The sequence below is a fragment of the Macaca mulatta genome, chromosome 14, assembly GCF_049350105.2.
Source record: "Macaca mulatta isolate MMU2019108-1 chromosome 14, T2T-MMU8v2.0, whole genome shotgun sequence".
In the NCBI taxonomy this organism is placed as follows: Eukaryota; Metazoa; Chordata; class Mammalia; order Primates; family Cercopithecidae; genus Macaca; species Macaca mulatta.
In genome coordinates, this window is record NC_133419.1 from 74,967,248 (window position 1) to 75,087,715 (window position 120,468).

Sequence of the window (120,468 nt, forward strand, 5' to 3'; positions counted from 1 at the left end):
TTTTGCTATTACATGTTTTACAATTTGCTCTTTTAAAGTGTAAAATTCCTTGACTTTTAGTATATTTACAAATACGTGAGACTATCACCATAGCCAATTTTTATTACCTCAAAAAACATCCATACCCTTTAACTATCATTTCCTATCCCACCCACACCTCCACCCCTTCCCAGCCCTGAGCAACTACTGATCTGCTTTCTGTGTATACATTTCCCTATTCTGGACTTTCACATGAATGGAATCATACAGCATGTGGCCATTTGCAGCTGTCTTATTTTATTTAGCATGATGTTTTCAAGGTCCATCTATGTTGTGGCATATATCATTCATTTTTATGGCTGAATCATATTCCATTGTATATCATATTTTGTTTATCCATTCATCTGTTGACAGACATTTGGGTTGTTTCCATGTCTTGGCTATTACGAACAATGCTGCTATAAACGTTCATACACAAGTTCTGTGTGGGCATATGTTTTCATTTTCTGCCCATTTGCTGACCCTAATTCTTCAGGCTTTCTGGTGACTCCATGAGTTATAGAAAATTATCTTAACAAACTTTTTTCTTATTCAAATAAGACAATATTGATTTCTATTCTTTATAACCATGAGGCCTTTACTATTTTCTTTGGGGCCAAGTTCTTAGTCCCAGGACAAAATGGCTGTAATTGGCTAATGTGACACACTTCCCAGTTAACCTTCAGTGCCGAATTTAATCTTCCTTGTACATTGATGTAGAGAATGAGATCCAGAGAAGGAAAGTGACTTGCTTAAGGTCACACAGCCAGTCAGTGGTACAGCTAAGACTAGAATCTAGAACTCCTTATGCCAACTTAATGTTCTTCCCCCTACACTAGGCCTCCTGTCATCAATTCAACAACTGTTTGTTAAGCTGTGCGGCCATAGGACATATGGAAGAAGCAGGGGAGACAGAGTCCAAAGACATGATTTCTGCTCCTGGCTTTGCCACTTCCTACCTTTGTGACCTTGGACAATTTATTCTGTATCTCCGGGTCTCAGCTATCTCATCCAAAAAAGCAGGAGTTGGAGATTGGAGGCTAGGCAGGGAGAGGGGTTGGATTAGAGGTGACAATCTCAAATGCCTACAACCTCCAGAGGGTGTTACTCTTTCATTTATTCAATTATATTTTATTCACTTATAATTTATCACCTCCTTTTTTTGAGATGGGGTCTCACTCTATTGCCCAGGCCAGAGTGCAGTGGTGCTATCTTGGCTCACTGCAGCCTCAACTTCCTGGGTTCAAGCAATCTTTCTACCTCCTTCTCCTGAGTAGCTGGACCTATAGGCATGTGCCACCACTTCCAGCTAATTTTTGTAATTTTTTGTACAGACAGGGTCTTGCTATGTAGCACAGGCTGGTCTCAAACTCCTGGCCTCAAGTGATCCACCCCCGTCAGCCTCTCAAAGTGCTGGGATTATAGGCATGAGCCACCACGCCCAGAATTTTCTTACTTTTGTTAAAGACATGATCAATAAATATTTCACACATTAAAAATAATGTTTAGGCCAGGTGCAGTGGTTCACGCTGGTAATCCCAGCACTTTGGGAGACCGAGGCGGGTGGATCACTTGAGCCCAGGAGTTCAAGACCAGCCTGGGCAACATAGGGAGACCCCTGTCTCCACAAAAAATATGAACCTTAGCTGGTATGGTGGCACGTGCCTGTAGTCCCAGCTACTCAGGAGGCTGAGGTGGGAAGATAGCTTGAACGTGGGAGGTGGAGGTTGCAGTGAGCTGTGATGGTGTCACTTCATGCTAGCCTGGGTGGCAGAGTGAGACCTTGTCTCAAAAAAAAAAAAAAAAAAAGTTTTAAGAAAAATAATAGTACAACCACCTTGATCAATGGCAAAAATAACTTGGCCTCCGTGTTGGGAGAACAGAGGGAATGATAAGGACCAAGGCTCCACCATGGTATGGCACAAGATATTTGGATTTTTTAAAAGCCTGAAATACAATTTTACTAGGAAATCCCTTATTCTTTAAATTTGGGCAATTAATTCAATTAAACGTTTTCACACAGAGCGTTTTCTAATTGTTTATTGAGGTCCTATCTTCATTGTTATTCTTCATGGAGGAAGGAGTGGCAATAATGGGAGATGGCAAAAGGAGAGGTGACTCTGCCATCTGCTGCTCACTGATGGTATGTACCTGCAGGCCCTCAGTAGGATTCAGGTGCCACCCTTATAAAGGGTCAGCTCTGAGAGGCTTTGTTGGGGACATCTCCAATACCCTAATTTGATGGTTGGGGTGTCAGGCACATGGAAGCCTTATATCCCAACACCTGGAATCCATGAAGCCGGCTCCAAGGTAAAGCCCACAGGCAGAATCTGTCCTCTGGTAGGCATCAGGCATGTGCTGCCGCAGAGCTGAAAGTGTGGCTGGAGAAGGATGAGAGGAGAGGAAAGAGGACTGCAGTGGAAGTCGCCAAGGAAGCTGGAAGCCATTGCACAGCTCCAGGAACAGGGGCAAGGGAAAAGAGAGAGAGAGAGAGAGAGAGAGAGAGAGAGAGAGAGAGAGAGAGAGAGAAATGAGTGGATTTGAGAAACAGTAAAAGAAAATCCAACTTGATAACACACTGGATTCAGAGAATGAAGGGCTGAAACTGCCAGTGCCTTCCAGTGAGTTGTACTTTATGCTACCGACTAATCTTCGTAGAACTTCAGTTTGATTATTCATTACCTCCAGCCTATTTTGGCTTCCTACTGAAATCAGGACACAAGGAAATTTGTCACCAGGTAGACAATAAATGTCCCTCCCCACCCCCTGCCAGTCACCCCACTAGTCTTATTAGGAATCCTACACTTGGTAGGAATTAAGACATCTTGAGTGTGAGTCCCAAGTTCAATCATTTTCTGGCTGACTGACCTTGGGGAAAGTGACCAAACACCTGGGAGTTTAGTTTTCTCATCTTGAGTTTACTCATCCGAACAACAGAGCAATGGTAACAACGGCTCCCATTAGGCTGAGCCAAGCTTCATACAAGCTAATGTCAGACATCTATCATCTTACTGAATTATTGCAACCCCAGGAAATGGGCACTACCATTACCCCCATTATTCAAGTGAGGACACTGAAGCTCTGAGAAATGGAGTGGCTTGCCCAAGGCCATATAGCTAGAAAATGGCAGAGCTGTCTTTCCAACTCGGATTGCTTAGCTCCACAGCTTTATTGCTCTGCATCTCTGTCTCAGTGAGCTTTTGTTATTAAATGACCCACCCTGAAATGCAATGGCTTAAAACAACAATCATTTTGTTGAGTTCACAGTTCCACAGTATAATATATTTATACAGGTCACAGTTTTGGTCTTGGCCAGTTCAGCTGATCTATGCTGGATTCCCACATGCATGGGTCTGTGGATAGCTGGTGAGTTGGCTCAATCACATATATGATGATCAGCAGTTGGCTGGAGCACACTGATGCTCTTCCATATAGCCTCTCATCCTCCAGCAGGCTAGCTTAGGCTCATTGAGTTGGCGGGATCAAGATTCCAAGTTTAACAAGAGAAGACAGCCCGGACATGGTGGCTCATACCTGTAATCCCAGTACTTTGAGAGGCTGAGGCGGGCAGATCATGAGGTCAGGAGTTCAAGACCAACCTGGCCAATATGATGAAACCCTGTCTCTGCTAAAAACACAAAAATTAGCCAGGTGTGGTGGTGTATGCCTGTAATCCCAGCTACTCAGGCGGCTGAGGTAGAAGAATCACTTGAACCCAGGAGGCGGAGGTTGCAGTGAGCCGAGATTGCACCACTCCACTCCAGCCCAGGTGATAGAGCGAGACTCCGTCTCAAAAAAAAAAAAAAAAAAAAAAAAAACGGCCGGGCATGGTGGCTCACGCCTGTAATCCCAGCACTTTGGGAGGCCGAGGCAAGCGGATCACGAGATCAAGAGATGGAGATAATCCTGGCCAACCAACATGGTAAAACCCCGTCTCTACTAAAAATACAAAAATTAGCTGGGCGTAGTGGTGCACACCTGTAGTCCAGCTACTCGGGAGGCCGAGTCAGGAGAGTCGCTTGAACCCGGGAGGCTGAGGTTGCAGTGAGCTGAGATCATGCCACTGCACTCCAGCCCAGGTGACAGAGTGAGACTCCATCTCAAAAAATAAAATAAAATTTAAAAAAGCACTGAGATGCACCACTAGGTAATAAAAACACATTCACACCAAGACTCGTATGCAAATTTTTTAGTACCAAAACTGGAGCTTATCCAACATCCATCATCTGGTCAGTAAATAAATAAAATATGGTACATTCATACAATAAAATACTACTCAGCAATAAAAAGTAATCAACTACTGATGTTTGCACTAACATGAAAGATGATATATTCATTTGCTTGGGCTGCCATAACAAAGTTCCACAGACTAGATGACTTAATACAAATTTTGGCCAGGTGCGGTGGCTCACGTCTGTAATCCCAGCACTTTCGGAGGCTGAGGTGGGCAGATCACTTGAGGTCAGGAGTTTGAGAGCAGCCTGGCCAACATTAGCAAAACCCTGTCTCTATGAAAATACAAAAATTAGCCAGGTGTAATGGTGGGCGCCTATAGTCCCAGCTACTGGGGAGGCTGAGGCAGGAGAATCGCTTGAACTTGGGAGGCAGAGGTTGCAGTGAGCTGAGATTGCGCCACTGCACTCCAGCCTGGGCAACAGAGTGAGACTCCATCTCAAAAAACAAACAAACAAACAAACAAAATAAATAAATTTATTTTCTCACAGTTCTGAAGGCTAGAAATCAAGGTGTTGTCAGAGTTTATTTCTTCTGAAGCCTCTCTTTTTGGCTTGCAGAAGGCCATCTTCTCCCCATGTCTTCACATAGTCTTCCTCTGTACATGTACAAGTCCTCATCTCTTATAAGGACATCTGTCATTAGATTAAGACCCACTCTAATGCCCTAATTTTAACTTAAGTACCATTTTAAAGACTGTCTCCAAATACAGTCACATTCTGAGGTCCTGGAGGTTAGGACTTTGACATATGAATTCGGAAGGGACAAAATTCAGCCCAAAACAGAAGTCATACACAAAAACTACATGTTGTATGGTTCCATCTGCATGAAGTTTCTGTTTTTATTTTTTAATTTTGTTGTTGTTGCTGTTGTTACAGGATCTTGCTATGTTGCCCAGGATTGAATGCAGTGGCACAGTCATGGCTCACTGCAGCCTCGACCTCCCAGGCTCAAATGATCCTCCCACCTCAGCCTTCTGAGTATATCAGACTACAGGTATGCACCACCACGCCCAGCTAATTTTTTTTTTTTTTTTTTAGAGATGGGGTCTTGCCATGCTGTCCAGGCTGGTCTCGAACTTCTGAGCTCAGGTTATCTATCCTCCTGCCTCAGCCTCCCAGAAGTGCTAGGATTACAGGAATGAGCCATCATGCCCGGCTTAATTTTTAAAATTTTTTGTATAGAGAGGGTCTCACTATGTTACCCAAACTGGTCTTAAATTCCAGGAGTTCATAGCTATCCTCCCACTTTGGCCTCCCAAAGCACAAGGATTACAGGTATGAGCCACCATGCCCAGCATGTTGCATGAAATTTTTAGAACAGACAAAATTATAGAGACAGCAGGTCAGTGGTTACTTAGGGCTAAGGGGTGAGAGTAGGATTGACTGCGTAATTGGAGAATATAAGGCACAAGGAAACTTTGGGAATGATGGAAGTGTTCTAAGACTGGATTTGGGTGATGGTTACACAACTATAAATTTACTAAAATTCACCTGACCGTATACTTAAAATGGGTAAATTTTATGGTATCTAAATTGTTTATCAATAAAGTTATTAAAATAAAGCTGTAGGGGGGCCATGGAAGGAGTTTTACCTGGGGTTTGGGGGGGGTGGTCAAGGTCAAGGTCAGTTTAGCATTTAGAACCATCTGTTTTTTTTGAGATGGAGTCTTGCTGTGTTGCCCAGGCTGGAGTGTAGCGGCACGATCTCGGCTCACTGCAATGTTCGCCTCCCAGGCTCAAGCCGTTCTCCTGCCTCAGCCTCCCAAGTAGCTGGGATTACAGGCACGTGCGACCATGCCTGGCTAATTTTTGTATTTTTAGTAGAGGTGGAGTTTCGCCATGTTGGCCAGGCTGGTCTTGAACTCTTGACCTCAAGTGATCCACCCACCTTGGCCTCCCAAAGTGCAAGAATTACAGGCGTGAGCCGCTGCACCCGGCCTAGAACCATATTTCTAGTGGTGAGTGTGGAGGACAGACTGGAAGAGGTGGAAATGGAGACAGGAAGACCAGTGGGGAGGCTGAAAGATGGCCGGACCTGTGCTCAGCAAGGGGGAGTAAGGGTGGGAGTATACTTGGCACCTGCTGTTTGATAGGTGATGTGTGGGAAATGTGGTTCCCAGGGATGGCCACAGAGGGACACCAGCTTCCTGGAGGAGGGAATGCCTCGTGAAAGTGCCCAGCAGGCCAGGCGCGGTGGCTCACACCTGTAATCCTAGCATTTTGGGAGGTGGAGGCAGGTGGATCACCTGAGGTCAGGAGTTTGAGCCCAGCCTGGCCAACATGGCGAAACCCTGTCTCTACTAAAAATACAAAAAATTAGCTGGGTGTGGTGGTGCACGCCTATAATCCCAGCTACTCAGGAGGCTGAGGCAGGAGAATCGCTTGAACCCAGGGGGTGGAGATTGCAGTGAGCTGAGATCGCACCACTTCGCTCCAGCCTGGGCTAAAGAGTGAGACTCCGTCAAAGAAAAGAAAGGGAAAGAAAGAAAAGAAAGAAAGAAAGAAAGGAAGGAAGGAAGGAAGGAAGGAAGGAAGGAAGGAAGGAAGGAAGGAAGGAAGGAAGGGAAGGGAGGAAGGAAGGAAAGAAGGAAGGAAGGGAAGGGAGGAAGGAAAGAAAGAAGGAAGGAAGGGAAGGGAGGGAAGGGAGGGAAGGGAGGGAAGGGAGGGAGGGAAGGGAGGGAAGGAAGGGAAGAAAAGAAAGAAACAACCCAGCAGATGGATCCTTTGTCTGGCCTAATGGGGTTCTGAAAGGCCGAGATGTATCGACAGAGGCAGAGGATATATTTCTGGGTATGAATCAGCTCTGGCTGGGGGCAGCTCATCAGAAACCCAACCCTCCAGGATGAAAAATGAAGGCATTCCTTACTGACCTGATATCCCCACACTTCCCAGCCTCTTCTAGCCACACCACAGCCCAGTGGCTCATTTGTGGCCTGGCCATGTCTGTGCCAGGCTCCAGCTGGAACAGGATAAGTGATGGATTAGACATGGGCCTGGCCTTCAGGAGCTCACAGCAAACTGAGTGAGAGAGCTGTGTAAGGTATGGATGCCTCTTTAATTTTTTTAGCAACTGGTGCCAAAGTGTCCTGAGAAGAAATTAGGATAATCTATGAAAAACTACCCTATGGCCGCCTGGTACTTGGGTAGAGAATGGGCGGGATTGTGTTGCATTAGACAAGGGAGGTTTACACACACACATACACACACACGCAAGCACACACACACGCAAGCACACACACATACGCACGCACACACACGCACGCACACCCGCAACACACGCATACACACATGCATGCATGCACACACACGCACACACACACATATGCATGCACGCATGTGTTCCGACAAAGAGAAGGGGGAAGACGAAAATACCCTGGGCTGGGAAGCTGACTGAAACAAGGGAATTTTGAAGAGGAAAGACCTCATATGGGAAATCTTAGGTGTAAATTGTGTGAACTGTGCAGTATACCCCTTCCCCCCACACTCCTCACTTCCTTAGTACACTACCCAAATCCCCAAATGCCTGGTAGGATTGGATATTTCGTGGAAATCAGAAGCTGAAACAGAATCTCACCCAGCCAGATGAGAAGCAGCAGCACCATCTGGACTGTGTTTAATCAGCAGGAGGCCGTGAGACAAATGTCAGGAAGGAGGCTCTGAAGCTTCCAGACACAAAGGAATGGAGCAGAGTCGAGGGCAGTATTTCAGGCTGCAGCAGAAGCAGGAAGCGAAGGCATGTGGCTGTGACAGCAGGTGCGTGCTGTTGGATGATGCTGGCGCTACTGCAGTTTGACATTGCTGAAGAGGAAGGTGGAAGAAGGACCAGACCCTGAAGAGCCTTGAATGCTCCTGTCTTCTCTACTAAGAAACTGAGACTTGCCGGACATGGTGGCTCACACCTGTAATCCCAGCACTTTGGGAGGCTGAAGTGGGCAGATCATTTGAGGTCAGGAGTTCGAGACTAGCCTGACCTACACAGTGAAACCCTATCTCTACCAAAAATACAAAAAAAAAAAATTAGCCGGGCGTGGTAGCATGCACCTATAGTCCCAGCTACTCAGGAGGCTGAGGCAGGAGACCCCCTTGAACCCAGGAGGTGGAGGTTGCAGTGAGGTGAGATCGTGCCATTGCAGTCCAGCCTGGGTGACAGAGTGGGACTCCATGAAGGAAGGAGGGAAGGAAGGAGTGGGAGGCGGGGAGGGAAAGAAGGAAGGAAGGAAGAAAGAAAGAGAGAGAAAGGAGAGAGACTTTATTCTAAAATCAACAGAGAACCACCAAAGGGTTTTAAGCAGGGAGTAACATCATCAGATCTGTGTTTCAGAAACATCATCCTGGCCGGGTGCAGTGGCTCACACCTGTAATCCCAGCACTTTGGGAGGCCGAGGCAGGCAGATCGTGAGATCAAGAGATTGAAACCATCTTGGCCCACATGGTGAAACTCTGTCTCTACTGAAAATATAAAAATTAGCTGGGCGTGGTGATGGCCACCTGTAGTCCCAGCTACTCAGGAGGCTGAGGCAGGAGAATCATTTGAACCCAGGAGGCAGAGGTTGCAGTGAGCTGAGATCACTCCACTGCACTCCAGCCTGGCAACAGAGACTCTGTCAAGAAGGAAGGAAGGGAGGGAGGGAGGGAGGGAGGGAGGAAGGAAGGAAGCTCATCCTAGAACTTGTGTTAAAGATGAACCAGGGCCAGGGAGGGCGGATTGGAGTAGAGATGAGGCTAGAAAAGATGAGGACAAGCAGGCATTTCCTTTATTAGCAGAAAACTTAAAAGAAAAGACTGATGATAGGAGGGCCTGAAATAGGGCAGGTATGAGGAGAGCAGTGGAGTGGTGGAGGTATCACAGAGCAAGGGGAAATGAGAGAAGTTAGTTGGGTAAGTCCACTATCTGATTTTGCCTTAGGAAGAAAATACTGAAAGGTAAGATACTTCAAATTAGTCAACCCCAAACATATGCAGTGTTTACTAAAGTACTATGTGTCAAGATTGTATGTAGGAACGTGTGAAGCCTCTTTCTGGGGTCTCTAGCAGCAGGGCTGTTTGCAGCCGTCAAGCCTGCTTAGGACCTGGGCTCGTTGCCTCTCTGTCCTCATTTCTGATCACTGGGTCTTTCAAGGAAGCTGGATTTCCCCATTAGCTTATCTATAATGTTCACCTGATAACAGACAATAGTCATTGCAGTGGTGCAAGGAAAAGTAGACAACACCTTCCACAAACAATATTCTGTAACTCAACAAAAGGGACTATAGAGCAGAACAATATTTAATTCACTTTCATCCACCCATCCATCTATTCAACAGGCATTCAGTTTCCGCCAATAAATATTTGCTAAGGGCCTGTTCATTCCAGTTTTAGCCAAGTAGGGTGCTGGGAACCAGTGATGAAAAGGCCTTTGAAGAATTTCCTTTCCATGTCCCCTCCTGCAGATTCCAGCCTTCAGTTCCTCCAGTCCTGCCTCCCTGACTGACAACACTCTAGATGAAACAGACCCCACAATGCCTGGCGTGCCTTTTCCTAAGACAAATGTCCACCACCACCTCCTAGCCCTGTGGCTTAGACAGACATGCTATGAAGCTCATGACCATCCTCAACCCCTTCCACCTCTCCATTTCCACGTAGTTAATTGGCCAGAGTTGTCTTCACCTTCTATCCAGTTCTTCTCACTCTTCATTCCTTAAATTACTGAACTCTGGCTCTTGCGACTGTCACTCCTCTAGCCGATGGAGGCCAAATTCAATGCATTCCTTTTTTTTTTTTTTTTTTTTTTTTTCTGTGATGGAGTCTCACTCTGTAGCCCAGGCTGGAGTGAAGTGGCATGATCTCAGCTCACTGCAACCTCCGCCTCCTGGGTTCAAGCAATTCTCCTGCCTCAGCCTCCCAAGTAGTTGGGATTATAGGCGCCCACCACCACACTCAGCTAATATTTGTTTTTTCATTTTGTTTTGTTTTGTTGAGATGGAGTCTCGCCCTGTCACCCAGGCTAGAGTGCAATGGCACAATCTCGGCTCACTGCAACCTCCACCTCCCGGTTCAAGCAATTCTCTTGCCTCAGCCTCCCAAGTAGCTGGGATTACAGATGCCTACCACCATGCCCAGCTAATTTTTGTATTTTTAGCAGAGACGGGGTTTCACCATGTTGGCCAGGCTGATCTTGAACTCCTGACTTCGTGATCCACCTGCCTCGGCCTCCCAAACTGCTGAGATTACAGGCGTGAGCCACCGCTCCCAGCGTAAGTTTTGTATTTTTAGTAGAGACGGGGTTTAAACATGTTGCCCAGGCTGATCTTGAACTCCTGACCTCAGGTGATCCAACTGCCTCAACTTCCCAAAGTGCTGGGATTATAGGCGTGAGCCACTGCATCGGGCCAACATGGTCTTTTAACTGTCTGTTAACTTATCTGTCTCCAACCTGGGTCATATGTCTCTTGTATACTATTGTATCTCATATATATAGTGAATTCTAAGAAGAAACTCAGTGAACAAGTAAGGAATGAATGAATGAGCACTTGTCTAAGAGGAACCTGTCCATGGGCTGCTTAGTATCCTGAAAAAAATTTTGATAATCTGAGATTTAAAAAAAAACAAAAACAAAAACTGAAATAAGTTGAGCAAATTGGACTGGGCCAGTTAGGAATTACAAAATGGGGAACTGTTGAGAAAATCTGTAGTTAGTCATGGGCCAAAAGCTGGAAGTGGTGGTTGACATGAACCATAGCAACGATGGCTCTGTTTATACTAAAATTATGAGGAAACAAAAACTGTGGTTAAGCAGAGAAGAAAACAGAGCAGTCATACAGAAAGAAGCAATGAGGTCAAAAGACAATGAGGCAAAGAGAGCAGCTCACTCCCTCAAGACTGTGTCTGCAACAGCCCTTGCCCTTCTTCACCTGACATGAAAGCTAAGCCCACGTGACAGCTCCTCAGGAAGTCTCCCTGACCAGCAGTGTTTGGGGGCAGAAAGCAATGTTCTCTGAAAAAAGGATCATATGCTTCTTTCTAGCCCTGAATGCCAACCCCACCTGACACACATTGTAAGAATTCAGAGGCCGGGTGCAGTGGCTCACGCTTATAATCCCAGCACTTTGGGAGGCCGAGGTTGGCAATCACCAGGTCAGGAGTTCGAGACCAGCCTGGCCAATATGGTGAAACCCCATCTCTCCTAAAAATACAAAAATTAGCCCAGCTACTCGGGAGGCTGAGGCAGGAGAATTGCTTGAACCTCGGAGGCCTATAATCCCAGCTACTCGGGAGGCTGAGGCAGGAGAATTGCTTGAACCTGGGAGGCGGAGGTTGCAGTGAGCCAAGATCATACCACTGCACTCCAACCTGGGTGGCAGAGGGAGACTCTGTCTCAAAACAAAAAAAAAAATTTCAGAAATGATGTGCTTAAGACAAAACTGCCCATAGCCAGTTTTCAGTTATCTTCACTTTTAGCATCACTACTCCAAGCACTCTCCCCACCCCCAAGGGAAGGGAGAAAGGAAAAAAATTATACAAAGCATATGCAAGGTGGGGATGGGAGGTCCTCATGCTCTTTTTCTGAATGTCTGAGGCAGCAAAGGTAGAGACATGAACATCTGGTGAGCGAGCTGAGGAATAAACAGGCTAGGGTGTGAGTGTGGCTGGGAGCATGATGGGGTGGTATACGTATGGAGCAGGAAAACCAGTATCACAGTGTCCTCTTGGCTCACCCACTTAGTTTTGGTAACTGAGGGATTTTGCATTGATTTTTATAGTACTGATAAGGTGTTTTAGAACAAGCACCTGGAGACTTATCTCACTGTCCTTGAGCTCCTACGTCACCAGCTGTCAAGAGGGTAATGTGTCCTGGCCTGGCCTGGGTAGCTATACATTCCCCAAGACAGTCTATGCAAGATACACATGTTCTCATAAAACTTTATGAGAACTTTAAAAAATGCGTTTATTTTTGAGATAGGGTCTTGCTTTGTCACCCAAGCTGGAGTGCAGTGGCATGAACATAGCTCACTGCAGCCTTGACCTCCTGGGCTCAAGTGATCCTCCTGCCTCAGCCTCCTGAGTAGCTAGGACTACAGGCACAAGCCACCACACCTGGCTATTTTTTTCTTTTTCTTTTTTTGTAGAGATGGGATTGCCCTGTGTTGCCTAGGCTGATCTCAAACTCCTAGACTCAAGCGATCCTCCCACCTCAGCCTCCCAAAATGTTGGGATTATAGGCATGAGCCACCGTGCCTGGCCTAAACAACTTTTTGAAAAAGAAGAAATACAGGCTTGTGATGTATTATTAAAAGTTGTAACAAAGACAGCACTCTGGCCGGGTATGGTGGTTTACGCCTGTAATCCCAGAACTCTAGGAGGACAAGGTGGGCGGATCACTTAAGGCCAGGAGTTTGAGACAAACCTGGCCAACATGGTGAAACCCTGTCTCTACCAAAAATACAAAACTTATCCAGGCGTGGTGGTGCTCACTTGTAGTTCCAGCTACTCAGGAGGTTGAGTTATGAGAATCGCTTGAACCCAGGAGGTAGAGGTTGCAGTGACCCGAGATTGCACCACTGTACTCCAGCCTGGGCAATAGAGCAAGACTCTGTCTCAAAAAAAAAAAAAAAAGACAGCACTCTGATTTCATTTTTATATATTTCTCCAAATGAAAGGAAGGATTACATGGTATATATTCCTGGTATCCAGGCCCAAAGTTTTTCCCTGATTTCCTCTGATCTGGTGAGCTACCTCCTCTGAGTTCTTCTGGTACGCTGTGATTCCCTCACACTGTATTGCTGTTTGCCCTATACAGACTGTAAACTCCCAGAGATGAAGACCATGCTGTGTCCCCATTAATCACATAGAGCCTGGTATACAAGAGGCCTTTAGCAATGTTCATCGAATGAATGAATGAATGAATGAGTGATCTAATTACTAAATACATCTGTGTCAACAAGAAATATATTGGTGTTAAGATTACTTCTTTTTTTGTTTTGTTTTGTTTTGTTTTGTTTGTGTTTGATACAGGGTCTCACTCTGTTGCCCAGGCTGGAGTGCAATGGCAGGATCTCAGCTCACAGCAACCTCCACCTGCCAGGTTCAAGTGATCCTCCCGCCTCAGCCTCCCAAGTAGCTGGGATTACAAGTGTGAGCCACCACACCTGGCTAATGTTTGTATTTTTCAGTAGAGATATTGTTTCCCCATGTTGGCGAGGCTGGTCTCAAACTCCTGGCCTCAAGCGATCCTCCTGCCTTGGCTTCCCAAAGTGCTGGGATTATAGGCGTAAACCACAGAGCCTGGTCTTAAGATTACTTTAATCTTATACATCTTAGTTGACCTGTTACCCGCTTGGAATGTTACCCCCAATAAACCTGTAGTATCCCGGAAGGCCAGCCAACTGGTAGGGTTCCTAAGTTGCCCCCAAGGGCTTCCTTTCCTGTGCAGAGGCCTGGCTTCCTTCCCTCCTCTGAGTCTGGGAACCCTGCCTGCACAAAGGTTGATTGCTCATCACCCTGCCCCAATATTGAGCCCTGTCTAGATTTCCCACTCCATGCCCCATCAGAATCATTAGATTCTCTGATGCGATTATTTCTGGGATGAGGCGGGGACGAAGAAGACAGAGGAGGGTCAACCTTCTACTTCTGACACTTAGGTTCTTTTTTGAGGCATGGAGGCTGAGGTCCTATGGTTCCCACTGCTGGTGGCACCTGACGCCAACATCCCCAACAGTTTTGTCTGGCCTCTCCTTTGGTTAGAAAATGCTTTGGCTGATTGATTATTCTGGCTTCTGGAGAACTGCTTTTGTTCTCAACATGAGGCACCATCCTTAAGGAATAAGGAGTGAGTGTTTTTTTTGTTTTTGTTGTTGTTGTTGTTGTTGTTTTTTAAAGTGACATTTAAGATGTTGTAGGTAGGAATGGTGGTTCTAGTCCTTTTTGGAGATTACCTTTTACATTTTATTTTATTTTTTTAATGGAGTCTCACTCTGTTGCCCAGGGTGGAGTGCAATGGCATGATCTAGGCTCACTGCAACCTCCATCTCCTGGGTTCAAGCGATTCTCCTGCCTCAGCTTCCCAAGCAGCTAGGATTACAGGTGCCTGCCACCACACCCAGCTAATTTTTGTATTTTTAGTAAAGATGGGGTTTCCGCATGCTGGCCAGGCTGGTCTCAAACTCCCAACCTCAGGCAATCTGCCCGCCTCGACCTCCCGAAGTGCTGGGATTATAGGCATGAGCCACCTCGCCCGGCCACCTTTTACATTTTAAATAGCGAAACATTACAGATGATTGGAATAAAAAGAGTTAATTTAACATTACTAAATGCTCCATTTTTTTCAAAATGAAAATATGTTCATTCTTTTCTGATTATAAAAATGATACAGACTCTTGGCCGGGTGCAGTGGCTCATACCTATAATCCCAGCACTTTGGGAGGCTGAGGCGGGCAGATCACCTGAGGTGGGGAGTTCGAGACCAGCCTGACCAACATGGAGAAATCCCATCTCTACTAAAAATACAAAATTAGCTGGGTGTGGTGGCGCATGCCTGTAATCCCAGCTACTCGGGAGGCTGAGGCAGGAGAATCACCTGAACCCGGGAGGCGGAGGTGGCAGTGAGCCGAGATCGCACCATTGCACTCCAGCCTACGCAACAAGAGTGAAACTCCATCTCAAAAAAATAAATAAATAAAAATGATACGGACTCTTGTTAACACTTCCAAACACATATAAGAAAAAATAGATATAAAGAAGAAAACAAAAATCAGCCAAATGCTATTGTGTAAAGACAACCACAGTGTCGAGAACATGGTGTTTGGGCACACCTGGGCTGGAAACACATCTTTACCACTTACTTAATTTCTCTGAGCTCCAGTTTCTTCATCTGTACAATAGGGATAATAATTTAAGCTAAATGACATCTAGAAAATAGAGATAATAGTGGGTAGGTAATAATACTTTATCGGTTGTTTCAAATATTAAATGAAAATATTCAAGTAAAAGGCCTAGCATAGTGCCTACACATGCAGTGAATGGTAATTCATAGTGGACACTCTTTGAGGTCTCCTTGTTTCTCAATCCTATATTTTTCCCCTTAAATCTCACTGCTTTTGGTGTAATTACACCTAAGTTAGGACAGGCGCGGTGGCTCATGCCTGTAATCCCAGCACTTTGGAGACCAAGGTGGATGGATCACCTGAGGTTGGGCGTTCAAGACCAGCCTGGCCAATATGGTGAAACCCCATCTCTACTAAAAATATAAAAATTAGCCAGGTGTGGTGGCAGGTGCCTGTAATCCCAGCTACTCAGGAAGCTGAGGCAGGAGGATTGCTTGAGCCTAGGAGGCAGAGGTTGCAGCCAGCCAAGATCGTGCCACTGCACTCCAGCCTGGGCGAGAGAGCAAGACTCTGTCTCAAAACACCAAACAACCAAACAAACAAAAAAACTAAATCAGTAAACATTTATTAAGAAGCTATTAGATGCTGGTGGTGGTGGTGTCATTATTATTGTTACATTAGGATGAGGCTAGTTGTAAAGTCCTACTTACTACCTACTACTTAGTTATTTGTTTAAGCAAACCTTGTCTTAGAACTTACATGGAATTGTTTTCTACTCACTCTTCCCATTGACAACACAAAATCAGTCTCAAATTTGGGCCCTTTTTTGGTGAAGGGATAATTGAATCTAACAGGATTGGCTGAGGATTAAATGAGCCACTCTAGGCAAAGTACTCAAAACATGGTATGTGCTCAATAAATGATAGTTATTATCATCCAAGCAATGTATACAACCTACAACACTCTTCATTCAGGATTTATGGGAGTAAAAGTACAGAGGAGTTCTCTTTTCTGGAGTCTTTTCTGGTTTACTTTTGACCCTAAAATGAAGCCTTCAGGCATTATCTAGATAAAATACTAATCTCCTGGACACAGTCCTAGGCTTCTTCACTGGCATTTGCTAGCTGTAGTTCCCTTCCAAATCTAATCAAAGGTCTATACTCCCCGCAACCTTCCCTTACCTCCAACACCTGACCCAAAACTTTCAATGTTAACTTTTGCCTGGGCTCTATGTTGTCATATCATGTGATACTCAACATATCCAATTTGTTACTTGTTTTCTACTGAAAGCAATTCTCACTTGACTGATGTGCACAGGAATCCCAAAATTCTGCAATAAAACGTGTTAGAGTTTACTGTACTTATTATTGGTTTTACATGTACAGTTGTAAACTAATAATGAGATAGCAAAACACAGTGTTTAAGATCATGGATGCTGTGGCCAGATTGCCTGGGTTATAATTCTAGCTCTGTTGCTTTGTGACCTTGGGCAAGTTATTTAACCTCTCTGTGACAGAGTTTACTTTTCTGAATAAAGGGAATAACAACATGCTTTACTTTCCAGGGTTGTTATGGAGATTAGATGGGTTAATGTGTGTAAAGCACTTGGAATGGAGCCTATCAAATAGTCAGTGGTATGTAACTGTTTGTTATACAATAACAGTTGCCATTTATGGAGGCTTAGTTATCTCCCAGGCACAGAGCATGTTACTTTCAACCCTCTCAATCATGCAAGGTAGATAAATTATTTACAGTGATGCACGAGGGCTGGCCGGTACTTGCTTATGAGAGCTGAATGTTAAATTTTCAGAAAGTTTGCAAGTCAGTTAAACAGAGCCATTACTAAAAATTAAATTATATAAATGTGCAATCAAATTATATTAAACACAAGGCAATAAATATTCAAATTTCATCACTTCCTAAGTATTTTACTACTGTCTATGCTCTTTTCGTTTGTTTGTTTTTTTTTTTTAGACAGACAGGTCTCACTATGTTTCCCAAGCTGGACTCGAACTCCTGGGATCAAGGGATGCTCCTGTCTTTGTCTCCCAAAGTACTGAGATTACAGATGTGAGTCACTGTGCCTGGCCTATCTATGCTCTTGAGGTTATTTATGTTTATTGTGTCTGTATGGTGGAAATAATGGTGTGATACTGTGCAACTGTTCCTAACTCTGCATTCTATGGCATCAATATCTGTAGCTTGAATTTTGCTATGTGGAGCATTTATACCACAGAAGTGCAACCACTTCAGATCAGGGCTTTTTTTATTTAGCAAGTTGGTTATTACACATTTATCTGTACATCGCTGGATATTATTATCTCTTCTTTTAAGATGATAAAAGAGGTTAAATGATTTGCCTAAAGCCACACAGCTAGTAAGTGGTAAAGCTGGGATTCAGGCCCAGATTTTTGTTTGTTTGCTTTCTTGCTTTTTACAAGAAAAATTGTTTCCAAAGCCTATATGCTTTTCATTCAGTTACCCTCCAAATTGGAAAAGGAATAGTCAAACTGGGTAGACCTTAGACACAGAAACAGAAAAGCTATCTCTTTTCTTCCCCCTCCAGCTCTCCTGCCCTTAATGTACACACTCAACCCCTAGTCTACCCAATCCTGTGCAGAGCTGTAGTCACTCCTTTCTAGTCCCATTATCCCAACCCAGACTTACAGATACCTTTCATTATTTATCTTGATTTGATAATTACTGCCTTGCTTTGCACCACTTTTGCCCATTATCCCTTCTTCCCAGAATTTCCTTTCTATTGTCCAAGGTTAAGATTAAACCCAGTCTTTCTAATACCTCTACCTATTTTCTATTTTCCTAGTTTGAGAAGGCTTGACACTGTAGTTAAGATTCCTCAAATACTTTTTCCTGTGGCGGCAGCCGGGGTGAGAGGAGCGTGGCTGTCTCCTCTCTCTGCCATGGCATGTGCTCTCCCACTGATATCGGTGTACTCCAAAAAGGGGGAGTCATCTGGCAAAAATGTCACTTTGCCTGCTGTATTCAAGGCTCCTATTCGACCAGATATTGTGAACTTTGTTCATACCAACTTGCGCAAAAACAACAGACAGCCCTACGCTGTCAGTGAATTCGCAGGTCATCAGACCAGTGCTGAGTCTTGGGGTACTGGCAGAGCTGTGGCTCGAATTCCCAGAGTTCCAGGTGGTGGGACTCACCGCTCTGGCCAGGGAGCTTTTGGAAACATGTGTTGTGGAGGCCGAATGTTTGCACCAACTAAAACCTGGCACCGTTGGCATTGTAGAGTGAACACAACCCAAAAATGATATGCCATCTGTTCTGTCCTGGCTGCCTCAGCCCTACCAGCACTGGTCATGTCTAAAGGTCATCGTGTTGAGGAAGTTCCTGAACTTCCTTTGGTAGTCGAAGATAAAGCTGAAGGCTACAAGAAGACCAAATAAGCTGTTTTGCTCCCTAAGAAACTTAAAGCCTGGAATGATATCAAAAAGGTCTATGCCTCTCAGTGAATGAGGGCTGGCAAAGGCAAAATGAGAAACCATTGCCGTATCCAGCACAGGGGGCCATGCATCATCTATAATGAGGATAATGGCATCATCAAGGCCTTCAGAAACATCCCTGAAATTACTCTGCTTAATGTAAGCAAACTGAACATTTTGAAGCTTGCTCCTGGTGGGCATGTGGGACGTTTCTGCATCTGGACTGAGAGTGCTTTCTGGAAGTTAGACGAATTGTATGGCACTTGGTGTAAAGTCGCTTCCCTCAAGAGTAACTACAATCTTCCCATGCACAAGATGATTAATACAGATCTTAGCAGAATCTTGAAAAGCCCAGAGATCCAAAGAGCCCTTCGAGCACCACGCAAGAAGATTCATCGCAGAGTCCTAAAGAAGAACCCACTGAAAAACCTGAGAATCATGTTGAAGCTAAACCCATATGCAAAGACCGTGCACCGGAATACCATTCTTCGCCAGGCCAGGAATCACAAGCTCCAGGTGGATAAGGCAGCTGCTGCAGCAGCAGCACTAGAAGCCAAATCAGATGAGAAGGTGGCGGTTGCAGGCAAGAAGCCTGTGGTAGGGAAGAAAGGAAAGAAGGCTGCTGTTGGTGTTAAGAAGCAGAAGAAGCCTCTAGTGTGAAAAAAGGCAGCCGCTACCAAGAAACCAGCCCCTGAAAAGAAGCCTGCAGAAAAGAAACCTGCTACAGAGGAAAAGAAGCCTGCTGCATAAACTCTTAAATTTGATTATTCCATAAGGGTCACATCATTTTGGACAACTTCTTTTGAAAAAATACCTGATCATACAGGCAGTGAGAAAAAAAAAAAAAAAGATTCCTCAAATAATCAATTTCCTTAAACTTTTGATTAATGCAAACATCCACGTAGAAAACTATATATACATATCAAAAGTATGTACCTCAAATCATTTTCCAAACTCAACACACCATGCAACCAGCACCAAGATCAAGAACATTACCTTCATCTCAGAAGCCTCCTCATAGTCCCTTCCAGTTTCTACCCTACCAAGGGTAACCACTAATCCAGCTAAGTCATTCAGCCCTAATATTGGCATGTCCTTTGGGTTGGGCTGGGTACTCTAAACAGTGTGGTTGATATAGGAGTTAAGAAGAAATCACTTAGGCAGATAGTAAAAGGATAGGAGTCCACTGTAAGGCTTTTCTTTTTAATGAAAAGCAGCCCCAAATCATTTTATAACAAAGACCAGCCTGTAAAGTTGAGCTGCAGATGTAGACAAGCAAGTTGGGAGCTTGCATGGGTGAATGTGGGCAGGAACTAGGCACTAGACATGTTCAAGATGGCGGCTCCATCATCCCTTCTCTGCTAGCCACGTGTACAGTAAGGAGCAGACAAGATGATGCCAGCCAAGGAGAGTTCATTTGCATCATAAGATTAGGGTGGGGATACCAGCCTTCTCCCTGGGCTATGTAAATGTCACACCTGATCGAAACAATCTGTGAGCCCTACATAAATCAGACACCGCCTCCTCAAGCTGGACTATAAAGTCCAGTGCATCTGCCACCATGATCACTAGGAGACCCCTCTCTCTCTCTATAAAGAGAACTGTTTCTCTTTCTCTTCTGCCTATTAAACCTCCGCTCCTAAACTCTTTGTGTTAGTGTCCTAAATTTTCCTGGCGCCAGACTACCAACCCCAGGGTATATAGCCCAGACAACATAGCCACTTCACTGTCATCTGCTCCATTTGGCATACGGATAGTATCAAGACTCTTCCCTGGCCAATTATCTTGACTTACTTCCCACTCCTGTGGAGCACTGACAAGAGGCCTGAGTTCTGATCCCACAGCAACCATCTAATAATCCTGGAAAAATCTACTTCTCTCTAAGCCTCAACAATCTAGTCTCTAAAACATGGACAATGGCCAGGCGCAGTGGCTCACACTTGTAATCCCAGCACTTTGGGAGGCAGAGGCGGGCGGATCACTTGAGGTCAGAAATTCAAGACCAGCCTGGCCAACAAGGCAAAACCCCCTCTCTACTAAAAATACAGTTTGGTGTGGTGGTGCATGCCTGCAATCCCAGCTACTCAGGAGGTGGAGGCATGAGAATCGCATGAACCTGTGAGGCAGAGAGATTGCAGTGAGTGAAGATCGTGCCACTGCACTCCAGCCTGGGCGACAGATCGAGACTCCGTCTCAAAAAATAAAACAAAATAAATTAATAGGCTGGGCGTGGTGGCTCATGCCTGTAATCCCAGCACTTTGGGAGGTGGAGGCGGGTGGATTGCCTGAGGTTGGGAGTTCAAGACCAGCCTGACCAACATGGAGAAACCTGTCTCTACTAAAAATACAAAATGAGGCACATGTATACATACGTAACAAACCTGCAGGTTGCGCAAACGTACCCTAGAACTTAAAGTATAAAAAAAAAGTTACAATTTTTAGGTACAAGAATATTTGTATTTTAGATGTTGAAACATACACAAAATAAAATAAAATAAAAATAAAAATACAAAATTAGCTGGGCATGGTGGTGCAGGCCTGTAATCCCAGCTACTCGGGAAGCTGAGGCAGAAGAATCGCTTGAACCCGGGAGGCGGAGGTTGCGGTGAGCTGAGATTGCGCCATTGCACTCCAGCCTGGGCAACGGGAGCAAAATTCCATCTCAAAATAAATAAATAAATAAATAAATAAAATATGGACAATATAATGCATTTGCAGCATTGCTATGAGGACTAAATGAAATAGTGCTCTCCAAGTACCTGGTACAGTGTGTCTGGTATATAATAATGTAATAGTCAATGATTATAGATTTTATTGTGTGCAGGTACTGCATGAGGGTTTTATGTATATTACCTCATTTATAACTGGCCAAATAGAATTATTTGATTTTCTCATCTGCTTCCAGTTTTTCATGTCTCAGTCAAGGGCATCACCATTTACCTAAAGGTTTATGTTCTATATCTAGGTATTTTCCTTGATTCCTGTTTTTTTCACACTCCACTCATCTAATTCATCAGCAGGTTTTGCCGACTAACAGAAAACTCAAGTCACTCAGGTCTCTCAATTTCCACTACCACTACTCTATTTTAAAAAACGTATTGGCTGGGCACAGTGGCTTATGCCTGTAATCCCAGCACTTTGGGAGGCTGACGCGGGTGGATCACCTGAGGTTAGGAGTTCAATACCAGCCTGGCCAACATGGCGAAACCCTGTCTCTACTAAAAATCCAAAAAATTAGCTGGGCGTGGTGGTGGGCGCCAGTAATCCCAGCAACTTGGGAGGCAGAGGCAGGAGAATCACTTGAACCCGGGAGGCAGAGGTTGCAGTGAGCTGAGATTGCGCCATTGCACTCCAACCTGGGGAACAGGAGCAAAACTCCATCTCAAAAAAAAAAAAAATTACTATTTTTTGAGACAGGGTCTCACCCTGTCACCCAGGCTATATGCAGTGGCGTTATCAAGCGCTTGTACCTCCTGGGCTCAATCCATCCTCCCACTTCAGAGCTGGGACCACAGACCACAGGCTTGCGCCACCACCATGGCTTTTTTTTTTTTTTTTTTTTTTTTTTTTTTTTTTTTTTTAGTAGAGATGGAGTTTCACTATGTTGCTGAGGCTGGTTTTGAAATCCTGGGGCTCAAGTGATCCCCTTGCCTTGGCCTCCCAAAGCGCTGGGATTGTAGGTGTGACCTACTGTGTCTGGCACTGCTACCCTACTTTATTTTATTTATTTATTTTGAGAGGGGGTCTCACTCTATTTCCCAGGCTGGAGTGCAGTGGCACGATCTCAGCTCACCACAACCTCTGTCTCCCAGGTTCAAGTGATTCTCCTGCCTCAGCCTCCCAAGTAGCTGGGATTATAGGCGTGTGCCACCACACCTGGCTAATTTTTGTATTTTTAGTAGAGACAGGGTTTTGCCATGTTGGCCAGGCTGGTCTCAAAGTCCTGACCTCAGGTGATCTGCCTGCCTCGGCCTCCCAAAGTGCTGGGATTACGGGTGTGAGCCACTGCGCCGAGCCATTTTATTTTACTTTTAGACTGAGTCTCCCTCTGTTTCCCAAGCTGAAGTGCAGTGGCATGATCTTGGCTCACTGCAACCTCCACCTCCTGGATTCAAGACATTCTCCTGCCTCAGCCCCGCGAGTAGCTGGGAATATAGGCACGTGCCACCATGCCCAGATAATTTTTATATTTTTAGTAGAGACGGGAGTTCACTATGTTGGCCAGGCAGGTCTCGAACTCCTGACTTCAGGTGATTCATTCCCCTGGGCCTCCCAAAGTGCTGGGATTACAGGCGTTAGTCACCGTGCCCAGTCTGCTGCCCTATTTTAAACCACCACTATCCTTCACTTAAATATCTCAGAATGTAAGCTACATGTGAACAGGCTCGGTTTATTATTGTTCACAGCTGCAGCCCCAGCACCTCAGCACTCAGAACAGTATCTGGCCTTTCTCAGGATTTTGCTGTGCTTTGAATGAATGCATGTTGCAACAAGCCTTTGAAGTAGGTACTATTATTATTCCCATTTTATAGATAAGGAAATAGGCTCCTAGTGGCTAAAGAATTACCTAACTTTACACAACGAACTGCAAAACGAGGATTCAAACCCAGTAAGTCTGATTCACTTATGCACTACAGCTGCGGTACTGAACTGCACCAGCTTATGCTGAAGTCAATTATTAAAGATTTTTGGGGGGTGATATTAGGAGAAATTTGAGTTGAAATTCCCCAACCTGATAACTTTTCTCCAAGTTTTCCTGAGAACACAGCTCATGCACCTCTTCACATTCTCCTAGGCACAACTATTTGGTTTCTCCCAAGTATCTCTCACCCGCCTCTTCTCCTAATAATCCAGAGATAATGAACTCTTTTCCAGCAAATTCTCCTGCCTCTATCCGAAACACTCAGCCTCTCCTCATCCCCTCTGGAAAAACCTTCCCTAATTTCTCAACTCTGAGGGATTATAACAGGCAGTACTTTTCCCCAGTTGGCAGCACTACTAAAATTACTTGTTTTCAATAGTCTCCCTTTTATCCGGGCTTTCCCGGGTTTCATCACCCGCAGCCAATCTCGGTAGGGAAATATTATATCCAACGACATCTGTTGAGAGACCATATTCACTAATGTTTATTACAGTATAATAATAATTGTTCTATTTTATCGTTAGTTATTTTTGTTAATCTCTTACTGTGCCTAATTTATAAATTAAACTTTAACATAAGCACGTAGGTATAGGAAAAAACTAGCCAGGAGGCCCCGTACTTCGCTATTTCCCACTAGCTCTGCCTACTTCCGTCTGCGCCGTCTCCATAACTAGTTTGACTCGCTGAGGGCCGCCGTAGTGCGTCGCTTCCGTTGCCGGGGAAACGACCCGGGACCTGGGAGGGAGCAAAGACGTTTCCCGCCGGCGGGAGCTGTGTCTGTGGTTGAGAGAGGGGCTAAAGGCGGGTCCCAGCGCTGCCGCACCATGGCGGACCAGCTTTATCTGGAAAATATAGACGAGTTCGTCACGGACCAAAACAAGATCGTGAGCAGCTACTACTGGGGAACACGGGCGTGCGACCGGGGTCCTGGGCCCGGCTGGGGTGGCGGGAGCCTTGACTCTCTCTGCGGTGGCTTCGTGGGGAGCAGGGGGAGACAGGTCCCTACGAGGGGACCTGGGCGAGCTCTGTGCCCCAGGGCGAGCGAGGACTCGTCGGGAAGGTCCTCCGGCACACACGGAAGTCCGTGTCCCTTGGGTGGGCGTGCTCTGAACAGAGCCTGGGGCTGGAGCCGCGGAGACCGGGCGCGGAGGGAGGGCCGTTGGCTGAGTATTTCTAAGGCGTCCCTACACCTATCTTTTAAGGTGGTTGGCGTTTAAAGTTTTACGTTTATAGTTGAGGAAATCGTGTCTTAACTGTGTTAAGTTACAAGTTGTGTAACCTCCAGATACTGTTTCCTCTTCCTGGAAATTTAAGCATTGATAGAGGTTTGACCCGCCTTCACAGGGGTGCGGTAAAGATCAAGCGAGATGATGCATGTGAGTGCACTTTTCAAACCTTGATGATCGAGTGCATGCTGTGTGCCAAGGCACTTTAATCTTTACAGTGACCTCCCCGCACCCTACCCCAGGTCGGTGGTGGTATCCTTAGATGAGGAAATTGAATCTGAGGGGCCAAATAACTTGTTTATTTCCGGTTGGTAAGGGATAGGCAATTTTTCAACCTACGTCTGTCCTCTTACTAATACTTTCTTCTACATCACACTACCTTTGCCTAACCTGTGCAAGTCTTCTAACTATTGGAAGCTTGACATTTGGAATTGGAGAGACTTTGAGAGAAGAGAGTGCAGGCATCCTGGGTCTGGGAGGGATGAAGGCTTGATGCTGGTAGTTCCCAATCTGATCTCTTATAAAAATATTTACCCTCTTTGTTCGTTTCCTGACCCCTGCACCACCTGCGCCCTTTAATGTTTGCATGGGTGCAACTTTCTTTAGAAGTTTCTGAGACATAACATTTCAAAGTCATCCATCTTCTGCGTGAGTTTTAGGATGGCTTTGGCTGGTGGTCCCAAAAAAAAGACATCATGAGGAAAGGGCCTAAGTAAAACAAGGAATGTGAGGAAAATGAGAGCTTTTTCTGCTAGGTATGTTCAACCTGTCTTGTTAGATTATTTTTCATTACTTCATGAAACAAACTTACTAGCATTTTTAAGATAAGTAACTTGGTCCTGCCTACCCAGATAGATAGTTCTTGGCAAAGCTGCAGTGGCATTTGTTGTAATTTATAAGGCATAACCATCTAAGAATAGGAATCTTTAGGAACAGACACTCGGGGCTGATCTGCACTCTGGAGTCATCTAATAAAACATTTGAAAATGTTTTTCTTCTTACAGGTGACATACAAATGGCTGAGCTATACACTAGGGGTTCATGTTAACCAGGCCAAACAGTAAGTCCAAGTTACTACCAATTTTAATCAAATTGGAGTTTTTTGTTTTGTTTTTTGTTGTGCTTTGCTTTTAACTCTACAGATAGCCTATAGATTAGAGCTAATTTTCTGGGTAAATGAAAATAATACTCTTTTTACTACCTTTTGTCTTGTTTAAAATATTGGTGGACTTGTATTAGGTTGGTGCAAAAATAATCGTGGTTTTTGCCATTACTTTTGCAGCAACCTAAATATATAAAGGTATGATGGTAAATTTATTGGATTTATTTGCAGCCTTGGGCTCTGGTTAACATCACTTTGTTAATTCAAATTTATTAAATGGCCTGCCCAGTTCTGTTTACATCTCGGATTTGTATGTTTGTTTCTTACATCTTCACTATGTTTTCACATGTTTTTCTTAGGCCCATTTCTGGATGTTATTGAAATGCTTCCATAATGAGGTCAACAGGTGTTTGACACAAGCTGTATGACAGTATAAGAGATGGGAGAACTATTTAAGTGAAACTGAAAAGAATATGTTTAGGCTGGTGCAGAACATTATTCTTCTTGAATTTTGCCATATCACCTTTTCTTACTGAAACCTGTGATCCAGTTTGAAACCAGAGGGGAAAAGGCAAGCTTTTGAAATAACTTTAGAATGTTTTGACCTGCATAGGTGCCAGTATCATCTATGTCCCAAAAGGGGGAATTAGTAAACAGGTTGAGGATACAAATATTGGGTTAATTGCTCATTTAGTTTGTTTTATTCCTAAGGATGGTCTGAGTTTTCTCTATTCTTTGAGTCGTACAAACTTTTTTTTTTCTTTTTCTTTTTTTTGAGAGAGAGCCTTGCTCTGTCACCCAGGCTGGAGTGCAGAGGCGTGCTCTCAGCTCACTGTAACCTCCGCCTCCCAGGTTCAAGCAATTCTCCTGCCTCAGTCTCCCAAGTAGCTGGGATTACAGGCGCCCACCACCACACCCAGATAATTTTTATATTTTTAGTAGAAATGGGATTTCACTATGTTGGCCAGGCTGATCTCAAACTACTAACTTCAAATGATCCGCCTGCCAAAGCCTCCCAAATTGCTGGGATTACAGGTGTGAGCCACCATGCCTGAAGGAGCCATAGGAATCTTTGAGCCTTAAGAACATTCCACAAGTCTTAGAAAGTTCCTAGTCTCTAGAATGGGTTGCTTTGACTCTATCTGGGTTAGTGTTAGACAGGTTTAGGAGTCTGATTTTGGCGGTGATGGTTAGGCTTTCAAACCTGAAAGTCTTAGCCTAGGGATAGATTGGGACTAGTTTTGACTGAGATTGCACAAGAGCAGCTGGCCCAAACCCAAGAGGTTCAGTTAACTTTGGGAATGGATACCTATGGGTTATTGTTCATTGTGGTTATGGATGTTTAAAGTGAAATTAGGCAACTATTACTAAGCCTATTGGGATACAAAGGTGTATACTGTGAACTAGAGTTCCCTAAAGGTGAAATGAAGATGCCTGCAATTTAACTGTAGCTACCTGATTACCTCTAATTTTTGTAGCATTAATGCACTGTCTAGCTCCTGCCTATCTACCCAACTTCATCTCATACCACTTTCTACCTCACTTACTATAGTCTAGCCATATTTGCCTTTCTGTTCTCCAAATATGCAAGCTTATTCTCACTTTAGGATCCCTCTGTCTGGAATGCTCTTTCAGCTGTCCTCATCCTTCAGATTTCAGCTCAGATTTTACGTGTTACCACTTGTAAGGAATCTTACTAATCCTCTATTTCAAGTATCCCCACCCCTCCCCAACTCTGTCATATCATTCTGTTAATTTCTTTAGTAATTCTCCCTTTAAAAAGTTTATTGAGATATAATTCACCAATTTAAGGTGTATAATTCAGTAGTTTTTAGTATATTCACAGAGTTGTGTAACCATCACCACAGTTTTATAACATATTCATCACTCTAAAAAGAAACTACCCACTATCACTCACTTACCATTTCTCCCTTACTTCTATGCCCTCAGCCCTAGACAACCACTAATCTTTCTGCCTATAGATTTGCCTGTTCTGAATATGTTGTATAAATGGAATCATATATAGTCTTATAATGTCTGTTTTTTTTTCACTTAGCATGCATCACTACTTAATTTGTTCTTATGGCTAAATAATATTCCATTATATAATTTATTAGTTTCCAAGGGCTGCCGTAACAATATACTACAAATTGGGTGGCTTAAGACAACAGATATTTAATATCTTATAGTACTGGAGGCTAGAAGTAAAAATCAAGGTGTTGGCGGGGCTGTGTGCTGTCTCTGAAATCTATAGGAAAGAATCTTATTCTTTACTTTTTCCCACCTTTGGTGGTTTGCTGGCAATCATTCGCATTGGCTTGTAGCTGCGTAATTCCAATCTCTGCCTTCATTGTCATGGCATTCTCCCTGTGTATCTGTATCTTTGCATGTGTATCTTATATGAACACCAGTCATATTGAATTACGAATCCACCCTACTCCAATATGACCTCGTCTTAACTAATTACATGTGCAATAACTCTATTTCTAAATAAGGTCACATTTTAAGGTATTGGGGGTTAGGGCTTCACCATATCTTTTTGGAGACATGATTCAGTCTCCAAATATATATGGATACAACAAATTTTGTTTATTCATCATTAATAGACATTTGGGTTATTTCCATATTTTGACTGCTATGAATGATGCTGTTATGAACATTCATGTATAAAACATTCATGTATAAGTGTTTATATGAACATATATTTTCAGTTATCTTGAGTATATGTCTTAGTCCCTTCTCATGCTGCTATGAAGACATACCTGAGACTGAATTTATAAAGACGAGGTTTAATTGACTCACAGTTCCGCATGGCTGGGGAGGCCTCAGGAGACTTGGCGGAAGGCATCTCTTCACAGGTTGGCAGGAGAGAGAATGAGTGTCGAGCGAAGTGGGAAGCCCCTTGTAAAACCATCAGATCTCGTGAGAACTCACTATCATGAGAAGAGCTTGGGGTAACTGCCCCTATAATTCAGTTATCTCCACCTGGTCCTGTCTTTGATACGTGGGGATTATTACAATTCAAGTTGAGATTTGGGTGGGGACACAGCCAAACCATATCAGTATCTGTACCTAGGATTGGAATTGCTGGGTTATAATTCTGTATTTAACATTTGGAGGAACTGACAAACTATTTTTCAAAATGGCTACACTGTCTTACCGTCCTAACAGTATATGAGTATTTCAGTTTCTCCACATTCTGGTCAACACACTTTTTTTTTCCCTTAGACTTCTCGTGGATGAATTCTCTTTTTTTTTTTTGAGATGGGGTTTCACTATGTTGCCTAGGCTGGATTTGAACTCAAGGATCCTCCCGCTTCAGCCTCCCAAGTAGCTCTACGGGTGTACATCACCACACCTGGCTAAAACTTTTTGTTATGTCTTATTTTAACCATCCTAGCAGATGTGAAGTGGTATCTCATAAATGATGTTGATTTGCATTTTCCTAATGACTAATGATGCTGAATATCTTTTCATACACATCTTGGCCATTTGTATATCTTTGGAGAAATGATATTCAAAATTTTGCCCATTTCTGTCATTGGGTATTTTTGGTTGTTTTTGAGTTTTAAGAGTTCTTTATAGGTTCTGAATATAAGACCCCGATTGAAAAATGATTTGCAAAAATTTTCTACCATTCTGTGGATTGTCTTTGTACTTTCTTGATGGTGTGCTTTGAAGTGCAGACATTTGTTGTTGTTGTTGTTTGAGACAGAATGCCACTCTGTTGCCCAAGCTGGAGTGCAGTGGTGTGATGTCAGCCCACTTCTGCCTTGACTTCCCTGGGCTCAGGTGATTTTCCCACCTCAGCCTCCCAAGTAGCCAGGACTACAGGTGCATGCCACCACACTCAGCTAATTTTTTAATTTTTTTTTAGAGATGGAGTCTCGCCATGTTTCACAGGCTGGTCCCAGGCTGGTCTTGAACTCCTAGGCTCAAGCCCCTGCCTTGGCCTCCCAAAGTGCTAGGATTACAGACATGAGCCACATGCCTGGCCAATGGAAGTTTTTATTGCTGATGAAGTCCAATTTATTTATTTTTCCTTTTGTTGCTTATGCTTTTTTAAGTTTAAATTTTAAAAGGATTAATTTTTTTTATCTTATTATTTTTTTTTTAGTAGAAACGAGATCTCGCTATGTTGCCCAGGCTGGTCTCAAACTCCTGATCTCAAGTGATCCTCCCACCTTGGCCTCCCAAAATGCTGGAATTACAGATACGAGCCACTGTGCCTGGCCTAAGAAGATTTTTTTTTTTTTTTTTTTTTTAAGACAGAAGCCTTGCTCTGTCGCCTAGGCTGGAGTCCAATGGCGTGATCTCGGCTCACTGCAACCTCCGCCTCTCTGGTTCAAGCCATTCTCCTGCCTCAGCCTCCCAGGTAGCTGGGACTACAGGCATGTGCCACTACGCCCGGCCAATTTTATTGTATTTTTAGTAGAAATGGGGTTTCACCATGCTGGCCAGGCTGGTCTCGAACTCCTGACCTCAAGTGATCTGCTTGCCTTGGCCTCCTAAAGTGCTGGGATTACAGATGTGAGCCATCATGCCCAGCCAAGATTTTTTAAATTGACAAGTTAAGTTGTATGTATTTATTGTGTACAACATTATATTTTGAAGTATATGTACGTTGTGGAATAGTTAAATCTAGCTAATAAATGTATTACATCACACAGTTATTTTGGTGGTAAAAACATTTAATGTCTACCATCTTTGCATTTTTCAAGAATATAATATATCATCGTTAACTGTAGTCACCATGCTATACAGTAGAGCTCTTGAACTTATTCCTGTCTAATGGTAATTATGTATCCTTTGAACAACATCTCCCCATTCCCCCTCCGCTAACCACCTCAGCCTATGGAAAGAAAATTCTGCTTTCTACTTCTGTGAGATCAACTTTTACAGATTGCGCAAATGAGTGAGATCATGTGGTATTTGTCTGTGTCTGGCTTATTTCAGTTAACATAGTCTCTTCCAGGTTCATCCATTTTGTTGCAAATGATAGGATTTTATTCATTTTTATGGCTGAATAGTATTCCATTGTGTATATACACTCTATTTCCTTTATGCATTTATCCATTAATGGACATAGGTTGATTCCATATCTTGGCTATTGTAAATAGTGCTGCAGTAAGCATGTGAGTGCAAATATCTCTGACATACTGATTTCATTTCCTTTGGATGTATATCCATAGTGGGACTGCTGGATCATACAGTAGCTCTATTTTTGATATTTTGAGGAACCTCCATACCGTTTTACACAATGGCTGTATTAATTTACATTCCCACCAACAGTGTATAAGCATTCTCTTTTCTCCATACCCTTGCTGTGTTTTCTTTCTGATGTGTTGCATATGCTTCTGACATAGTATCTAAGAAGGCTTTGCCTAACCCAGGGTTGTGAAGATTTACTCCTGTGCTTTTTTTCTAAGATTTCTTAGTTTTTGCACTTACATTTAATTCTGTAATCCACTTAAGAGTTTTAAAAAAATCATTTTTATCACTATATTTAAGTTTTCTACAGATCATGTGCTTGTCAACATCATTATTATTATTGTTTTGAGGCAGCGTTTCACTCTGTTGCCCAGGTGGAAATGCAGTGGCGCAATTTTGGCTCACTGCAACTTTGGCCTCCCAGGCTCAAGTGATTCTCCCTCCTCAGCCTCCCGACTAGCTGGACCTACAGGTGCATGCCACCACACCTGGCTACTTTTTGTATTTTTTGTGGAGATGGGGTTTCACTGTGTTGCGCAGGCTGGTCTTGAACTCCCGGGCTGAAGCCATCCTCCTGCCTTGTCCTCCAAAGTGCTGGGATTGCAGATATGAGCCACTGCACCTGGCCATGTACTTGTTAACATTAGAAATGCTTCAGTCAGGTGGGTGTGGTGGCTCAGTTGTATTAGTCCCAACACTTGAGGAGGCTGAGGTGGGAGAATTGCTTGAGCCCAGGAGTTCAAGGCGAGCCTGGGCAACATAGTGAGACCCCCATCTTTATAAAAAGGTTTTTTAAAACAGAAGTTGGGTGTGGTGGCATGCACCTGTAGTCTTAGCTACTCGGAAGGCTGAGGCAGGAGAATTGTCTGAGCCCAAGAGTTCAAGGCTGCAGTGAGCTATGATCCCATCTGGGTGACAGAGCAAGACCCTGTCTCTAAAACAGAAAGGGAGAGAGAAAAAAGGAAGGAAGGAAGGGAGGGAGGGAGGGAGGAAAGGAAGGAAGGAGAAATGCTTTAGTTGTTATAGTAAGACTATACTAAAGCTTTCAGATTAGGTGTTAGTTCAAGCTAATTTTTAAATGAATCACTGAAATGTATAAATATTGACTATATCTTCTAGGAATCACTTGGAGTTAATTTTTTGTGTATGGTGTAAGGAAAGGGTCCAGCATCATTTTTTTGCACATGGGTATATGGTTATCCCAGCATTTTATAATTCATATTATTGTCTTGGCATTTTTTGCTTATTGTATGTCTTTTGCCACTAGAATATAAACTCGATGAAGGCAGGAAACTTGTCAGGTTCATCGCTGTTCTGATTACTATTGCTGTATCAGAAATCACCCCAAAATGTAGTGCCTGGAAACATCATTTTATTATGCTCATAGAATCTTTTGCTTTGGAATTTGGATAGGGCACAGTGGGAATGGCTTATGTCTGTTCCGTGATGTCTGGCATCCCCACTGGAAAGTCTCAATAACTGGAACCTGGTCATCTCTAGGCATCTTTAAGCACATGTCTGGCTGTTGCTTCTGGCCATCTGTTGGGACTTTCGCAGGGGCAGTGGACTAGAGTGCTTGCATGTGGTCTATGTATATGGCCTGGGCTTCCTCACAGCCTGGTGTCTCCAGGTAGTCGGACTTCTTACATAGCAGCTCAAGGCTCCAAAAACTTGTGTTCCAGCACAGTGTAGAGCCAATTGCCTTTTCTGACTAGCCTCAGAAGTCAAGCAGTGAATCACTGGCCATACCAGATTCAAGGGGTGGACTCTACTTCTCAATGAGAGAATGTAGAAGAGCATATGGAATGGGAGATGCTGTCTCAGCCATCTTTGGAAAATATAATATGCCACAATTATTCTCTCTTCAGTGTCAGGCACACAATGAATGCCAATACATATTTATTGAATGAATACCAAGCACTATGGTTTATGTTTGTTTGTTTTGAAATAGAGTCTCACTCTTATCACCCAGGCTGGAGTGCAGTGGTTCAAACATGGCTTCCTGTAGCCTTGACCTCCTGGGCTTAAGGGATCCTCCCACCTCAGCCTTGTGAGTAGCTGGGACCACAGGTACATGCCACCATGCTAGCTGATTTTTTTATTTTGGAGAGATGGGATCTTGCCATGTTGACCAGGCTGGTCTTGAATGTCTGGACTCAAGCAGTCCTCCTGCCTCAGCCTTCCAAAGTACTGGAATTATAGGCATGAGCCACCAAGCTCGGCCTCACTATTTTCACGAACATTTCTCTCACATAATTTTTTTTTTTTTTTTTTTTGATGGAGTCTTGCTCCGTCACCCAGGCCAGAGTGCAGTGGTGGAACTTGGCCCACTGCAACCTCTGCCTTCCAGGTTCAAGCGATTCTCCTGCTTCAGCCTCCCAAATAGTGGGGATTACAGGCACCCGCCACCATGCCCGGCTAATTTTTGCATTTTTAGTAGAGACAGGGTTTCACAGTCTTGGCCAGGCTGGTCTTGAACTCCTGACCTGGTGATCCGCCCGCCTCAGCCTCCCAAAGTGCTGAGATTACAGGCTTGAGCCAGTGTGCCTGGCCTCATACTGTTTTCTTTAGCATTATTTCAGGCTATGTCATACAATAGTAAACCTGACAGACAAGCCCCTCCCCCCCCAACCAATTGATTTAAACAAGATAATTTCAGATTGTGAAAATGCTGTGAAAGAATTAAGTTAGGTTAGAGAAAGCAGTATGGGCAATACATGTACTCATCCTGGGGAACATTATGGGTGGAACTGATCAGGAGGGAAGATTAATGAATTAAAATGGGAAGCTATAATTAATCATACGTGTAGGAAGTGTATCTTGTAAGAAGTCATATATGTTGTTGTTCTTTTTTTTTTTTTTTTTTGAGATGGAGTCTTGCTCTATTGCCCAGGCTGGAGTGCAATGACACAATCTCGACTCACTGCAACCTCCGCCTGCCGGATTCAAGCAATTCTCCTGCCTCAGCCTCCCAAGTAGCTGGGGCTACAGGCACGTGCCACCATGCCTGGCTAACTTTTTGTATTTTTAGTAGAGATGGGGTTTCACCTTGCTGGCCAGGCTGGTCTCGAACTCCTGACCTCGTGATCTGCCTGCCTCGGCCTCCTAACATTTTGGGATTACAGGCATGAGCCACTGTGCTGAGCCTGTTGTCATTCTTATTTAAGAATATTTTACATTTTGTTTATTAAAAAATGTTTGGCTTAGGCTGGGCGCGGTGGCTAATGCCTGTAATCCTAGCACTTTGGGAGGCCGAGGCGGGCGGATTGCCTGAGCTCAGCAGTTTGAGACCAGCCCGGGCAACATGATGAAACCCCGTCTCTACTAAAATACGAAAAAGTAGCCAGCGCGTGCCTGTAGTCCCAGCTACTTGGGAGGCTGAGGCAGGAAAATTGCTTCAACCTGGAGGCAGAGATTGCAGTGAGCTGAGATCGCACCACTGCACTCCAGCCTGGCGACAGAGCGAGACTCTTATCTCCCAAAAAAAAAAAAAAAAAAAAAGTTTGGCTTAGATTAGATAAAACATGTTTTAGACTCAAAAAAATAGGCAGGAATTCTTTCCTTTTTTTTTTTTTGAGATAGAGTTTTGCTCTTGTTGCCCAGGCTGGAGTGCAATGGCACAAGCCTGGCTCACTGCAACCTCTGCCTCCCAGGTTCAAGCAATTCTCCTGCTTCAGACTCCTGAGTAGCTGCGATTATAGGCATGCACCACCACGCCCAGCTAATTTTGTATTTTTAATAGAGATGAGGTTTCTTTATGTTGGTTAGGCTGGTCTCGAACTCTCGACCTCAGGTGATCCGCCTGCCTTGGCCTCCCAAAGTGCTGGGATTACAGATGTGAGCCACCGTGTCCGGCCGCAGGAATTCTTTTTTAAAATAAGAGTTTGCTTTGAATTTTCTGTTAATAATATAAGAGAGAAGAACTGGGGTCAATTTGGGGAGACAGGTACGTAGAGGACAATGACTGATGATATGGGCAGGACTATTAGTTGTGGATAAAAAATACTGCATTTGGCCAGCAAGCTTGAGAGCATCTTGGGCATGGTACCTGCCTATCACGTCTTCCCTTAGCATGGTCCAAACTAGCATCAACAAACCAAAATGTTCATGGATCTGTTAGCTCATTTATTCTTCTAACACAATTGTTGTAATGGAAAGAAACATCAAAGGGCAAAGAGGAGGAATCAGCAAAAATCCTGACTAGGGCACCTTTTTGTACTCAAGGAGTTAACAGTCCAGAGCGGATGCCTCATATGTAAAATAAGTAGTTAGAATGCAGGGTGATACATGCTGTAATAATGGATATGAGATAAGATTTGTTAGAGCTTAGAAGGCAGAGGCTCATTGTCTAGGCATGATGGCTCACTCCTGTAATCCCAGCATTTTGGGAGGCCAAGGCAGGAGGATCGCTTGAGCCCAGGGGTTCGAGGCCAGGCTGGCAGAAGGAGGGGCATATACAAAGGAATAAAGGGAACTGTAGAATGTTTCATAAGGATGAAGATAGTGTAGGTATGATGGGGAATGGTCAGAGATACAGGGCCCAGAACAAGAAGGGTTTTACCTGTCATACCTAGAGATTTGAAGTTGATCCTTAGGGGATGAGAAGCTACTGAAAGCTTTGTTACACTTATTATTATTATTATTATTATTTTGTCTTTTTTTACCCCCGCTTTTTGTGGAGAACGGGATCTCACTATATTGCCCAGGCAGGTCTCAAACTCCTGGGCTCAAGCTATCCTCCCGCCTCTGCCTCCCTGAGAGCTGGGATTACAAACATGAGCCACCGTGCCTGGCGCTACTGAAAGATTTATAACAAGGAATTATATTTCAGGCAAGACTCTCTAGCAACTTTTTCAACATCAACAGTGACTAATAGGCATTGCAAATTTAATATGCCCCAAAACCTAACTCCTGACTTCTCCCCTCAACACCTGCTTTTCCTGCTTTTCCCCTATCTCGGTGAATTGCAGCTTGCTTCTTTGGGTTGCCTAGTGCAGTCATTTTTGACTCTTCTTTCTCTTACACCTCACCACAGTATATCAGCAAATCTTCTTGTTTCTCACTTTAAAATATACCCAGAATTCATCCACTAATTACTACCTGCACTGCTACCGCCCCAAACTGAGCCACCAATCATCTCTAGGCTGGGTTATTGCAATAGCCTCCTAACTGGTCTCCTTGCTTCCTCCCTTGCTCCCCTACAGTATATCGTCCACATAACCTCAGATCCTTCCAAAAGGTGAGATCATGTTACCTCTGCTCTCAAGTTTCTAATGGCTTCTTAAAGTCCTATGGTAGCCACAAAGCCCTATGTGCCTGGCACTCTGCCCTCTCTCGCCTACTGCTGTCCTTATTTCACTGCAGCACACTGGCCTCCTTTCTTTTCCTTGGATCTTGCTGACCATCCTGCGTCAGAACCTTGGCATTTGTTGGACTGTCTGCCTAGAACATTGTTTCCCAAGATATCCACCTTGCTGGCTCCCTCCCTCTGTGCAGGGCTCTGCTAATGAGGCCTTCCCTAATCACCTTATATAAAATAGCAAAACTTCTCAGGCACCCTCTGTCCTCCTTACCTTACTTAATTTTGTTTCCATAAACTTACTGTCATCTGAGATTATATATATTTATTGTGTGTCTCATTTCTAGAATGTAAGCTCTAAGAGCAGACTTGCTTTATTCACTATTCTGTCACTAAGGCATAGAACATAAAGTAATCACTCAGTAAAGTTTTGTTGACTGAATGACTTGATTTGCATTTTTTAAACTTCACTTTGGCAGCATCATGGATAATGAAGTTGAAGTGGGGAGGAGAAGAGGAATTGATACTTGGAATTGAAATAGTCTAGTCAAGAGATTTGGAGGGCATGGAGTCAAGAATTACTTGGGAAGGAGAGCTGATGAGACTTGGCAACTCACTGGATAGGAAGAAGTGAAGGATAATGACTCCCAGATTTCTGGCTTGGGTGGTTTGAGCAGATGATGTTATAGTCAGGGATGGATGAAATAAACCGAGGAAAATATGTAGTAGGGTGACCAGCCACCCTGGGTTTGCCCAGGATGGTCGATTTTGTCACTGCAAGTTCCACATCTCAAGAAACCCCTCAGACCCAGGCAGACAGGAATGGTCAGTCACTCTAATACATAGAGTGAAAAGATAGCTGAAGGCAGAACACCAACAGTTAAGGAAAGGGAGGAGGTAGAGAAGTCTCTTCAGAAAGTGAAGCAGAAGCAGTGAGAGGGGTAGCAGGAGACTCAGTGGGTCATGGTTTCATGGAAGCTGAGAGAGCAGGCTCTTCAAGAAGAGAGTGAACAGCAATGTAGGTTGAGTTTCTCTGGGGATTTTTAAATTTCTAGCTGTGCTTGGCAGAAGTATATTATAGAGAGACTGTAAATGTTTCTCGAAATAAAAGACATGTTATGTCTCTTTTTGTTGTTTTTAAACTGGATTGTTGAAGGGAGCCAACTTCTGATACTTGCTGGATCATAGGGTAAAAATGAATTTAGAGATTTTACTAAAAGCAGCATTATTTCTGCATTTAGTATTTGGCTATCTCAGGTTAATGAATTATTCTGAATACTGGGCGATGTGAGTAAGCTGTTACATTCTGCAATTCTGAATCGGCATTAAATCTGAGTAATCTTAAAATTGGAATTTCAGAGCTGGACATTTGTGATCATATACTTAGTAGTTCTTAATGTTTTGGAGTAATTCACTCTTCAGAATCCATCGAAAACTCTCACACATCTCCTCCCAAAAAAGCACATAAACATTTGCTGAAACTTTAGGGTTGGAGGGTTATAGATGGCCACCTGAATCCCAGGTTGAAAGAATCACTAATCTAATATAACCCTCCTGTTCACACCTTGGGATATTAAGAGGCCTAGACAAATTAATTATCTTATCCAGAGCTTAGACAGTTACCAAACTACTTCTTGATTCAGTGTTCTATTTATTATGTATCATTGCCACTGTTTTAATGCAGGTTCAGTCCCTCTTGGTCTATTATTAATCTTATTTCAGTTAATATACTGATCACTGTGCCAGCTCCATACAAGTGGACTCTACTCCCCATGTCCTGTCTACAGTCCATCCTTTTTTTAACTGACCATAAGCCAAGCAAAAATGCTACTGTTCAGAAAATTTGATGGACTACCAGATTTCATATATCTTTTAAGTCATTAATTAAGAGTTGATCATGTAAGAACTCTTACTGATGACTTACTTGTGGCTTGTTTTCTTTGGAACAGGATGCTGTATGATTATGTTGAAAGGAAACGAAAAGAAAATTCAGGAGCCCAACTGCATGTTACCTATTTGGTGTCTGGCAGTCTCATTCAGAATGGACATTCCGTAAGTTCTCAGAGCCTTGTAATGAGCTTAAATGTGTTTGTGTTATGAAGAGTGTTATAACATAGTTTAGGGGAGAGAAAAAAAACCAAGATTCTGTGTTATAGTAGTTTTAAAGAGCTGTTTGATGGCGATGATTATTTTGGGTGTTTAGACTAAATCTAAAACTGAGAAGTTTGGGTAATATCTTGGCTGTGATGCAGAGACTGTATCATTATTATGCAATAAGATGTTAGGAGACTGCTTCTGTTATTCCCTGTATCTCTTTTTCCCTCTTGAAGGTATATGGGGAACAATGGTGCTTAATTTTACACCTGTTCAAATTTCAAATCACGAATACAAGTGTTCAAAAATTATAATTTCTTTAACTGAACTTCATTTTAATTTTGAACATTCATTTGGGTAGGCTTACGTCTAAGTGCCTAAAGGGTAAGGGTTTTTGGCAGGAGCATGGCTAATGCAGTGCATAGGGTGGGAACATTTTATTCTCCTTCCTCTTCTTTTTGTAGTCCCACCTGGTATCTGGTCATCTGGCACCGCAGGTGACTGCTGGATTTCATCATCCTGACTGTAAAGCTTTCTCAGGTCTGCTTGATTTTTTTCTTAGCTATTTTCATGTCCCTCTCAGGGGCACAGGGATCATTCTGTTACTCCCATGCCTTGGTGGGTACCAGAAGCTCTGCTAAGATGTCTTGTTCCCTCTCCTGCACCACACTGTGCCTTGGGAACTTTAATAATTCCCCTCTCTGGCGTCCTCCCAAAAGTAAGGCATACCTCCTCTGTTCTCACTTCCTCAGACTTCCTGTCTGAAGGTTCTTTTGGGCATAAAAAGCCCCATGGGACTTTGCCCAAAGGTCAGGTGGCCCCTTCTCAAAGATCTACTACGTTTTCCTCTTTCCTTTGATTTTCCCTCAGAATCATAAGTTCAGAGCCCTGATTTGTCGAAATATTGACTGGATTTGTTTTTTAGCAATTGAGTCTCAAGCATGTGAGATTTAAAACTGAAATGTCAGGCTGGGTACAGTGCCTCGCTCCTGTAATCTCAGCCCTTTGGGAAGCTGGGTTAGGAGAATCACTTGAGCCCAGGAGTTCGAGACCAGCCTGGGCAACCTAGCAAAACCCCATCTCTACAAAAAATACAAAAATGAGCCGGGCATGGTGGCATGCGCCTGTAGTCCCGCCTGCTCAGGAGGCTGAAGTGGGAAGGATCACTTGAGCCCATAAGGTCAAGGCTGCAGTGAGCTGTGATTGCACCACTGTACTCCAGCTTGGGTGATATAAAATAAAACTGGAATGTCAGTTTAGTAATTTACAAGGAGCAACAAAACTGCTAGAAGGATCAGATACTTAATACTCTCTAGCCAACATATTCTTTTCTTGTTTGTAAGCTATTTGGCAAGCCAAATGATAACCAAGATATTTGCAAGTGTAAAATAAGATGTCATTTATATCTCTGAAGCAAAGTTAAACAGATGTGACTCATTTACTTTCAGAGATAAACCTGCCTCCAGAGTTCTGCCACTCTAGAGCTCTTGAATGGTTATTGTCAAAGATTATAGCTGATTGTCATATTTTCTTCTGTTTACAGGGTCAGCTAACCTTCTGTCTCTTTCTTTAGTTATGTCAATACCCTCAATCTAGTCATATTTAAGCCTTTACTTGGGAATCTTTATATTTCTTTAAAGCAGTAATTTTTTTTCTTTTTTTGGTCACTGAGAATCTGAAAGAAAAATGCATATGTTGACATTCATAAAATTTTGAGTTCATGGATCTTCTGGAATAGGATCCCAAGTTAATAATTTGTGTTTTAAGATAATATAGATTTTTACTCAAACTGACCCATTATAACAGGGGCTCTTAATTTAGGATTCTTGGACAGTCTTCATGGTTGGTCTTCAGAGTCCAGAGTTTTCTTGGATGACACTGAAAGTGTTCAAATTGTGTTCCTCAGTGCATATTTCTGAGACCATTTTTCAAAATGATGTATAACCTATAATCAGTTAAAAACTTCTAAGCCATGGCTTGCTTATAAAAAGGTTTTCTGTTTCTAAGTATAAGATGGCATTTAAATTCTGCCTATCTTTTTTTAGCAGGAGAATGCTTTTTCAAACAAAATCTTAATCAGAGTTCTATATGTAAAATTTATTAAGAGCGTGGTTGCTGTGGTTGAAGTGGTTGTGAGGATTTTGGAGCCCTGGACTTGCCCTCCCAATAGCCTCACTGGGAAGCTCTGTGGAGCCCTGTGGAATTAACTGACCAAACGTGGATGCTTACCTATGCTTTTTTTCCCTTAAAGGGAATCCTAAGGAAAGGCAAATTCTTAAGCATTATGTCAGGTTTTGTTCTTTTAATTCTTGTATTAATAATTTCCTTTTCAAGTTTTTAGTGCTTCTAGAAAGAAAAAAAGACATTACACGGCTTTGTATGGAATTTTTAATCATTTTTATTTTTATTTATTTTTTGAGACAGGGTCTCACTTTGTCACCCAGGCTATAGTGCAGTGGCAGAATCTCGGTTCACTGTAGCCTCAACCTCCTGGGTTTAAGCCATCCTCCTGCCTCAACCCCGCAAGTAGCTGGGATTACAGGTGCTCGCCACCATGCCCAGCTAATTTTTGTATTTTTTGTAGGGGTAGGGTTTTGTCACGTTGCCCAGGCTGGTCTCGAACTTCTAAGCTCAAGTGATCTGCCCTTCTCGGCCTTTCAAAGTGCTAGGATTACAGAAGTGAGCCACTGTGCCTGACCTGGATTTTTTTAAATGTAAATAATTTTTATTTTTCCAATGATTATTATAAAAAATGTTTAAAAATATATAGAACGTGAAAGCTTCCTTCAAATCTCATTCCAGAGATTCTTCCAGAGGATTATTTGAAAATTTCAAGGAAATATTTGGCTGGTTCTTTTTGTAATGTGAAGAACTGTCAACCTGATCTATGCTTTATGGGTTCCCTATTAGCTTTTCATCTAATGATTTTAGCTGAGATTAGTTTTAATCATTGCCTAAATCATTAATTCACTAAAGGTTACAAAATGGTGATGTTTTGCCTTGAACTCCTGGGCCCAAGTGATCCCCTTGCCTCAGCCTCCTGAGTAGCTAGGGCTGCAGACATGCACCACCATGCCTGGCTAATTTTTTACTTTTATTTTTGTTAGAGACGAGGTCTCACTATGTTGCCCAGGCTGGGTTTTTTTGTTGTTGTTTTTGAGACGGAGTCTTGCTCCGTCGCCCAGGGTGGAGTGCAGTGGCGCGATCTCGGCTCACTGCAAGCTCTGCCTCCTGGGTTCACGCCATTCTCCTGCCTCAGCCTCCTGAGTAGCTGGGACTACAGGTGCCCGCCACCACGCCCAGCTAATTTTTTGTATTTTAATAGAAATGGGGTTTCACTGTGTTAGCCAGGATGGTCTCGATCTCCTGACCTCATGATCCACCCGCCTCAGCCTCCCAAAGTGTTGGGATTACAGTTGTGAGCCACCGCACCTGGCCGACTGGTCTTAAACTTCTGGGCTCAAATGATCCTCATGCTTCTGCCTCCCTAAGTGCTGGGATTACAGCCATGAACCACGACACCTGGCCTTTCTGTTTTTTTAGCCGTAATTTTTCTATGAAGAATTTTCTCTCATCAGCTAGCCATGTTTTCCCTGTTCTGCTAAGAACAGGGGGCTTACCCCCTCCTAGGCTCTGGGTTTGTGGATGCTCCCTAACTCCCATGTCCACAAGGAACCCATTGAATCAGAGCTCTACTCTGGTCTGCATTGTTTTAGCACCAGCTGGCATTTCCATTCTGTTGTTTTTTATGTACTTTCAGTATCCCCCGAGGCAGTATATAGCCACTCTGACCTGTCTGGTCTATTCAGATCTTCTCATGAGGTGCGAATTACTGTTTTTAGGGCTCTTTACTGCAAAGCTTCATAGGTTTTGAGTGATTCATTCCTAATGGTCTGTACTTTTTATAATCTCTGTAATTTTTAGTGTGCAGTTTTACAGAACCTGACTTTTTTCTTCCCTTAAATAAACCAGTAAAAATGACATTTTTAGGACTGCCTGTTTTAAGAGAAAACACATTATGAGAACATTAATAATCCCAGCTCAAACTTATGGTTACACTTTTTAAAATACTTATTTGATGTTTAGATTGCTCTTTTTTTTATGTTGTGAATTTTGGTGATTCCGAACATTAACAAAAATATCTATTTGCTTTACACAAATATACAAGGTTTCGACAAGCAAAACCAGTATTATTACCAACAATTTGATTACTGAAAGTAAGATTTCTTTGCAGTTCTTTGTCTGTAGGATATGTCCTGCTAAGGATGCACAGTCATCCTGTATTTTAGAATCACTTGAAATAATTCCTCACTCTACTGAAGCCACCAATTCAATATCTAGTTAAATTCAATTTTTTTTTTTTCCATTTTGCTTTCAATTCATAGGTTCCCTCCTTTCCCTTACAGGTAACTATTACGTTGGGTTTGCCTTCTCCTTCCTTTTTTTTTTTTCAGATGGAATTTCGCTCTGTCGCCCAGGCGTTGGAGTGCAGTGGTGCGATCTCAGCTCACTGCACCCTCTGCCTCCTGGGTTTAAGCAATTCTCCTCCTCAGTCTTCCAAGTAGCTGGGATTACAGGCACCCACCACCATGCTCGGCTAATATTTTTTTGTATTTTAGTAGAGACGGGGCTTCGCCATCTTGGCCAGGAACTCCTGACCTCGTGGACCTTGATCTGGAACTCCTGACCTCGTGATCCACCCACCTCAAACTCCCAAAGTGCTGGGATTACAGGCGTGAGCCATTGCGCCTGGCCTGTTGTATATATTTTTAATATAAGAAAATATATATTAATTTTGCCTCTCTTTCTTAGATAGATGTTTTCATACGTGCAACCTATTTTGCACTCTGGTTTTTTTTTTTTACATAACAGTAGATTCAGAGCATCACTCCACAGCAGTTATAGAAATATTCCTCATTATTATAGCCACATAGTGCCACATTGATAGATATACCTTAGCTTATTCAGCAATCCTTTATTGGTAGTTGTTATTTACGATCTTTGGCTATTACAGATATTAATAGTGCTGTAGTGAATAGCTTAGTGTCTATGTGTTTTGTATATTTTTGCTAGTGTGTTTTAGGGTTACATTCCTAGAGTAGAATTGCTTGGTCAAAGGGTGAGTGCATGTGTACTTTTGTTGGATATTGCCAAATATCACTCTGTTTCTTGTTCCCACCAACAATGTATGAAAGTTCCTGTTTCCGTACAGCATATGTTATCATATGTTTTAGGGATATTTATATTTCTTTTTCTGTGAACTATCTGTTCCTACCACTTGCCCTTTTTTTTTTTTTTTTTTTCCTTTTTTGAGATGGAGTCTTACTCTGTCACCAGGCTGGAGTGCAGTGGCACAATCTCAGCTCACTGAAACCTCCACCTCCCGGAATTAAGCGACTTTCCTGCCTCAGCCTCCCGAGTAGCTGGGACTACAGGCACGCACCACCACGCCTAGCTAATTTTTGTATTTTTAGTAGAAACGGGGTTTCACCATGTTGGCCAGGAAGATCTCCATCTCTTGACCTCATGATCTGCCTGCCTCAGCCTCCCAAAGTACTGGGATTACAGGCATGAGCCACTGCGTCTGGCCTCTCTTGCCCATTTTCTAAAGGGTTGTTAGTCTTTGTTTTCTTTATTTTTAGAAGTTGCATATTAACCCTTTGTGATGTAAGTTGCAGATTTTTTTTCCACTTTATTGTTTGTTTTTGTACTAAATTTTTTTTTTCATTTAAATTTTTTTTTTATAGATTATTTCAGTTATTTCTGGATTTCAAATTATACTTAGGAAATGTTCCCTCTTTCTTAGGTTATAGCCGGTTATAGAATTCACACACGTTTTCATGTGCATGTGTGTGTTCTTTTCTTTTTTTTTGAGACCAAGTGTCACTCTTGTCGCCTAGGCTGGAGTGCAGTGGCACAATCTTAGCTCACTGCAACCTCCGCCTCCCAGGTTCAAGTGATTCTCCTGCCTCACCCTCCTGAGTAGCTGGGATTACAGGCGCCTGCCACCACACCCAGCTAATTTTTGTATTTTTAGTAGAGACAGGGCCTCACCATGTTGGCCAAGGTGGTCTCAAACTCCTGACCTCAGGTGATCCACCCACTTCAGCCTCCCAAAGTGCTGGGATTACAGGCATGAGTCACCGCACTCAGCCTCATTTTTTACATTTAAATCTCTGATCTATTTAGAATTTATTTTGGTATATGGTATGAGGAACAGATCCAATTTTTATGTGGCTCCATATGATTATACAGTAATTCTTATTAAATCACTCACTAAAAAGCCTTTGCTCACACTGATTTGAGATGCTTTATTTTTTAAATTGTAGTACTGAAATCTGTACTAGATCACTTTTCTTAACCTTATTGAGAAGTTTTAAGATAAGCAAATTATTTTTTTCCTGAAAGTAAGCAAATTAAAAGTGAGTCTGACTTTATTAAATTATAACATATATTTTAAGGAGTGCCTGGTGTTTTCCTAATTCACATCCAAGCACAATTGAATTATTGGAGCAAGGAAATTAAAATTGCAGATTCTTACATTAAGCACTAATCAAGTGTTGTTTTCTTACAGTGCCACAAGGTTGCAGTAGTGAGAGAAGATAAATTGGAAGGTAAGTGTTTTAGTGACTTAGCAAGTTTTCCTCTTATGGCATCAATGTAGGTGCAATAAAAAATCTGCCTCTAACATCTGCATATATTTAGCTATTTAACTGAATAGCCCAATAGTCATTTTATTAGTAGTTTTTGAAGCATGTTAAAATATGATACTACATCTGCCTAACTTCCCATTTTTAGGGCCAATAGCTGCTGACATTTATAAAGCACTTTTATCATAGAATTTCAAAACTCGTGACACATGCAGAAACTGTTATGAATACCATATGAGCTACCTCATCAACTGTAAAAAGACAGTGGCAGTTTTTTTAGGAAGCAAGTTAAAGAATGCTTTTCTGGAAGTTAGAAAGACTTCTAAATTAAATTTGTCTCACTCTTTCAAGACTATTAGTGCTACCATTCGATTGTTTAAAAACCCAATTCAAAGGAATTTAATAACAGGGTTCTCCTGATCTTGGACCTATATCTCAAGACAAAACCTGTACTGTTGTACTTTGTATATAAAGGCTCCTTGGCCTGCAGGCCCCATTTCACAGATTGGGACTGAGGAGGGTGGAGGGCAGCCATGTCAGGGACACAAAAAATATGTGTATTTTAAAAAGAAAGAGCTCCTGCCTGTGAGGGTAGGATGGGGGTATTTTACCAAATTTAACTCTAAAGTATTCAGAGTGGTGGGTTTGTCTACTTTTTACTTTCTGAATTCCCACAGTGTTAAGCAAAGCAAAATTTCTTTATTGTATAGATAGGTAATGATTATCTACTATGTGCCAAGCTCTATACTAGGAACTGGGGACATGGAACAAGTTAGCTGCAATCCTTTCCTTCACAGAACCTAACATTTATTCTTGTGGTGTTCTTTTGTGTTTCTCCTCCGTAGGCTTATCTAGTTTGCATTGTTTTTATTATAGAGTTGCTTTCTCTAAACTAAAATTGAAATATATAAATGATATTCTCAGATATAAATTACTTAGTCCTCTTTAATTATATGCTATAGTGTAAGGCTCTTTTCTGACCGAAAGAAAAAGATCATCGTAGTCATCGTCAATCATTAATATTTACTGAGTGTCCACTGCATGACTGATACCCTCACAGGTGCTGTACTTAGAAATGACTCACCACCACCAACTTGTCATAATGTCCCCATTGCAGACAGAAGGGTTGATGTTTTACTGTATATGTGGCTATGTGGCCTTTTAGAGTTTTTTGGACCACCGCAGATTACAAATGCTTTAATGCAGAAGGGTTTCTTGTTAAAGTCCTCTATGCTATGAAGTTTGTGTATTAACAGACTGCTTTTCCTGTTGACTTGTAGCAGTGAAGTCCAAGCTAGCTGTGACTGCCAGCATCCATGTGTACAGCATCCAGAAAGCCATGCTAAAGGACAGTGGGCCTCTGTTCAATACTGACTATGACATCCTTAAAAGCAACTTGCAGAACTGCAGCAAGTAAGCTTCTTAATGTTCCTTGTGGGCTTCTTTACGAATTGATTTTGTAAGATGTTTACACAGTGGCTGCCTCTTAAGAGTGAATGCCAAGTCTAGTAAAACCCCATTTATCTTGCAATAAGACACATGCCTGGTTTTATTAGTACATCATAAGGTGAAAAATAGCAGCCACAACCCATATTGAAAACCCCAGTGGACTCCCCATAAATCTACTTCTCATGTATTTATCCTGTCACTGCCACCAGAAATGTTTGTCGTGCCCTTTCTAACTCCCTTACCCAGTCTCTGCTTGTCTAAATCCTACCTATCCTTCAACTAGTTCAAATGTTGTCCTTAAAAAAATAATTCCTAATTTGATACCCCTCTACTTTTCATCCAAAAACAACTTTTTCTTAAGCTTCCATACCAGGATCAGGTTTTTAAAATCTTTTGTATCCTTAACAGCACAAGGAGGTAATGGGCTATAATGCATGTACGTTTTGGAAATTGGTGGTCACAGGCTTGAGTTGTGGCTTTGCTGCTTAGTAGCCCGGTGGCATTGGACGAATTACTTAAACTCTTTGAGCTTTGGTTTCTTTGCCTTTAAATTCGATGTAATAATGTCTACTTCGTGGGGTTGTATTGAGAATTCAGATCAGTTCCCCAGATATATATTGAGCACCTACTGCTGTGACAGGTACTGAGTAAAATCATTTGAATTCATTCAGCAAATATCTCATGATACCTGTGACATACCATACAGTAGAGAGTGAATGTGCCCGTGTACCTTTTCATGTAACTGATGGGAGACAGGAGTTATGATACAGTGTAAGAGTGCTGTAATAGGAGGAATATTGGGGGAAGATGTTGGCTGGGGCACTTATCTCCCACTTTTGGATGGATAGAGTCAGGGGACAAGACAGTTATGACTTATGACACTGAAGGTTATAACATCTCACTTGAGGCTTGAAGGCCCAATAGAAATAGCCAAGCAAAGGAGAAATGAGAGGCTAAGGACAGAGCTAAGAGAGAAAACATGCTTGTGCAGAACCACAATCGTTTTCTGTGGCTGCAACTTAGAGTGAAAGGTAGGAAATAATTAGATAGAAGACTAAAAAGGCCAAGCAGGAATTACATTATGCTTTGATTACTAGGATAAAAATTTAGACTCTATTCTGAGAGCACTGGGGAGCCACTGAAAATATTTAAGCAGATGGAGTGAAATTATCAAAATTGCATTTTAGAAAGATTGTTCTGGCTGCAGTATTGAAGATAGATCAGAAGAGAATAATCTGGAGGCAAGGCCATCTGGGAGGAGAAATGTGGCTGTGATCCAGGTGGATACGACAGTTTTCTGATGTAAAGTTGTGCTGTTGGGGATGGAGAGGTGTGAAGTTTAATGAGTCATGACCATCAAAAAACCTTGACGTGGCCGGGCGTGGTGGCTAATGCCTGTAATCCCAGCACCCAGCACTTTGGGAGGCCGAGGCTGGTGGATCACAAGGTCAGATCAAGACCATCCTGGCTAACACGGTGAAACCCTGTCTCTTCTAAAAATACAAAAAATTAGCCGGGCGTGGTGGCAGGCGTCTGTAGTCCCAGCTACCCGGGAGGCTGAGGCAGGAGAATGGCATGAACCTGGGAGGCGGAGCTTGCAGTGAGCCGAGATCACTCCACTGCACTCCAGCCTGGGCGACAGAGCGAGACTCTGTCTCAAAAAAAAATAAAAAACAACCTCAATGTATGGTAGTGGTCAGGGACAAGGTGTGTGGGGGTAGGGGATGGGGGAAGATAGCCTTTCTTGGTATTAAAAGTTTGATACCCATGCTTCTGGCTTGGGCAGCTGAGTACTAAGAAGGGGAATATAACAGGAGGAGCAGGCTTTAGGAGAGAGAGAAAAATGACAAATTGGGTTTTAGAGATGTTGAGTTTGAGAAGCCTGTGAGAAATCCAAGTGAGGATGTCCATCGCAAAAGATAGGTGAATCTAGAGCTAAGGAGAGAAATCTGGGTTAAAGAGAGATTTTGGAATCAGAAAGAATAGTAACTGGGCCATAGTAGTAGATAGTTATGCAGAGAGAATGTATAGAATGAAAGAAGGGCAGAAAGTAAAACTCTAGGCCAAATTACTAGCTGCGTGACCTTGGGCAAATTATTTAACTTCTCGGTGCCTCAATTTTCTTGTCAGTAAAGCTGATAATAGTACCAGCCAAATAGGGTTGTAGAGGATTAAATGGACTATTATATGTTAAGCACTTAGAATAGCACTTGGCACATAGTAAGCACTATTTAATGATAGTTGCTTTTCAAGGGAAGAACAGAAAAAGGGGGGCTCAAGAGGGAGCCATCAGAGATAAGAGTATATGGGGTTTTAGCCCCTAAGGAAAGAGATTCAAGTAGGAGGGACCAGTCAACAATGTTAAACGTTGCTGAGAAGCCAAGTAAGTTAGAAAGTGAAAATTATCCATGGAATTTAGTGATAGCCTTGGTAAGAGCATTTTCAGTGGAGTGACCAGATTCTGGTGAGCTAAGTAAATGGGAACACAGGAAGTGAGACAGCAAATATGGACAGATCTTTCCAGGAGATTTGACTGCAAAGCAGAAAAGAGGGTGGTAGCTAAGGAGGGATTGAGACGGGAAGGATATATACGTTTCTAAAGTTGAGAATGACTTGAACTTGGATTGTTAGGAGGGTGCTATAGAGAAGAAAAGGCTGAAAATCCTGGGGAGGTGGGATGACTGATAAAGATGGGTCCTCAGGGAGAGAGAGAGACAGAATTGCCATAGTTTCTGTAAGTTCCATGAGAATAGGGATCGTGTCTCAGTTGTTAACTATATACCCAAAATAGTGCCTGGCACACTAATAAGTAGTTATTGAGTGAATTAGTGATAGACATTAGTTCTTTTTTTTCTTTAGCTCAAAACCTTGAGCATAAGTATACAAATATTTATTAAATAAACAAATGTATAGCCAAAGAGTAATAATTTACAAGTCTCTTGTCTTTTAGGGAAGGATTTCAAGAAAATATTAACACCCTGATAAGTTTATTTGAAATATATTACTAGATTTCAAAAAATTTTAAAATCTAGTTGGGTATTCCAGGCTCTAAAAATCAGTTCCTTTGTTGTATCTAGCAAGTAAGCAAACAAGAATAAAAGTGACGCAAAAGTTCAAAATGAAATCTGCCAGGGCCCACTAAAATAAACATGGCAAGTAGAAATGTGGTAATAGGAAGCACTTCAGTGAAACTTTACCTAATTACTTAAAGTATCCTCAGTAGAAAAGTGAATTTATCTCCAACAAATGAGTTTGTATTTGGTCCTGAGAATTATGGGCCAACTGAGATCTGACTCATGATTTCGTGTGTTTTAAGTGCCATGACATGAAGAAAGTTGAAATTTTAGGATTGACCAGAGATCTCTTGTCATCAGACATACTCCCAGCCTAACTCGGTCTCTTCCTCATTGCCAATTCCTGGTCCTGACCCTAAGGTGTGGAATTCAAACCAGAAGGAGAAAGAGTTGTTTCAACGCCAACTTCAGACATTGACAGTGAAATAAAACATTACCCTTTTCCTTGTATGTGGAAGTACTGCAAGGCCAGAGAGGAAGAGCAGTGGGTGAAAGCAAATGATTTCCATCTGTTCTTAACTCTGATGCACAAAAGATGTGTGTAAATACAGAGTTTTCTGATGAAGACCATAATAAATCAGTGGAAGATTTTTGGAGCTTTTGACTCTAGCTTTGGGGCTGTCCAGTCTAAAGTTACTTCTGAGATGAAATGATGTATCAGGGATTTTCTTTTTTTTTTCATTAGACCAGGTGTTCTAGCAGTTAATCTCGAAGTTGTGCCTGGTTGATCTTTAAGATAATTGCTATCACCACATAGTTTAGAAATCTCCCACCCCAAGTTGAAGGTGATACACTAAAGAAGGGAGAGAAGCCAGAAGCCTCACTTTCATTCACTTAGTCATTCTTTCAACATGTTGTTTCTAGCACTTTTCTGTGCCAGGTCTTGAGCTGGGTGCCTGAAATAAAAAAGATAAATAAGACTTCAAGGAGTTCTTACGTATGCTCAATAAGCAAGACTGGGAAAAATAAAATATTTTTCTTTGTTAGAAAAAGCTGGGGAACTTTGCTTTTTCTAACAAAGAAAATAATCCTGTGAGAAGGCTAAATTAATTACCTATTCACAATGTGGAATGTTACATTATGGATTTGTGTGAAACGGCACTTCTATAATGATTAGAGAAGAGATGTATGTTCCCTTTAATATGCCACGCAAGCTGTTCCACCAATTTTCTTCTCTTGGCCTTGGGCATACTTACTTGTCTGGTGTCGTTAGTATTATTAGAAATTATTAACAAATGGCTGTCAAGGACTATAGGTTATTGGAGCCAGTGGCTCTGCTCCCAGCTTCTCCTATTTTTCTTTTTTTTGTTTTTTGTTTTGAGACAGAGTCTCACTCTGTCACCCAGGCTGGAGTGCAGTGGTGTGATCTTGGCTCACTGTAACCTCTGCCTCCCAGGTTCAAGCAATTCTCCTGCCTCAGCCTCCTGAGTAGCTGGGATTACAGGCACGTGCCACCATGCCCAGCTAACTTTTGTATTTTCAGTAAAGACAGGGTTTTGCCGTGTGCCAGGCTGGTCTTGAACTCCTGACCTCATGATCCACCTGCCTCGGCCTCCCAAAATGTTGGGATTACAGGCGTGAGCCACCACACCCAGCCTTTTCCTTGTTTTAAAGCATGATTTGTTTATTTATTTTGAGACAGCGTCTCACTCTGTTCCCTAGACTGGAGTTGAGTGATGAGCTTATGGCTCAGTGCAACCTGGACCTCCTGAATTCAGGTGATCCTCCTACCTTGGCCTCCCGAGTAATCAGGGCTATAGGCGTGTGCCACCACACCCAACTAATTTTTGTGTTTTTTGTAGAAACAAAGTTTCACCATGTTGCCCAGGCCGTCTTAAATTCCTAGACTTACACGATCTGCCTACCTCAGGTTCCCAAACCTCTGGGATTACAAGCATGAGCCAGCACACCCAACCCTGCAGCATGATTTACTCTGGCCAAGAGCGTTGCCAGGAAATTTGTTAATATTTAAAGCTTAGTTTTGATTCAGTCAATATTTATTGCAAATCTAGCCCTATCAGAGGAAGGTCTTTAAAAACAAGGGCTATTTCATTTCCCAAGGATAACGAAATTACTGCATCTTTTATTATTGTTGGTTGCATTCTTTTTTGAATTAGGATACTTTTTTCAAAAAAAGCAAGAATATTTAATTAATGGTGGTAGAAGGCACCTAATTCCAACCCTGTCTGTTACTAACTAGATGTATGACCTAGTACAAGTGACTCACTTCTCTCTAGTATTTGTTTCTTTATGTAATAGAGAGTTTCATACAACATTTTTCTAAAGTTGATTTTAAACAATATTAGAGTTAAGTATTGTGTGGAAGAAGCAAGAATTTGAAAATAAGGTTGTGTACTGACATTAGTTTTTTTTTCTTTCTCTTTTTTTTGTTGAACCACCCAAGAATGCATATGCTGACATTAACTTAATGTAACATTTCTGTCCCTAGATTTAGTGCTATACAATGTGCAGCTGCAGTCCCTAGATCTCCTGCTGAATCTTCTTCATCTTCCAAAAAGTTTGAGCAGTCACATCTTCACATGTCAAGTGAGACACAAGCCAACAATGAGCTGACCACCAATGGTCATGGCCCACCTGCATCCAAGCAGGTTTCCCAGCAGCCCAAAGGAATTATGGGAATGTTTGCCTCCAAAGCTGCTGCTAAAACCCAAGAAACCAACAAGGAAGCTAAAACAGAGGCTAAGGAAGTAACAAATGTAAGTCTTCTTTGAAGATACCCTTCATTACAGCTCAGAGTGGGTAACTAGAAAAGCATTAATGGTCCCAGTGGTAGTAGTTTATTTATGTAAGGTTCTGATACTCAGTTCTGATTTTTCTACTTTAGTTTGAACGCTTTAATACTTGATACTGTTACCTGAAAGAGTTCTTTTGCTTTTGATAATGATTCTCACCAAGCCTTGGATTTCCTTTGCAAACGAGATTGTTGTGAGACCCAGATGAAAACATGTGAAAACACCTCTAAAATTGTTAACATTCAAAAAAATGTTTATTTGCAATATGTCATTCTGAGGAATATCTTATGTTCTGGGCTTTGCAATATATACCTTCCTTCCTAGTGTATTTCCCATTCTTATTATACTTTATGTGGGTTTTTTTGTTTTGTTTTTGCTTTATTTGCGTCCCTTAGATTTTTATTGTTCAGTCATCTGAACTAACTTAAGGGCATTGACTTAAGAAAAGTATCATTCCAATACTATTTTAAAAATCCAGAAAAGTATAATTATTGTTGTTACTATTATTATCACTGTCATTTTCAAGTGTCAAGTGTATTCAATTCAGATCACTGTCATTTTCAAGTGTCTGTCTTGGGGAAGAAGGATGGAGGAAAACAATAATGTTTATTGAATTTCAGCTGTGTGCCAATAGTTTGGTCTTTGTTCAAATCCTCTTATCAGTTCTGTGAGGGAGGTATTAACTATTTCCCTTTCACATATGGTAAAACTGAAACCTAGACTTAAGTAATTTGCCTGGAGCTCATATTGCTACTAAACGGTGGGAACCAGGAATTCAGATCTACTTCTGATGATTAAAAATGTAATGTTTTAGGTTTTCCCGCTTTGTGTACATACTGCCTCTGATCTTTTTTAATTCTGTCAAATTAAATAGTTTTTAAATGTGCTCAAGAAAAGTTTAGACATATCCATGGGTACTTAATTTTATAAGATCTATAAGAAACTAAGCTTTAGAGATTAACACCAGTTACTATCTGGTGTGGTTTATTGTTCTAGATTTGTTCTTATATCTAACGCCTCCGCATTTTGGCACTATTATATAGAGACTATACTATCGCAGCAGTGTGCTATAGAAAAGATTGTTTGAGACTGCTACTTCATGAGCAGCCTAAATGCTAGCAAAAAATCATACGTGTTTTCTGTGCTTGTAGGCATCTTCAGCAGGCAACAAGGCCCCAGGGAAAGGGAATATGATGAGCAACTTTTTTGGAAAAGCTGCTATGAGTAAGCATGTTCTTACCTTACTTTGACTAATGAATGAATGTTAATGTAATGACATTATACCGGAAGTAAAAGTTACTTTGTTTAGTTTTTGCCTGTCCAGGAGACTACCTGCATCCTAACATAAATTTACAGTGTACTGCCCAATATATTGATGAAAGTAACTTAGCTGGAACTTTATGGGTGAGTTAGGCTCAGTTGAGATCTCTTCGAGAGCAGTTTATTATTCCTGGTTTAACTTCCCGCCTTGAAAAGATAATGAACTATTTCCTTCATAGGGCCCTTGAAAATGGGTGATTAAAATAAAAGGGAGGCTGCCTGGCTACGCAGTATAGTATTGAGGTTAATAACATGGATGCTAGAGTCAGTTTGCCTGGTGTGACCTTTATTTCTTCTATCTCTCAAGGGTCCACAAAAGCAAATATTTTGCCTTTCTTTGGTTATTTTTTGCAGATTACTTACAGTAATGAATTAGACTTCCAGTGTGAATTAGAAGGGCCCGAGTCATAATGGACATTTAAAAATCTTTTTTTGAGAAAGCAAAAATCTTCTTTATTTTTAAAAAGATACTTAAGTAAGAATTCTTCTGTATGGAAAGAACCAGTAGTCACATATTTTCATACTCTTCATATCAAGTGTACATCCCCTGAGAGTATGTGGTAGAATACCAGGAAGAATGCAGGAGCCACAGGATAATTATGGCACACTTTCTTGGAGCATCAGTTTTACAAAGATTTTTCAAGGAGGCATTTTGTTACATGCCTATGCAAGCAAAATTAGTCAAAATTCTGCCTTTCCATGATGGCTAAATTTTTTTTCATATTCTGCTTATGTAAGCGTGACAGTTTTTGTGTTTGCTATAAAAGCTGTCAGAGAACATTTTTGTGTTCTTGCAGCTCAGAATGGGTAACTAGAAAAGTGAATGGAAAATGTGATACTTAAAGGTTTCTGGGAAGCATTGTTGTATTACTGCAGGCACAGTTGGTGTACAGGGAATGATTCCTACTTCCGTTAAAACAGGTCCCCAACCCACAGGCCACTGATGGGTAGCAGTCCGGGGCCTGTTGGGGACTGGTTTGCACAGGAGGTGAGCAGCAAATGAGCAAGCATTATTATGCCTGAACTCCACCTCCTGTCAGATCAGTGGTGGCATTAGATTCTTATAGGATTGCGAACCCTTTTGTGAACTGTGCATGTGAGGGATCTAGGTTGCGGGCTCCTTATGAGAATCTAATGCCTGATGATCTGAGGTGGAACAGTTTCATCCTGAAACCACCCCTACCCTGCTGCCCACCACCACCCCTGCCTATGGAAAAATTGTCTACCATGAAACTGGTCCCTGGTGCCAAAAAGGTTGGGGACTGCTGTGTTAAAGCATCATGCTGTCACTGACCTGCCTAGCTGGTATGGGCCACTGTACCCAATCAGATCATGGTTTCTTGGCAACTTTGATGAGACCCATCTTTTTGTTGGTTGCTTTTTTTTTTAATGCATTTGTAACCTTAAAAACCCAGTGAATTTTAAAATTCTTATTTTTAAAATACATAAAATATGTGATTGTGAATTGTTTAAAAAAATCAAACTATACAGAAGTGTACTTATTTAAGTCATGTGTTTAGTTAGCAAATAGATCAAGCACCTGCTATATGCTTGGCATTGTTATGCACTGGTGATACAATAGAGAAAAAGACAAGGTCCCTGCCTCAAGTCCTTATACTCTACTGAGAGAGATGGACAAATAAATATGGAAAAAAAGCCAGGCATGGTGGTACATGCCTATAATCCCAGCTACTCGGGAGACCGAGGCAGGAGATTTGCTTGAGCCCAGGAATTCAAATCCAGCCAAAAATATAGCAAGACCCCATTCCTAAAAAAAAAAAAAAATGGATGATTGTAATTGCTAGGTAGGAGTAATAAGGTGTTATAATGGCACGTAATTCAGTGAGGGGGAAAACCTGGATAAAATAAAATACTATTAAATATTAATGTAAAAAAAAGAATTGCTTACAAAGTTAATTTATTTAACAGACATTTCTTCAAGGCTGAATGTTCAGAGTAAAATTAGGACTTTTTTATTGTATTTGACACATGACAAGATCATTACAATGAAAATGAAGCTTGAGAATTGGATGAAGAGAGTTCATTGTGGGGACTTGAACCATGTAAACTTAATATTGGACAGTAACAAGTGTTGCCAAGGATATGGAGAAATTGAACCCTCACGTTCTGCTGTGGGGAATGTAAAATGATGTGTACTCACTTTGGAAAATGATATGGCAGTACTTCTAAAAGTTAAACATAGAGCAGCAGTTCCTCTCCTAGATATCTACTCAAGGGAATTAAAACTGTATGTCCACACAAAAACTTGTACATAGATGTTCATAGCAGCATTCTTCATAATAGCCAAAAATTGAAACAGTCCAAAAGTCTGTCATCTGATGAATGGATAAACAAAGGTGGTATATCCAGACAATGAAATGTTATTCAGCTATAAAAAGTAATGAAGTACAGATTGATATGTGATATACATGGATGAACCTTGAAATATTAAGTGAAATAAGCCAGATAGAAAAGATCATATATGATTTCATTTGTATGAAACATCCAGAATAGGCAAGTCTATAGAGACAGTAGGGGCCGGGCGTGGTGGCTCAAGCCTGTAATCCCAGCACTTTGGGAGGCTGAGGCGGGCGGATCATGAGGTCAGGAGATCGAGACCATCCTGGTTAACACGGTAAAAATCCGTCTCTACTAAAAAAATACAAAAAATTAGCCGGGCATGGTGGCGGGCACCTGTAGTCCCAGCTACTCGGGAGGCTGAGGCAGGAGGATGGCGTGAACCCGGCAGACAGAGCTTGCAGTGAGCCAAGATCGCTGCACTGCACTCCAGCCTGGGCAACAGAGTGAGACTCTGTCTCAAAAAAAAAAAAAAAAAAAAAAAAGAGAGAAAGAGGAAGGAGAGGAGAGGAGAGGAAGATTGGTTGTCAGGGACTGGACTGGGGTCAAGGAGGAATGCTAATGGGTTCAGGGTTTCTTTTTGGGGTGATGAAAATGCTCTAAAACTGGACAGTTATGGTGGATATACAACCAAAACCCACTGAATGTAAAGTGATGAATTTTATGGTATGTGAATTATATCTCAATTTTTAAAAGTAATGCTTTATATGTGATAAAATTCAGCATTGATTACAAAATTTAAAGGTCATAATTGGTTATCTTTATTTGCTTGAAAAGGTTTCATGTTTTCTTGAGTATAAGAAGGAAATGCTTTTAATCAGCTAGAAAATAGGTGACTTGATCATTCAGGTAACAAAATGTCATTAAATTTTCCTTAATAATCGCCTTAAATTGTTGCATTGAACTACCTCTTTACCAGTTAATTGGCTATTGGTAGCTGCATATATATTTAAGTTAGAGTTCTCAAAATTCTGTGAAACCAAGACAGAGAGAAGAAACTCTGGATGCTGAATCTAATGTTTGATCAGTGGTATTTTAATTGAGATCGGTTTTCTGTAATTGGTAAACTCAATGCAGTAGCCTCGCTTTCCTTAATACATAAGGTAGGTAGGAAGTGTTTGGAGGTTTTTTCTCCTAATGATGCCATTTTTAAAACAATTGCTATTAAAACAGTATAATTTATGTGATAGATTGAAAATTTTGCATAAATTTTAAAGCTACACATGTGACTCCAGTGTACTGTATTTTTTGGATTGGCTGTTGACCCCTAGAGCCCTGGAGATGCATGTTTACTCTCTTATACAATTTGGGATATTTGAGAGGCACTGATACTTGAGAACAACAGTTGAAAATGCAAGAGTATGCCATCATTGGAAAGGTGGATTCCACCGTTCGCATTTTCTATTCAAGTCTTCAGGAAAAATAAAAGTGTAAATAGATTACATTTTACACTTTGGTCCATCAGCTACAGCTTCAAATAATACACATTATATATAAATTATTATACTAAGCTATGCATAATAGCCAAGACTATGATACTAGTTTTTTCTACACTGTAGAAGGTTTAAGCTATTATAACAACATATAACCAAAACTACTTATTGAAGCGCCTCCAGCTATTGACAGCTTTCCAATAGTATTTTGTGACTTTACTTGTGAAAAGCTATCACTAAGTACAGCGTGAAGGCTAGATGACATGCTTCTATAGTTCCTCAGATGGCGAGGCCTTTTTGCATTTCTTAGTTCTCCCTGTTGCACAGTAGTCATTCTTCAGCTCGGTGTAGGAAAAGGGTTAAGGACTTTGAGGAGTTAAACTGACTTCTGTTCAAATCCCAACTCTTACCTTTTCTGTCAGTGTTACCTTGGATAAATCATTTAACCAATACTGATCTCTTTTAGTCCTTATAATAATCTTGTAACTATTATCCCAGGTGTAGAAAAGACTGACTTTTAGATAAAATAACTTGCCCAGAGTGAAGCGGGGTTTGAACCAAACTTCTTTGAATCCAAAATGTCTTTAACTTTTATCATTAAGGTAGTAGTGAGATATTAAGGGTATCCAGGCATTAAAAGATAGAATATATAGAAAGTAAAGGTCTTGGCTACAAATCGTTGTCACCATTTGTAAACTGTGTATTGTTGGGAAACATCTTGTAATCCTTCTGATTATTGATTTTCCTCATCTGAAAATGAAAAAGATGATACCTCATAAAGTTGTATATGTTTTTTCTAAGCCTTGCTTTTACTATCATTTACCCTGGGGGCTGTGATACAATGAGGGATTAGCAGGAGGCAGAAATGAGAAGTTACAGTTAGAGTGGTAGTTGGAAAGGAGGAATGTTTTCTAAATAGTCCATGAGCTCCTTTTTGCCCCTGCTCCTAACATATTACCTGGCACATGGTAGACTGTCAAAAGAATGATGTATTAATATTGCATGATGGGGTCATATGTCGTCTGCTATACTCTATTTATAGATAAACTTAAAGTCAATTTGGACTCAGAACAAGCAGTGAAAGAAGAAAAAATAGTAGAGCAGCCTACAGTATCTGTCACTGAACCAAAGCTGGCAGCTCCTGCAGGCCTGAAAAAATCCAGCAAAAAAGCAGAGCCTGTTAAGGTGCTGCAGAAGGAAAAAAAAAGGTAGGAAAATGTTGTTGCTTGTTGGGGAAGAGTCTCTACTGGGGGTGAGAAGGTCTCTTTGGGCTTATTGACAGCAGGCAGTTTTCAGTTAAGTACTAAATCCCACTTAATGCCTTACCGATACAACTATACAACCAAAATGGAAAGAGAAGCCCACTAGCTTATCTAGTAGAGTAGAACTGTGGAATCAGCCAGTTTGGATGATTTAAGGACCAAAGTCATTTTTTTGGCCTTATTGATCTAAATTGATTGTTAGTTTTTGTTTTAAATTTGTGGACATGGCATAAGTGTGTCTAATTGTGTGTGTGTGTGTTTCACTTCAATTTGCCAAATGAAGGGTTACTGTTTCCAGTCAAATTTAAGAGAAAAAGTTCTTTGTTTTCTTTTTGTATCAATGAGTTTATTTTTCAAGTGGTAAAATGTAATTAGAAAAGAAAATAAAAAGCACATAAGCTATTAAAACTAGATCCAGGAATTGGAGACACTACCTCATAGTTGGTAGAATTAGTCTGTTGAAAGAAGTTCTAAAGGACACTGTCAAGACTGATAGGCCTAGAAAGACGACTTTTGTGGCAAGGTTGGGATTACTCTCGTTGAAAACATCAACAAAATGGTGAAATTTTAGAGGGTTAAAGCTCTGTCCAGTGGGCCTTACCTCCTAGGAACTTATGACTTGTATGGATAAAAATGTCCCCAACCATGGGTACATCACTCACTGTTGATGCTTATTGCCAGGAATGCATTCAGTATTTCACTACTAAATGTGATGTTAAATGTAGATTTTTAATAGATACCCTTAACCCAATTGAGGAAGTTGTTTTCTGTTCCAAGGTTGCTAAGAGGTTTTATCATGAGTGGTTATTGAATTTTGACAGATGCTTTTTTGAATTTATTGGATGCTCAGACGGTGTTTTTATTAATGTGGTGAATTAGGCCAACCTTGTGTTCTTGGGATAGACTCCACTTAGTTATGATATTATCCTTTTTTATATATTGCTGGATTAAATTTGTTAATATTACACTAAGCATTTGTTGCCTGTGTTTATGAGGGCTATAGGTCAGTTACTTTCTTTTCTGGTAATGTCTTTATCAAGTTGCTGTGTCAAAATTGTGCTAACTTCATAAGATTAGTCATGCACTGCATAACAATGTTTGGGTCAACAATGGGCCACATATATGACAGTGGTCCCATAAGATTATAATGGAGCTGAAAAATTCCTATTGCCTAGTGACATCATAGCTGTCATGACATGGTAGTACAATACTTTCCTCACGTGTTTGTGATGATGCTGGTATAAACATACCTACTGTGTTGCCAGTCATGTGAAAGTATAGCATATATATTAATAGTTATGTATACATAATACTTGATAATAAAAATGGCTATGCTACTATGATTACTGCACTATACTTTTTATCATTTTAGAGGACAGTAGTCTTTCTACTTATAAAAGAAGTTGACTGGGCCGGGCGCGGTGGCTCAAGCCTGTAATCCTAGCACTTTGGGAGGCCGAGACGGGCGGATCACGAGGTCAGGAGATCGAGACCATCCTGGCTAACACGGTGAAACCCCGTCTCTACTAAAAATACAAAAAATTAGCCGGGCGAGGTGGCGGGCGCCTGTAGTCCCAGCTACACGGGAGGCTGAGGCAGGAGAATGGCGTAAACCCGGGAGGCGGAGCTTGCAGTGAGCTGAGATCCGGCCACCGCACTCCAGCCCGGGCGACAGAGCGAGACTCCGTCTCAACAAAAAAAAAAAAAAAAAAAAAAAAGAAGTTGACTGTAAAATAGCCTCAGGCAGTCATTAGGAGATACTCCAAAAGAAGGCATTGTTATCATTAGAGATGACAGCTTCATGTGTGTTACTGCCCCTGAAGAAGACCTTCCAGTGGGACAAGATGTAGAGGTGGAAGACAATGATCCTGACCCTGTGTAGGCCGAGGCTAATGTGTGTTTGGGTCTTAGCTTTCAACAAAAAAAGTTTAAAAAGTAAATACAAAATTTTTAAAGCAGAAAAAAGCCTATAGAATAGGGATATAAAGAAAATATTTTTGTACAGCTGTACAGTTTTTTGTTTTAAGCTGTGTTATTACAAAAGAGCCAAAACGTTATAAAATTGAAAATAAAGTTACAGTAAGCTGTTTATTATTGAAGAAAGAAAAACATTTTAAAATAAATTTAGTGTTGCCTGAGTATCCAGTGTTGATAAAGTCTACAGTAGTGTACGGTAACATCCTATGACCTTCACATTCACTCACCACTCACTCACTGACTCAGCCAGAGCAACTTTCAGTGCTGAAAGCCCCATTCATGGCAAGTGCCCTAGACGTGTGTACCATTTTTAATCTTTTTTATACAGTATTTTTACTATCTTTTCTCTTTTTAGATGTTTAAATACACAAATACCGTTGTGTTACAGTTGCCTACTACAGTAACAATGATGTACATACAGGTTTGTAGCCTAGGAGCAGTAGACTAGACCATCTAGGTTTGTGTGAGTAGACTCTATGACGTTCACACAGTGAAATCACCTAACAATGCATTGCTCAAAATGTGTCCCTGTCATTAAGCGATCCATGACCGCAGTTGGGAGAAGTTTCCTCTGTTTTCTGAAGGAGTTTATATATACGTACATATTTTTCAAATGTTTAATAAAATTTACCAGTGAATCCAGGGCTGGATTTTATTTGTGGGAAAGGTTTTTGTTGTGAATTTGATTTAACTAGAGCTGTACAAATTCTCTAGTTCTTTTGGATCAGTTTTGACTGAGTTGTGCTTTTAAAACTCAAAGTTTGATCTAAATTGCTGAGTTTATTGGCATAAACCTGTTCGTTATATAACCTTATTCTTCGAGTTTGTAGAACCTGTACTCAATACAGATTTCTTCACTGTTTCATTCCTGATTGGTAATTTATATTTTTGTTTTCAAAATGGATTTTATAAAAAGCTTATTAATTTTATTAATCTCTTTCCCACAAGTAACAACGTTGGCTTTGTTAATTTTCTTTTTTTTAATCTCATTGATTTCTGTTCTTATCTTTATTATTTCCTTTTGCTTTGGGTTTAATTGTTCTTTTTCTAGTTCAAGGTAGAAAGGAAAGTTGGTATTTAAAGTTATATAAGACATAAGGTACTTGTTGGCAAAGATTATGTCTTGTATATATTTGTATCTCTAACATTCAGTAGGCCTTTGATAAATTAGTTGTTGGTTGCATGAGGAGTGTGATGGAGTATCCATTCATCCTGAGGAGCTAAATAATGTCACGGCGGAGTCTAGGTTTTTATTATTATTATTATTATGTCAATTGAATCACCTTAAAAGGATATCTCTGCCTTTGCTCATATTGTTCTTTCTCTTTAAAATATGTTTCCCCTTTCTACATGATGAACTTCTACTTAGCTTGTAAGTTTTCCAAATATGAATTATATTCCATAACATTTTATTTGTCCAGTTAAATCTACCACATTGCCTTATAGCCAGTGGTGCTTGCCAGAGCTTCTTGAAAACAGTATTTTCTTCTGTATCATTGTATTCTCAATGGCTAGCAAAGAGCCTTGTAGGTATGTAGTAGCTGCTTATTTAATGCTTGTTGGATAATTGAAAGTCCTATCAGGGAAGTAAGAAGGAATTTGGAGAGATTTTTGATAACCTGGTTGTAGCTTCCAGCAGTTTCTAGAAAACTCTAGAAATTTTTTATTCAAGTCACCTCATAAAGTGACCTAGTTAATGGTCAGTTAGCAGAGTATCCTTAACAAGAGTCCTTATTGGACTATTTGGCTGTCCTTTTCTACCTTCTGGAATTAAGACCACGAGTTATAAAGCAAAACCCATAAGAGCATGTGAATACTTAACATTTTTGTTATGTGTAACAAGCTTAATTTATTTCTGGATGACAACAGGGGGAAGCGAGTAGCGTTATCTGATGATGAGACAAAGGAAACTGAAAACATGAAGAAAAAAAGGAGAAGAATCAAACTTCCTGAATCTGATAGCAGTGAAGATGAAGGTGGGCATTACCAGTCATTTTTGGTTAGGGGGATCAATTTTACTTTTAATGTTCAAGGAGCTAAAAAAAGTAATGGATTAAGGATCACAATGAGAGTAGTAATTCTAGCATTGAGAGACACCATAGCACCTCTTTCTGTTTGAAATTTGCGTTAGCCTTTTGACTAGAACCATGATCTTTTGTCAATTTGTCAAAATAACACAGAGGGAAAGAGGATAAGAATTATTATTATGCACACTATCTAAGACGTTTTCTTTTCTTTTCTTTTCTTTTCTTTTCTTTTCTTTTCTTTTAAGGGGAGGATATTCCTTTGGCTACCTTCATGTGAATCTTTTAAGAATTGTGACATTCTAGGCAGCCAGGATATTATTGGTGGTGGTCCACACAGGTAAAGCTAGGGTTAACTGGAACAACCTGCAGTGTCATTATTGGAAGGGAATGACACTGTGGACCATTCTAGTTTTAGGCTGTGGGCCAGTGTAAGATAAGCAAACCTCATAAGGGCAAGAGTCTTACCAGGAACATTAATATGCTTTTTAAAAAATATCAAATATTTTGAAGAGCCAAGATCTTGCCCCAAATTGTATAAAGTATATAGAAAAAGAAGGAGGGTAAAAAGAAAGTTAAATGGGTTGAACTGATATACTAGTGCATGACTCTACTTTGAAAAGCCCACCTTGAGACACAGTGGTGAAAAGTTTGAACTGCTCTAATCAATTGTCCATGAATTCATGGCATAATGGGTATAAAACATTTTAGGTAATGAGGGGAAATCTAGTCTAAAGTATTTCAGCATCACATGAAGATATAGAGACAAACACAAACAGATACTAAAAGGGAGAGTAAAGAATAATAATGAATGCAAAAAAGGAACCTACTGTGCTATCAAAGGACAAAATGAAACTTGTAAGATTCTACTTTTTCTAGAAACTAAGAGGAATTGAAAATGCTAAGAGAGGCTTCTGGAAAAAGGATATTAGCTCAACTATACAAGTGAGTGAAAAAAAACAAATTATATATATGGATGACAGTAATGCAAAAAAATGAACAGACCCAAGAAATAGTAGCAGAAAGTTGAGTCTGTGATAGAGATGTAGCATCTTTTACACTTCTGTGGATTTAGATTCTACCATTCATGCTATGTGTTTAGAATTACAGTCGTTGATATGCTGTGAGAGGTACAATGTCCTTCTGTGGTTTTTAGTGGCCCTTCAGAATGGGTAGGATAAGACACATGAGCATCCCAGAGAGGCAAATGCTATATTTTCATTCCATTGTCATTTATCAAAATGCTTTGGCCAAGGCTGCAGAAAGGAACAACTCCATGTAGACACATGGGAAAATAATTAGGAAGTAAATGTAGGAATAGGTGCTAATTGGAACAGTCTTCCCTATTTCCAATCAGTAAAAGACCTTGGGAAGATTTTGGAAAGGTCTTTGAAGCCATCAACCTAATATACATTAAAAAGGTAAATTAGATACTCTAGTATTAGTGAAGGAGTCAGTTCTAAGTTAAGGAATTACTATGGTTGGTTGAGCACTCATTATATCATTCTGAAATATTCCTTGTAGTTCTGATCTGTAGCCTACAACAATAATACTGTTGGGTGATTAGAAATATAAGTGGGGTTATTTAGTTTTGAAAGGAATGTGAAGAAATGCGATAGAGATGCACAACCTATAATAACAGATGATATAGAGCAGAAGCTCTTAGATTTTTTTTCCTCTGGCAAAGATAATTTTTGGCATCTGACTAAATTTATAAACCTCTGCCATTTTATTCTTAAATTTCGTCTTTGTCTCAAAGCCAGTGGGATTTTATTTTAAACCCTTACACAGTCTCTAACTTATTATTGCTTTATTTCTGTTACACTGAGTATGTCATATAGTTCAATATGCTGTCTTCAGCCAGAAGTTAGAAAAGGAACAGCAGGAGAAGAGAAAATACAAGAACTTTGGAGTCAGGCAGACCTGGGTTTAAATTTTATCTTGACCATTTATTGTGTGACTTTAAGCAGGTTAGTTAACTTGTTTAATTCCTTGTTTTTCATCTCTAAAACGGGGATTTTTATCATAAATGATACAGGCTTTTTATGAACATGAAATAAGATGATGTGTCAGAAGTGCCAAGACAGTGCTTGGTACATGGTTTTCTTTTGTTTTGTCTTTTCTTTTCTTCTTTTTTTTTTTTGAGACGGAGTCTCACTCTGTCGCCCAGGCTGGAGTGCAGTGGCGTGATCTCCGCTCATTGCAAGCTCTGCCTCCCGGGTTCAACCTGTTCTCTGCCTCAGCCTCCCGAGTAGCTGGGATTACAGGCGCCCACCACCACGCCCAGCTAATTTTTGTGTTTTTAGTAGAGATGGGGTGTCACCATATTGGCCATGCTGGTCTTGAACTCCTGACCCTGTGATCCACCCGCCTTGGCCTCCCAAAGTGCTGGGATTACAGGCGTGAGCCACTGCACCTGGCCTGTTTTTTCTTTTACCTGTGTCTGGAAACAAGTTCAGATAGTTTTCTTATTACTCACTCTGCTCTTCCTGCTGAGGTGCCCATACTTGCAAGTACCTTCAGTTTTTTCAGAAAATTCCCTTCCACTTCTGTTTGTAACTCTCTACCCAAGGGACTGTGCCTTTCTCTTTTACCCCTGCGGGGTCATATGCACCTTTAGTAGTTCTACATACTCTCTTTGTAAAGCAAAATCAAAAGGCCAGACCCAGAAAGAAATAACATTAAGAATAACATCTACATTGCTAAGAAGAAATGTAGTTTTAACTGATAAATATTTAAGTCTTCGCTAATATTTTCAGTCCTTGCAAGGTGCTTATGGAGAATGTTAAGCAAATGATCCCCAATTTTAGGTAAAGATAGGTATTTTTAAAAAATACTGAGTCCTAGGAAGCTGTGAATGGTTTCCAAGAATTCTAATTACCTGTCTCTGCCAGAGAACTCTTTGACACAGTGGATCTCTGAAATTAGTTTCATTGCAGTTTTTACTCTGTCCCAACAAAGGTTGCTTTCCTGGAATAAGTGATACTTCATTGCTTAACTTTCACTTGAAGAGCTGCAGATTGGCTACAAATCTGTTTAAAATACACCAGTGCATGGAACATTCTTTATGTCTGTGTCAGTAAAAATGTATTGAGTGGGGATGTTTGGCTTGGTAAAGACTAAGGCAGACAGACATATATTCTAGTACATGAATGGCGGCAAGTTTAAACAAAGTAGTAGATATTTACAATTTTAAAAGTCAGATAAAAATAGAAGTTTTATAATAGATAATAATCTCTACTCTCTGACTCATCTGATTTGACTGATGCCCCTTTTGTCAACTTTCTCCCATCTGCCTTCCATCTTCCAGGGATTTGTTGAAATTTCTTAATCATTAAGGGCTCTTGACTCCTCTACTATTCTCTTCCCTGTTTGGGGGAGTCATAATGTTTTACTTGTTTATTATCACAGTGTTTCTCTCAGGGAGTGTGTGGAAGGAAGAGAGAGAGATATGTTGTCTTACTTGACCTGGGTTCCTCATTCCAAATTTAGTTCAGAAAGTGGTGGTTTTCCTTTATGTAAATAAACACACACACACATACACACACACACACACAGTTACTCTGTGTTTATGCCAGGGAAATCGTGGTGTCTCTGCCTTTTTGGAGCTTAGAGTCTAGAGTGGGGATCTAGATAAACATTTGCATACAGTGCTGTGAGAGGGGTCTTAGAGGGTGTCACTAGGATTGTTTTCTTTGGTTAAGTCAACTGGTTTCAGAACTGGAAATAAGAATGCCTAAGTTTATTACTGTGAGTCTCAAAATTCCTTTGGCTTCCTCATTGCCTAAACTTTCCTCCTCCCATTATAACACATCTACCATTATAGCCCAGCTTTCTTCATAGCTGTTCCTTCAGAACAATGGAGGCTTACTTCTGGTGTTTGACTTTTCTCTTGCCTGAGTTCCCATCATGTTCTAGCCTCCCAGAGCTGGGCTGATAGCTGGACTGCTTTCCTTTTGTGTTTCTCTCTCTTGTTTCCCAGAGCTTATAAAGTTTTTGGGGCCCATTTTATACTTAAAGTGTGTAATTTATTGTTCATTCTGGCTCTTGTTCTGTTTCACCTCTTTAGGTCTTTGGCCTTGAACTCGCTTCACTGTCATAATTTTTAACACTGACCTAATCAGTTGGGAGAATTTCAGATCCAAGACTTGTGTTAAGAATTTGAATACAGCCAGGAGAGTCAGGGAGCAGGTGAGGCTAAGTTGCTACCCAGCACTTTCTTTGTGGTGATTGAGTAATAGGTCAGTTGAGGATTTTTGCTTCCCCTCTCATGGGCCGTTTACTAAGACCACCAATTCTGCAATTGTTAAGAAATCATGGGATCCCTCTGGTGGTGCTCATTTCTTGGGTGATGCCACTTCCACAGCAGTATTTTTTTCCTAAAAGTATGCTTTCCTGTTAACTTCAGTGTAGCAGAACAAGCCCTATCAGTGGAGCAGTCACTAGAAATATGCAAAATATTAATCAGGTCCTAGTTGTTAGAGCTTAAATAATGATAATCATTTAAAAGATGACTTCACCCACCTCCAAGTTTATACTCTTAACATCAGCTGGAGATTTTCAGTCTAACAAACATCTCAAGTGATGAAAATCCTTAGGTCACAGTGGAAGACTCTGGCATAGAACGTTCGTTATAACCTGAGGATTGTCTCCACATGGATTTTGAGAGAGAATGTCTTGTCCTCAATGGTAAAGCGGCATGGTATAGTTGGAATAGCAAGGCTGTAGAATTGGATTGACTTAGGCTTAAAACCTCCTGTCTCCATTGTAAGCTGTGTGACCTTGGCAAGTTTCGGAACCCCTCTGAACCTCTATTTACTGTAATGTGCAAATAAGAAAATCTGTCTCAGAGTTGTAAAAATAAAGTGAAATACATGGCATATGGAAGGCGATGAGTGGATATTTACAAACCAACTTCATAACCTGACTTAGCTATAAAAGAAAACATTTAGCTAAGATACTTCTGGCTGTAATAGTTCTTGATTCTCTGATTTTATTTATATAAAATTAATAAAATATATATTTTAAAGATAACTATATAACTGCAAAGTTCTTGGTTATCATGAATTACTGCTTGCTAAATCCCCTTTGCTGGACATGTCAATTTAGAGAACCAGTGGAGAAGGCATTATACCAGATAGTGCTTGTAGTTCTCTGATCTAAGTCTGTTTCATTATTTCAGTCTTCCCAGACTCTCCTGGGGCTTATGAAGCTGAGTCACCACCCCCACCTCCTCCTCCGTCTCCACCTCTTGAACCAGTGCCAAAGACTGAGCCTGAACCTCCTTCTGTCAAGGTAAAATTATACTGGGATTCTTACATATCCATGTATCCTTTATGTCTTAAGGACCTACAACCACTTTGCTAAATCAGTTCCCTTGCTGTATACTTCACAAATGCCAGTAGATGGCTGTTGTCTCATTCTGCTCTCCTACAGATTGTACAGAATGGGTGTTCCTCCATTCTCACCTGAAGGGAGATTTCGCTAGCGGGTATAGTCTCAAGAACGTTGCAGAGGTGGAACCTGGGAGCTGTTCTGTATTCATGACCTTCAGCATCTCTGCTGTGCTGTACACCTCCTGTTAGAGTGGTGCAAAAAGAGATCCCCCTGCATCAGAGCAACATGTGAAAGACAGGGGAACAAACAACTTAAACACATTTGCTGCCCTTCAGAAGCAATTCTGGAAAAGGGCTGGATGGGAAAACTGTCAGCCAAAGGGGAAATACAGCTTGGAACGCTCTTCAGCTGCATCTTTTTTACATCTATTAGTGTAGATAATGAAGAGTTGAAAAAATAGTTGCTGACAATTTTTTTTTTCCTTTGTGGCTGTTAGTTTTTCTTAATTCATTGTGCATCATTTAAATCTTACGCCGATTTCCTCATTAGCTGAAGAGAAAATGAGATGAAAGAGACCAGTGGAGATAAAAGGAAGTTGGTATTAGTAATACCTATTTGAGACTAAATTAGATAGGTGTAATGTTGAAGTGTCAAGGCTGGCCAGGCATGTTGGCTCACACCTGTAATCCTAGCACTTTGGAAGGCTTAGGTGGGCAGAACGCCTGAGTCCAGGAGTTTGAGACCTGGGCAACACAGGGAGACCTTGTCTCTACTTTAAAAATATCTGGGCATGGTGGCACATGCTTTTTAGTTTCAGCTACTTGGGAGGCTGAGGCGGGATGATCATTTGAGCCCAGGAGTTGGACTACTGCCATGAGTTATGATTGCACTTCTGCACTACAGCCTGGGCAACAGAGCAAAACCTTGCCTCTCAAAAACAAACCAAAAAAAAAAGAAAACAAGAAATGTGAAGGCTGACATAGCAAGTATCTACAGCAAGGGCATATGCCACAGAAACCCCTGGTGTGGTTTAGGGGCCATCCCTGTGTGCTCCCATAATATCTGCCTCAGCCCTCCATTGAAGCCTTCACCACATCGTATTGCAGTGGTCTGCTTTCCTTATCTGTCTCCTCCACTAAGGTCCTTATGCTACTTTTTAACCGTGTCGCCTGCACTACTCAGCAAAAGCTTATTGACCGAATGAACAGAACACAGTTCTTTCTTCAGCATGCTACTTTCCTTCTTATGAACAATGAAATATCAAGCCTGTGTATATAGTGAGCGTAACTTGTCTATGTGATGGGGTTGGTTCTCTAAAATTAATGTAGAGTTTCTCTTTCAACTTTTTATCATAATGGAGTACTGGAGAATGATTATTATAGATTTAAAAGCTTTTGTTATTTTTCTGTATAACATAATTGATCAGCTTAACATTGTATCCTCTGATCTTTTAGAGCTCAAGTGGAGAAAACAAAAGAAAACGAAAACGCGTACTAAAATCTAAAACTTACGTGGATGAGGAAGGCTGCATAGGTAAGGCAAATATTTGGCTCCAAATCCGGAGAGAGTCTCTTATTACCGTAGAGGCACCATAATCTCTTTTAGAACAGGTACATCTCAAACTTTAATTTACATATGAATCATCCCCAAGTGCTACTGATGCTGTTTGTCTATGGCATACACTTTGTGTAGCAGAGTGTAAGTCAGAACACCTAGGTTCTTGTTTAAGTCATACACTATAAAAATAAGCACTGAGATGTTGGCTAAAAGTTATGTTGTCTCTGGTGAAGAGTTTCTTATCTGTGGAATATCCATTTTGCCTAAATGTGTGGTTGTTATGAAGATTCAGGTGGCATAAATATGTCTAAAAACAAGATGGAAACCACAGTATGGGCTTAAGATGTTATCATAGACATTGAGAAGCATTTTTTTTCCCTAGAATGTTTGTTTTTATAAATCTGAACAGTGGAAAAGAAGCTACAGATGATTAGACTGTATCAAGAGTCATTTTTGGTATTTGGTTCCTTTTGTTCTTCAGAAGGGAATGACTCATCCAGATTACTTCCTTTATGTTTCCTATTTGTAAGCCATGTTAGGTAAAAGCATGTGCTTGTTACGAAGGCCTAGGGAGGAATTAGAGTTCAGGCTTTGAGTCATTGGCTGGTTCTTCAGCCATGTTTTAGCTACTTCTGCCCTTTCCATAATCAAACCAGACTTCTGTGGAGCTTTTAAGATTTAGCACTTGAGGTTTGATGGGATGCTCATATCCTGGTACTGTATTTTTGTGTTTGAAAAGAGTTGTGGGTTTAGGCTTTTACCTTTGTTAGTTGGATAGCCCATGGTTGTCATTTTGCCTTTTGTGGCACCTGCCACAGGTTGGATCTTCAGAGAAGGTTATTTTTTCCTGTTCTTGATTTTTTTTTTTTCTTCTAGTTCAAACTTGTTTTTAAAAGATTGGCTCTGAAGAATCAACCTTTCCTGGTTCTTAAAACTAGTGAGGACATTTTGTTATCTGTGTTACCTGTCCCACTGTTCCCAACCTCCCAGTCCTCTGAAAAGGCCTCTGCCATTTTAATTGTAGCATGCGACTGGGGAGTAAAATTCTTTACATGTGGAAATTCTGTCTTTTCAGTGCCAAATTTCTTATGAACCTGTGAATTCTGGACTTTGAATGGGTTTTTTTTTCTTTCTTTCTTTCTTTTTTTCTTTTTTTTTTTGGCTTTCAGTCTTTTAATAGTTGCCATTTTCAAGCCTCTTGGTTTGGCCGTGGGTGATAATATATGTATTTACTATTGACTTTCTTAATTCAACAGTATATTTTTTAAATTTAGGAGGACAAAAGCATTGGTGCCAGTTTTTTCCTCCTCTTTCTGCCCCAAAGAAAAAAGTCAAATGTCGTTGTGAGAGTTCATTGGGAATTTGTGAGTAATTATTTATTGCTTTGTTTAAAACATAGTACTCGAGTTTTGGCCAGGTGTGTGATGTGGACTTTTTTGCACTCCTGTCTCCAGACAGAACTGTTAAGAGCCTTGGATGCAACAGTGAAAACTGTGCTCACATTGCACCTTTTTTTTTTTTTTTTTTTTAAAGGTTTTTGGTCCAAGCTCAACCTAATGAATCTTGGCTTTGGTTACCAACAAAGGAGTTCTGCTTTCCTCTCTCTGCTCAGACTGTTCCAAATGTACCAGCATAGGGGGTTTGCCCTGTTCCGTGCTGAATCAAATTTGTTCTGTGGGTTTAGAAAACTCATCTTTCCCTCTTTGCGAGTTTGCAGCAGAAACTGGGGAGTTGGGTCCCTGAGATAAGTTTGGAGTAGACTCCTGGACAAGGGGATGGGTTTCTAAGAGCAAAGCAGTTAAGTGGAAAAGAAATCTGATGTTACCCACAAAAACCAGGTTTGTTTGCTTTTTTTAATGGCAACCCAGAAAAGTGGCATGTTGTTCAGCTAAAACAAAGGCCCCATATTTTTAATGGAGGCGTCCTTTTTCCTGGGGTTTGAGGTAGCTACAGCTTTGAATATAGAAATATTCCTTTTAGCTCTTACAGTATACTGAATATGCTGCTAAAGAAATTTTATTGGTGCTGCCCTGTTTTTTAACTCCCCCAAGCAATGTGTTATACAAAATTGGCAATGAGACAGCCATTGGTTTTGTTAATAAGTAATGAAATAATGAGCTAATTGATGCTGAAGTGTAATGTTGTAGATACGCTGCCATTTGAATACAGAATATAGCTTATGAAGGAGCAAAGTCTTATACCACCAACTAGTAGAAAGTCATTTCCTTTCTGTATCTGTAGGTGGCTCTTCAGACTTTTCTAATTTAAGATATTGAATAAATAACAGCTCGTAATTTTGTCCCATTAATTCAGTTACATAATGCTTTTGAAGATGCATGTGAGACGGAGGTGGTGTTCTGGGGTCTAATTGCTGAACGAATAGGTATGCCGTGGGAATTCTCTAATTATCTTAGAGCAACATTTCTCAAACTTCGCCGACTATGTGCATTACTTGGAGATCTTGCTAAAATTGGAAATTCTGCATCAGTAGGCCAGGAGTGGGAACTAGAGTACATTCCTAATAAGCTCATGGGGGATTCCGTTGCCTCTGGTGTATGGAGCACAATTTGAGTAGTAAGGCCTTTCAGAATACTTAGTATAATACTATCTAAAGTTTATTAGTATTGTTTAGCCTCTAAGTGAAAATCAAAGTGAATTCTTGGCTCTTACAAAATTAAAGACAAACTCTGGGAACTCTCTGGGAAGGGATTGTTGATTATGCAGCCTTAATGGGATTAGCTGGATAAGAGAGAAGGAGTGCTCCAGTGGCAATTGCACTTCAACATTTAAAACAGGGAAGGAAAGAACATTAATTCCCAGAGTGTGGTCCCCAGACCGGCAGCATCAGCATTTTCTGGGAGGATGTTAGAGAAGCAAATTCTCAGTTCCACCCCAGATCTGCTGAATCTGAAACTTGGGAAACAAGAGTCTGGCAATCTATGTTTTAACCAGCCCTCCAGGTGGTTCTGATGCATAGTAAAGTTTGAGATGATATCTTAAGTAGCAGAGTAGGTATTAGGACACAGAATCATTTGATTCCAAAGCTTATGCCTCTAGAACAATTTGATATATTTTATTAGAAAGAATTATCAATAAGAGCTTGAGACTGTCATTGTTCTTTAATGGAAAAAAAAAACTTTAATCATTTGAGCATTTAATATGCATATTAGGTTACACTTTTCAGCTAAGAACGAGCTCTTTTCCTTCAATGTTTCTCTATCACTTGCTGCAACCAGGAAGGCTGAGAAAGAATTTAGATAGTATTGGTTATGCAGCTGCCACAGCTCTCTCAAATTACAGAAAGGTGGCGTGCTGTTTCTTGTGGTTGGTGTATGTGTTGCAGTAGTGTGGATCCTCCTCGGTTATGTGACATGGCTGGAAGCCACTATCTCTGCCTGTGCCCTTTGGGGCTTGCTCATAATGGACTGCTTACTGGTATAGTTCTTTTCCAAGTTTCCCTTGGGAAAGGTTCAGTGAGTTTTAATAGCAGGGGAAAGGCAATTTATGCCTTTGGCTGATAGAGAGTAAGAAAACTGGTAACTTTGTTTCTCATTTTATCACTGTCATTGCTTAAAACTAACAAGTGTGTCATCTGATAGCATTTGCTTGAGATAGTTAACTTTCGTGATATAGACTACTACTAAATCTTGGGTTAATTTGCAGCCATTAAGAACTAAGAACCGAATAGTTGAGTAACTAATCTTCAATTCTCTGTACCTAGGATGTGCAGAGAGTGGGTGGCATCAGGATAGAGCTAGACAGGAGGGTCCACGGTGAGCTTGGCTAGACAGAATGGAGGCAGGCAGATAGGCCAGCGGTTTAAGACCATTAACGGGAATAGGCAGGCATTGTAGGTCAGAGAGATGAGACTTAAGAAGCCAGTCAAAGCATGGAGTTAGAAGTAAGTGTTTGAGATATAGACAATTCAGGTATAGAATTCAGGAAGTTAGCTAACATAGGCCAGGACCCAAATAAAGGATTTAGGCAATTCACTGATAAAGGGCCATTTAAAGGCATGGGATATAGCAGTGAGAGAGAAAAGTGAATGTTAATTCTAAGCATCAAATAGAGGCAGTGTGAGCTCAGGATTCCACGTACTTGCTACCTTAGGCTAGATCTGATCTCCCAGTGGGAGAAAGATTCAGTCCTAAGTAAGCATATTTGCCTTGATCAGAGAGTCTGAAATGATTGGGGTTAGCAAGACATCCCATTTTCTTGATAGAGTAAATGATTCAACCCACCCATGTTCCATTTTTTTCTCATCCTACCAGTGACTGAAAAAGTCTACGAGAGTGAATCCTGCACAGATAGTGAAGAGGAGCTTAAGATGAAGACATCCTCAGTACACAGACCCCCTGCCATGACTGTGAAAAAAGAACCCAAAGAGGAACGAAAGGGCCTCAAGAAAGGGACTGCTGCTCTGGGCAAAGCCAACAGACAGGTGTCCATTACTGGCTTCTTCCAGAGGAAATAAACTGCCATCTCTGGTAGATCAGAGACTTGAAGTGGTCAAGGGAGAAGACCAAGAAATGTGCTCCTCACTTACTATGTAAGTTCATCTAGATCTCCACCTCACTTGTATCAAAAGACTGTTCTTTCATCCTGTGAGGTTTATACTATTTCTGGTTTTTAACCAAAAGGAAATCATCTGGAAGCAGGAGACAAAAAGCTGTTACCTTCTAATGACATTTAAAAAGCACAATCTTTGACCTGTCCAGGAGAAGGATTTACTCCAAAATTATACTGGAACAGTTTTCAGAATTCTCACTGAAGCCGTTTAGTGGCTAATCCACTGTTCCCCACTCGCCTTATGCCCTGGTCCGCATATGGCACAGGAATTATTCCTTCTTGTTCCTCTGTATTCTGAGAATTCATGTGGGTGTTTCTTATCCTTACATTCTGCTGGATGTGTTTACCCCTCTTGTCTTCCTCCAGTACCACACTTCTGTCCCCTAACCTCCTGAGGCTGTTCTCTGTAAGTCTTTTAAGTCTTGGTTGGACTAAAGGCTGAAGTGAAAATCTCCCTGTAATCCTCTTCCTCCATTATGCAGTATATGGACACCTGGCCACAGACCAGGACATGGCTTGTGTTCTGTTCCTTTCACAAAAGCTCTCTGGGACCTTCACTCTCAATTAGTGGTTAGGGAAAAGCCTCAGGCAGAACACAAATAGAAATTTAATGATGTGTTCAACTCCACCAGAAATTACCTCGAGTCAGCATTGACGATATTGGAGGAGCTGCCGTGCTGCTGACACGGGGTGTGCTTTATGCTGCTTTTTTTGGTTTGTTGATCCCTCTCCCCCACTCTCAGTACCTAGAGAGTGAAACCTGTACAATGAGATAAAGACTAAAAAGAGAAATCCCTTCCTATATACAGTGTACTACATTTACATAAAATTTCTTCTTTTTAAGAAAACAGAATATTCAAAAACAGCACTTGTCCAGGAAGTTAGTGAGGAAGATAAGGCACACATTTATACATGGATGTTGCTCCTTTGTATTTGTAGCTCCCCTATTTGCTTAAAAGTAGAGGCTCCCCAAGAGAGGATGGAGAGGGAGAGACTGAACTGTTAGTAGTCTAAACAGCAAAGAAAACATTTTTATTAGTTACTTATGGAAAATCGTCTATTACAATGATAACCTTCAAGCGACTTCCATTATGGCTGGACAGGCGGTGAGCTCAGTGGATTGCAGTAGTGTGCTGGTGATTTTGCAGTGAGCTCTGTGGAAGGGGTCACGCTCAGCTGCTGATGTGTCTCACACGTAGCAGACAAGAGGTGTCTGACCGGCTTCTTCCGCCTCAGGCTGGTGTGTGTCGTAAGTGATGCAATCAGCTGTCTCCTCTTTAAGGTTGGGATTGTGCTGACCTTGGGATTAACATGAGCTTCTTTAGCAACCAAGCATGAACTTGATTAAGACCAGAAGTGTGGGAGATGAGTCCTGGCATTATGTCTAGGGCTAAAGCAGTGGCTTTGTATAGCAAGCTGTATAGCAAGGTTGACATACTCCAAAACCCTTTCTTTTTAAAATGAAAAAGGATGGAGAGAAGGATGGAAAGCCTGGACTTAAACCATTAGAAAAAACTTCTGGAGAGAAATCCCTTTTAAACAGTTATTTTTGTCATTGCCTCTGGTCATTTGTCTAAGTAGGAATGGAAAATTAAAAGCAACAATCCAATCTTTTTTCTAAAAATTATGCTGGGGTCTCGACTAAAACAATTTGAATTGGAAAATTCTGGTGCTGGTTGGAGTTCCAACTTTCAAGGGATAATACGAATCCTATGATCTCTATGCCCAATATGCTGCCTCAACTTGAGCTGCTGCAAGGCTTAGTAAGTATTGAGTGGTGAGGGTTTTTTTTTTCTTTTTACATAATACCATGTTAACCACATGAGTTCAATAAATTTGAGAAGTTTTAAGACAGTGCTTCAAACTGAGTATCTGATGAGTCTTATTTGACGGATGGTAACAGTGTTGCAATTATTTAAACTCTGAATGGGAAGAAGGCTGGTTTTCAGTTGATACTGTTAAAACTGCATACCTATAGTCTGAGATGAACAAGTTATTTTCTGCCTTCATCATTTTTTCAGCCCTGGGGAAATCTTAGTTTCAGCAAACCTCATTGTTTAGTTCATCTATAAGAAAATTTAGCACATTGTATTAGTTTGGCTTCATCACTTGCTAGCCGTATGACCTTGGGCAAGTTTCACAGCCTCAAGGTCTTTATCAAAATAAATGAATTACCAAGGGTTGTCAAGACTAAAGTCAAGTGTATGTAGCATGAATTTGGTACATGATGGTAGTCACATATGCACTCTACAAATGGTGGCTTCCTTTCTGATGTCGTAAGTGATGTAATCAGCTAGCAACTTACTGAAATGTTATCAGTTATACGGCCCAGGTGGTGTATTCTTCAGTCATTCTGGCTGTACATGTGGTAAAAAGGGGAAGATAGTTGTCCTATTTCATGAAAGGTTTAAAGAGAGTAGATATTTTCCTATTGAAGGAATTACAGATGGCTATATTTACTGTTCATTTATTGTATATCTATTATGTGTCAAGCCCATGACCTGGGGACTAGAGGATATAATAGAAACAGTAGAATTTGGCACTTGATCCTCACAATGTAGTGGAAGGGAAAGCCAGTAAAATGAAATGACAATGCCATATGTGAGTCCAATGTACAGGTCCTCCAAGAATTCCTAGGAGGATAGGTATCAAGGCAGTCTTCCTGGAGGAGAGGAAAGCAAGCAGTTCTTTGAATGATGAGCAGGATTTCACCAGGCAAAGAGGAATGGAAACTATTTTCTAGGCAGAGGAGCATGGGTTTTGGGAGAGGTGGCCGGTAGAACTTGAGAATAGGGAGGAAAGTGTATTCAGAAATGAAGTTGGGGTCTTGCTGAGCAGTTTGGATTTGATTTGTAGATAATGGGGACCAACTGAAGAAATTTAAGAAGAGTGACAGAAGTTGGTTCTCAGTTAAGAGTGACAGCCAATATTTACTTTGATTTTGTATCCATGATAGTATTTCTACCCTTGCATATGCACATTGTGTCTTAAAATTCTAGTGGATTAAAGAAAACTATCTTGGTTAAAACAAGGCTGCTTAATTCTGGCAGTCAGCGTAGACAATTGCAGTGTTTCCCTTGTCTTCCCCTGTCAATGTAGATTTTTGTAGCAGAATCAGTTTTTTAAAGTGATTTCAAAAGCTGGTGTTTCTTCTTTGACACTCTCAGTGATGAGCCTCCACTCACCTCCCTGGAAAAAACTGGGAATTTGGGGGCAGAGGGGCTGGTAAACGAGTGAAACAGTTGTCTTATTCCTTTTCTATCTTTGTTTCTTTAAGAAGACATTAGTTATTATACAGGAGAGAGCTGAAGAGAAGGGCCATATAAGGAAAGTAAATAGTTTCTCCAGGACATGAGTAGAATGAGTGCCTAATAATGTATTTGCCAGAAACGTACTCTGTGTCAAGACTCGTTTTGGTAAACTTGTCTCCTTTCATTGGTTCCAGGATCTCAGTATGCTGTAATGCAGCTTTTACCACCATGAAACATTCTGGGACTGCCTCGTTTTGCTGTGAGAAGGCAGTATTGCTTTCTGAGTTATTGCCCTGGCAGCTCTGTAAATTAGCCCATGCTGTCACCATGCCCTCTCTGAAGGGCACATTGTACCCAAATGACTGCATTTAGGATTGACTCTTACCACTCCCTGCTGCATGACACTTCTCTCCACTTGTATCTGTGTCCAGTTTTTTGTGTTCTTAAGTGCAGACCACCCACAGATTGCCACCCAGGCTCTTTAGCCAGAGAAACTTGGTAAGGCTTCTGATCCAATATTTTTCCATTGGATCAGAATCCACCTTAACTCTACAATTCCCCTTCTACTTCAAACCCTTAATGTTTTCTGAACACCCACTCCCCTTAATTTTTCTCATTTTCTCTTTCCAGATTCCATGTTTCTTGAGGTTTCACCTTGGCTCCCCGTACCTTCATTTTTAATAATCAAAGCTCTTCATGGCTAGTTCTTCAGCTTCATTCTTTTGGTGTTTTAGGCTTTCTCAAGGCTTTTCATGGCATGTCTTTTACCAGACTGCTCTTGAAGAATGGAAAAACTACTTTGTTTAGTGTCTGTTTGTGATCAGTCAGATCCAAAGCATAAAGCAGTTATTGGAAGCTAGTTATGTTTAGTCCTGGATAAAATATTTCGGGGATTGTAAGAGCCCAGAAGTTACCATTTTGGAGTGACAAGACAAACATACTAAACAGCATTTAGCATTTGAGACAATGCTTAGATGAGTGATAGACATGGGACTTAATAATTTAGGAACAAATTAAGATAATCATTATGGGCAAAATGTTATATTCCTATGCAAAGAACAATAAAAGATTTAAAGAAACAGGCTGAGGTAGGCTCACCATTTTACTGGGTGTTATTCAACTATTTGAACTTCAGTTGCCATTTATGTATTCATGGTGTAAGTAAACCATGATTTAGTGAATCTTTTAATTAATGGAGTTATTTCTGTTGTGCTTTAAGCATGAGAGTATTGACGAGAAAGCAAGCAGTTACCAGGAATTACTTCAAAGGGCAGTTTATACAATATAAAGTCTGTATAGGCTCCACTCAGTTTTGTACACACTCAACAATTTTGACCTACTAGGGAGGCCGGATGCCATGATGGAAACAACACAGACTTGGAGACAGAGGCTGCTGGATGCAAACCCTGTCTGAGGCGCTGACCTTAAGCAAAGTATGCATCCTCTCTGAACTTGTTTCCTCATCTTTCAAAATGAGCTGCCCACCTACCTTAAAGGGTTGTTTTAGGGCATTAATGAAATAATGCATGGGCAGTCGCTAGTATTTTGACACATACTAAACTAATACAAAGCAGAGTAACTCACATTTACCTCTTTTAATCCTCAGCCCTGTGAGATAGGTAGTTTTATTCCCATTTTGCACATGAGAAAATGGCGGCAAAGAGGTTAAGTAACCTGCCCAAGGTCAGAGCCACGATATAAATCATGACAATTTGGCTTCATTGCCCTCCGTCTTAACCGCTGTGCTATATCGCCTCTTGGCTATATATTAGTTCACACTTCCATACCGCCAAGTGACGATTGATGGGTTTTTTGGTTTTTTATTTGTTTTTTAAGACAGAGTCTCACTCTGTCACCCAGGCTGGAATGCAGTGGCACAATGTCGGCTCACTGCAATGTCCTCTTCCCAGCTTCAAGTGATTCTCTGCAACCTCTGCTTCCCAGGTTCAAGCGATTCTCCTGCCTCAGCCTCCCCAGTAGCTGGGACTACAGGCGCATGCCACCACACCTGGCTAATTTTTGTATTTTTAGTAGAGATGGGGTTTCACCATGTTGGCCAGGCTTGTCTCGAACTCCTGACCCCAGCTGATCTGCCTGCCTCGGCCTCCTGATGTTCATTTTTATAAGTGAAAGTGCAGCTGGTTGTTCAGATCCCAGATTGTCAAATTTGAAGGCAATCTTAATGCTTATCTAAATCAACCTCTTATCTGAAGTCTGCATCTTCTCTACAGCATCCCTGCCAAGTGGTCTTGAATCTATAAACAAAGATTCAATTATGTTCAGTATACCATACTTAACTAAATTACAAAGTTAGATAAGTAGGCTAATAAATGTTAAGAAGAATTTAAAGAAAGGCTGGACTAAAATTAAGTTTTCCAATTACTTTTAGATCACCAGGAAACTTCCAAATAGAGCATACTGCCATAAGCAGTCCATTTAATTGGTTTCAGTTTAAGTTGAGAACATTGTTTTCCTTGAAACAGTTTGTCTGATTCTTGGCCTTGCCTCTGACTTAATATTTGTAAGAAAATCAAGAGGACATTTGGCATTTGTGCCCTGTTTAAGCCATGCTGCAGGTTCATAGGTTGAAAGTGGTCCTGGGGTGCTTGCAAGTGAGTTAGGTCAGGGTGGTGTTCTCCATTTTGAATGTCAAAACCTTGTTTTCCTAGGATACTTGGTTTCAAGCTTATCTGGTATGTGAAGATTATATAAACATAGCATAATGATGGTACAGTGCAGTGGTCCCCAACCTGTTTGGCACCAGGGACTAGTTTCATGGAAGACGATTTTTCCATGGCCGGATAGCGGAGATGGTTTTGGGATGAAACTGTTCCACCTCAGATGATCAGGCATTAGTTTGATTCGCATACGGAGCACACAACCTAGATCCTTGCATGTGCAGTTCACACTAGGGTTTGCGCTCCTGTGAGCATCTAATGCTGCAGTTGATCTGACAGGAGGCAGACCTCAGGCAGTAATGCTCTTTGCCCACCTGCTGCTCACCTCCTGCTGTGCAGCTAGGTTTCTAGCAGGCCACGGACCAGTACCAGTCCACAGCTGGGGGTTGGGGACCCCTGGTGTACTTTTTAAAGTTCTGTCCTGGAATGGGATATACAGAAGGCAGAACCATTTTCCTGCAAACCATAAAACCTGATTGGAGTGTTTTCCCTTGTCCCTCTTAGTTGTATTCTATATGTATTTGTATGGTGCTTTACTGTGTCTTACTTCATCCTTATGATAACCTGCAAGGTCTTTCTCTCCCACATTTTGCAGAAAACAAGCCCAGGGAGTTGAGCTAGTATGGCCAGCATCATACAGTGAGAAAGTGAACCAGGGCTGGAACCTAGGTCTTGAGACTTTGCGTCTTCAGACTCTGCATCATGTGACTTTCCCGCAGTATAGCAACCCCTAAGAAGAATATATGGGTCCACTTATAAATGTGGCTTGAGTCATTCAATGCTTACTTATTTGACCAACAACTATGGTGGCTACTGTGGATTCAAGAAAAGTATGTGACAAGTTCTCTGACTTCCTGGGACTGACCATCTGTTGGGAAGGCAAAAAAACATGTACATATTTGTACATTTCGCAGTTTTGACTGAAAGTTTACTATGTACTCAGCACTGGTGCATTAAATACTGGGGATACAAAGATGAATTTCTTGCCCTTGATACATTTACTATCTGGTGAGGAGAGAGACAGACAAATATGCTATCATTATATTATAATAATATTTATAAGAGTGCTTACCATGGGCCCAAATTTTTGGAGATATTTAATACACTTTCTCTAATCCTCACAATACTTTATTTACACATGAAGACAGGAAGGCTCAGAGAGTTTAAATGATTTGCCTAATAAGTGGCAAAGGTGAGACATGTCTCTGTTTAATAATTTATAATGAAAAGTTAGAGAAACTAGTATATTTGAACGCTTGTGATTAGCAAACCTGCATGGAAGTCAACTTCCCTTCGGGTGGATCAAAAGGAGCAAAATGAATTAGACCTTTACAATTGTCATTCTCAGGTAGGTGTGATCTTGCCAGTGAGTCTGAGTCTTTTGGCTACGATCTTCAGCTCGTATCTCCACATAAGTAAACACACACCAGTGGACTATATGTTAGGCTAGAGATGAAGGCTTTCTCCCCTCTGGTTGGTGTTCTAGCTGGCCTGGGGAGAGGGCCACAGTTTGAACTCTAGTCCTTCTGACTTGAAGTCTATATTCTGACTACCGTACCATGTCCTTCCGCCTGTATAAAGGAGGTGTGTGTTCATAGGTCAGTGTGGACCCAAGAAAGGGTTGCCTATGACTGCCTGAGGGATTAAGGGAAGATTCACAGAGGGGGAGGTGCTTAAAAAGGTCTTGAGAAAAATAGGAGTTTGCCAGATGGAAAGTGAGAAGGGCATTCCAGGCAGAAGGAACAGGACATACAAAGGCATGGACACACGAGAAAGCACAGACTGTTTAGAGAGTCGTAAGTGGTTTAGTGAGAGGCAGACTGGTTGGCTATGAGGCCATATAAGTAGGCAGAGGCCAGCTCACAGAGGTCTTTGCTAAGTAGTTTAGACCTTGCACTATAGGCAATAGGAAGCCACTGAATTTTAACATGTCAGATTTGTACATTAGAAAAATCAGCTTTAGTAGCCTGAATAATTACTGGTATAAAGTAGATCATAAGTAAGAGCCAAATGGAACCTGCATCTCAAGTTAGAACAAGCTGAGGAAAATAATTTGAAGTTAGATCTAGTTTTGTTTTAGGCAGATGACTCCTTTGATCCCCTTGGAAACTCAGGAGAGGAGAGTATTAGGAGTGACTTCAAATGTGGAATGATTAGCCTTTTGCTAGGTCGTCTCATGCTTGGAAATTCTCTGGCTCTTGCCTGAGCCATGGTCCTAGTTAAACCATGGAGATGGGATTGGTTCCACAGTTTCACCAAGGATTCATGTAGGCCATTCTCTGACGCACATACACTGATTCAGACCTGGAACTGACGGCATCTCCCTGGAATTCTTTGGGTCGAAAATGACCCATAGTCCTAGAGTAATGAACTGAATTCATCCCAAATCTTACTATACACCTATTCTATGCCAGATGCTTTCATATACTTTATATCATTTGATCCTTAACAACTTTGTGAGATGTAGGTATCAGCCCAATTTGATGAATTAGGAAATTCAATGGTAGAGAGGCTGTCCAGCTAGTACATGGTAGAGCTGGGATTTGAGAGGCACACAGAGTATCTTATTGTCATCCATTCTTAGTGTAAGTTTTTTTCCAGTGGTGTGAAGTGTAGTAAACATTCTTGCATATCATAAGTGACATCCATATTAGACATTGAATGACCATTATACTTAGGAATGTACCAATGATTTAGTTCTTTTCTAGCAGTAAGTTTTGCTGTGAACTCCAAAGGTCACCCCTAAAATACAGGAACAGCTATCCTGAAGCTCCTGCATGAAATGCCCCACTCTTAGAATTGTGCATAGTTCATAATATGTGTTATGTGTCTTCCCAGCCTGTACACTTTAGAAGCAGCAAAGCAGCAAGAGACAGTTGCTTTCTAGCCACGTGCGGTGGCTCATGCCTGTAATCCCAGCACTTTGGGAGACTGAGACAGGTGGATCACTTGAGTCCAGGAGTTCGAGACCAGCCTGGCCAACATGGTGAAACCCCATCTTTATTTATTTGAGAGAGAGAGAGGCTTATATTTTGGAAAGTGAGATATATATATATATTTTTGGAAAGTATACTCTGGCTGCAGTTGGAGAGCAGACTGTCTCACTTTTTGGTGTTGTAGAAAGTCCTTGGACTTTAGAGTTGGGCAAACTTGAGTTCATGCCCTTTTACCATCAGTGTGACTCCCAGAAAAAGCCACCGAATTTCTCTGAGCCTCAGTCTGCCCATCTGTAAGATGAAGCTTGTATCTACCTCAAGGTTATAGTGAGGATTAGAAATAACAAATGTAAAGTGCCCAGTTTATAGTGGTTGGACTTTTATTGTTTCAGAGTAATGCTTTGGGCTTTAATCTTACCTGTGTGAGAAAAATAAGTTGTCATACTTTGTTAATTTTTTTGTCAACAAACCTTTATTGGAGTGCCTACTTCGTGTTGTAGACAATACATTAGATTGTCAAAACTGAGGTTCTAACAAAGTGAGGAGGGAGGGCTAATGGACCCAGTGTTTCCTTGCGGTTCTGCTCACCTGTCAAATTCCTGACTCCCCTTTGCCCCACCAGCACCCATACCTTTCAGGTGGGCTGCGTGTCATTCTATGTGCTACACAACACATCCTTGTTTCAACAATATTTCTACATGAAGTTGTTTAGAGAAAAGCGAATGGTCTGAGTGTGCATTCTATTTCCTCAAGTACAGACATCAGAGAATGCTGTTTATTAATGAGAAAATAAACAGATATTTAGCAGCAAAGAAGCCTCTCCCAGTGATGTATGGGGTGCTTGGGCTATAGTCATGCCTGCAGTTTGAGCCCATCTGTTTTCTCTGTTCACCTCCTGAGCACTGTCCCCTTGTGGTTTGCATCATTCCCTAAGCCCAGCCAACTCCAACCCTCTTCAGTCCACTCATTCAATAGCTGTCTTATTTAAACACACACACACACACACTCTCTCTCTCTCTCTCTCTCTCTCTTTGGGTGCCAGATGTGAAGTTTCAAGGCAGCAGAGGCCTGGCTGGCTAGTGCCATGACACCTGCTTTAGCAGGCAAGCCAGTCAGCTGCTGCTGATGATGATATTGGCTCTTCTTCATGGACAGCATGAGGGTTTCACCCCACCAAGTGCACACACAGGCAGCTGAGGGAGCCTCATAAATTATGGTTTTGTTTGTTTACTTCGGTCAGACAGCGTGGTGTAGTGGAAAGAGCCCTGCACTTGGACGCAGAAAGCACGGGTTTGAGTGCTTGGTGGTTATGTGCTTTCTGCCTACAGAGCACCTCTTCATAGTACTTATCACTATCTCTGCTAATTGTGTATCTGTTTATCTGCTTATTGGCTATCTCGTCCACTACAGTATAAGTTCTAGGAAGTTAGGGACTGTCTTAGTCTATCATTCTATCTCCAGTACCTAGGACAGTACCTAGAACATAGTAGGCTCTTAGAAAATACTTATTGAATGAATTAATGAATTATAAAACTGCCTCTTCTACTCACTGGCCATGTGATTGTGGGAAAGTCATTCTCTTCTCTGGGTTTTATCTTCTCTTTCAGTTTTATCAACTCAAATGAAAGCATTAGGTCTCTATCCCTGATGCTGTAAGAGTTTAAGAATTCATTCATTTAACAAATTACCTTGTGTCTCCGTAGGGGGTATTGCCAAGCCCTAAAGCTACACAGTCATGAACAAGGCAGAAACAGAATGTGCCCTCAGGGAGTTTTGAAAGAGAGAGACAACCAAATAAATAATTGCATGAACAATTATGTAATGACCATTGTGATAAGCCTTATAAAAGGATCTGTACAGGGCACTAGGAGAAAAACCACATATGAGGGCCATGTTGGGGGTTGTCAGAGATTTCTTGGTGAAAGTGATATTTAAGTCAGACTTTACAGATAAGTAGTTGACCAGGCAAAGATGGTACAGTTTTTCAGGGAGAGGGAAGAGCGTTTGTGAAAGTCCAGGGTGGACATGTGGCTGTAGCATGGTGACCAACAGGGAGGTCATGCCAGGATCAGGCTAGAGAGGGAGGCTGGGCCAGATGGTTCAGAACCTTGTGGGCTATGGTAAGGATTTTGGCATGTCTAAAGACAAAGGGAAGTCATTGAAAACAATTCCTATCATTACAAAGGCTTTACTAGTACATACAGAGGGGAAAGCTGAACTCAGCATTACATGGCTGTCAGAGGTAGGTAGAGCACATAGTACCTCCATTTTATAGCTGAGGAAATAGGCCCCAGGGACGATAGGTAACTTACCAAGACCACTAGGCAAGTCAGTGGTAGAACTTGATCTCTAAAATTTTAGTCTACTTCTCTCGATACTATATCACATTACAAAGTTGAGAGGGTTTTCTTTCCCTTCACATACTCTAGATGGCCACATTTTAGACCTAAATGCCTTGTAATAACAGCTCTCATCTGCAAATTGAATGTCTCATAAGCAATTTTTAAGCAACTCTGTTAGCAACAAATCCCTCCAGAGCATTATGCTTGCATTTTGGGTAACTACAGCCATATCTTTGATGCCCATTTTAGATTATTGTTAGGATAGAGTGTTAGGAATAGAATTACTGTGTCAAAGGATATCAATTTTAAGAAACTTTTCATACATATTGCCAACTTGCCTTCCCAAAGGTTGCTTATCATCATCAGTATATGACAGTGGCTTTCTCAGTGCTTCAGGTAATAGAGACCAACTCTAATTTAAGCAAAACTGAATAGAGCTTACTTTCTAATCATACATATTTTGTTCACTTAGAGACAGGAAACTCAAGCAGGCTTTGGCAATTTGAATTGAGGAAGAAGATGAAGCTATAGAGATAGTGCCCAAAGGAGGCAGAAAACTCCCCAAGGCATTGTTCATGTGAAGAAGCAGACAACGTAGACATTAAAGACAGGAAAGTGAAGGCAAACTCTATTGTATTCTACTAAAGGAAGAATCTTCAGCATTGTGACATTTCTGCTAAAAGTAACTCCAACTTTGAAAAGCCCTTCCTCTGGCTTGCTAGAAAACTAATTGGAGATCCTAACTTGGAGTTTGTTGCTATGCTTGCCCTTGCCCCACCAGAGGTTGTCATGGACCCAGCTTTGGCAGCACAATATGTCATGATTTACAGGTTGTTCAGATGCTCTCCCGAATAAGAATGACGATCTGTGAGAAAATGAAGCTGGAGCCCAGCATCAGAAGTCTAGTTTTATAAGCATCTGTGCTATGCTGTCAGTAGTGTGGTGTGTTTGCCATTTTATTATGTAGCTAAGCAGAACATGTGCTTTATCTTTGGGATGCTGAAGGAGATGAATGGACTTCAAAAATACCTTCAATTTTTGGACCTGCATATTTAGCTGTTTTGGTTGTTTCCTTCTGGTGTTTCATATATATTAGGGTGGTGCAGAAGTTATTGCAGTTTTTGCAATACGTTGGCAAAAACTACAATTACTTTTGCACCAGCCTAATATTTCACATCATAATATTCAGTGGTGAGGATCTTATTTTACTGCCATTCCCATTCCTTTTCATTTAGAAACAGAATGAAGTTGTATTTCAAATACCTAAGAGAGAGATACACACACACACACGTACATAGTGTGGTCCATAACATAAGTAGAAATAAAATACTTGACAAAACTAGCACAAAGGATGGGAGGAGGGAGTATGGAAGTATAGTATACTCTTCTTCTTATGTTATACTTGAGGTGGTATATTATTTTTAAATTAATAACTTTAAATAATTTAACTGTTTTAAGTTAAATGTACATATTGTAAACCTGGAGCAACCACTGAAAACAACGATGTAACTCAAAAGTATAGTTAATAAGCCAATAATGGAGATGAAATGGAATACTAAAATTACCAATGAATGTTAGAAAAGAAGGAAAAAAGGACAAAGAATAGATGGGACAAATAGAAAGCAATAAAAAGACATTAGACTTAACCGTATCAACATTAAATGTAAATGGAATGAACACTTCAATTAAAAGGCAGAAACTATCAGGCTAGATTTTTTTTTCTGTAAATAGATACACATATGCTGTGTGCTAGTCTGTTCTTGCGTTGCTATAAAGAAATACCTAAGACTGAGTAATTTACAAGGAAAGAGGTTTAATTGTCTCATGGTTCTGCAGGCTGTACAAGCATGGCGCCAGCATCAGCTTAGCTTCTGGGGAGGCCTCAGGGAGCTTTTACTCATGGCAGAAGGTAAAGCAGGAACAGGCATGTCACATGGCCAGAGCAGGAGCGAGAGAAAGAAGGGGAGGGGAGATGCCACACACTTTTGCTCAACCAGATCTCATGAGGACTTACTATTGGGAGGACATCACCAAACCATGAGTGATCCCCCCAGATGACTCAGATACCTCCCACCAGCCCCGACCTCCAAGATGAGGGATCACATTTCAACATGAGGTTTTGAGGGGACAACATCCAAACTATATCATACTGTTTACAAGAAAGCATGTTAAACATAAAGATGCAGATAGGTTAAAAGTACTAGGACAGAAAAAGATAGACCATGCATACATAAATCATAAGAAACCTGGAGTGGCTATATTAATATCACATGAAGTAGACTTTAGAACAAGGAATATTACCAGATGTAAAGAGACGTAATAAGAGAATCAAGAAGATATAATACTCGTAAATGTGCACACACTTAATAACATGAAATAAAACTGACAGAACTAAAAACAAGTAGATAAATCTGTAATTTAGGGGAATGTGGAATGATGAGGCAGGACTTCTGGAATGACAGAGTAAGTAGCTCAGAAAATCCTCTTTAAAAAGAGATTGTCAAGAACAAAATTGATTAAAGGCTGACAACAAATTGAGAAGCATTTATTCATGAAAAACTACTGACCCTCCGGTTAAAATAGTGGGAGTCTGTGGTGTTTTAACCTGGGGCTGCTTGCAACCCACCTCCTCTCCTCTGCTCCCCACCAGCTTGGTCACCATAGTAATTGTGCTACAAGGAAAGATATCACGAAAACCTGCAGCTTTGCTGTGGGAAGGGGCTCACTTGATTTGAAGCAGAATTTGAAAAACTGCACGCCCAGGGGTATTGAAAGAAATAATAGCAGTCTCAGTGACAGACTAACAAACAAAAAACAAGCAAGACCAACAATTCAGCTAGCCTGAAGTTGAGGTCCTGGTGGGAGCAAGCAAGGGACCAGGGAGATAATGGGAATGAGAGCCATAGTGACCCTCAATAAGCTGCCACATATCCCTAGCAAAGCACATGGGCAGGAGAGACCAAAGAGTGCCTTAGCTATCCACATACACCTGGTAGAACTTGAGGCCATGAACATAGAGGAAATGTGAGAGTGCCCAACAGAAAGGAAATGCTATGAAATATGCAGAGAAACAGGAACATGTAACATACTGGCGGGAAATAAAATGATATGCAAGACTTGAAAAACTTTATCAATCAACTTGACCTAATTGATATTTACAGAACACAATACTCAACTGCAGAATGCCTATTCTTTTCAAGCGTGCATAGAAGACAAACCATGGGGATTTTTACAAAATTCAACACCTATATTTGACCAAAAAAAAAAAAAAAACACACCACTTTTCAAAAAGTAGGAATAGAAGAAAACATCCTCAACCTGCTAAATGGAATATACAAAACACTAAATACCATATATCATACTTTGTGATGAAATATTGAAACTTTCTAAGTTTGGCAACAAGGCAGAGATGTCTGGTATCAGTTCATGCAGTATTATTATGTGACTGGAGGTTTCAGCAAAAGCAGTAAGATGAGAAAAGTAAGTCATCCAGATTGAAAGGAAGGCATAAAACTATTTTCAAAGAAAAAACAAGTAATCTACAAAACAAAAATCTAGGGCTAATGTGTGAATTTAGTAAAGTGACAGGATACGAGGTCAATAGACAATATAGATTCAATTCTTTTGTATACCAGCAATAAGTAATTGTAAAATTAAAATAACATTTAAAATGCCATTTATAATAGTGTCAAGAACATAAAATAGGGATAAATTTAATGAAATATGTTCAAGATCTCTACACTTAAAAACTAAAACAGTGATGACAAAAACTAGGTTATTTGAAGTTTTTCTTCTTTCTTGATGTAGGTGCTTATAGCTGTAAAATTTCCTCAGTATTGCTTTTGCTGTACCCCATAGGTTTTGTATGTTGTGTTTCAATTATCATTTGTTTCAAGAAATTTTTCAGCCAGGCTAGATGACTCACACCTGTAATCCCAGCACTTTGGGAGGCCGAGGCAGATGGATCACGAGGTCAGAAGTTCGAGACCAGCCTGTCCAAAATGGTGAAACCCCATCTCTACTAAAAATGCAAAAATTAGCCAGGCATGGTGGTGTGCGCCTGTAATGCCAGCTACTCAGAAGGCTGAGTCAGGAGAATCGCTTGAACCCGGGAGGCAGAAGTTGCAGTGAGCCAAGATCGCACCATTGCACTCCAGTCTGGGTGACAGAATGAGACTCCGTCTCAAAAAAAAAAAGAAATTTTTCAATTCTTTATTTGTTCATTGACCCACTGGTCATTCAGGAGCATGTAGTTTAATTTCCATGTGTTTGTATAGCTTCCAGAATTTCTCTTGTTATTGATTTCTAGTTTTATTCCATTGTGGTCAAAGAAGATGTTTGATAATATTTCAGGGATTTTTTTTTTAAGGTTATAAGACTTGTTTTGTGACCCAACGTATGGTCTGTCCTTGAAAATGATCCATGTGCTGAGGAGAATATGTATTCTGGAGCCACTGGATGAAATGTTCTCTAAATAACTATTAGGTCAATTTATTCTGTAGTTCAGGTTAAGTCTGAGGTTTCTTTGTTGATTTTCTGTGTAGGAAATCTGTCCAGTGCTAAAAGTAGGGTGTTGAAGTCTCCAGCTATTATTGCACTGGGGTCTATCTCTCTCTCTCTCTAGCTCTAATAATATTTTCTTTATATATCTGGGTGCTCCAGCTTTGGGGGCATATATATTTATAATTGTTATATTCTCTTGATGGATTGATGCCTTTACCATTATATAATGACCTTCCTTGTCTCTTCTTACAATTTTTGTCTTGAAGTCTATTTTGTCCGGTGTAAGTATAGCTACTCCTCTTTTTTAAATTTCCATTTGCATGGAATATTTTTTTCCATCCCTTTATTTTCGGTCTTTGTGTGTCTTTTTTTTTTTTTTTTTTTTTTGAGACGGAGTCTCGCTCTGTTGCCCAGGCTGGAGTGCAGTGGCACAGTCTCCACTCACTGCAAGCTCCCCCTCCCAGGTTCATGCCATTCTCCTGCCTCAGTCTCCTGTGTAGCTGGGACTACAGGCGCCCGCCACCGCGCCCGGCTAATTTTTGTACTTTTAGTAGAGACGGGGTTTCATCGTGTTAGCCAGGATGGTCTCGATCTCCTGACCTCGTGATCCGCCTGTCTTGGCCTCCCAAAGTGCTGGGATTACAGGCATGAGCCACCGTGCCCAGCCCTTGTGTGTCTTTATAGATGAAGTATGTTTCTTATAGGCAATAAATTATTGTGTCTTTTTTTTTTAATCCATTCAGCCACTCTGTGTCTTTTGATTGGAGAACTTAGTCTATTTACATTCAATGTTATTATTGATAAGTAAGGATTTACTTCTGCCACTTTGTTGTTTTCTGGTTTTCTTTTCCTTCCTGTCTTCCTTTTAGTGAAGGTAAGTTTCTCTGGTGTTATGACTTAATTTCTTGCTTTTTGGTTTTTGTATATCTGTTGTATATTTTTTGATTTGAGGTTATTATGAGGCTTACAAATACTATCTTATGACTCATTTTAAACTGGTGACAACTTAACACTGATTGCATAAAGAAACAAACAAAAAGAAAACTAATAACTCTACACTTTTTGTCTCCCCACTTGTTAACTTTTTGTTGTTTTTGTTTATACCTTATTGTACTGTATGTCTTGAAAAGTAGCTATTATTTTTGATTGATTCATCTTTTCGTCTTTCTGCTTAAGATAAAAGTAGATTATACACCACAGTTACAGTGTTAAAATAGTCTGTTTTTCTGTGTACTTACTATTACCAGTGAGTTTTGTATCTTCAGATGATTTTTTATTGATCACTAACATCCTTTTCTTTCAGATTGAAGAACTTCCTTTAGCATTTCTTGTAAGACAGATCTGGTGTTGACGAAATCCTTCAGCTTTGAAAGTCTTTATTTCTCCTTCATGTTTGAAGGATGTTTTCACCAGATATACTATTCTAGGGTAAAAGTTTTTTTCCCTTGGGACTTTAAATATGTCATGCCACCCCCTCCTGCCTTGTAAGGTTTATTAGATGCCTCAAGGTAGTCTTCAAGTTAAATCTATTTGGTGTTCTATCATCTTGTACTTCAGTATTTGTATTAGTTCATTTTCATGCTGCTGATAAAGACATACCTGAAACTGGGAACAAAAAGAGGTTGAATTGGACTTAGAGTTCCACATGGCTGGGGAGGCCTCAGAATCATGGCAGGAGGTGAAAGATACTTCTTACATGGCAGCAGCAAGAGAAAAATGAGGAAGCAAAAGGGGAAACCCCTGATAAACCCATCAGATCTTGTGAGACTTACTATCACAAAAATAGCACAGGAAAGACCGGCCTACATGATTCAATTACCTCCTTCTGGGTCCCTCTCACAACACGTGGGAATTCTGGGAGATAAAATTCAAGTTGAGATTTGGGTGGGGACACAACCAAACAATATCATTCTGCTCCTGGCCCCTCCAGATCTCATGTCCTCACATTTCAGAACCAATCGTGCCTTCCCAACAGTCCCCCAAAGTCTTAACTCATCTTAGCATTAACCCAAAAGTTCACAGTCCAAAGTCTCATCTGAGACAAGCTGAGTCTCTTCCACCTATGAGCCTATAAAATCAAAAGCAAGCTAGTTACTTCCTTGATACAGTGTGGGTACAGGTATTGGGTAAATACAGCCATTCCAAATGGGAGAAATTGGCAAAAACAAAGGGGTTACAGGACCCATGCAAGTTCGAAATCCAGCGGGGCAGTCAAATTTTAAAGCTCCAAAATGATCTCTTTTGACTCCAGGTCTCATATCCAGCTCACCCTGATGCAAAAGGTGGGTTCCCATGGTCTTGGGCAGCTCTGCCTCTGTGGCTTTGCAGGGTACAGCCTCTCTCCTGGCTGCTTTCAAGGGCTGGCATTGAGTGTCTGTGGCTTTTCCAGGTGCACGGTGCAAGCTGCCAGTGGATCTACCATTCTGGGCTCTAGAGGACGGTGGCCTTCTTCTCACAGCTCCACTAGGCAGTGCCCCAGTAGGGACTCTATGTGGGGGCTCCAACCTCACATTTCCCTTCCACACTGCCCTAGCAGAGGTTTTCCATGAGGGCCCCACCCCTGCAGCAAGCTTTTGCCTGGGCTTCCAGGCATTTCCATACATCTTCTGAAATCTAGGTGGAGGTTCCCAAACCCCAATTCTCGACTCCTGTGCACCCGCAGGCGCAACAGCACGGGGACTCTGGGCCCGACCTACGAAACCACTTTTTCCTCCTGGGCCTCCGGGCCTGTGATGGGAGGGGCTGCCATGAAGGTCTCTGACATGGCCTAGAGACATTTTCCCCATGGCCTTCGGAATTAACACTAGACTCCTTGCTACTTTTGCAAATTTCTGCAGCCAGCTTGAATTTCTCCCCAGTGAATTTTCCTTTTCTATCACATTGTCAGGCTGCAAATTTTCCAAACTTTTATGCTGTTTCTCTTTTAAAACGGAATGCTTTTAACAGCACCCAAGTCACCTCTTGAATGGTTTGCTGCTTAGAAATTTCTTCTGCCAGATACCCTAAATAATCTCTCTCAAGTTCAAAGCTCCACAGATCTCTAAGGCAGGGACAAAATGCCGCCAGCCTCTTTGCCAAAACATAACAAGAGTCAACTTTGCTCCAGTTCCCAACAAGTTCCTTATCTCCATCTGAGACTACCTCAGCCTGAATGTTATTGTTCATATCACTATCAGCATTTTCATCAAAGCCATTCAACAAGTCTTAGGAAGTTCCAAACTTTCCCACATTTTTCTGTCTTCTTCTGATCCCTCCAAACTGTTCTAACCTCTGCCTGTTACCAAGTTCCAAAGTCACTTCCACAGTTTTGGGAATCTTTTCAGCAACACCCCACTCTGCTGGTACCAATTTACTGTATTAGTCCATTTTTACACTAATTTTCTGTATTAGTAAATGACAAAGACATACCTGAGACTGGGAAGAAAAAGAGGTTTAACTGGACTTACAGTTCCACATGGTTGGGGAGGCCTCAGAATCATGGTAGGAGGCAAAAGGCACTTCTTACATGGCAGCAGCAAGAGAAAAATGATGAGGAAGCAAAACTGGAAACCCCTGATAAACCCATCAGATCTCATGAGACTTACTATCACGAGAATAGCACGGGAAAGACTGGCCCCCATGATTCAATTACCTCCTCTTGGGTCCCTCCCACAACAGGTGGGAATTCTGGAAGATACAATTCAAGTTGAGATTTGGGTGGGAATATAGCCAAACCATATCAGTATTGGTATCTTTCTCTAGGTTTTGGAAGCTCTCTATTATTATCCCTTTGAATAAACTTTCTACTATTATACTTTCTGTTTCTCTACCTTTAAGGTCAGTAACTCTTAGATTTGCCCTTTTGAGGCTGTTGTCTAGATCTTGTAGGCATGCCTCGTTCTTTTTTATTGTTTTTTCTTTTGTCTCCTGATGTGATTTGGATTTGTGTCCCTGCCCAAATCTCATGTTGAATTGTACTCCCCAGTGTTGGAGGAGGGGCCTGGTAGGAGATGATGGTATCATAGTGGTGGATTTCCCCTTTGCTGTTCTCATGATAGTGAGTGAGTTCTCATGAGACCTGGTTGTTTAAAAATGTGTAGCATCTCCCCCTGTGTACTCTTCCTCCTTCTCTGGCCAGGTAAGGTGTGCCTGCTTCCTCTTCACCTTCCGCCATGATTGTAAGTTTCCTGAGGCCTCCCCAGCCATGCTTTCTGTAAAACCTGTTGAACTGAATCAGTTAAACCTTTTTCTTTATAAATTACATAGTCTCAGGTAGTTCTTTTTTTTTTTTTTTTGAGGCAGAGTCTCGCTCTGTCGCCCAGGCTGGAGTGCAGTGGCGCGATCTCGGCTCACTGCAAGCTCCGCCTCCCGGGTTCCCACCATTCTCCTGCCTCAGCCTCCCGAGTAGCTGGGACTACAGGCGCCGCCACCACGCCCGGCTAATTTTTTTGTATTTTTAGTGGAGACGGGGTTTCATTGTGTTAGCCAGGATGGTCTCGATCTCCTGACCTCGTGATCCGCCCGTCCCGGCCTCCCAAAGTGCTGGGATTACAGGCTTGAGCCACCACGCCCGGCCGGTAGTTCTTTATAGCAATGCAAAAACAGACTAATACGTCTCCTCTGACTGTGTTTTTTCAAGTAGCCTGTGTTCAGGCTCACTAATTCTTCTGCTTGGTCAATTCTGCTCTTAAGGGACTCTGATGTATTCTTCAGTATGTCAATTGCATTTTTCAACTCCAGAATTTCTGCTTGATTCTTTTCAATATTTCAACTCCTTTGTTAAATTTATCTGATAGAATTATGTGTTCCTTCTCTGTGTTATCTTGAATTTCTTTGACTTTCCTCAAAACAGCTTTGAATTTTCTGTCTGAAAGGTTATATGTCTCTGTTTCTCCAGGATTGGTCCCTGGCACTTTATTTAGTTCATTTGGTAATGTCATGTTTTCCTGGATGGTCTTGATGTTTGTGGATGTTTGTCAGTGTCTAGGCATTAAAGAGTTAAGTATTTATTGTAGTCATCACAGTCTGGCTTTGTTTGTACCTGTCTTTGGGAAGGCTTTTCAGGTATTCGAAGGGACTTGAATATTTTAATCTGAGCTGTACTGCATTAGGGGGAACCCCAAGTCTAATAACACTATGATTTAGACTCATAGAGGTACCTCTTTGGTGGTCTTAGATAAGACCTGAAAGAACTCTCTGGATTACCAGATGAAGACTCTTGTTCTCTTCTATTACTTTCTCCCAAACAGTCTTTCACTCTCTGTGCTGAGCCACCTGGAGCTGGAGGTGGGGTGACACAAGCACCCCTGTAGCCACCCACTGGGACTGGGCTGGGTTAGGCCTGAAGCCAACACAGCACTGGGTCTTGCCCAAGACCCCCTGTTACCTCTACCTGGCTTTCGCCTATGTTCGCTCAAGGCCCTAGAGTTCTACAATCAGCAGGTAGCGAAGCCAGCCAGGCCTGTATCCTTTTCTTCAGGGCAGCAAGTTCCCTTAGGCCCCAGGTGGGTCCAGAGATGCTATCTGGGAGCCAGGGACTGGAGTAAAAAACCTTATAAATCTACCCTGTGTTCTATTCTGTGGCTAAGCTGAACTCATACTATGAGACGTCCTTTCTACTCTTCCCTTCCCTTTCCACAAGCAGAGGAGCCTCTCCCAGTGACCGCCACCACCACAGGCCCATGGGGAGTACTGGCAGTCTCACTGATGTTCACTTACCGCCCAAGGGCTCTTCCATCTGCTTAGGGTGAATGCTGCCAGGCCTGGGACTCACCCTTCAGAGCAGTGGGCTCCTCTCTGGCCTAGGGCAGGTCCAGAAAACGGTCCAAGAGCCAAGGCCTGGAATCGGGGATCCCAAGAGCCCACTTGGTACTGTACCCCACTGTGGGCAAGCTGGTTACTTAAGTGTAAGATAAAGTCCCCTTTACTTTTCCCTCTTCTTTTCTCAAGGAGGAGTCTCTCACCATGGCCACCACAGCTGGGAACATGCTGGGTCTCACCTGAAGCCAGCATGTCTCAGAGTCTCACCAAGGCCCGTGGCATACAACCTGGTTATTGCTGCTCATTATTCAGGGCCTAAGGGCTCTTTAGTCAGCAGGTGATGAATCCTGCCTGGCCTGGCCCCTTCTCTTCAAGGGAGTAGGTTTTCTTCTGGACCAGGGTGTGTCTAGAAATATCTGGGAGCTAGGGCCTGGAATGGGGGCCTCAAAACTCTTCCCGCTGCCCTATCCTGTCGTGCCTGAGCTGGTATCCAACATGCAAATCAAAATTATTTTTACCCTTCCCTCTCCTCAAGCAGAAGGAAGGAGTCACTTTCATTGCTGAGAACTGTGCTGCTTGCAGTTGGAGGAGGAGTGGCACAAGCACTCCATTAGCCACCCCAGCTGGTGTCTCACTAGGTCACATGCCCCCCAGGTCCACAAGCTCCAAGCCCAGCACAACAGTAAGACTTGCCTAGGAGTTGCAGTCCTTGAGGCACAGACTGCCTTTCATGTTTACTTAGGACCCCAGAACACTTTAGCCCACCATGCTGAGGCTTGCCTAAACTCAAGTTCTGACTGCTGGGATAGGCGATTCCTGTCTGGCTATGGCTGGTCTAAGTGCTCCTTCCATGGACACACATCTGCTGAGTTCAGCCCAGTTTTGCTGAGTTCAAAGTCCCACAGTTGCTGCACTCTCCCTCCCCGAACCACACAGATTCTCTCTCTGCGCCAAGGGCACTGCAAGGGGATGGGGGAGGAGGGGCATTGGCAATTCAAGACTATCATGTTTACCCTCTTCAGGGCCTCTTTCAGTGATAGGAAGTTAAAACCAGGTACTGTGATTGCTTACCTGATTTTTGGTTCTTATAAAGGTGCTTTTCTTATGTAAATAGTTGTTAAAATTTGGTGTTCTGTGGGGAGGATGATCACTGGAAGCTTCTCTTCAGGTGTCTTGCTCTGTCTTTGATGAGGGAAATTAAAGAAACTAAATTAATGGAGAAATGTAACACATTTGTAGATTGGACGAATGCAATATTGTTAACTTGTCAGTTCTCTCCAAATGGATAAATGGGTTCAAAGCAATGCCAATCAAATTTCCAGTAGGATTTTTTGTAGAAATTCATAAGTTGAAGTTCTAAAATTTGCATGGAAATGGAAAAGATGTAGTATAAAGCAGTCTTGTAATAAGACAGAGGTGAAGAACTTACATTTGATTTCTAGACTTACAGTAGTGCCACAGTAATCAAGACAGTGTGGTGTTGACATAAAGATAGAAAAAATAGATCAATGGGACAGAATAGTTAGTCCATAAATAGTGGTTGATTTTCATCCAAGGAGGAAAAGCAGTTTGATGTGTAAAGAAAAGTCTGTTCAACAAGCAATGCTGGAACAACTGGCTATTAAAATTTTTTTAGAAGAAAATACATAGAAGAACATTTTCATCATCTTTGAATAGTCAAACTTTTTTTAGGACCCAGAAAGCAATAACCATACAAGAAACGTCAATAAAATGGAATTCATCAAAATTTAAAGCTTCTGATAAGAAAAAGACACCATTAAGAAATGAGTAGGAAAACCACAGAATGAGAGTAAGTTATCACCATGCATATATCTCTCTATGTCTATATATTTGACAAAAGGCTTTTATCTAGAATATGTAAAAAAAAAACTTATACAGCTCAATATTAAGAAGACCCAATTAAAATCTAATTTTAAAAAAAATGGGCAAAAAATAAGAACCAGCACTGAATAAAGAAAGATATACCAATGGCTAATAAGCACATGAAAATGTGTTTTAATACTATTATTCAGCAAAATGTAAATGAAAATGACATTGAGATATCACTACATGCCCATTAGAATGGCTAAAATCAAAGGGTGGCAACAGCTTAAGTGGTAAGATTGTAGACCGTAAGCAAAAGTCTCATACGTTGCTGGTAGGAGTGACACAACCACTTTGAAAATTGGTCTGGAACTTTCTCATAAAGTTATCATGCATCTGCCAAATGACCCAGCAATTCCACTGTAAATATTTACCCAAGAAAATGAAAACATACATCCATACAAAGATTTGTACACTAATATCCATAGCAGCTTTATTCTAAAACTGGAAACAACCCAAATATCTATCAACAGGTGAATGGATGAATAAATTGTGGTATATTCATATAATGGAGTACAGCTCAGCAATAAAAAGTATAAATTCTACCAAACACTTAAAGAAGATTTAATACCAATTCTTCACAAACTCTTCCAAAAATCAGAAGAGGAGAGAACATTTCCCAACTTACTCTATGAGGTCAGTATTACTCTGACACCAAAACCAGACAAAGACATCATAAGAAAACTACAGACTAATATTCCTAATGAATATAGATGCAGAAATCCTCAAAAAAAATTACCAAGCTGAATCCAGTGACATATAAAAAAGATTTTGCACCATGAGCAAGAGGGATTTATCCTAGGAATTTAAGGTTGGTTTAATATCTGAAAAATCAATTAATACAGTAAACCTTATCAATGGAATAAAGGACAAAAACCACATAATCATCTCAGAATCAGAGCTGCGCATGGTGGCTCACGCCTGTAATCCCAACACTTTGAGAAGTCCAGGCGGGCAGATCCCTTGAGGCCAGGAGTTTGAGACCGGCCTGGCCAACATGCTGAAACTCTGTCTCTACTAAAAATACAAAAATCAGCCAGATATGGTAGCACATGCCTATAATCCCAGCTACTTGGGAGGCTGAGGCAGGAGAATTGCTTGATCCCAGGAGGCAGAGGTTGCAGTGAGCTGAGATCACACCACTGAACTCCAGCCCGGGCAACAGAGTGAGACTCTATCTCAAAAATAAAATAAAAATAAAAATCAGCTGGGCATGGGGCTGCACGCCTGTTGTGCCTGCTGCCTGGGAGGATGAGGCATGAAAATCACTTGAACCAAGGAAGTGGAGGTTGCAGTGAGCCGAGACTGTGCCACTGCACCCCAGCCTGGGCAATAGAGCGAGACTCTCTAAAAAAAAAAAAAAAAGTGAGATTAATAGAGCCAGAAGGAGCATTTGACAAAATCTAGCACCCTTTTGTAATTTTTTTTTTTGAGACAGAGTCTTGCTCCGTCACCCAGGCTGGATGGAGTGCAGTGGCGAGATGTCAACTCACTGCAACCTCTGCCTCCCGGGTTCAAGCAAGTCTCCTGCTTCAGCCTCCCGAGTAGCTGCAATTACAGGCATGCACCACTACACCTGGCTAATTTTTGTATTTTTAGTGGAGGGAGTTTTGCCATGTTGGTCAGGCTGGTCTCAAACTCTTGACCTCAGGTGATCTGCCCGCCTTGGCCTCCCAAAGCACTGGGATTACAGGCATGAGCCACCATGCCTGGCCCCTTTCATAATTTTTAAAAAACACTAAAAAAAACTAGAAATAGAAGGAAACTTCCTCCACCTCATAAAGGGTATCAACAAAAACCCACAGCTAACATCATACTTAATGGTGAAAGACTGAAAACTTTCCCATAGGATCAAAAACAAGACAAGGAAGTCTGCTCTTACTGCTTATATTCAGCATTGTACTGGAGGCTCTAGCCAGGGCAATTGGGCAGGAAAAAGAAAAGGGATTCATTTTAGAAAGGAAGAAGTACTATTTCTATATTCAGATGACGTGATCTTCTATATAGAAAATCCTAAAGAATCCACTAAAAAACCTATTAAACCCAATACGTAAGTTCAACAAGGCTTTAGGGTACAAGCCTAATGTACAAACCAGTTATATTTCTACAAGCTAGAAATAATCTGAAAATGAAATTAGTAAACAATTGCATTTACAATGGTATCAAAAAGTTTAAAAGTACTCAGGAATACATATAATGAAGTTCAAAGCTTATATAAATTCTGAAATCTACAAAGCATTGTTTAAAGGGTGCAGTGGTTCACACCTCTAATCCCAGCTTCCTGGGATGGCTTTCCCACCTTGTTTGTCAGGAAATGTCTTCTCATCTTTTAAAAAGCCATTTGAAGGCTCATGCCTGTAATCCCAGCACTTTGGGAGGCCAAGGCGGGTGGATCACCTGAGGTCAGGAGTTTGAGCCCAGCCTGGCCAACATGGTGAAATCCCATCTCTACTGAAAATACAAAAATTAGCCAGGCTTGGTGGTGGGTGCCTGTAATCCCAGCTACTTGGGAGGCTGAGGCAGGAGAATTGCTTGAACCCAGGAGGTGGAGGTTGCAGTGAGCTGAGATTGTACTCCAGCCTGGGCAACAAGAGTGAAACTCTGCCAAAAAAAAAAAAAAAAAAAAAAAAAAAAGAGAGAAGGAAGGAAGGAAGGAAAGGAAGGAGAAAGAAGACCTAAATAAATGGAAACACTTCAATGCTCATGAATCAAAAGACTTAGTAGTATCCTTAAGATGGCAATACTCCCTAAATTGATCTACAGATTTAGTGCAATCTCTATCAAAATCCCAGCTGGATTTCTTTTTTTTTTTTTTCCCGGAAATTGACAAGCTGACCCTAAAATTCATATGCAAACGCAAGGGACCAAGAACAGTCAAGACAATCTTGAAAAAGAAGAACAAAAGTGGAGAAATTCTTCTTGATTTCAAAACTTACTACAAACCACAGTAATCAAGACAGGCTGGTTATAGCATAACAGTAGATATCTAGATCAGTGAAACAATTGATAGTCCAGAATTAAAACTTACATTTATGGGCAATTGATGTTTAAAAGTGCTAAAAAAAAAAAAAAAAAAAAAAAATCAATGAGGCACCCCAAGCATCAATGGGGGAAAGAATATTCAACAAATGATACTGGGACAACTGGATATCCACATGCAAAGGAATAAAGTTAGGCCCCTTTCTTACACCATACATAGAAATTAATGGGCTAGGTGAGGGAGGAATGGAGAATTGTCTAATAGGCATAGAGTTTCCGTTTTGCAAGATTAAAAGTTCTAGAGATTGGTTACACAGCAATGCAAATGTTCTTAACACTACTGAACTGTATACTTAACAATTAAGATGGTAAATTTTATGTCATGAATATTTTACTGCAATTTAAAATTTTTAAATAAAATTTAAAAATTTAGCTAAAAATGGACCGTAGTCCTGAATGTAAAAGCTAAAACTATAAAACTCTTAGAAGAAAACGGGTAAATTTTTGTGACCTTGGGTTAGGAAAACCTTTCTTAGACACAACACCAAAGCATAAGCAACAAAAGATAAATTGGACTTCAAAGGACACTCTCAAAAAATGAAAAAACAGCCCAAAGAAAGGATGAAAATATTTGCAAATCATTTTTCTGACAAGAGAATTATATCCAGAATCTATAAAGAACATTTACAACTCAATAGCGAAAAGACAACCCAACTGAAAAATTGGCAAAGGGTCTGAAAAGACATTTCTTCAAAGAATGTATACAAATGACAACAAACATCAAAACATCAACATCGTCAGTCATTAGGGAAAACATTAGTCATTAGGGAAATGTGAATCAAAATCACAATGAGAAATCACTACACCCACTAGAATTGCTGTAAATAAAAAGAGACAATAACAAGTGTTGATGCGGCTGTGGATAAATTGGAACCTTCATCCACTGCTGGTGGGAATATAAAATGGTGCAGGCACTTTGGGACACTTTGGCAGTTCCTCAAAATGTTAAATAGAGTTACACTATGACCCAGAAATTTCATTGCTATATATGTACTGAAAAGCAATAAAACATACATTCATACAAAATCTTGTACATAAATGTTTAAATGTTCATAGCAGCATCATTCATAATAGCTAAAAAATAGAACTAAGCCATATGTCTATAAGGTGATGAATGGATAAATACAATATGATATATCATTAGAATGGAATACTGTCCAACCCTAAAAGGAATGAAATATTGATATATACCATTACATGGATGAACCTTGAAACATTATGCTAAGTGAAAGAAGGCAGACAAAAACGACTACATATCACGTAGCAAGGGGACCCAGAATAGATGGGAAAGGTATAGCATACAATCAGTATTTGCTGGATGAATAAATGTATTAAGTAAAATACCCAGTACAGGGCCAACTGGATTTAGAAGGTGAAGGAAAAATAAGGCTAAGGTACTACTGAGCTTTCTTAAGCTGGGTGAGTAAGGGTGGGTGGGAACATTAAAGAGGCCTGGAGTAGCTAGGAGGGAGAATGGGGTTAGGGGGTATAATGGGAGAAAATGGAAGATATATAGAGTTTTCCTTTCTGTTGTGTTGTTTTTTTATACTGGTGCTGGACATGCAGTCCCACTCACTAGACATTTTGGAACATTACGTGGAAATGCCCAGCCGGCGGTTGGAGAGGTAGGGTAGGATCTGAAGATCTCAAGCCTCAGAAGCACAGATTTAAGAATCACTGACTTAGAGGTGGTAGTTTCAAGTGACATGATGGTTAAGTTCACCAAGAGAAAAAGTTTAGAATAAAAAGAGCTGAGCCTTCTGCCCTTTCTATTTTTTAGAAGAGGGTTTCTGAGAGCCTGGATATTCAAATGATAAGAGGGGTGTGTGGTGCGGGGACAAGACTTGAGTCAGAGGACCCAGGGTCTCTGCTTTAGCGCCATCTTGCTGTGTGACCTTGGGAAGCTGACCTTACTGTCAGTGCCTCAGTTTCCTCACCTGTAACCAGGGACAATAATGCCAGCCCTCTCTCCCTCCCAAAATTATTTCATGGACCAAAAGGGAGAATGCACAAGAAAGTGCTTTGTAAACCACTCAAAAGACTCATCAAATGTAAGGGATTATTATTATTGCAGTGGGAGATGCAGGAGGCCGATAAAATGGATTTGGTTGCAGTAAGCACAGGGGCTACTTTCTGTTTCTTTAAAAAAAAGAAAAACCAGCAGCCACAAGTACTGCCAGGTGCACGGCGTAGTTTTTCCAACTCTGAGAAGCAAATAACAGAGAGGGGCCAACTGGCTCATCCCAGGAGGCCTGTCCTCACCAATTGAATCTGAAATCACCACCCAGGGAATTGCTGCAGGCACAGGCCCAGGACAGCAGGCCCTGTCCTGGCGGGATAGGACCCAGGGAGTGCAGGGCCAACTGAGGCCATCCACATGGCCAGAGACCTGGGCCCTTTGCCCCTGCGGCTTGGAACGTCCATCAGGCCCTGCCCAACCAGATGTTCTCCCCAGAGCCCCAGGTGGCCCATGAAGGGTGCTGCCTGGCCCCCAAGCCACGTTCAGGAGCATCACCTCAGGGTTAGGCAGAGAAGAGACCACTGCTTTATGGCAAAATTGGCCAGGCCAAGTTTCTATGGCTCCCCAGGTGGCCAGCCTCATTAGTGTTGAGGGCCACATTGAGCCTGCCAGAACCGCAGGACAAAGTCCAGTGCAGGAGGCTTGGGGGACTGCTTCCAGTTCTTTCCAGGCCCAGAGACACGTCCCCCAAATGCCTGGCTGGATATGAGCCCCTGCAATCTGTGTGCCAGCCTGGGGGCAGTCCCCTCAATTGCACCTTTAAGGTGGCCACACTTTCCCCAAATCTTCCTGGCCAAGGCTAGAGAGAATCTTAGAGACTTTCTAGTCCAGCTCCTCCTTCATTTTTGATTAAGGAACCTGAGGCCCAGAGCGGGCAGGAACTTGCTAAAGGTTAGAGTCGGGGAGCTTCTCTGAGGCAGCACAATGGAGCTGGGAGCAGAAATCAGGTCTCTGGCCTCCCAGCTGTCCAACCCTCCCCTTCCTACCCTCTTAGCTCCTGGCTGTTATTTTCCAGTCTCTTCTCCTTGGGGCTGCTGCCTTCTCCCCCCTCTCAGAGCTTCCTGGCCAGCCCTACTGCTCTGAGGTCCCCACCTGAGGCTACGATTCTGCTCCCTGACTCTGCTTGGTGCCCACTGACCAGCTCCAAGAGCATCCCCTGCCCTGAGCTGCCGCAGGGAAGCTCCCAGGGAGCAAGCAGAGAACAGAGGCCGGGAGCTGAGGCTCTGCTGGGAGCCACAACTGCAGGCCCAGCTCTGCCACTGTGGGTCTGAGAGGGACTGAGAGAACGCTACTTTTTGAAAAACAACTCTACCCAGGCCTTGTATTGGAGCTTCTCCTGTCCCTCCTGACGCTTCCTCCCAGAGCATTTGTTTGTCCCTTCAATGTTCATCCTTCAGTCAGCACAACCTTACTGAGGATTTAGATGCCAAGCCATGCCCTGTCAGGGTGCCGGGGCACAGACACCCCTTACCAACGCAGCCTTGCCATCAGGAGCTCCCAGGCTGGTGGAGGAGATGTCAGAATGGGCATCTGCCACCAGCGTAATGGGCACATGACAGAGGGAAAAACAAGAGGACTCCAGGGGCCCAGAGGATGCACCCTCTCCCTGCAGCTGGGGCGGGTTAAGGGAAGGCCTCAGCAAGCTCAAATGGCTTTTTTTTTTTTTTTTTTTTTTTTTTGAGGTTTTTTTTTTTTTGAGTTTCACTCTGTCGCCCAGGCTGGAGTGCAGTGTCGCGATCTCAGCTCACTGCAACCTCTGCCTCCCAGGCTCAAGCAATTCTCCTGCCTCAGCCTCCTGAGTAGCTGGGATGACAGTTGCCCACCACCACACCCAGCTAATTTGGTATTTTTAGTAGAGACAGAGTTTCACCATGTTGGTTGGCCTGGTCTCAAATTCCTGACCTCAGGTGATCCGCCCACCTCGGCCTCCCAAAGTGCTGGGATTACAAGCATGAGCCACCGCGCCTGGCCATCAAATGGCTTTTTAAAAGATGAGAAGACATTTCCTAGACAGACAAGGTGGGAAAGTCATCCCAGGAAGCTCGTGCTAAGATGAGCGGTAACAGGGATGATGGGCTCAGGGAACACTGCTGAATTTGGTGTGACTTAAACCACAGCCTGTGCAGGAGTGGCAGAGGTGAGGGAGCGGAGTTGGCAGAGGCCATACGAGAAGGGTGCTGTAGGCAGGTGAATGTTTGGACTTGATCCCATTCATGACAGGGAAACCATTTAAGAGTTTTAAGCAGGGGAGATAGGATTCCATGTGCCTTTTAGAAACCCCCTCCTAGCTTATAAATGCCAGGGGACAGAGGACTCTCCCATTTCTCTCGTGTCCTGGGCCTCCCGGAGAGGTGCCAGGGCAGGTCCCATGAGTGCATGTTCTTTGTGGAGTGCCAGGCCTGGTATTTCTTTTCCTTCCTGGGGGTGAGGCTTTCCATCCAGCAACAGGAAGGATGAAACCCAATCCAATCTCAGGGTTTTTCACCCAATGATGAATCAGAATCTACCATGGAATTTTCTAAATGACAAACACTTGGGCCCCATCCCAAGTTTACTAGATCATGCATCCATTCCAGAAATGTTTCTCGAGCACATAGCACATGTGGACACTGTTCTAGGTAGTAGGGACACAGCAATGGGCAAAGCCCCTGCCTTCATGGAACTTACAGTCGGAATCTCTGGGGCGGGCCCCAACATCTGTGTTTAGAAAAGCTCCAGTGGTGGCCCCAAAGCCCAGGATTATGGACTGAATTGTGTTCCCCCAAATTCACACATTTCATTCCTAACCCCCAGTACCTGCGGGTGTGACTGTATTTGGAGATGGGGTCTTTAAAGAGGTAATTAAGGTAAAATGAGGTATTGGGATGGGCCCTAATCCACTATGACTGGTGTCCTTATAAGAAGAGATTAGGACACAGACAGGCACAGAGTGAAGACCATGTGAGGACACAGAGGGAAGACGGCCAACTACAAGCCAAGGAGGCGGCCTCAGAAGGAAACCAGCGCTACCAACACCTTGATCTCAGACTTCCAGCCTCCAGAACTGTGAGGAGACATATGCCTCTTGTTTAAGTCACCAGTCTTTATTATTGGCAGCCTTAGCAAATGAATACACCCAGCCTCACCCAGGAACTACAGCTTAAACAACCCAAGAGGATACAGAACATAAATAGGAAGCACCTCTGGGCAGTGTGGGCTGCGTAACCCAGAGCTTAGAGATCTCTCTATAGGTTTGTGCCTGACAGAAGCCAGTTCCATTCACAAAGGCACCACTGTCCTGGAAGTGTGGGTGTTTCAGAGCAGCCTCCTGGTGGGGCCCTGCCTCAAACCCTGGCAAGCCTGCTAGTGCTCCTCCTCACAAAGGGCCACATCCACAGAAATGACAAGAAAGGGCCCTGAGGTTCTTGCCTTCCACAAGGAGGCTCCAGTGGGAACAGACCTTGGGAACCAAGGATCTGTGCTGCTTAGAGAGACCCAGGAAGGGCAAGGAGCTGGCCTGAGGTCACACAGCCTGAAGGACAGCATCTGAGCTGGTCTCTCACCCCCTGCTCTGGTCCCAGCTGTTTGCTTCTCCAGCCCTGGCACCTCGCCCAAATCTGCTGCCACCCGCTTCGCTTTCCCACCCTCTCCCCTCCACCTCTCTGGCTCTGACTAAGGCCAGGAGCATGATTTCAGAATGATGAAACCCAGCTCCTGAGGTCACGCCGGCCTCGTCGTAGTGGCTATAATTTTGCACGGCCTCATCCCCCCCAGTAGTCTGGGGAAGCTGCCAGGCCTTTGGCACATGTCTGGGGGGGAATGTGAGGATGAGACAGAAGAGATCACTTCAAGCTAGGTCAAGAGGAATTTTTGGTTACGTACCATCTCCTGTCCCAGCCCTGGTCTGGGAGACACAGACTGATAATGCAGCCTTACGCTCACGTCATGCCTTTGGCCATCATCCCACTTAATCCCCTTTATACACACAGTTTCCAAGCCAGCACCACCAAACTGCCTGCACGTCTGTCCCCACGCTGTGCTGATTCACATCTCTGGGGTTTTGCTTCTGCTGCTACCTCTGCGTGGGCTACTCTTCCCTCCTCTTCCCCCACCCTCCTTATCTGCTTTGCTAACTCCTGCTCATTCTTTAGGGCCTTGCTGTGCTGTCACCTTTCCCAGGAAACCTTCCCTGACCATGCCCTCCGCAGGTAGGCCTGTATATTTCTCTCTGTACTTGCATAATCATCTATCTTTACGTCCTTGCATTGCATGTGAATTATCTGCTCACATAACCATTTCCCCATCCAGAATGGGAGCTTCTTAAACTTCTTGCGTGGGATGGGGTTGGGACTAGATCTGCTTCATCTTGGTGTCCCAGCCCCCAGTTCAGAACTGAACATAGAATGAGTCGGTAAGTGTTGATTGAATGTCAGCCCACCCCCGACCCAACACACACAAAGATAGATAAGGCAGGGAGTGTTTGCCTCCATTTTCAGACAGAAAGGCCCAAGAGGAGGTTTTTGACCTGTTTAATGTCCCAGGGTGAGTTAGTGTCAGGACAGGGATTAGCATCCAGCTCTTTGGGAGCTTAGACTAGTTCTCTCATGCACCAAGGACAGCATTCATAGAGCAGCAAGCCAAAGGGACCCACTCAACACCTGTGAAAAAAAGAGGGTGGTAGGGAAGAAAATAAACAAAGGGATCACTGAACCTGAGCCAAACTGGGCATATTCATTGTCAATTGCTTTGTCACAAATCACCACACGGGTGCGGTGCTCATGCCTGTAATCCCAGCACTTTAAGAGGCCAAGGCAGGCAGATCACCTGAGATCAAGGAGTTTGAGACCAGTCTGGCCAACATGATGAAACCCCGTCTCTACTAAAAATACAAAAATTAGTTGGGCGTGGTGGCGCACACCTGTAACCCCAGCTACTTGGGAGGCTGAGGCAGGAGAATCACTTGAACCCAGGAGGCGGAGGTTGCAGTGAGCTGAGGTCACGCCACTGCACTCCAGCCTGGGCAACAAGAGCAAAACTCCATCTAAAAAAAAAGAAAAGAAAAGCACCACACTTACTGGCTTAAAACAACACATATCTCTTATCTTACAGCCCTGAGGTCAGAAGTTCAAAGTGGGCCTCACTGGGCTAAAATCAAGGCATTAACAGTTCTGCCTTCCTTTCTGGAGGCTGGAGGGGAGACTCCATATCCTTGCCTTTTCTAGCTTCTAGAAGCTTCCTGCATTCCTTGACTCATGGTCCCCTTCCCTTCTCAAAGCCAGTGGCCGGTTGGGTAGTTCTCACATGCATCCCTCTACACTTCCTCTTCTGTCTCCCTTCTCAGTTTTTAAGGATCCTTGTGATTATATTGGTCTCACCGAGATAATTCGGGATAATCTCATCTCAAGGTTCAGCTGATCTGCAACTGTAATTCCCTTTACCACGTGAGCTAACATCCTCAGGTTCCAGGGACTAGGAAGTTGCCTTTTTTTTTTTTTGAGACGGAGTCTCCCTCTGTCACCCAGGCTGGAGTGCAATGGCATGATCTCAGCTCACGTCAACCTCTGCCTCCCAGGTTCAAGTGATTCTCCTGCCTCAGTCTCCTAAGTAGCTGAGACTATGGGTGCCCACCATCATGCTCAGCTAATTTTTATATTTTTAGTAGAGACCAAGTTTCGCCATGTTGGCCAGGCTGGTTTTGAACTCCTGACCTCAGGTGATCTGCCTGCCTCGGTCTCCCAAAGTGCTGGGATTATAGGTGTGAGCCACAGCGCCCGGCCATTTGAGAGTCCTTATTCTGTCTACCACGCTGGTGGGCAAGGAGGTAATGGAATAGATCTGTTGAGGGTGGGGTGACCAGACTTCCAGTGTGCTTAGAACTGTCTTGGCTTCAAGCTGTCATCCTGAGAGTGATCGTATATGCTTTTGCTCTCAAAAACATTCTGGCTTGAAGAATAAATTATATGATTACCCTAGTCACAGACCATTAGAGCAGGAAGGTCAAGCCTTCCATTTTGCAGATGGGGAAACTGAGGCAGAAAGGGGCAAGAACATGCCCAGTGTCGCACAGCTAGTAGCAGAGTTGAGACTAGAACCCAGATCTTTTGTCAGGAGGAGGACAAGTTGATGCCCAATTCAGACTGATATTTCTTACATCAAGAAGATGTCCTAAAGGAAGTGGTAGGCATAGTCATCAGCGATGATAATAAGAAAGATGATAATGATGAATTTATTACACACTTACTGTGGGCCAGGCATTGTTAATTTGATGCTGAATGCTTTGGATGTATTATTTCATTTGGTCTTCACATAGGGAACCAATTTATAGTGGTTAAGTGACCAACCAGTAAGCATTGGAGCTAAGTTTCAAACTCAAATCTTTCTTATTACAAAGCAGATTATTTCCTCTGTACTTAGAGGGTTGTTGGGCTTAGGGGCCTAAGAGAATTAGAAGCTTTACTTTGGAGAAGCCCAGCTTTAGGGTAGAGATGGAGAATGACGGCAGGGTTGGGGATGTATTGAGCCTCTGAGTCTATGAGAGAATGGGTATGAGGATGCAGTGGCTCAACAACTTGTGTTTAATTTCCACTGAAGACTGAGATTATGGTCACAGCAGGAGTAATTATCTATTTATTTTTAAAGGTTTATTGTTTTCCATATCTGTTCAATGTAGAACATTTGGAAAATAACAGAAGGAAAGAGAAAATAATAACAATCATGATAATTCCATACTCCCAAAGAACCACTGATAACATTTTGACAAATTTCCTTTCAGGGTTTTTTTTTTCCTTTTTTTCTTTTTATCCTCTTTTTCTTTTCTTTCTTTCTTTTTTTTTTTTTTAACTTCCCATTCACCCAATGTTACAGAGATTTCTTTTTAAAATAAAATATTTTGACATATGAACAAGTATAAGAATAATATGATCAACACCCATGTACCCACCCTCCAGCTTAAGAAATAAGATATTCTATATATTATTGAAGTCTGGCATACCTGTTACCAAATATATTTCCTTCCTCCCTGCCAAGAGGTCTTTCTAGGTTTTTCTCTATGCGTATTGTTTTTTCTTAGTTGATGTTCCTGTGATTTTACAGTTTGATACCAGAAGAGCTCAGGAGGGACATCAGCAGGTCCCCAACCCTGCCACAGTCAGTAGTTCAAAAATATTGCCTTATAAAAAAACAGCTTTGGACTGGCTCCTCCTTCCCACATTTGGTGCTGGGTGGCCCAGCGATGTCACTCTACCCTTGGGAGTGCCCGCCCCAGGTGTGCAGCTGTGGGCCTGGTTTGGTGTGGCCCCTTGCCCTCCCTCTTCCCACCCACCTGACCTCTGTGCTCTCCCTCTTTCTCAGCCTCTCCCTTCCTTGTAGTTCAGCTTCTCTGCCTTGTCGCGTCAATCCCCATCTCCTCTCTGCTCCAGCTCCTCTTCTATGGGCAAGCAGCGGCCCAGGTGGAGAGAGCAACTCTACTTCCTGCCACAGGCCCTGCTTTCCAAGGATTCTAAAACTCCCCCCATCTTTCCCACCAATGCCTGAATTCCTTCATTTCCATTTTATTCATAAAGTCATGGATTACAGGACTGGAATCACACTTAGAGACTACGCAGCCCTTCCCCACCCCCATTTTCCAGCTGAAGAAATCAGCTGGGAGAGGACAACCCATCTGCCCCATGTCATCTGTCATCCAGAGAGGACAACAGAGCAAAACCAGAAGCCAAGGCTCCTGCCTCTTATTCCAGTGCTCCTGAGACCCCTCCCATGGGGGAGCACCCACCAGGGCTGGATCCCCCCACCCCCACCCCTGGAGGCCTGCTTCGAGAAGACTGGGGTGTTGTGTAAGAGCCCGTGGTGTTGGTCACTGCCGCTGTTTCATCTGGAGCATGGGAGCTCCAGGGCATGGTGGGGTGGGAGAAAGCCTTGCAGCTGCTTCATTCAGGGGAAGAGCGTCAGAGCTGGCGAGGTCCTAGAGATCAACCGAAGCCCACTCCTTCTAGACAGGAGGAAACAGCTGCTTGTATGGTGAGGAGGGAGACCAGTCTGGTTGATGCTTTTGAGGTCATCCTGCAAAATGTTCTTGAATGCCAGATGAAGAATTTGATCTTCATTCAAAGGGCTGCAGATTGAGGCCCAGCTCCATCGTGAACTAGTTGCGCGACCCTAGGCAAGTCACTAAACCTCCCTGAGCCACCATAGCTTCATCTGTAACACTGGGTAACAATAGCATTTCATGTGCAGATGAAATGAGACAGTGCAGGGAGAGTACCCAGCCCAGAGGCTGACACACACATTTACCCACAGTAGATGGCAGCTGTGTGACTCCCATAGATGCCCTGGGCTCATGCTGGGCTCTGTTGCTAACACCTTGAGCTGCACCTAGTTCCTTAGACCTTGCTAAGCCTCCCACCTCTACTTCATGAAGAGTCAAAGGTGAGGGGATTTATTCTCTCTAACCTGTCAAATATGGAACACATAGGCTTTTCTTATTTTTTATTATTTATATATTTATTTCTTTGAGACAGGGTCTCACTCTGTCACCCAGGCTTGAGTGCTGTGGCATGATCATGGCTCACTGCAGCCTTTATCTCCGGGGCTCAAGTTATCCTCCCACCTTGGCCTCCCAAGCAACTGGGACTACAGGAACGTGCCACCATGCCTGGCAATTTTTTTAATATTTTCTGTAGAGACAGGGTCTCACTATGTTGCCCAGACCAGTCTTGAACTTTTGTCCTCAAGCCATCCTCCTGCCTCGGCCTCCCAAAATTTTGGTATTACAGGCGCGAGCCACAGCACCTGGCCAAGCTCATAGTCTTTCTGAAGAGATAGCTGCATACACATTGGAGATACAGTTCTTGCTGGTGGGGGGTCAGCTGTGCCAGGACCAGGCTTGGGGCACTGGGAGCTCTGAGATATGCAGCTGAGCCAGCTCTGGTCGCACCACAGGATCCTGAGGGGTTAAAGCTCAAGATTCTGTTCTGGATGCCCGTGCCCAGCACAGGGCCAGTCAGGGACTGATTGTGAGGCAGTGCTCCCCGACAACCCTTTTTCAACAGCCTCACAGGCAGCCAGGGGTGCTGGGAAGACCAAAGGCGTCAGACTCAGCTTGTCCTGGGTTCCAGCCCACCTTCCCCAACTGTGATGTTGGACAAGCCTCTCAGCCACCTCCCTGAGCTCTATTTCCTCATCATAGAGTAAGGGCGGAGGATAGCACCACCGAGCGATGGGGCTGATCTACTGATGCTGGCATTATGTATAAAACACATTGCTCGGGGCTGGCACCAAAATATGGTGGCAATTCTGTGTATGTGAATCTCATCATCTCAGACTGTGAGCCCTGGGAGGCTTGTGCTGGGGTCTTGCCATTAACCTGGAAAGCAGGGGCCTGCCTGTCCAGACAAGGTGTGTGATGGATGTGGAGACCTCCACCCCCAAATGGAGTCAGGCACCCAAGGGAGACTCTCCTGTATCCATTGACCACATGACAGAATAATCTTTTTAACCTGAGGGAGGGCAGAGGCAAGGATTTGCCATTTGGTGTTTTCGTGCAGATAAGGTCATAAATGACGAATCACTTGTAACTGGAGGCCGAGTCTCCATGTGTTTTCCAGTTTGTGATCTCATTGTATTCTCACAGCCCCCGCCTCCTGCCAACACCATGTCTTGTGGGAGGATATGGAGAAACTGGGATTGGTCTCCCCAGTTTCCAGATGGGAAAATTGAGCTTGGGAGAGACTGAGTGACTGATTTAGGTCACCCTGCAGTTCACGCCATGGGGGCTTCTCCCTTCCGGCCCAAGGGTTTTTGCAGGAGTCCAGTGGCATGTTTGGGTTGTTCCGGCTACAAGGAACAGAGAGCCCCTGAGGTACTGTGGGGATGGTGAGGGAGCACAGGACTCCTCCAGTGGCACGGCCTTTTGATGGCAGTGTCTACACTGCAGCCCTGCTGGCCCGGTGGCTCCTCAGTGCCCTCCAGAGCAGCAGCAGCCCTAGCTCCTTCTCCAGCCTCACACCGGGTCTGCTTCTCTTTCCTTCACGCTTGCTGGGTCTCCCACTTAAACCCGGAAGAGAAAGGATCTGTTTGCTAGACCAGCATTTTGGATGCAAGGGACACAGGCTCTCTCAGGGCACCTTGGGAGTAGTTCTGGGGGACATGTGTGGCCTGGAACTGGGGAAGGCTCAGACACCAAGGCAGCCCTCTGTGTGCTTTAGTCCCTTCCATTCCCATTGGCCCAGTGCTCTGAGCCGGCCCCAGGATGGCTCCCTGGAGGGAGCACAGTGAGCTCATCACCTCACTGGCAGACCCTTCCCACGGGCCTCCTCAGGCTCTGGGGGCCTATAAGCTGGGACTCTCCCCACCTCTGGCTGGTCAGTGGCCTGCGCTGGGCAAAGACCTGCCCAGCCCTGCCTCTGTGAAAGGGCATGGGGAGCCGTTTCATGAGAACAAAGTATTAGGGAAGGCATGACTGCCAACATGCTTTGTGCCCTCAGGTTAGGTTTTGCCTCTACTTACCCTCAGCGTTCCAGAGCTGGGCTGCCTCACAGAGCACACACCTCTCTTAGGTCCAGCCCAGAGATGTGGCCCTTGCTCAGGTGTGGCTAGGGTGGAAGGGTCATCTAACTCAAAATGACAATCATATGTTCAGAGTGGCCATTTTCATCAGATGGGGCTGTGCACGGAGCGGGCCTTCTAAGGCAGGGAGAGTTCTCTGTGGCCGATGGATCTCCAGAGTCTGTGAGCAGAGTGAAACAGCTGGCTACTTCCTGGACCTGTGGTCAGGGCCCCGTCAGCCCACAAGGTGTGTGATGGATGTGGAGACTTAGGCAAGCATTGCATCATGGTGTTCTGGAAAGTTCTGGGCAGCAAGCAGGGAGTTGTAGATGTGGGGATGTGCCCCTGGGGGTATGGGGGAATGGTTGGAGCGGATGTGCAGGCCCCACCTTGAATGAACCCACTGCAGAGAATTCACCGTGATGCCAGAAAAAGAGGAGAAAGGAACACAGGTCCTCACTGAGGGTGAGCATGGGGTGCCTACAGAAAGAACTCAGATGGGCACTTCCCAGGGGTGGTTGTGAGGGACCAGCACAGACAGGGGCCCTTGAGGGAGGTCAGGTGGCTTCGCATCTACTGACCACTATGCCCCTCCCCTCCATAGACCCCGATGGAGCCTGTGTGAGGGTGGGGAGGAAGACAACAGCTCTTGCTTTATTTTCCCACTCCAGGAGTGGGCATTTGTGTGTGGTCTGATGAATTCATGAGGGGGGCTAGGGAGGACTACTAGAAGCTACCCAATAGGGAGCAGCAGGGCTTCCCTGTGACCTCTGCGAGGGCAGGGGTCTACCTATGTCATGTGTCCGGGTATGCCACTGAGCCCAACCAAAAGCAGGGCACTGCAGCGGAATCACGTGTTTCCGGTCCCGGGGCCTCCAGCGACCTCTCAGCTCTCCTTCATGGTGGCATCCGGGACAGGAGGCTTCCAGGAGCACGTGACTGGCCTCCTACAGGCCTGTCCCCACTGACTCAGAGGCAACCCAAGGCCTCCTGCGGCAACCTGGGGAGGCTCCAGCCCCAACTTTGCTGATGACAGTTCCGTGAGCCTCGGGTTCCTCAGCTGTAAGCTGGGAAACTGTGTTCCATTCTGTGAATTTATGTGAATGCACAGCAGAGCTCTGTACACACAAGCGGGTGTTGCCATTAACCTGGAAAGTAGGGTCCTGCCTGTCCAGTTCAGCTTTGTGAACCCAGTGTGTGGCACACAATAGGTACTCAGTAAAACTTTTCTTAATAAACTGACAATGGAAAAGGAGCATTCTGAGAATCATTAATTATGGTCATTCCATCAGCCAGCAAAGAGGGAGGTCCAGGGGCCTGGTGGAAATGGCATGAGGCCAGCAGACCCGTGTGGAGGGACCTAGGGCAAGGCTCAACAACCTGGGCTTTAGTTTTCTCATGTGTCCAATAAAAGGGTTGGACAAGGTGAGCTTTCGGATTCCTTCCTGGCTCTGAGGTCCTGAGGATTTTCTGGGGGGTGACCAGATGCCCACCCCCATCTGGGTCTATAAGGATCATGGAACTGCTCTCCTGGCCCTGCCCTCTCTGCGCAGGCTTTCCTTCTTCGTCTTGGCTACTTTCATTTGCAGGAGTTTAAATGCTGCTTGGTCTTCTTTCATACATTTGTGTCCTGCCCCCCACCCATTTTGAGAGCTCCCTGTGGGCAGTGCTGTCTCCTCAATCCACCTTATCGCCAAGACTGTCTTCCTCCTGACACTGCACATCCTTCCTCTCCCCCTCATCAGTTTGGGACAAGTCCCGTCTTCACGAGGGTCTCTCCCTTGGATCCCACCCAAGGCTGTGGCTGCCCCGTCCCCTGGGGGAAGAGGGCAGAGTGACATGTCTGCTGACAGACTGATGGCCCACACTCCAAGGGGAGCAGGCCAGCAGCCGCAAAGGTGCAGTCTGTGCCAGGTGGGCCTTGCCAGCCAGAGCTATTTTTAGAAGCCATGTTTGCAAATTTTGTGTTAATAGTGTCTCTGTCCAAGCTCTGGCTCCCAGGTCTTCGGGACGGGGAGAGCCTGGGAGAAACCCTCCCTCCTGCCTTGTTCTCCTCCTCACAGGTGGCTGGGATCAGTGGGGGACTCCTATCCAGGTCGAAGCCCTCCCAGCCAGCCAACTGCAGAGACAGGGCAAATGGGGACTGAGGGGCTAGCTTGAGGGAGGAAGAGAGGCATAGAGCTGAGGCTACCAGAGGACCAGTCTCAGAAGGGAGGCAGGACTCCCGGCCACAGGACACTCCGTTGGTGCCATGTTATTGGATGGACACTGTCAGCCGCCCTGTCAGTCACCTCCTTAGGCAGTGAGCCTGGGCCCCCCATCAGGCTTCTGTATTTCTCTGACCATGCCCACTCTCATCCCAAGACCTTCAGCCAGGCCTTGACTGAGCTCTGATCTGGAGGCACCAGAGGAAACACTCCCCAATGCATCTTCTTGGGCTCGTTTATGAAGGGAGGGACCTGGTGGCTGAGAGGGGGGGCAAGCTGATACAGTCCCGTCCTCAGGGCTCCGGGTCAGGCAGAAAGGGCCAAGGCCTTGAGCGCACCATGACCACTGTGATGGGTGCTGGGATGAAGAAGTGATGGTATGAAGTGATGGGTACTGGGAGGGTATCACTTGCTCTGAGCTGAGAACTGAAGGATGAGTAGGAATCCAGGGAAGAGTGAGTGAAAGAAGCACAGGGCGGGTGCAAGTGCAAAGGCCAGTAAGATTTGGTGATTCAATGACTGTAGAAGCCAGGAGATTCTTCCAAACGTGGGGGCTCCCAAGGAAGAAGCTCCCATCTTTTCTTGGTTCCCACCCATCCACACAGACCTGCTCCTCTGCCAGCACTGGCAGTACTTGGAGCCCACCCCCAATGCCCAGTGCAGCCCAGAAAAGGCTTTCCTTTCAGGGCAGTGACACTCCTGCACACTGAGGCACCCTAATGGCCCGGCCTGGAAGGAAGCTCAGAGGGCCCCCACTGGTTCAGTCGAAGGCTCGGCTTCAATACCCAGATGCTGGGAGCTCACTCTCAAAGAGGAGCTTGATGGGCAGTGAGCCGGCTCTGAGCAGGAACATTATCCCTGCTACACCCACCTCCTGTGACCCAGCTGCCCCAAACCCTGCTCTCCCTCTGCTGGACTCTAGGCCTTGCTCCTTCCTTTAAACCTGTGAGACCTCGGGCAAGGTGTTCAACCTCTCTGGGCCTCATCTGTAAAATGGGGATATTAATAGAGCAGGGGGGATGACATAAAACCAAGTGGGAGAAGCCTCAGTCCAGGCCCTGGAATACAGTAAGCGCCCAATAAGCGTTCATTCCTAGTGACACCGCCGTCTTGTGAGAGAAGGGGAAGCTGAGGCCCTAGTGGGCAGGGCCTTGCCCAGGGTGGCTCCCGGGAGCGATCGCAGCCCGGCGGGTGGGGGCGGGCGCCGTGGCCTCAGGGGCCCTCCCCGGGCTGGGCACCCCCTCGCCGTCCGGGCACCGCTCGCGGCCGCGCTTTACAAGCGAAAACAAACACGGCCACAAGCAGCCCCTGTGCGACGCGGCCCCGCGCCCGCCAGGGCCGCCGCCGCCCGGTCAAAGCCGGCTTTGTGCCCGCCCCGCCGCCCCCGCGGCCCAGGCGATTTTAATTAGCGTCTGGGTCTGCGCCGGGAGATGGGAATCAAAGCCCCCGTTCTTCCAGCGCCCCCACCGCGGCCCCCGCCTCTCGGATCCCCGCGGCTCCGCGCACCCCTGCTGGCAGCCGCGGGAAGTAGAGCCCTCCAGGGGCGGCTGTCTAGAGTTCGAATCATACCTTTTACAGCAGAGAAACCTGGGGCAAGTTACTGACGCTCTGAGCCTCCATTTCCCCATTATTAATAGCATTCCCCGGTGCCAGCCCTTAGAGTGCTGCTGCGAGGTTTACGTAAGAAACAGAAGGTCAGCAGGAATTCTAGCTCTGGGACAAGGGACAAAAAGCCTTTCTAGGGGGCAGGGAGCTGCGTCTTAGGTGAGGTTGAGGAGGGGTCCCCCGGTACACGGGAAAAGGCAGCCCAGGCAGAGGCAACGGGGGAGTAAAACTCAGGTGCATTGCCTTGTCTGGAGCTGGACCCGGGAGCCCAGGCGGGGAGGCAGCCTTCCACCTGTGTGATGGGGAGCCACGGGAGGGGTTTGAGCTGGGCCGTGAGAAGGCTAGCTTTGCTTTTGGAAAGTTCACTTGGGCTGCTGTGTAAAGGAGGGGTTGAAGGGCTGAGGCTGGAGGCAGTGACTTGATGAGGCCTGAGCTGGGCTGAGGCACCCCCAGAGGAAGGGGCAGGAGCAGGAGGCCCTCAGAGGTAAGGCTGCATCATGAGCAGCGTTCTCCCACTGAGGTTTGGACCCTTACACCCTTGAGGGTTTCTTGAAGGACAGCCTGGCCCTGGGTCACCAGGGTGCTTGTTTAAAAAGGCCAGTTGATGGCCCCACCTCACATCGGCTGAATCGGAACCCTTGGGCTTGGGGCCTTGGAATCCACAGCTCCATGTTGATTCTGTTACATGAATGAGGATGGATGAGCCATAATCTGTAGGAAAAGTATAATCGCTGGTCCCCATACCCCCAGCACCAGGACTGAAGTGGGATATTTGTTCCCACCACTGGGCCTTGTTACCCTCACAGGCCCCCATGTCTCCCAATGGGCCTCAGTTTCCTCACTCATAAAATGGTCATGGCCTCACATCAACCCTCCCTCCTAGGGATATGGGAGAATCACACATGCCCTTGAGTGGGAAATGCCATCAGAGGCAGGAAGACCCCTAAACAGTCCTGTCTTCCACACACTGCATTCACCCTCGTAAAGGCATTTTTGTGCATGACTGCTGCTGCTCAGCACCCTTTGAGAGCTCCCTGTGGGCAGAGGAGAGGGGTCACTGGAGTGTGGCTCCCCACTGTCTTCAGAATAAAACTCTGACCCCTCAGCCTGGTGTTCCAAACTGCGACCTGGCTACATTTCCAGTGTTTTTTCTCAGTGCCCCCAAAACTACCCCCCACCCCTGTTCAGTCCGAAACACCTGTGCTTTCCTGCTGCTTTGCCTTTGCCTGACCTGTCCCCTCCTTGGAAATATACTTTCTCCTTTCCCTCTCCCCCATTTTCAAATAGCCATATGTTGTTATTTCTTTATGACTGTGCCCCACCCTGCCCCAGTAGGGGTGCTCTTTGTCTCCTGTGAACTCCTTCTGTACTCACTATTCCTCTGTTAAAGCACTGACTGCCTTCTACACTGGTTAAGATCTTGAGTCTTTGATGTGAGGGCAATCTGGCTGTGACATCTGTCACCTCAATGATCGCAGGGTTGATTTGGCTGGTCTGGCTGACTAGGCAGGTGTCCCCTTCCTCCCTTACCACTCCAGTGCATCCCTCCTGAAGCTGCATGCTTGGTCAAAGAGGATGACCTTCCTGATAGAGGAGGACCATCCCTCTGTCAGGGGTATATGAGGAGCTATGCTCCCCTACTAAACTTCCGAACAAGCTCTAAAGATCTTGGGTTTGGAAGATTTATAAACCTAGTTTGTGGCCCTGACTCCAGTACTGTGTGACCTTGGAAAAGTTCCTCAACCTCTTTGAGCTTCCATTTCCTCCTGGTATTTTCAAGGAAATTTGGGGACATAAGGAAGGAAAAGCATTTGGAGCAGTGTCTGGGCAGTGCAGAGTAACAGACAAGAGTGCAGGCTCTTTCTTGAAAGGAGAACTGGGTGGAAAAAAAAGGAGACTAGGCTCTGAACTGCAGTGCATGGGTTTAAAACCACACTCCACCCTCACTCACTGGCAGTATGAGCTTGGATAGAATCACTAAACTCTTCTTTGCCTCAGTTTCCTCAACTGTACAATTTGGATAATAGTGTGGTAGACAGACCCTAGTGTGGCACCCATAATGTTCACACCCTGTATCATCCTCAGTTTTTGAGTGTGAGCAAGACCTGTGATTTGCTTCTGACCACTGGAACATGGCATAGGCGAAGGGATTTTGCAGATGTAATTAAGGTTCCAAATTATTAGATTCTGAGTTACTCCAAAGGGAGATTATGCTTGAGTGGGCCTGATTTAGTCAGGTAAAATTCCTTAAAAGAGGAACTGTACCCTCCCTGGAGTCAGAGACTGTGAGTTCTGATTTTGAAGAAGTAAGCTGTTGTGCTGCAAGAAGGCCTATGAGAAAGGCCACGTGGCAAGACTGTGGGTGGCCTCTAAGAACTGAAAGTGGACCCTGGCTGACAGCCAGCAAGAATACCAGGGTTTCAATCCTGCAACTGCAAGGAGGTGAATTTTTCCAACTTGAGGGAGCTTGGGAGTGGATCTTTTCCCAGTCAAGCTTCTGATGAGACCACAGCCCCAACTGATGCCTGGATTGTAGGCTGGTGAGACCCTAAAGCAGAGAACTGTCTGTTTCCAGGCTTCTGACCTACAGAAGCTGGGAGACAATAAATATGCTAAATTTGCAGTAATTTGTTACTCAGCATACAAAATTAATACAAACAGTATCCACATTATAGGGGTCTAATGAAGATTAAATGAGGTCACAGAGGTAAATAAAGCCTTGGTCTGGTGCCCGGCTCATGGGAGATGCTCAGTAATTGGTAGTAACTAGCTGCCAATGCTATTATGTTTAGGATTAGCACTTTACAAAGGTATGTTTTTAATCATCAGCTTATTAGCACGTTTAAAAAAATGATAGGTTTTTGCAGGCAGGAAACCTACATCTGAAACATAGCAAAGTTGCTGTTAGACCTTTACTTTGCTGGGCCTGTATCTGTTAGAATGCATTGGGCTGCAAGTATAGAAAACCTGACTAACAGTGGCTGTCTTAGGTTGGGATTCTTAGAAACAGAAGTTGAGATGAGGAGTCATGTGAAAGTGATGTATTGGGCAGTGTTTCCAAGACAAACCAGTAGTAGGGGAGTGGAGAAGTGGGAAGGGAAGAAGGCAAGGCAAGGGTGTGATTCAGGCCAAGTCCCACAAAGGGGAGCTTGACTCAGACTTGCAGAGGAGCGCCAGAGATCGTGCAGTCACTCCTGAGTCATCCACATTAGCATAAGGGAGCTGGAGGATTGGCACCTCAATACTCATCTGTCTGGGCTAAGGGCCACCTGGGGTGGAGTGGGGGTGGACATTCTCAGGCTCTTCTGGTTTTCCATGCTCACTGGCAAAGTGGGCTCTGGCAGCCTGAGGGCAGTCCTCTGACAAAGAGAAGCAGGTGCTGGCTGTTGGGAATGAAAGCTCACTGGAGCGAGCTGGTATGCATGACAATGGTAAAGGTATAAGAGGCATTGTGTTTGGGTCAATGGCAGTGCCGCTACAGTGGCGTAAACTGCAAGGACATCTGTTGTTTTCTTAACAAGAAATGTGGAGGTAGGTGGTCCCCAGACTGGTTCAGTGTGGGCCATCAAGGTCATTGAGGACTCAGCTCAGGACAGCCTTCCTCAGCATCCTGGCTTTTATCATTCTCAGCCTCATGGCCACAAGATGGCTGCTGCAGCACCAGGGCTCATGTCCTTAACTGACAGCATCTGAGGCCGGAAGAAAAGGGAGGGCTGCAGCAAAAAACCTTTCTCCTCACATGACCCTCCCCTACAGAAGGAAAATCTTCCCTGCTCACTCCACCAGCCCTGGGTCATGTCACCAGTGCGTGTGAAAGGGCTTTATAACCTGCGAAGCACAACAATGCTGATTTTAATTGCTATTGAAATCCATGCTTTTCCTTCCCCTTTGTACTGTGA

General features: G+C 42.8%; 1 protein-coding gene and 1 pseudogene across 6 annotated transcripts; both read left to right on the top strand.

Moving 5' to 3' along the window:
* The first annotated feature begins 17,937 nt into the window (after positions 1-17,937).
* LOC693472 (large ribosomal subunit protein uL4 pseudogene) lies at positions 17,938-19,272 on the top strand (annotated as a pseudogene).
* Positions 19,273-23,870: 4,598 nt separating this feature from the next.
* Positions 23,871-103,985, top strand: POLD3 (DNA polymerase delta 3, accessory subunit). 6 transcript variants are annotated; one of them, XM_077963787.1, is made up of 12 exons: positions 23,871-24,351; positions 25,380-25,435; positions 37,937-38,039; positions 44,656-44,695; positions 46,012-46,144; positions 51,704-51,971; positions 53,159-53,231; positions 58,161-58,326; positions 62,227-62,333; positions 67,564-67,676; positions 69,173-69,251; positions 73,547-75,708. In XM_077963787.1, exons 1-12 carry the CDS (start codon positions 23,974-23,976, stop codon positions 73,747-73,749), a joined length of 1,719 nt encoding a protein of 572 aa, XP_077819913.1. In that variant the 5' UTR covers positions 23,871-23,973; the 3' UTR covers positions 73,750-75,708. The 6 variants fall into 6 exon arrangements, 4 of the variants coding, with proteins under 4 accessions (XP_077819913.1, XP_077819915.1, XP_077819914.1 ...); XM_077963789.1 differs by having other exon boundaries at positions 23,871-24,244; XM_077963788.1 differs by having other exon boundaries at positions 23,871-24,062.
* The last annotated feature ends 16,483 nt before the right edge of the window (positions 103,986-120,468 follow it).

Coding starts and splice junctions, on each gene's coding strand:
- POLD3 (XM_077963787.1), top strand. CDS start 23,974: ATGGCGGACCAGCTTTATCTGGAAAATATAGACGAGTTCGTCACGGAC. Junction 25,436..37,936: donor CATGTTAACCAGGCCAAACA/GTAAGTCCAAGT, acceptor TCTTTGGAACAG/GATGCTGTATGATTATGTTG. Junction 58,327..62,226: donor CTGCAGAAGGAAAAAAAAAG/GTAGGAAAATGT, acceptor GGATGACAACAG/GGGGAAGCGAGTAGCGTTAT.